The sequence below is a fragment of the Lepisosteus platostomus genome, chromosome 11 (genome assembly GCF_059453375.1).
Source record: "Lepisosteus platostomus isolate fLepPlt1 chromosome 11, fLepPlt1.hap1, whole genome shotgun sequence".
In the NCBI taxonomy this organism is placed as follows: Eukaryota; Metazoa; Chordata; class Actinopteri; order Semionotiformes; family Lepisosteidae; genus Lepisosteus; species Lepisosteus platostomus.
In genome coordinates, this window is record NC_142621.1 from 48653700 (window position 1) to 48775595 (window position 121896).

The following is a 121896-nucleotide window of genomic DNA, read 5'->3' on the forward strand; positions in this document are numbered from 1 at the left end:
CTGCTCCTCACTACAGTTTACTCTGTTTTTGTCCTGGTGTAACAGTGTCCCACTGCCTGCTGCCCAGCTGTGCCCTGTGGCCTTTGTCTTGCCTTCCAGGAGCTGCAGGCTACCTGTGAGTGACTGAGCTGTGTAGTTAGGAGCTTTGTGTTCTTCCAAAAGGCCCGGCACACCAGAGGACCAGGAACTGATTTCTGGGATGGACAGCAAGAAAGTAAATGAAAGTGTGAAGATGATAGCAAACTTAATTGGGATTCAAACTCTACACAAATTCGACTGCAGTAATTGGTTAAAGTAAGGCTAATTAAGAGGTAAAGAGGAGATCGTCCAGACCGGGAGATGCTTTGAGATGCTGCAATTTTGTGGGTCCTGAGTCCTGTCAAATGAAGAAACCAGTAGCCAAAGAATGGTTGAGAAAGCCATGCTTTTCTCTAACAGTTGATCTCCCGCCGTGCTCGCCTGTGTCCTGTCCCTTCTGCCAGTGAGCGCAGCGCAGCCAGCAACAGGAAAACACCATTACAGGTACAAGCTGCCATGCCAGCCTCGCTGTGGGCCTGCATGGGTCCACTGAAGTGGTTTTTCCACCTGCTTAGCTCTTGACAGAAATCACTTGTCTCTGGCACTTTCTTTCTTCTTAAAGGGCAGAGATTAGGCCCAAAGGGAAGGAGATGAGCGTTTTGTGAAGAAGGGGTCCTCATTAGTTCTGCTGGAGGCTGCACTATCTTCCCAAAGAGATAGAGTGCAGTCTTACAAAACTTAAGAGCTGACCTGCTTTAGCAGGTGAAAACACTTTCCTCTGTTTTCCTTTGTCCCTGGATAAATGGATCACGCTTCCAAAATTGACAGAGCACACACAGACCAAAAGCATTGAATCTGACTCTTTCCTTCATCATGGTACAGTCTATGAGGGCTGATGCATGCTGTCCTCTTGTGCCCTGCAGCAAGCTCTGCCAAGTTCCACCTCTGCCTACATGTGTGTGTCTGGTGTGTGTCTGTGGGGTCTGTCGCTGAACCTGCTTAAACTGCTCAGGTTCTACTCAGTGACTACAGTGTTTTCTGCTGGGCCATTATTTCATGAATGAAATAACACTGACACACACAGGAAGTTTAAATAATTTGGCTTAATTTCTTATGGACGTGTCTTTATCACTGATACGGGATCACATGGGGAAAAAACACCAGTTGTCTAAATGAAGTGATCCCATCTGACCAAGATGCTGATATGACTCTGGTGAAGCTGACCGTTTCCCTCAGTGGATAATGAATCCACTCGTCTCCTTTCCCGCTGTTGTGTCGAGAGACTCGGTCTGCTGTCGCTATCTGGGTCATAGGAACACTTGGTGACCAACCAGATGGAACACACTGACATGCTAAATTCTTTTACGCACCAGTTACACAATTATATGTTGAAAATAAAAGCTTTCAGTCTGAAGTTTCTGCATTCCTTCAGCAGTGAGGTGATCCCAGCAGCGAAGCAGAGTGACAGCAGGAAGCTGCAAGGAGGTGCGGGACACAGACCAGGGCAGAACACAGGAATTAAAACCACGAGGACGTGTGGAAATGCTGCCCATTTACCCAATTAAAAGGGAAGACCTGGAGGTCTGGTGCTGTTCGGCAGCAGAGCCCAGACACGCCTGCCCCATCGTTTCATGCCTGGCATCCAGGCAGCTCCTTATAGGCCACAGTCGCCGAATTGAACTCCTGAGGCTTGAAAAAGCAAAAGGGCAGACATGTATGAAAAAAGAGCTCCTAACAGATCATTAAAAAAGCCACCACCACCGCAGATTCACTGACATTCACTGCGACAGAGAGAACATGAACGCAATGTTCCTTCACAGCTGCACCGGTGAACATGGTCCTCAATTTATAATTCTAATTTGGACAAAGGAACAGCCTGGAGATTAAATGGTAGGAACGAAACACAGCTCGCGGCTCTAAGGAGCTAAAACTATTTCCTCAGCTGTTTTATTTAAGGTCACGGCCTTCAGTCCCTCATTATTGTGTACACAGTGAAAAACTGCTCTTCGTGCTTCAGTTTAGCTACATTACAGCCGTTGGAGGAAACTGATGTGTAGCTGGACTGCAAACAATATAAATAAATTCAATAAGGGGGGGAGTGAGCTTCCGCTCGGTACTTGCAGAGTCGTTCAGCGGCACTGCGAGCCTAGTGAGGGAGCCCCTGTGTTCTGGGTGCTGCTCATGGCCGCAGCCTCACCACAGCCGTGTCTTTAATGCTGGAGATCTCACCTGCACAGACCTGCTGCTTGTCCCTGCCCGACTGTCCAGCTACACACCTTTGAACACATCTGCTGCTGAAGGGCCTGACTCCCCAAGCTCCAGCCCAGCCCCTCTGAGCCCAGCCCAGCCCAGCCCAGCCCAGCGGAGCCCAGTGGAGCCCAGCACAGCCCAGTGGAGCCCCGCGGAGCCCAGCCCAGCCCAGTGGAGCCCCGCGGAGCCCAGCACAGCCCAGCCCAGCCCAGCCCAGCCCAGTGGAGCCCAGCACAGCCCAGCCCAGCCCAGCCCAGTGGAGCCCAGCACAGCCCAGCAAAGCCCCGCAGAGCCCAGCCCAGCCCAGCCCAGTGGAGCCCAGTGGAGCCCAGCCCAGCCCAGCGGAGCCCTGGCTCCCCTCTCTGCCCAGAAGCGCCTCTCTTCTTAGAGGGCTGTGTTCACACACGGTGCAGTCCAGCCGGCGCTGCAGTTGAGCTAGTTTTTTTAAGGATTATGTTGGCAGAAAATATCAGGTGCCTCGAGACTGAAAGCAATACTTCATGACTACAGGCGTTTCCATCAACTGAATCTTAATTCCAGCTTTTATTTTGTGTTGTGTTTAGTTGTGATCTCAGTGGAAGATGCCACGGTTACTCATCCTCTTATCAGTTGCAGCAGGTGATTTCCTTTACGGCTGTAAAAAACATCACTATGATAGACTACCCTTAATCCAGTTTTCTTATATAAACTGTCTCGTGTGTTTTCCCTAGAAAATTGCAGCAGAATTTGCTGATGACTATCTGATGAATCAAGCTTTTTTGTAATCAGCCTGTTGGCCAGTCCACACACGCAACATTTCCTCCTTAAACAAAGCTCAATTAAAAATAAAGCAGGACACTAATCAAAACACCCCATTGTGCAGGGCTTAGCCAGGACCGATTTGGGAATCTGACCCTGAAAACCAAGGTTGTGAAGAGACGCTGAGGCTTCAGTCGGGCGGCTCACTGCAATACTGCCTCTCAGCTGATTGATGTCAGATCCCAAAGGCCAAGCTGGCATCTTCCTTCTCTGATTTCCTATTGCTATTACAGTATTAAGGACTGCAGTACAGTGACTGCGGAGAGTTTGTTTTGCGAGCAAGTGGTATGACTCCCGTCTGTTGAGTCTTCAATCTACAGACTCCAGAGCAGTTTCTGTCAGCTCAGCACCCTGAGGGAGCATCTCTCACTCTCGTTCACCAGACACCTCCACAGGCTGAAATCTAACAGCCCACATCGCCTGTCTGTGCACAGCAGCCTGAGCGCGCCAAGCGAGCGCTATCTCCCGAGATCTCAGGAGGCGTTCAGAATGGGGCGACCGCCCTGCTGCAGGGCCAGGAGCACTTTCCACCTCTCTCTGCATGCAAGCACGCCCCCTAGTGACAGAGAAGAAGGACTGCCTCTGCCCGTTTAACTCTGTCGCTTGACTCAGGAGGTCACCATGTAGTTGTGACTCTTGCATGAAAGTAGTTCAGACTACATTGACTAGAGAAGATTAGAGAAAGAAAACCACTGGGAGCCATGTAGCTCAATTTTTTAACTTGACTCCAAGTCAATAAGTTAAAAAGAAAACAATCCAGCCAGCCTTGGAAGCAGACCTCTGACCTTTGACCTGATAAGAGCTGTAGTATCAGCTGACAAGGCAGTTGCAGTCTCAAGGCTGAAACATCAAGTACCAAAGTCTCAAAGATCATCGGAGAGGTCAGCAGTTTTCTCCTTACTCAGTTTATAGGGGAGATTTGATTAAAAGGAAGTATAAAAGAAAGCAATTTTCTGTAGATTCCTGTACATATCCTGAACACAAAAGACTCACGATTCATCTGATCTCCACTTGGCGCCAGAGAGTGATCATGGAGATTTTCCATCAGTGCTCATTTCAGATTAGGGACAGTAATCTCTGTCTATCTCTGTCTGTCAGGGTGTCAGGACTTGGGTTAATGGGATTTGGAAACAATGTGGGCAGCTTGATTAGACTCTACACGTCGTGTTTAATAGCCACATGGGGTTTTGGCTCTGGAGAAAATGTATTCCTGCCCACGATTCTTTGTTTATCATCCCTCACAGGGGTGATAAATCACTGTCGCTCCTCTGCTGTGAGCAAGCATAACAGCACCACTGGCCCGATCGCTGGATGCCTTTTCCACTGACTGGCATTCACACAGTTTTCTTCACCAACCTGTGGGAGAGGCCTGTAGCTCTACAGCTACTGAAGCTGGACATCAGAAACTCAGACACCTCAAACTGGGCAGCTCAAGCCACCGGAGGACGATAAACACAAGGGAGAAAGTCCATCTGTCCGACTGGTCTCAGGGCCTGCTGGGACACCTCAGCTGCACACACTGGCCAGGAGTTAATCATTTTACAAGCTGGTCTTTCACAACAGGCAGGTCAGTCGGAAGCAATTCTACCTTCCTATGTAGTGCAAAAATGTGTAGTGCTGCTTCCATAATGTTCATCTGCAGGAGACACTGGCCTTAGGTACTGTAACGACTTATAAAATTACCAGTTATCACTAACAGAACACAGACACCACCAGGGCAAGGTGTAGCTGCCCACAGGATCGCAGCGTTGATGCTCCTCCAGAGGACAGATGGAATTCACACAGCACTCATCTCATGGCAGCACACAGCGAGTGAGTCAGTAGCACAGCCAGTGGGCTTGAACTGGGAACCCCTGGGGCAAAGTCCTTTACTTGGGACCTGGACACATGTGCCTCTGTTTCTGAAGTCTCCACGTGAGCTCTGTTTAACTTAATGAGCTTTACTGAAGTGCACTGCTCCCAGTAACACAGTGCTACACCTCTCTCTCAAGTTTCTTCAAATTAGAGGATTCAGAACTGATGGATTGACAGCAGAAGAAAACCAAATAAAAAAGCTGCTGTTAAACTGAGGAAAATACAGCAAAGTTTCTCTTTAAAGACAACACAGGAAATATGATACTGCGATAAGAGCTGCAACCTTTTGTTCAAAAACTAGTAGTGTGCATTTGGAGCACTTTCCAAATTGCTTTAGAACAAGAACAACATCTATTGTGTAAAAAAAAAATCTCCAAAACCAAAAATTAAGTCATCATAATTTAATTTCTGGAAACCCATAATGGGGAGTGAGTGAATTCCCTGTGTATCAGATGGAACGATGAGAGTTCTGGCAGAACATTGTCAATTACATTAAATCAGATTAAGACTTGGAATGGCTCATGGGAGAAACACAATGGGAGAGAGATGCCCAGCTGCCCAGTACAGAGCAGGACAGTGCAGCATCTTGCTTGCCGGAGTCCAGAGAAGAGAAGACTCCTGTATCGAGTGCCAGGAGATCAGTCAGCACACTTTGAAAAGCACAGTTAGTTAACCCTGGGGAAGCTGTTAAAATAACTCACTGTGGTTAAACTACCATCCTTAAGTACATAAACATAATTTAATCTAACTCACGCCACAGCTGTTAACAATAAGTTCACTAAATAAGGAATTTTACATTCATGTTTTCTATTGAAATCCTCACATCAGCCTGCCCTGCTTACACGTCCCAGCTCAAAGACATACCATATCATTGCAAAGGCACAAAACAGGGATGCCTCTCTGAGCATGAGGCTGCTCTCCACCCTCTATGCAGAAGCCATCCAATCAGAGCACGGCCCTGCCGGTGTCATGTGACATGAGTGCACGCCCCCCTGAGGGAGGGGCAAGCCTGAGGGGATGACTGGGACACCAAGGATCTGAGATCCCACACTTACCACCACCAGAAGGCACAGGTCCGTCTCAGCCTTAAGACCACATCGAGGGGCGTAAGGAGATTTCAAACCATGTGAAAATGCATCCAGCCATCTCCAGTGAGTTACCTGTCACAGGTTAAACGTCAGAGAGAAATGTTTTTCAAAGAGATAATAAAGGGGAAGATAAATCCCACTTATTTCATAATCATTGGCCAGAAGGCAACAGGCTTAGGTGAATTCATGTTCTGGTGTTTCATCATTTTTAATTAAAACTGAAGAGCAGTTATGTGCTCCTAATATGCTCCCATCTTCCCAAAGGCAGTTCCCTTGCTCAGACACCCTTCAGAGCGGCTCTCCTGTCAGCCTTGGCGCTGTGCTCCCTTCCCCCAGCTGGCCTTATAAGGCAACGCTGCGATCGGAGGTCCGGGGAGGAGGGCATTCCGATGGGGTTTAATTGCTCCGAGGTATTTCAGTGGTTCAGCTCTGAGAAATTTGCCAGACCTCCTGCTTTGTCGGGGTGGGAGACTGGGGGTGGTCTCAGGTGATCTCACTCCTTCACCACTTTAGAAGATTCATTAAAATGCTCACGATGGCGACAGTCGTAACCCAAGAACTGCCCCTTCAGAATTCTAACCTCCATCACTTCAGTGATATTAATAGTAATACCTACAGCTTTACTGCCCTGTTACCCACTTTCTCTGGTCCGAATTGAAGTTAAAACGCACATTCAAGTCTGCATCACACTCGAGGGGAAGTGCTGTAATTGATACCCCATAAACCCCATCCACCATTAGGAGTGAGAATCTTGCCAGTCCACAATTTATGGCTATTCTGCGGACAGCAAGTTTCAACTCATGATAACTATCTGGATGCTGATGACAGATCTAAGTATTTGCACACAAACCCCAGCACTGCACCTAACCTTAACTGCAACCTCACTGCCTCCCACAAGAGCACCAGCCCAGTGATGGAGCTAGGGATTATGGGAGAGCCCTGGACAGTCTGTAAATAGATGCATGGGTGGCTGTTTGGCATGCAGCCTAGCATGTACCTGGCACTGCTTCGAGTCCAAAAACTTAAGATCATCAGCCTGGTAACTTCCAAACTGCTCTGCGGGTGGCCAGCCTCTCTGTGGGGCTTCTCCTTCCACAGCTGAAGACAAGTCCAGAAACAGCGAGACACAGGCAGAGCTGCAAGACTTCACACTCCTGGGAGGGGGAGGTCTTGGCTCTAACTGCTCCCCTGGGATGCCTTTAATATTAAGCCATTGCCATCTGAAAAAAAAGAAATAAATACAGGACAGTGATAAAAACTTCAGAGCACTTAAGAGTCCATAAACGACATCGCTGCCTTGCTTATTTAAGATTTTATTGCTCTTGCACGTGTCTTTTGTCATTGAGGGAAAGCAGTGATTATGACACTCCACAGCAGAAATGTCAATGGATTTATGTCCCTTTTTCCTTTAAGTGCTCCAATAAAACTTTAACTACAACTCTAAATCTCTCCAGCAGCATGAGCCTCTCAGGGCAGTTCAAGTAAATCCTGCGTGAGTTAGTGCAAGGACTGGCTGGACTGTGGCACAGACTCGCACAGGTGAAGTACCCACCTCCTGGTGCAACAGGTGTCGGAATAGACTAAATAGAAGAGATCATCTGCTGCTGAAAATCATGGTTCTAGCCACAGTTTGTATGAGGAATACACACATATCTTTTATTCATCATGAAAAACTGTAGGCTGCGATTACACAGAACCAGCTTGTGACATCCTTGTGACCTTAAACAAGGTGACCCCAGGGGTGTGGGAACCCCAGAACTCACAGTGGCGATAATGGACAGTGCAGGTGAATTGATCCCTCTGTTTCAACAGCAGAACCAGTCTCCAATCTTGATACCACAACCCAACCACTAGCTACCAGAGTGAGGCCCTCTTGATTCCAGACATACCACTAATTATAGATTTATCCCATGTGACTCTGCATACTACACCACCAGTAATGAAATTAATTAGCTACTGTAGGTGACCCTATTTACAAATGCTAGAGGACCCTTGACAGCCTCAGCCTAACAGGCTGTTACACAGCATTTAAATTGTGTTCAAACTTGTGTACCATCCAGCTGCCCCTGGGTACAATAACACCCACACATCCCCGTCCCCCTTGCCCCCAGGTACGATAACACCCACACATCCCCATCCCCCTGCCGTTGGGTATGTTAAGACCAGTCAGCATGTCTGCCAGAGAGCAACCCGAGCATCCCAAAAAGTTTTCACAAACTTACCTTGAGCTCCCTGCAGTCTTCCAGAGTATAGACACGCCTGCTGCATCATCCCCTCGGCCTCCCTACGGTTTGGAGAGGCGAGCCACAGCACTGCTGCCGAGCAGAGCCCTGAAGGATCCAGGAGGAACCAGACAGCAGGAGGAGATAAGTCACCAAGCCCTGTGGTTATTTACAAGGGTTTCTGAATAATCTAAACCGAAGAGCTGCCTGCCTACCAACCTCCTGCCATCTCAGAAACGAAGAAAGCATGGCAGAACACAGCCCTTCAGTGAGAAAAGGCACTTTGCTCTATAGCAGTTGGCTTCAGCTCAGCCCTGAGTGCCGAGAGTGTGGCCAGGCCTGAGTGGAGGATTTCACACATTGATCAAGCCTGAAACTGAGGCAGCGGTAAGCGCGTTCTCCACAAACATGACTGGGTTCTCGGATCGCTGTTTCGGAGACTCTGCGGTGAACGGGGTGCTCGCTGTGTGGCTGGGAGGTGACAAGGAGGTGGAGTTGAGAGGGGGCTCAACTCGGGTGAAGTCTCTATGGACTAGCTGCTCATAGAAGTCGAAAGAGGAGACAACTCACACAGACATTCGAAGTGTTTTATTTCATTTCCAAAAATCAAGGTTTGTTTCTTTTCTATAATACAAAAGAAAAAACAAAAACAATGACAGCACATGAAAATGACAGCATTATTCTCATCTGCTTGTGTCCCACAATCACAGCTGTTTCTGGACTCACTTCCAGAACAACTCTGTGCCCATAATTTTTCAGAAAAAGATCCCACAGTTAGATATACTGGCTCACAATCAATATTTAAGAAATCACTCCTGGTCAATCTGAGCCTGTGGTCCTCCTGCAGTTTGGAGGAGCTTAAAATAAGCTCTTGGCTATTTTGCTTGGATGTTTTCTAAATTGACGTATAATTCACATCGATAAGACTTTTGCAGTTGCTCAGAGTTGAGACCACTTCCTGGTATCTCTAAACCCAAGCTCACTGGTCTATATGTCCACTGTGTGCATTTGTCTGTGTGCAAAAATATCTAAAATATCTTATAATTCTATTCTGTGAGTTTCAGTCATTCATAACCAGGGTTTCTGTCCCTGGAATGTCCACAGTTGGTCAGAGTCACCCCTGCCCACACTGCACACAGAACAGACTCTGTGCTTGAAGAACTCTCCTCGTTTTTCCAGTTACACAAGTGTTCTAAAAGCACAAAATTTACCAATCCAGTGGTCTAGTGCCAAACCCAGTATTATGGAAACTAGGATATTGCAACAGCACCAGAATTAAAGCATGAAATGAGCCCCTGTAGAAACAAGTCTGAGAAGAGGCACTGTTCTCCTCTCGAGACGCTGGGTCAGGTTCCTGCTGAATAAGTCTGGACTGTACTGCAATAAGTGCTCAAGTGTCACACAGTGCTCCGTCATAGTGTCACACTCCTCTTTCTAGAAGTAGTGCAGCCTAAATAAGCATCAAGGAACACTGGAGCTCATGTCTACAAACCACCTGCATTAGCTCGTACTTCTGAGTGAATGGCCTTCCACTTTTACCCAGCGCAAGTCACACACAGATACTTTCACCTACCGTTGAGATGCAGCTGAACACTGCACCCTGCTGGACATGTCAATTAATGATGAGAATGATTTTCAAACCTGAAAAAAAATTATATACTCTGTCTCCTAAAGATTCAGATGCATGGAGGAGCAAAACTCTAAACTTGCATTGAGAACAAATCTGTTTTTAAGACTGAGCTTTCTAGGTATGTTTACAAAACAGTTCCAATACAATACACTAAACAATATAACTATAACCCAGTGTTTCCTCTAAACCTTTCAGTTTTAAAGAACAACAGAAATGCTGCGTCCAACTACCTAATGATCTACCTTGGCCTCAGTCCCAGTGAAAGCCCAAGCAGGAGCCAAATTAAAGCTCATCGTCACCACTAGAGAAGAGCCGGTTTTACAAAGGACTGTGACTGTGGCTACAGGGATAAGAACAGGGCAGTGTGCTCCAGACTTGCGCCTCCCTGCAGGTGCAGAGCCGAATACCGGCACCTTGACTCCTACAGGAGTTAATTCACCGCCTGCCTGCCATCATGCCTGTGGCTCCAGTCACACACAGCACAGGAAATATAGAGCCTTGTTTCAGACACAACAGCCCCATATTCATGTCTGCAGCTGCATCCATTTTTAAATGATAGAGAAACATCTACCAAGGCCTACAGCACTTGCAGAAAGTTGGGGATTTTGTCTATGAAACAAAGTCTTCCAGCTCACTCCTGGGTCATTTATGAAACACGTGGAGGAACTATCTCGCATGTCAGAGTTTGTGCTCCCCTGTCTAGTAACACAGCCATCTCTCGAGGGCAATAATCACACTGCCTGGTGGTGGCGCTCATATCCCGGCGGCAGTGAGGAGGAGATAGTGGCAGTGGAGGGGGAGGGGGGGTCCAGCAGTCTAGAGTCAGAGGTGAGAGGTCACTCAGGCGATGACAATGATGCCGAAGTTCTTACGCAGTTGCTCCAGGAAGACGAAGGTCAGCACAGTGTGAGGGACCAATCGGATCGCAGCTGGAACGAAGCCCTGCGACGGGATTGGAGGAGAACAGTCACTGCTCGGTCATGCCGCCCAGCATGCCGAGACGCTCTAACTGGCACCCGTTTCAGGCTGGGGTGTACAAGGCAACACCAGATACTGCCCCATTTTACACTCATGTTACTGTACGCAAAGATACAAAGGCAGTTGTCTAAAGAGTAATGGCGGCCTTGCACTGACAGAAAATCACGGTTTCTTGTCGCTCACTAGGTCTCCCTCTGATGCCAATGACCCTGATCGGGACCGTTACCTTGTAGAAAGCCAGGGGCCCCAGCCTCGCCGTCTCCATCACACAGTGCATCACTCCCTGCAACACAGAGCACAGTGACCCTCAGCACATCTCTTTCCGCTGCCCTGCCGGGGATACAGCCCATTCACATGCAAGACCTACAACCCTGACCACACGGTCACCCCAATCTCAGACAGCAGGTGGCGCTTGAGCCTGAAAACCTGCTGCCCCACCCCCCCCTAATTTGAGCAGTACTGCAGACAACACAGGTCATACATAAAAAAAAATGTCTTTGGGATTCATTTTCACATTTCCTTGCTCTCCTCACCCTGTATTCCCCCTTGGAGTTCATCAGTCTGGTCTTCATCACGTCCAGAGGCTGGCAGAGGAACGTGGCACAGCCACCCTGCACAGGAGAGACAGGAACGTGGTTGAGAGATCAAAGACCAGCATCGCAAGAAGAGGACTGGCTGGGGGGCAGAACTCTGAAATGGAGTTGCTGGCAGAGGTCGGGCTCACCGCAATAAAGCTGGCCAGGAAGTGAGTGAAGATGTTGTCTGAGAGGAGGCCGGTGCCCAGGACCAGCTGCTTGGCCTGGTCATAGCAGGACAACTAGAAAACACAGAAGACAGCACACAGACACATGAGACAGGGGATCAGTTCAACTGGCCGTCTGAAGAGAAGAAAATAATGCCCGTTTCTGGAAGCACTTTACAAAAAGCTTCCAGAAGCACTTCATTTAAAAAAGGCAAAAAAATTTAGTCATTTCATTTTAATACGGACACTAGAAGTCTACTTCTACTTATTTTCATGTAGGTTTATTGGGGTCTGAAGCACATAACTGAAGCTGAAGTCAAGTAATTCCTTCTTGTATCCTGTGGTTCGTGTCTCACTGTTCATTCTGGAGCAATCCGCTGGTTTGACCATCAGAAACGTCAAGGAGCCTGGATACTTTGATCAGGTCCTCTCGTAGTCTTTTCTATTCAAGACGTTCCTTCTCGACCAGGAACACACATGTACACATGTAAAAATCTCCTCATCACTTAGCTTCTATCAGCCAAACGGGCTCGATGGGTCCAGTGTGACTTTGCTTGGTCTCTCGGAGCAGCAGACACCTACCTGCCCCACTGTGACCAGAGCTCCCCTGCTGGAGGCCATGGTAGCTCCAGAGAACAGCTTCCTCAGCCCCTCTGTACAGACAAGAGCAGAGATGGGCTGAGACGCCAGGCAGCCCCTCAGTGTGCATCCAGACATGCTGTTCCCCAGGCCGCCAGCTACCCCTCTTCAGGCCCCTGTCTCCACACGCTGCAGTCCAGCTCCCACCCAGACTAGGCCACTGCTCACACCCCACACAGCCAACCAGCTTCACCCCCACCCCAGTCTTCACACCTCCCTTACCTTCCCGCCAGACTCGGAACATCCCGTCCAGGGCGTGGGCATAGCTGGGAGACAGAGAGACAGGACCTTTTAGACCACAGGGGCACCAGCGCTCAGCCGCAGCGAGGAACAGGCAGAGGAGCGCCGGTCCACAGCCCTGTCCCCATTGCGCCGCAAGCCAGCGTATCACACTGGAAAGCCTCAGGCTCATTAGTAAAAGAAACATTTCTCCATTTTCAGTGCGGTAGGAAGGGACATGCCTGATACAGCCAAGGCTGAACACCACTGGACCTCCTTCCGCTTCCACTGGCCTCCCCTCCTCCCACCACTGCTTGCTGGTGACGAATCCTTTCGTCCTTTAACTGGTGTTCAGAGGCAAAAACCAGCCTCCTACATTGCTAGGCAACACGACACCAAGCTCCACCATTGGCTGCTTCAGGGTCACATGAGAGTGACATCATCAAGACAGAAGAAGTTTTACTTGACGTGTTTCTATGCAACTCATTTTAAGATGAGATCACCACCTCTGCTGCCTCTTGGTTACTCTTTAACTTCAGAGGACACAGCATGATGCTTGACAGAAATAAGTCTAGTTTTTTCCCCATTTGCAACCTGCCTTATGTTAAGGTCTCATTTAATTTATATATACTCAACTGCAAAATCCCCCAGCTCTTGTTTCTGTCTCTGGACAGGTCTTGGATGTGGAGACCTGCTCCCAGGTCATGCAGAGATGCTGGCAAGTGTCTGCTGTCACTCCCTGAACAACAAACGGACTGACTGAGGAGGGACTGAAAAGCAGCTCTTTGTCTTTAGCAGTTTGGGTGTCTTTAGTTGTTAAACTGGTCTTGACCTGGCTCAGAGGCTGGTGTTTGGGGGATAAGAACACTTACTTTCTCCTCAGGTGTGCAGGAAGTTTAACATCATTCTGCATTCTGGAAAAAGAAGAAACAACAGTTAAACTTCACAAAATGTGGTCAGAACCAGCACAAAAATCTCTGTTTAAATTAATCACAGATGTTGACATTTTAGAAAAGTTATGTCACATAATTTCAGAAAGTTTGCATGGGTGCAGTTCTATGTGTGATTTCTTCAGCATGCTGTACTACAGCGGGCACTGCTGGGGACAGCCTCAGGGACCACACGGGTGGCCTAGCGTGGGGTAACACTGACATCTTGTGGAGCAGAGCTGAACTACATCTGTAGTGCTATTTGCTGACAGTGTATTATTGACCATGTTCTTCCACTGCTAAATCCTCTCTGTCCCCAGAATACACGGCAGCAGTAGGCAGACCTGACATCTGCAATGTCCACTGTAAACAATTGGGACCCAGTCTGTGCATGATATTTCTACAAGCACCCCAGAGCTCCCAGAGCTCACACAGGGGTTAGTGGCCCCACACTGCTCCTCTGTTCATGAAGCAGACAGGTCTGCTGGACTGGTAATGATGGAAAAACACCAGGAGCCCTTCAGGGTGTGCGTCTCCTCCTCTCAGCCCAGCCCTGTGCAGTTCTGTCTGGCGAGGCCGAGGCAGCCCAGACGAGCTCCAGGTGACGGCTGGACAGGGGCTCTTTTGCACGTCTGTGAATCATTTATATCTGTTCTTCAAGAAATGCAATGTGTGAATTGAAGCTCCTGCATGAATTATGGCACTGAATGGTGAAACAAATGTATGGGATTATCCAGGTGATGGTGGAGGTGGGGAAGGGTCAGCAGAGTTTCTTGATGGATCTGAGCCAGACTGGACCTGCTGCAGCTCAGTTCACAAGCAGACTTCTCCTCGCGAGTCACTCCGATCAGCCCTGGAGCCCCTCTGCTGCTCTTCCCAGCTCGAGTGGTTCACAGCCACGTGTCAAGTGCCAGACTGAAAGCAGCACTAGAGCAACAATGAATCACCCTGCTTAATCGGTGACAGCTGCACCCTCCCTCTGACCACATGCCCAGCTGAAGCAAACAGAGCAATTAAACCTGTCTGCAAGATGCTGTGCAGAGCCCTGCTGGCAGACGGACAGCCCGCAAGGCCAGAGCCCACACACAGCACTGCTGGCCTCTGGTCCACCGCCTGCTCCAGGAACAGGCGAGAGGACGTACTCACAACTAACACAACTCAAGACACTTGGACAGTTGATCCCTCAGCTAAAATTCACTGTTCATATAACATGTTTCCTGTCAGAACAGTGACCATCACTGCGTATTGTGTGTGACGCAGGGACCTGTGGTCTGGCACAGCCCCCGAGTCCCAGGCTCCCTCTACGTCGTCCCAGGTGCCCTACCTGACGTTGACCATGTCTGCAGGCGTGCCGATGAAGCCTCCAGTGAATCCTGCAGGGGAAGAGATGAGTGAGACCCCCTGCAGTCTGGCCGAGCGCCTGCATGATGCACAGTTACACTAGGGGGCGCTGTACCTCCAAAGGCTCCCAGCAGCACTTTCTGGTAGAAGGGAAGAGGGCCCTGGCTCCCACTGCACACCCAGTCTCGCACAGTCTCGTAGATGGCAAACCGTGTCAGGGAGTAGGTCATCTGGAGGGAGTGAGAGAGCAGGAAGCACCAAATCAGCAGCCATTCCCACTGCATCCCTGCTGCAACAGCCAGGCACGATTTCAGCACACAGGCCGATGGCAGCAGTTCCGTTATGCTGTGCCCACTTCCCACCACAAGAGGGAGACATTCCACAGTACAATGAACAGACAGCCAACAGCTGGAAGAGGCCACTGCAGCTGTGCTGCGCCACACACCCAGGTGTGTCTCAGTCTCCACCAAGCTGCCGCCCCTGAGCGGAGAGCCACAGGCTCTGCAAGTAAGCAGAGAGACAGGTGCGTGTGGGAGAGGACAAATCTGCGATGCAGATGATAAGATAAGATAACAAGTAATAGGTTTATTCCATGCTGAAAAAAAGAAGAAAGAAAACAACGTTTCGGCCGTGAGCCATTCCTCACACCTGAAGAAGGCTCCACGGCCGAAACGTTGTGTTTTCTTTCTTCTTTTTTCAGCATGGAATAAACCTATTACTTGTTCCTAAGATAAGATCACTTTATTGGCCATATACAAGTTCTTGCATTAGGAAATTGTCTTTTCGCAGCCCCCAGCTTGCTCTCCATGAGACACAGAAAGGGACAGAAGCCTGGGGTCAGAGCGCAGGGTCAGCCATTGTACAGCACCCCTGGAGCAGTTGGGGTGAAGGGCCTTGCTCAGGGGCCCAACGGAAAAGGATTCCTCTGCCAGCTGCAGGATTTGAACTGGCAGCAATCCAGCCACAGGCACAGATCCTTAGCCACAGAGCCACTCCTCCGACCCGATGATGATCACGCCAACAGGAAGCAAATTCCATTAAGCACTTTTCGCCATGTAAGTGTATTGCATTTTTTGAAACAGCATAAACAAGCTCTAAGTGTAAAATATTCATAAACCAAACCTTCAAATGCCTTCTAGAAAATCTAAAGCTTGCATGCTGTGATAAATGTAGCACAGCAGCCAAGGGTTTGTAGCTGTGGCCCTTCTCTGGCAGGGCTGTGGCTCACTGGCGACACCTCCTGGCCACGAGCAGCACTGCCTGCTCACACAGATCAGTGCTTCCCTGCCTCTTGACCGACACAGACAAGCATGCGGCATTCCTGTGAAAATGTTCTTCATCTTAGTTCATCTGCTCTATTGCATTAGAGTTCAATCAATAGTTTACACTCCAAAATAGGAAGTGGCATCAATTCACGTCTAAACTGTCTCTCCGGGGTTTAGTGCTCTCGCCTGCTGCGTGTTGGATGACATCTGGAATACAGACCCTATCCCTGATGCACACTGCCTGAGCTCCAGGCCCAGAACCAGAGGCTTGCTCAGTGGAAACAAGTGCACCCGAGCAGAGGGGATTGTTCAGCTGTCCCACAGCACTTCTGAGCCCTATATAAACAGCAGCCTTCTAAATGAACACCTGCATGATGGGTAAATAGCAGTCTAGCAGATCCTATTGGGTTTGTCTGCTCCTCTTTGTGCTTGATGTTGTGAGATATATATATATATCATCTCTGCATCAGAGCTACTCACTTCAGAATAGCTGGGATCTGAACATCACGAGACCCCAAACACACACTCTCTCACTGCACTCCGCTGCCAGGCCAGCTGACACGATCACAAACCTGCCATCTTTCCAAACTAAGAGAGAAACAAAGAGAGGGGGGGGCTACACACTCCGGGAGAGACACAGAAACAACGTGAGCAGAATCCCAGGGGTGGAGGGGGAAGGTACAGGTGTGGGAGGAGAGAAACTCAGGACAAACAATTACTGACTGCTGGGAAACAGGAGAGCAGCTCAGAGCGAGCGGATTAATACTCTGAGCTGCTTTCCCACAGGAGCAAAATCTGTCCGACTGGCCGCACTGCTGCTCCAACGGTGGTGATGCTTTGTTGGAAATGCTTGCGTCTCCGCCTCTCTGCGCCCCCAGTTCTCCTGTGGGGGTTCACGTCGTGAACGAGCCCTACAGCTGCAGCCCTGAGGGGAAGAGCCCCGAGACACACACCTGCCTGCAGAGCGAGGCGGTGAGGCCGTTGTACAGAGCCAGGACGCCATCCTGGCGGATCACATGCAGCGCCATGCCCGTCATCCGCATCTTCACTTCCTGCTGCGTCTGCAGGTGCACCTGTGGGCACAGCAAGCGGGCGGGGCGTTACTGCGGAAAATATGCACAGGCCTGTAGAGCTCAGAAGGAGAAGCAGGTCATAGCTCAAGCACAAACGGAATAACCCCAGCTCTGTGCCACGCAGCAGGACAGCGGCACACCTGGCGTTTCTTCTCACGGCTCTTTTTAAAAGCCATCGCCACCAGTTTGCTGCTTTCCTGCTGTCAAAGCCTGTATACTGAGCGACAAGCCTTCTCACTTCGAGCTGCAGCTATTCACAAAGTCCTTGACAGAAAAACCCCAAATCTTTGTAACAGGTGCATTTTATGGAACAGGTATGCACGCAGGGCAGTAGAGTGTGTCATCAGCACTGAAGCCTGTAAAATCTGGGCTCATGCCTTGCACCAGGTTTATGGCGCCTGTCTTGTCGGATTGTGTCCCATTTCTCTGGCAGAGCCTGGACAAGCATGTGCCTGTTTACTGGTTTCTGATGCTACATGTCATTCCAGCTCATCCCACACACGGTAATGGGCTCAAGTCTGTCCAGCAGGCAGTCCGTAGCATGGCTGGTGCAGTCTGGCTCCCTCCAGTCACTGAAAGCACAGTTCTACAGCAACTCGACTCTCCTGCCCAGACCAGCACACCTGGGCCTCCTCAGCGCTCATTCGAGGTGTCTGAGGCTGGAGGTCTCTGGGCCACAGCCTGGCACTGGGAGGCGATGTCCTGCCAGGCTGAAGACTGCTGGCTGTGAACTCCGGTCCTCACCAGGCTAGACAATCACCTCCTCACCTGAACCTAATCAGCTCTGGCTGGCAAGGGGATTGAGAGCTTTCCGGATATATTCCACACCTAAAAGCCCAACTAATTCTAGCCAGAGGAACACAGATCATTGCACCTTTTGCATTTTTTTAAATTGTGGTACTTTCAGGCACTTCAAATGTGCTAAATGTAAACAACAAATGCCATGAATATTTTAATGTTGAAACCTGAAGGTGATAAATTATAGCTGAGCTGACTTAGTTACCCCAGTATCAGTGGTTGGGTTGCTGTACAGGCTGGCAGTAACAAAGACTCTGTCCCTTTAAGCCCTGCGTCTCAGCCAGCCTGCATGTGATTCAGCAAACTGTCTGCTTGCCTCAGCTCCTACCCAAGTAGGACAAAGTTCACTTTTACGAGTGCAGTGGCCCCATTCACTTCCATTCTCTTCTGCGCCCCCTGTCTCCAAGCCAGAGTTCAGCACTTGTTCCAGTGGCCACTTGGTCACTGAGAGGCCAGACTGCCCTGCAGTCCAGTTAACCCCGCTCCTGCCCTGGCCTGCCCTCAGACCCCATGCACACGTGGTGGACAGTCTTACAGGTCTGCTGGCCAGTACCCCAGCAGATTGAAGCAGGAAGAGCAGACCCGAGCCCTGCACCCAGGACTGCAGGAGGGAAGCACTACTCCTCTGGCCAGCGGCTCAGGCCCACAGGAACACAGCCTCTCCCACACAAGCCACTGGTCTGACCACCGGGACAGTCTGCTGCAGTGCCCACAGACACCTTCCTGTTGCCAAGCACAAGGCTGGCGCCACCTGGCACGGCCCGGTGGTCCGAGGGATCGGAGATCAGGATTCCCTGGGAAAGGGGCAGAGAGACAGCCGGAGGCATTCAGCTCTGGGAGTCTCCCAGCTGGACTGGGGCTCCTTACAGACTAAATATCGCCATGGAGACAGGAGCCGGCCGCCTGGCCTTGCGCAGGGTTCGAGCTGAAGATCTGTGCCCTGATTGCACTGCTGGGGCAATCTATAATACCCCAAGGGCAGGAGGACACTCATTTAACACATCGGTTCTCTGTGCAAGGGCAAGAGCAGAAGCACACAGCAGTGGCTATTAAACACTCTGGAGACAGGTCTATCCCAATCACTTCAGCGGAGAGCACCTTGCGACATCACTGCACTTGTTGCAGAGTCTGTGTGCATTCGGCTATGACCTTCCCCGCACAGCCAGATGACTGCAGGCCTCGTTAGCGCCACTGGGTAACTTGGGCACACCAGTCTGGTCCGTCCCTGATGCACGTTCATAGCCCCCAGAAGAATCACGGATTTTATCGTTAAGGGGGAAGGAATATCGGCTCATGTCACACCGAGAGACGGCAGTTAACTACATTACTGCTGTGAGAGCGCCTGTGTTGCGTCCGCAGCCGGGAAACGGATCCTGCAACGTTGCACCCGCGAGACACGTCACTACAGGAGCAGCCCTGGCTTCGAACCCGGGCAGAGGCCGCGCGAGCGACAGCAGGCCGCACAGGAGGGCACGAGGACGCGGAGCCGGCCGGACAGGGGTGCTGGCGGGGACGCTATGCGGGCACGCCGGGGCAGCGGCCCTGCGGACCCCGGGCCGGACCCGCGGACGGGCGAGCTCTCGCTCAGACAGGCGGCGCCGCTGCGTTACCTTCAGAAGGTCCAGAGGGTGGGTGCAGCACGCAGCCCCACAGGAGGCCAGGCCCCCGAAATACCACCTGGACACCCTCTTTTCAGCCATGGCGAGTCCTCCTCCGGCGTTCTCTCTTTCTCCGTTGAGCTGGGCTTGAAAGGGCGGACCTGCGCTCGCTCGGCAGCGCTGCGCACACTGTAATTAATAACCTCCTGTAGTTAATCTTCAAACCTCCTCTGACTGGCTTGATGTCCCCCAGCCCGCACAGAAAACAGCATGTTTGAACTCGGAATCAGTTCGGCAAGCGCAGGGAGAAAACACGCACGCAAACAGCCCAGCTCAGCCAATCTGGCAGCAGGCTCAGGAACTGCCTCCCCGGTGCAGATCCACCCCAATCAAAGGCTGTCCGGATTACAATGTATTCCCTCTGTGCCTGAGAACCCAGCACGTCTCTCTCCTTTCTGTCTCCCGCATTGTATCGCTTCAGCCGTGCAGCGAGCCGGAGGTACACTCAGCGCAGCCCCCTCGGCCCGCCCCTCGCTCTTAAAGAGACACGCAGCTGAAATCACCAGAGAGCCATCGGCTCTCTCCCTCGCTACTGAGGGACAAAAGCCCTGCGCAGCGACCCCTCCCCTCCCCCTTTAAAAAGCTTTAGCCCCATGCTTTCCAAATCCTCCCTGGCACGTCTCTCCAGGGCAGCGGGTTCACGCTCATTGTTCAGGGAAACACTGTAACCGCGCCTCGACTCAGACGTTTATTCAGGATCCGTGTGAAGCTGCATTCCTATCTTGCCTGTTGTGCGGAGGCACGTTAGCGTTTTGTCAGGAAAGGAAATGTATAATAGTGCTGTGCAGTCAGAGCCGGGGGAGCTGCAGACTCTCCTCTCCTGGGCTTCAGGGGTGACCTGAAATCATTCTGTCCCTTGCTTTTCTCCTCCGCTGGGCAGAGGAGAGCGCTGGGAAAGCCACAGGCATGACAGGGTGAGACTGGGGCTTGAGGGTAAGGTCGGACTGGAATGGACCGCTGCCCTTGGCCCACATTGGGGTCCTGTCCACTGCTGCACCGGTCCCACCAGCTGTGCAGCACAGACACATGGAAGATCTGATCCGGGGAAGCTGCGGGACCAGGACACCAGGCAGCACTGGAGCACAAGAGAGAAACTCTGTCCCCCCAGACCACAGCACTGGAGCAAGAGAGAGACTCTGTCCCCCCAGACCACAGCACTGGAGCACGAGAGAGACTCTGTCCCCCCAGACCACAGCACTGGAGCACAAGAGAGACTCTGTCCCTGCAGACTGCAGCACTGGAGCACGAGAAACTCTGTCCCCCCAGACCACAGCACTGGAGCACGAGAGAGACTCTGTCCCTGCAGACTGCAGCACTGGAGCACGAGAGAGACTCTGTCCCCCCAGACCACAGCACTGGAGCACGAGAGAGACTCTGTCCCTGCAGACTGCAGCACTGGAGCACGAGAGAGACTCTGTCCCCCCAGACCACAGCACTGGAGCACAAGAGAGACTCTGTCCCCCCAGACCACAGCACTGGAGCACGAGAGAAACTCTGTCCCCCCAGACCACAGCACTGGAGCACGAGAGAGACTGTCCCCCCAGACCACAGCACTGGAGCACGGGAGAGACTCTGTCCCTGCAGACTGCAGCACTGGAGCACGAGAGAAACTCTGTCCCCCCAGACCACAGCACTGGAGCACAAGAGAGACTCTGTCCCCCCAGACCACAGCACTGGAGCACGAGAGAAACTCTGTCACCCCAGACCACAGCACTGGAGCACGAGAGAGACTCTGTCCCCCCAGACCACAGCACTGGAGCACGAGAGTCTCTTCACCCCACCAGACCCCCAGCCTGCAACACTGCTGGGGATCGCTTAGCCAGACCAGTAGGAACGGCAGGAGCTGAAGCCAGCATACTGGTCCTCAGGACACAAAGCACATTCCCGTCTCCTTCTGCGGAAAACTGCCAAGTCATCTGAACCAGGAAGTGGGGAGCTGAAGAGGATGGCCCAGGAGAGAAGTGCCAAGTCACTGCCCTTAGGAAGAAAGCCTCCTAAACCTGTCCTCCTTTTCAGTGCTGCGATTGCTCAACCACAGCCCGTCCGTAAACGACCCGAGATCCAGCCGCTTCCCCCTCGGCGACTCCTGATCCCCCCCGCCTATGAGGACACGTTCAGGCAAACACAAAAACGCTTATTACACACCAACTTCAAGTCTTGAAGTTCACTTGATGGGTTTTCTATTTGGACATAAATATTGGTACAACAGGCAACAGGTGCTGCCGTCTGAGGTTCAGCCTGCCGAAAATAACTGTCTGCTGCACTACGCCCCCTGTGGATAGATGGCACGGTACACTCACAGAAACACGCTTCTTTCACAATCACACCCAACAGCAACGATAGGGAGAACCCATCCTTCGGCACTGGCCATCAAACAAGGGGGGGGGATCTCAAGAACACCTGCTGCAACCCCCCCACATTCCAGCGCTGCTTCTCTCCCTGCAGATATTTCCACACTGGAAACAGCAGAACAGCAGGGACCAGGCATCCAGGGAAGAGACGAACAAGCTGGTGGAGATGAGTTCCCACCCCTAGGCGGGCAGGGCAGGGGTACAGACCCGCGGCACGCAGAGGGTGACACAGGGGGCCCTGCACAGGACACTCTGGGACCCAGTTTCCTCGTTGACAAGCCATCCACGTGCTTTAATTAAGGCCTAATGGTACAGTTTGCCCACAGGGAAAAACTGGATATTCAGGAGATATCAAAATTGTTTATTGCGACTCAGATGCAGTTTCTACCACAAATAATAAAAAGCTTCAATTTTTATTGTTTTAATATCATGATGAAAACCCGACCAGGCGATTCCAGCACAGATGAAAGATGTATCCTGTAACGACTCGGATCCCGACGTCCCGCCGGCAGCGGCTCTGCTCTCCCTCCGGGGCAGCGGAGCAGCAGCTGAGCTCTGCTGCCGGGGAGTCGGGCAGATGGTCCGACGGGCAGCGTCCGCGGATTCAGTCCCGAGACACAGGCGGGCCCGCGCGCTGCCCACAGCCCGGGCAGAGACAAGTGGAGTTCAAGGCAAGACTCTTGTAAAATAAAAAAAAAAGAACCAAGAACAAACAACGACAAGGGTGCAGCTCTACTCCAAGACAACGGTGCCTCCCGCCGCCTCCAGCGCCGCCTTCATCTTCTCGGCCTCGTCCTTGGACACGTTGGTCTTGATCTCCTGAGGCAGAGACTCCACCAGCTTCTTCGCCTGTGGGCACCGAGAGGGAGGCATGAGGGAGAGGAAGCACAAGCGACCTCAGGACAGGAAGGAAGAGGCAGAGGGGAGTGACACGCCCCCCCCCCCCTTGGACGCTGGGGTCATACCTGGACCAGGTTGAGTCCCTGGATGCAGTTCTTCACCTCCTTAATGAGCTTCACCTTCTCTGCAGCCTTCAGCTCTGTTAGCTTCACCGTGAAGTGGGTTTTCTCCTTCTTCACTGGGGCAGCCTCCTCTTCCACTGCCTGGAGCAGACACAGGTCACACAGACATCGTTCAGAGCTGGAGCCTGAGCTGCACTAATGCAATGAGAACTCAGTCCAGCAGCATGGAGCAGTGCTGCAGAGCTCAGCACTAGTAACTGGAAGGCTGTGGGTTCAGATCCCAGATGGGGCTCTGCTGTAGTACCCTGAAGCAAGGCCCTTCGGTATAAAAGGGCACAGAGACCAACATTTAAATTACCAGAACGAAAACATGCAAGGACAGTGAAACTCACTCTTAGACCAGAACATCCAGTTCGAATCCTCAGTGGCTTTAGACCTGGAATCTGTACTAATTTACACCAATTAAGCCATTAGTAGCTCAGAAATGGAGGTAAAGAGGGGATGGACGGACAAGGTCTCCAAAACTTGTGTTTGTGTGTGTGTGTGTGGGGGGGGTTACCTGAGGCACAGGAGCTGCTGCTGCCATGGCGCCCACTGGCATCATGCCCACATCCTGGATGTTCAGGGTTTTCTACAGGAGGAGAAACACCAGTCAGTCAACACAGTGGCTACAACCAGACGATCACTCTCCCGACTATAAAAAAACTAAAGGCTTGGAAATGTTTAAGACTGTTTTCCACACATGATGTGGTGAGCTGTGGGAGCAGAGCTGCTCCACCCAGAACACTAAGAAAGCAAGCAGAAACAGAGTCAGACTGCTTAGGCCCTCTGTGAAAGCTGTGTGTTGCGATCACTGGGGAGAGGCTGTTATAAAACTGTACAAGATCACCTGGAAAGCTGAGAGAATCGGAGGCTGGCATCACTGCGCTGGGGGAGAGCAGGGCTGAGTGTGGCCACTGCTGCGTCCTGCCGGCCAGCTGCCCTGCCCCGTGCAGAACCCCCTCTCCCCACCCACCTTGAGCAGCTCGTTGAGGTCGGACACCTCCAGCAGCGTCAGCCCAGCGATGTCGTTGACCAGCTGCTGGATTTTGGGGGAGTACTGCTTTGGGGCGTCATCGAGCAGAGGGGCCGCCAGGGCGTCGGAGCCGCTGGGAGAGCTGGTCTTCAGTCTCCGCAGAGCGCAGAAGGTCGGCAGCGCCTGTTGACTGGCACATGGCAACAGCAGAGGACTCAGCGCACAGGGCCATGGACACACCCCCCCTGGCCTGTACCAGTCAAGGCCACCTAATAACCCCCCTCTCTGAACTGGCTCCATCACTCTGCTCTCCTCCCCACTGAGACCTGGTGTGTGGGGAGCGGACTGGCGCATCATCCAGGTGGGGCTGCACACTGGTGCTGGTGGAGGGGATCCCCATTACCTGTAAGGAGCTTTGAGTGGAGGGTCCAGAAAAGCGCTATATAAGCGTAAGGAATAATTATTAAATTATTAAGTACAGCTCCAGTCGGCCCGCCCAGTCCAACACCTGCTCAGGCAGGGGGCTGACATACATCCTCAAGGGCCACAATGCAAAATCTACACATCAGCAGCGTCTGCGGAAGTGAGGAGAGACATTACATTGGTCCAGTTCAGGGTGGACCAGCTGAGTTCAAATCTAATCCACAGATCCTGAAGCAGCTGATTCCAGAGAGCCGTATAAAATCCCGCAGGACTGAGGACCAAATAACACAACAGCCGGTGTTGTAGCACAGAGCAGTTACACCAGACCCTCTGACAGGAACTGACCACAGGGCACCTCGTAAACAACTACAATCACATGCCCGCTGATACCCGAGATACCTGTCTGCGACAAACATTTTAAGGGGGATTTCGAAATGCTGAGCACGTTTTTTTAATATGAAGTAGATTTATTTAGCTCCCACATGAGAGTTTATTACAGCAAGGGCTCTAATCCCTGCAGGAAGAGACCCCTCACAGCACGGAGGATCTGTGACCGGTGTCACGAAACCTCCGCAGCTCAATGCTAGTTTTCCCCCGCGGTATTCGCGAGTGTTTAAAGGTGCATCTTAGTATGCCGACTCCATGACACTAGTGCAAAACGTGTCGACCTTCTCCTTCCTTAATATTTCAGCACCTTTTACAGCAGCCGGTCCCAGGAGCCTGTCGGATTCACAGCCGGGTGACAGGACTGACCTTGGCTCCGCTCGATACGGATTTCGGCCGTGAATCCAAATTCTGCCTCCATCACTTCTGACCATAACGTCTCGTCGGACACCTGATCACCCGGTTACGGAAAGGAGACTTCTTACAACCAGATATTCCCACAGCGAAACTAAACTACCCCCCACCGCCCAGCTTTGATGACCGCTGCTCTAGGGACAAACCCCACTGAGGGATACGGCACGGCCCGAGCGGAACCCGGCACAGACCCGTCTGCATCTTATTCCCCGACGTGCAATCTGTCCTTGAAGGCACTTCACGGGCTGCAGCACTCCGGTTACAAAAAGATGCCGTAACCGGCCGAACCCCGGACCGGTACCGGTCGGCGCCCACCTGTACGTCTGCGAGGCCAGCCGCAGCGCAGTTCTGAGGCAGTGCCTGCTTCGGTACATCTCGGCTCTCACTCGGGTAAAGAAATGTGCGTCTCAGATCCTTCTGTTTAAGATTGCAGCCGCGTCCAGCTCTACCGCTACTTCCAGCCCCGTCTCAAAAGCACATGGCGTCCTCCACTCTCCCTGACCTACCCACAATGCACCGCCCGTCTTCAAACTTTATTAACAAACACCACCGTGCACACAGACGGGGTGGACGGAAGGGGATTGGAATATTGCTACGTGCAAGTTAATCCCTGTGTTACCTTTCCACACACTCGATTACTCGATTAACGCAGTTCACGAGCTCCAGACAAGGCTGCTGTATTCTTCAGTAATGTGAAAATGTGTATGACAGTATAAGGGCTCAAAGTCACCAGCCCCTTCGTTGATCTTCACCAAGTGCTGTGCCCTCTGCATTGGTGCTTAAATAATGCAACACGGTGCAACAGTTGTGAGTCAGGGGTGCACAACCCCTGCAGGTCTCATAGTTCTCCTTACATTTCCAGCTCCTAAAGAACTGGGAGGTGCCTCATCTGCCCAGTTAAGCTGATGAGCGGATCAGTTGAGTAGTTAAGAGCTCAGGTGGAACAAAGGCACTGCAGACACTAAGGCCCTGCGAGACTGGAGCTGAGCCCCCTGCCTTCTGAAGTCAAGTTCTGCAGTATCACCCTGCTCAGTCCAATATTAATGCTTTGCTGGTGGTCACTAATACCGCAGTGAGAAACCCGACGCGTTGACGCTGAGCCCAGGGTTCCTCGCACGTGCAGCCACGTCACGTTGAGCCCTGAGCTCGTGCCAGCTGTGTGCCAGGCCCGTGACAGGGCGGGGGGCAGGGCAGCAGGAATCCTCTTAGTGCAGTACTTCCCCAGAAGCCACACTCGGCTCCCCGGAGAAGCTCGCTGCCTCCCTGCTGCCGTGGACCATGCTGCTGTCTCCCGCGGCCGAGCGGAACAAGGACAGGCTGCTGGCCGGCCTGCGCACGCTGCTGGGGGAACGCTGCCACCACCCGCTGTTCGCCCTGGAGCTGGGCTCGGGCACCGGCCAGCACGTCGTGCACTTCGCCCAGGACCTGCCCCTCGTCACCTGGCAGCCATCGGACATCAGTGCGGAGTCCCGGCAGAGGTAACGTGCTGTTTCCACAGCACCAGTCCTCACTTCCGATCGGTGTCGATTTGAGCTTTGGGAATAAGATAACAGCAGCACTGATAGTAGTATCGCTAGCCGTGCGTGCTCTTTGTTTTGAACTGTTTATGCAGTATTTCTAGAGCATTTCCGCACGAGATAGCAGAGCAGAATAGAACATGCATTAGGCCTTGCAGTGTGTATGGACTCCTGCAGTGTCAGTTTGGTATTATTCCTGCAGCATCAGATCCTACATCTCAGCCACCCAGGTGAAGAACGTGCTGCAGCCTGTGCACCTGGATGCTGGGGAGCCCTGGGAGAGGTGGGCTGGGCTGCCCAGGGGGGCCTGTGATATCATCCTGAGCATCAACATGCTGCACTTCTGTGCCTTCAGCACTATTGAGGTACAACACCCCCCTCCACACAGAGCTGTGGTCGTTGCTGCACTGAGCTACCTGTCTAGTGAGTCTAAGTTTTAAACCCACTGTGAATAGACTGTTCATAAGGAAGCTAGAGTAACAGCTCAGCAACACTGAGAGGTAATGCAGAGCTGAGTAGAAGCCTGCAGACATGTAGGTGAACTCCACCCCAGAGCTGCAGCAGAGGGGAGGCGTCTCGGGTTCTGACTGTGTGTCTCTGTGTCTCTGTGTCTCTGTGCACAGGGAGTGTTTAAAGGGTCGGGACACTTGCTGAAAGCCAGGGGACTGCTGATGACCTTCGGGGTATGTGTGCGCCAGGGGTGGGAGCTGACTGCTAACTGTTAGACACTTTCATGTAAGGAGCTGCGCCAGCATGCGTAGGCTGCAAAGGAACAAGTAAAGGATTATTTTATACTGAAAAGAGAGGAAAAGAAACACAACGATTCGGCCTGACACCTGAAGTAGACTCCACAGCCAAATAAACCTTTACTTGTCCATTATTAGACATTTTGTACAATTGGGTCTCCACGAAGGATGTCTGTCTTCTTTTAGCTAAGTAGATTATTTTAGAGAAAACATTTTATGAGGTTTAAGACTCCAACAAGTTTTTAATTTATGGGTTTAATTAGCCTGTTTCTTCTGTAGCCTTCTTCTTTTCTTCTGTATTATAAAACGCCTTTTATTTATTTCGAATTCAGTACACCAGCTTATCCCTAATCTGCTTAGCCATCTAATTTAAAATGAGCCCTGAAGACACCTAGATGAGTCTCAGCACAGGGTGTGAAGGTGATGCACGCAGGAGTGTTGCTGTTGCACATGCGGCTCTGTGACTGCGCAGGTCTGCTGCAATGACATCGTTAACCCACCCCACTGTTCCCCTCGCAGCCCTACGCCATCAACGGCATCATCATCCCCGACAGCAACGTCCAGCTGGACCGCAGCCTGCAAGAGCGGTATGACATCACACTCACGCCCACTCGCCCTGTCTGTGAGTCTAGGGGCTTTAGAGGAGATGCAGCAGATACCTTATGACTCTGCTGTACCATTTCTAACACAGAGGCTCTTGTGATCTATACAAAGAACAGTGGAAGTTTCACACTTCATTAATTCGATGGTTTTGCAACTTCTTTTCCATGCAATTGCATCTGTTGTCAGGTATTTCTGGGGATGTGACCCACAGTTTAGGATACATAGATATACAATGTCCTACAAAAGTACTGGGACAGTGAACTTCCCATGAAAAACACATGACTGATAAGTATAACTCCTCTGTATTTTATTTTCAAATAATAAAGTCAATTCATTTCTACTCTCTTGGGTCAATTAAACAAATTGATAGTGCCGAGCCTCTGTTTGGAGGAGCAAAAGTGTTGGGACAGTTGTCTCCTGTTGGTCAGATCCTGTGAACATCCGATCATCCTGTCCCATTTTGACTTCAGTGTTTGCAGTCTGAAGATGGAAAGTGAAAATGAAAACCAAAATTTTGTGTTAAAGAAAAAACTGAACCTGAAAGAAAATATCTATCATAGCCACAGCACACCAGAAAGGAGCCAAAGGTATGATTACCAACAGGCAAGACTGGGTCAGCCAAGAAAAACCTCTTATTAATATTAAATCATTTATATTAATTTCCTAATCACAAATACAAATTGGCTGATTGTAAAGCAAAAGCATGTTTTGCCTGTGCTCCTCCGATATGGGTGAGGGAATCCCCCTGGTGCTTCAGGAGGCTTCTCAGGGCACAAGGCTGAAGGCTGCTGTGTCCTTCCCTGGATAGTAATGGGCTGCAGGGTCTACCTGTGCACTGAGGACCCCAGCCCTGTGTGGATTTGCAAAGCCCCTATGACCAGAAGCAGCTCCTCACCCATGATTCTCTGCAGGAATCCTGACTGGGGGCTGCCCGATATCGACGTCCTGCGCCAGCTGGCCTTCGAGAATGGACTGCGCCTGGAGAGGATGGTGAGTAAAATACGGGCACTTTCATTCATCCCCGACTGTCACCCAGGGCCCTGGCTGGTGGTGTTCAGTGTTCTCTCCCAGAGAAAAGGCTATACAACCCCTCAGACCTCCCTGCCCATACCTCCATTCCTAGAGGAAAGACAAAGCAGCACCCACAGACACATGTAGAAACGGGACCAAAATCTTAAGTTGAACTTCTCCCTCTCACTAATAGGGCTCTATAAAAAACAATCGAAACCAGCCAGCCATTCCCTTGGTAAGATGGGGATCAGGAATTCGTCCTTTAAGGACAAGGGACTTCTTGGTGGCTCTTTGCTGAGGTCCGCTTAAAGACCTAATTAAGACCTTAAAGAACTAATTAATGATGCCTGGCTTTAAAGAGCTGAACTGTGCTGTGCACGTGTAGGACAGGATTGGATGAGGTCCCATTGCCATCATTATTTTTTTCTCACTAAATGAGCTGAGGTTTCAGATTACATAGTGTTTAGTTTGTAACAAGAGGAACGGACGAGCTACAGGAGCAAGAGAACAGGCAGGGAGGGCAGGGCTGCTGGGATTATGGTGATCTCTTTTGTGAAGCTTCAGTCTCCTCTCCTGGAGGGCAGGCAGGGAGGGGCTGGGGCCATATGGCAGTTGAAGGCTACAGGAAGAATTATTGGCTGTTTCTGCGGTTTTTGGGTGTGCAAATTGTGCCGTGTAGGAGCTTGTCCTGCTCACCAGTCACTGTAATGACTAAGGTAATGTGATTTACATGTGAATAAGGACAGGTTGTGCAGCAGAAATGCTGCAACGTGATCTGCATGCAGAGTTAACAAGTAAAAATGTGTCTATTTTTGTATATCATGTTCTGCAGAAGACATTTCACCACATAAATGTTCCAACGTGATCTGCAAACAAGTAGTGTTTGTTGGCAAAACCATCCTGAAGTTGAGAGTGATATTTCTATTGGATTAAGAGAGATGTATTCACAAGCTTGCTTGTTTACATATGTAATAGGGTCGTGTCATGTCCCTGGAAGTTTTGTTGCCTCATTTTGAATCACAGAATATAGTGCTGCGCATGCCTGGAAATTTAATCTATTTTGTGATGTAAATTGAAAGTTTACACATTACTGTGTACTGTACATTTTACATTTATTGTGGTTTGAAATGCACTCTTCAATGCCAATTCTTTCTAACCCCAAAATATAAGAATAGTTTTTGCTGTTCCCCTTTAAAAATAAAGTCAACAAAATGTGAATTCTGATGGAGCTTTTTTCATTCCAGATGGAGATGCCAGAAAGCAACAAATGTCTGGTTTTCAGAAAAATTTGATTTGAAAACTGACACCCAGAGTCCCCCTGGTGGGGTGTTGGATCAGCTATAGCTCTTGACTCTTTTTTACAGAAATTCTCATTAAATAGGACTCCTAATTACAAAGATTTTGAGTGCGTCCCTGTTTTTCGTCTCATGAAAATAAGGTGTAGAGAATATTATGTTGTACCCTGAAAATTAAACCTCAAATTAATAAAATATGTATTTCCAGGTCAGCCTCCAGTGTGTATTTCCAGCTGTCAGAATCTGACAGCACAAATCTCAAACCGCTTCAACAACAAAGATAAAACAAGCAAAAAAAACAGAACAGGACAGTTTATTAAATATAATTTTAAAATTACTTTGTAAGGTCAGAAAAATCAGCAAGATGGAAAAGAATCACAAATGCCATGGAAGGGTTACAGAAGATCACCGGACATTCCGCCTAATACATACATGCTGAGTACAGATCCTGTTACAGACGAGGAACAGCTCATTCCATCGTGTTTCTGAAAATGTCCGACTGCACATGTGAGGCATTAGGGTCAGCTGTGCACCAGCCTCATGGCCCCTGCTTGGAGTCTCTGCTCTTATTCGCTTGGTCACGATGACCCTCAGTCTCCACATCCACCCTGGAGCTCACCAACGTCAAGGACAGGCTGGAACGAAGTTGCATCAGTGGTGACTCTGTGGTCACGTGTCCTGCTTGAGCTGCAGTTACTGCAGCAGAGGCAGACTGAGTGACTCACCAGGCTTGAGGAGGCCACACACCTCAGATCCTAGCGTTACATACTTTCCTGATGCAATTTCTTTAGCACCCAGCTCTCCCTTCCTCCTTCTCTCTCTCGGTGTTAACTTTTTATACAAAACCGATCTCTACTCACATTAGAAAAATCTTTCATGAACAGCTGCACTCTCTCTCCTGCAGTTTGCAAAGCCAATACAAGACATGCAATTCTCCACAGAACAATATTAGATCGAGTAAGGTTACCGTCTTGCTTTTATTAACTGTTGCTTATTGTATTTTTACACCTTGTAACAATTGCTAGTTAAATAATTTTGTAATTTATTTCATAAGGAAACTAAGTATTAATGACAGAAAATACACAAAACCTCGAAAGCACGTCAGCTACTGTCCAACAGAGATTAGGGGAGGTCGACAGGCAGAGGGCCCATGGTGGGTCAGTGAAGGAGCCTTGTGCAGCTGTCCAGAGCTTCATTTTAATGCTTTATTTTGGGGCTGGGAACGAGCGACCAGTGGAGACTGCAGTGTTCTTGTTTTATAGAAGCCTGGGGTAAATTAACTGGTGTTATGAGATGTAGTCAAAACCTGCACTTAAATACAAATGATCTGAAGATCCATGTAAATCCAGCAGGGATGTACATCTCCAGCAACACGGGTTTCTTTTAATCTTTTGAGAAGGCTGAAAATATTATAATAATAAGACGGGGGCGTGGGCACCCACTCCCTAATTTACTCAAAAAAGTGTACAAGTTAAAAGGTGCAAATCTGGCAAAAATAAATGTAGGCAAAGAAAAAATTAAAATGTCTTTTTATACTTTAATAGAAGTGTTGGAAAATTTGCTAATATTTACTAACAGTGTGGGGAAAACAAAAAAGACTTGCACCATGGTCTCTACAAGTGGATGAAGACATCTTTAAGCTCCCTACCTGCACTAAACTAGAAAACTAGATGGAAATTAATCACCCCAAACTCCTTCAGTTCCTGGAGATGTTGTAGGCGAGAAGAGAAGCCAGTTAATATGAAGGCAGTGTTTTTCAGGAAAACACTGTGGGCTACATGCTACTAATAATTAAGACAAACTCAAATTAAAGAGGCATGCAATCGTGTTTGTGAATCAGTTTAGCGCAAGCTCTCTTCCCCTTTCTGGTGGGCACGAAGTGGGATCAAGGGGAACGAGGAGTCGGCTCATGTGCTACACTTCCTCCCCTCCTCCTGCTTCCGAACTGGCATGCTTTCCTAAAGTAAAACAAATGCTTCCGGGAGCACTGGCGCAAGACAAGAAGCTGATACACTCAGACTGGCAGAGACCGTAGACAGTTAGCATAGTGTTGTTTGGCCGCCGACCCCCAACAGCACCGCGGGCTGGTCAGTCGAAGGAGATGAGCTGTGCCTCTGCGCTGCCCTGTGCCAGCTGGGGCGGCGGCTGCTGGGGCTGCTGCTGCACCTGCTGCTGCGGGCCACCAGGGGGAGCCATCTGCAAAGAAACACACAACAGCAGGTCAGGACCACTGGGCAATATCCGTAAGGCACTCTCATGTGCAGTGTGTCCTGCATTCCCTTTCCAAGAAATAAAACCTCTCAGTGTCCTTAACATGGAGAAGAAGTGGAAAAGAAGAGGTGTGTTTACCTGTTGGTACATGGGCTGCTGCCCAGGCATGTAGGGCTGCTGTGGAGGCAGGGCAGAAAGACTGGGGTCCTGGCCAGGAAGAGCTGACATCATGTTCTTGGAGAGAGGAGCAAAGGGAGGCATTACCAAGTATACTCAGAGTGGGGCAGGGGTCTTTAATAGACTTCGGTTTCAGCAGGTTAGTTCAGCTGGGTTTGACTGTAGACTACGTGTGGAGACGTCCAACCAACCTCAGTGCAACAGACTCACAGAGTCAGGGAGAGGAGGAATATATCTAGCACAGGGCAGTGTCCTCACCTGCATGTTGTAGGGTTGGTAGCCCATGGGTACAGGCTGAGAGCCCATGTACCCAATGCCAGTGCTTTGAGGACCCTGGGATATTGGAGGAATGCTCTGAGACTGGGAAACCACATTCTGCACAAAAGTAGAAAAACACAGACATTACGCTTGGCATTGACACACATACAGCAATCAACAAACTCCCCCTTAAGTGTCCAAACCCCTCTGAAAACCAGATGGAGGCTAGCTATTTAAGCTTACTGACAGGAGGTTCCTGGTTCAAAACCTTGGCCCTTGGCTTGTTATGCAACATTCCGATTTAACTTCCTTAAATACCCCCCAGACGTTTTGCAAATGTATACGTAAATGAAGTGTCTCTGTAGAAGGGCACATTCAAAGACAACTCAAAACTACCATCTACAAATATACAGTACATCAGATTTTCTTTTCCACTTAAAGCATTAATTGGGGCGGAGCGGTGGCTCTTTGGCTAAGGATCTGTGCCTGTGGCTGGAAGGTTGCCGGTTCAAATCCCACAGCCGGCAGAGGAATCCTACTCCGTTGGAGAACCCTGAACTCTAACCCCAGGCTTCTCTCTCCCTGTCTGTGTGTCTCATGGAGAGCAAGGTGGGGTCTGCGAAATTCCTAATGCCTTTATAGGGCTAATAAAGTGATCTTATCTTAATCATGACATTCGTGACATTCTCACTCCATCACACACACAGCAATCTGCACCTTCAAACTCTCTGGTCACTCACCTGGTAGCCCTGTGTGGGGGTGGGCTGGTAGGTGGAGTAGGCAGGGCTAGTGGTGGGCACCGCTTGGCCAGGGGCTGCAGTCTGCCCAGAGGTGCCCGCTGCTTGGGCTTGGTACAGGTAGGCATTCACCATGCTGGGGTCTGGAGCCAGGACAGCACAGGTGAGTATTCACTTACAGTGTGTCTAGGGGTCAGTAGCATGCCGATACTTGATACGACATCTGTCTTAGAGGACGTGACTCTGATGTGAATTTTTCTTCAATTGCCAGAGGAAAAACAACACCGTTGTCCACACCCAGGGGTGACATGGCCATGGAAAAACTGTAGTCCTTTTAAAACGTTTGCTATTACCTGGAAAGGTACCGTACTCGGCTAAGGGGATATAAAAGCCCTGGATAAAATTGGATAGCTCCATGATTTGTTGGCGTACCTTTAAACAGTGAGAGAGTTTCTGCAGATGCCCCCAATATAGCTGAGGCCCGTGTGAAAGCACCCCTGTTATACAACCATAAACCCGTCTGTTCTCCTACTGGACCCAGAGAGCAGCCGAGTCGAACTGCCACTTAATTTCACGCTCTGAAACAGCGGAGCACGTCTATGGTGAAGAAGCCACCAGCTGCCCCCTCCCGGATATAAAAACCGCTCAGAGCCCCTCACCTGTGGCAGAAACTGGCATGGCAGGATACGGCGCTGTGCCACTCTGGCCAGGCTGGTTCATGTAGACAGTGTGCATGGGGGAACCCTCCACTGAGCCCGAGGGGCTGAAGGTGCCAGGGTAACTGGGGGGCCCGGATGGCTGATACACCACCCCCCCTGCCACTGGGGGCAGAGACTGCAGCTTCGGAGAGAGAGAGAACAGCGATGACATGGAACAGACAGATGGGGGAGATCACTAACACCTCAATCAAGTAATAACAACGATCTCTCAACACCAAGACAAATGACGTTGTCTTAGTATTTTCTCATCTCCTTAACTTATTTAAGCTGCTACCTTGTCTTTATTTTTGTCTGCATGTGTGGTTATTGGTAATTCAGTTTTCAAAATAAAATGTTACAATGTTCCATAACACATCTGTTACTTTTAATAAGCATTTGTGTGCATTTAATAATACACTAGGCTAAACCATTTCAAAAGGAATTCAAACTCACCCACAAAAAGGATGAACGAGATACAGAGAATTAAACATGGGGCAGAGCAAAGCGCCGAGCAGGCGGGCCAGAAGAACCGCCAGGTGCCCTGCTGGAGCTCACCTGGGCGTAGGGCAGGGAGAAGGCTGGCATCTGCGCACGCATCTGGATGGTTTGTTTCTGATGCTCCAGGCGCATCTGTCTCTCCTTCTCCTGCTCCTGCAGGCGCTGGATGGCCAACTGCCTCTGCATCTCCAGGTACTCCTGCAACACACCCGTCATCCCCTTAAAAAGGTTGGAATACGGACACGGAGCTCCGCATCTGATCCGAGCTGGAATGAGAGCCGGGAGAAGCCCATGTCCCCGCACCATGAGGTGCTGCTGGCCGCTGGGACTATTACCTGCTTTTTCTGCCTCATGATCTCCAGCTTCTGTGCCAGCTGGATCTGCCGCTGGCGCTCAGCCTCCTCGGCAGCGCGGCGCAACTTCTCGCGGTGCTCGTCACGTAGCGCGTTCAGGGCCGCCCGGGCATCTCGGACCTGGGCCAGCTTGTCCTGCAGCCCCTCGTAGTACACTGTCGAAACAAAGGGACAGAGGGAAGCTGCAGAGCGGAGTACTGCACAGACAGGGACTCGCTAGAGGGGTCACAGGGCTGCTGCTGGCACAGACCAAGGTCGCCGCCACACCACACAAGCTGGACACACGACACACACCGATCAGTATAGGAAGACGACACTAGTGTAGTCATGCAGAGGCCCAGGAAAAATCTACTTTAACAACAGACACAAGACAAGTTCAGGGGCTTAGCATGAGGTTGTGGAGCCCAGGCGTTTGGGGTACCCACAGCGCTTCTCGTCCAGCTGGTTGAGCAGCTCCAGCAGCTGGGGGTGCATGTTGTTTATGGACTGGAAGAGCGACAGCACAGAGCTGTCGTTGGTGATGCTGCGGCCGCGCATATGGTTGCTCTTCATGCGGTTCAGGAAGGTGGTGACGGCATTCTGCAGGGCCTTGAGGAACTGCTCGTGATTCTCCTCCGACTCCCCGTTCTGGTACTGCTGCTGAAGGAGAGAGCGTACTGGGTCACCGAGGGGCACACAAACACTCTCTACAGTCTCACACCAATTTACACCCACAACCTTGACACAAATGCTAATTCACACCAACATTCAACTCCAAACACCAATGCAGTCTTACCACAATCAGTCTATTCTCCAGGTCTCAAGAAGACCGGAGAAACGGATTTAAATGGCTCAACTGTTTATTTAAAAGGAGACCTAGAAAACCAGGCCTGGGGACCCCAGTCCTAAGACTCAAACACTGCTCTCCCATCACCAGCTCGATCTGTTCTGAAGTGACTGTATGACAACCAATCAGGATGGAATTACCTCTACAACACCGATTGGCTGAGGGGGTGGGTGCACCTCAACAGGCTGGCTGATTGGCAGGGGCTCAGTCAATGGCACGGGAGCAGAGGGGGTGGGGCTTTTTCGGACCTCTTCCTGTTTCTTCTCCCAGTAGTTCCTGTTCAGGTAGCGAGCCAGCTGAGGAGACATCACACACGGCACTGAATCCACCTGTTTCATTTCTCTTCTGCGTACTATTCAAGGTGATATATTCAGGAAAAATCTATTCCATTATATTCATTGTAAAATAAAGAGCAATAAAGAATTTAAGGCACAAAATCTTTATATACATTTTAAAATAATTTCAAATATTTTTTTATGTAAAGAGGAACCTAAAACAACTCTGGTTTCAATATGCATGAGCACAGATACTAAGAGCAGCAGAAGCTAGAGATCAACACTTGGAGAGCAGCATCACATATTCCACAGAAAAGAAATCCAGGTTTCTTCAGCTGAGACCGGCTCAGCAGACAGGGCAAGACTACTGGACAAGCAAACAAGCAACCACACTGCATAGGGCACAGCTACTTAACAAGAAGGTCTTACCTCTGGGTCGATCTCCTCAGCTGTGGGTGCAGAGGAGTTCTGCAACACATGAAAGAGGTATCACCATACTGGACAACAAGATGTTCTGCAGTATCTCAAAACCCAAGACCATGACTGCACAAATTCCAGATTACAATCTAAAGACAAGCCCAGATTATTATTATACATCTGCCAGCAAGAAATACTGGTTCTTCTGAGCATCATGGGGCACAGGATTAACTGAAAAGATAAACTCAGTTGATAAAACAACACCTAAAGATTCAGTTCTCAAAACGTCACATCAGAGAACAACCTCTGCTTCACATCAGACACCAACGGCTGTGTGTCAGGAAAACTGTTGGTGCACCCTAAGGGAGGGTTTGTCTTACCACTGGGGAGGAATACAGCGTGCTGACAGGGGGCGCAGAAGAAGTCACTGGGGTCGGCTCTGCTTTGGGGTACACTGAATATGTGGTCTTCTGCCTCTGCAACAGAACCACAGAGCTGAATCAAGACAGTAGCCGAGCAGAGCACAACCGGAGTCCCAACACTTACGGAGCTGGGAAGGGAGATCTGCAAGATGCGACAGAGCTGTGTGAATGACTACGCAGCGATGGAGTGTGTAGTGGTGAAGCATGCACCCCATTGTTCTCATCACCTTGTACAAACATTTCTGAAGGGTCTAGAACTGCGAGGTCAACCGCCTGAAACAGTTGGGGATTTATTGGATACTAACTGACGACGGACACTTGGTTTCCTTGTGTTCTTATGTGTGGGTTGCTTAGAGTGCGTGTCGAAGAGAATGGCAGTGCAGTGACAGACTGCAGATTACCCACCATCCTCTCCTTCTCCTCAGCCTCCGACTGGGACAGGGCGATGGCCAGCTGCAGCTCTTCCTCCTCCTGAAGAGCAGCCTCATCTCGCTTTGGGGGCAGCTGGGGAGACAGGGCAGTGACAGGGGGCATCTGGACAAGTGTAGGGGAAGGTGCACAATGGTCTCCAGAAAGGCTACTGTCAAATTTAACGGTTAGTCATTTACTAGAAAACAAATTATCTACAAACATCTAATTGCAATGGGATCCCATGAGGAAAATGCATGCTAATTTACTGTTGCATTTAAACACATGAAGCAAAAGCAGTTTCAGGTTGGACAGCATGGGGATCATGTACCGACTGACGGAGATCAGTTTTGCACTGGCAAGTAAATGCTTTTATCGTTAACAAAGTGTCACATATGGAATGGGAATTAACTGCTACGGTAGTAGAATCATGTGGAGTCTAAATGTACAAATCTGTTAAAAATGCAGGGTACGTTAGTCTTAAAGTTATATCAAAACTAACAAGTGAAAGGGAAACTGATGAGCCTGGAAAGAACCTGGATTCTGATGTTTTTCCCTGTCTAGTAACTGCCGATGAGTCAAAAGGAGACATTCCTGGTTTCCTGCCCTGAGTGTGCTGAATGCCACCTTCCTTCACCGGAAACCCTAGTTCTAGCACCAGGAGGCCGTGCAACTGATTCCAGTAACACTAAGCACCTCAAGGCAACCTTTCTACAAAGACAAACCTGTCACAGCCGGGAACTCTGCTGCATAGACAGGCAATGCACCTTCAACTAAGGCTGTGAACCGAGTATTTTGAACATGTACAAGTGGTGTCTGGAGTGAGAGCCGCCCGGGGGCTCTTCCTAACGATGGGGATAACTCTAGGCGGAGCTGTGTGCTTGTGCAGGAAGTGCAGAGCAGCGCAGTGTGTCGGGTCCAGCGAGTGCAGCGCGCCCAGGAGACCCCCCAGGCCAGGTGAGTGCATGGACACGAAGGTGTGGAAGGCAGGGAATTACTTACTGATCCTTCGACCACTACCTGAGACTGCTGAGACAGCGGGCTGGTCAGGTACTCGGGGGGCAGCTCAGTGGTACCCGACGCTTTGCCTTCCACTTTTCTACACAAAGGGCGAGGAAGAGAAATGGCACCAATTAGAGATCGAGAGGAGGAACAACAGGGGTAGGGAGGGGGCTGTCTAAGAAAGGGGAACCACTGGTGACAGCTGGAAGAGCTTTTCTAACAGCCTATGAATAGGATCTCATTTCTAGACCGGTACAACACCTTCAGGCCCTGATCTTAAGCGTTTTTAGCACCTGTAACACGTCAGGCTCTTCTACACTAATAATATTTAGCACAGAACTTCATCCCTCCTCAGCCTGAAGCAGGTGGTTTTCTTCCTTGGTGCACACCTGAATGAAACATTCATTTCATACATCCGCCATCTTCCTTTCTGCATCTACAAGACCCCCACCCGAGACACTCTAAAACAGCACAAAGCAAATGTTAGCTAGGAAGAGTTACGAGGAGGATGTGAAATACCAGCTCTTTCACAGGGGAAAGTGAAGGTCTTTCACACTGGCTGTGATTTTCCAGAGGTTTCATTCCCCCATCATATGTTAATGTTTGCTTGTACTAATGAACAAGTACCAAACCGGAGAGGCCCAGCTCTGGAGCCAGGGTTCGAGCGACTCACTTGTTAAGGAGCTCGAAGCAGGGCTCGCACACGCGCACTTCCTTCTCAATCCCGAACTTGGGGATGGTGGAGTACTTGGAGGAACACTTCCCACAGAAGATCTGGCCACAGGCTCGGCAGTGATGCTGTGCAGAGAGGATGAGGCACAGTCACACAAATGAATAGAGCTCCCCTCTATTGTGGACATTTTTACAACTCGCCGTCTCAGGAAGGCTGGGAGCATCGTTCAGGACACCCGTCATCCTGGTTCATCACTGCTCTCCCCCCTGCCCTCAGGTCAGCATTATAGGAGCATGAAGGCACGAACCTCCAGATTCAGAGAGAGTTTCTTCCCACAAGCTGTCAGATGACTGAACTGTACACCTACCACTGACTCATGTTTTTTTTTCTTCACACACTGCTTGTCTGACTTTTCTTTTTAAAGATGTATGTTACTTCTTGTTGTTGCTGCTGTTTTTATGCTTTTGACATTTGCTTTAATGTCTTTTTTATTGGAGCATACATGCAAATAAGCATTTTATTGCACTTGTGCATATAACAAATAAACTGAACTGAACTTCCACTAGGAATCAGTCAATCCAAACTCTGAATAACTCCAGATCTACTGTGTTTTAATTGACATCAGTTGCAATAATCTCTAAACAGCTCACAATTATATAATTATATAAAGAAATTTAGCCACCATAACTCGGGTTTAATCTTAATGAGTATGTTATTCTCCTAGACATGCTGCAGACCTGAGGCTCTCCAGGAACAGCTTGGTAGACACCTGTCCAGCATGCACTGATCTTCACACCAGTCTGGTCAGGATGCCCTACAGCCCCCCAAGCTCCTGTTAATGCCACATGTGCAGCATCCCAGCAGGCTCACCTTTCTGGTCACGACCCCAAACTGAACCCTGCAGCGATGACACTCCTCCGCATCCACCCAGTCAGGAGCCTGGACAGAGAGACATCACCCAGTCACACACGTCTTTTCACACTAATCTGTGAGCAGATCCTTAAGCCTGTCACTAGCACGGATTTGCCCATTTATACTGTATTTATAGTGGTGTCATACATAATGGCCTCCACATTTCTTTGGTGAACCCAATACCCAAGAACACTGTTTCAGTCACACAAAATAATTTCAATTAAATGTATTACAGAGTACTACAAGGTTATTTAATAATTGTCTTTATAAATAATAAGAATACTTCCATATTTCTACACCACCAGTTCACAAGCATTCCTTGCTCATGGCTTGCAGCACTGGGACACACACAGGCACCAACTGTTGATGTGCATTTTAGTGCAATCGTGAGGCCAGCAGAGGGATTCATAGTACAGACACATAGAACGGCCCCCATTTTTATTCCTTTATTCCTGCTGCCTTGTGAAGTTAGTTTTCATAGGCAGATAAACAGCATCATAATTCCTCTGAACATGCATTTGAAATACAGCATATTGACAATGTGGAACGCTGTGTTTGGAAGCTGACGCACAGGGAGATGTGTGTGGGCACAGCTTACCCTCTCAGCTGCAAACATCGCATCGCTTTCCTTAAACTCAGGAAACACATGGCCTGAGGAGAAAGCAGTTCAGAGCATTAGTGGAATTCAAGGCCAGAGACAGCTGCAGGTCTAAGCTCTAGCAGAAGAACTTACAGAGAGAGACAGCCTTGAGGCCTTACCTTCCACCTTCATGATCTGGTAGGTATCCTGTACAACCTTGTACTTGGGCTCATTGCGGAAGGCGTGGGCCCAGGCCTGAATCAGATACAGGATCTTGTTCCTCACGTTGGGTTCAGTCTGTTTCTGAGAAAACACAGCCTTCCCTTAACACGGCCCAGCAAAACAAACAGGCCAGACCACACACTACACATGGCTCTACAACCACCGTCACACTGCACAATGTGCAAAACCGCCTGGGCCACTCATTCCAAAATAATTAACTAATTCTTGAATACAACAACCAGCTCAAACCTCTCACTGAAAAGACCCAGCACAGTGGTGAGAATTATCTTTATCTTTCAAAGTATGGCTTTCCAACACAGCCCATCTGCCCGAGACCCTTCTTTTTATCAGTCAAAGTAGACTGTACTACCAAATAGAAGAACGCAGCACACTTTCGAGCAGGGAGTGTTGTCAGCAAAGGAACAAGTAAAGGTTAATTTCATGCTGAAAAGCAGAAGAATCAGCAATTTTTGGCTGTGGAGCCTCCATCAGGTGTTCACACCTGAACCACTGCCTGTCTTACATGTCAGACAGTAACTTTTGCAGCCACAACACAGGAAGAGAAACAGGTTGTGAATTTCTGACAAATAATGAAATGAAATGTGGGTTAATTCATGTTTTTTCAAAGAGAAAATAAAAAGATGGGTATAACCTTGACATTTCAAATATAAAGTGGCAATTCTACACCAGGCAATGCATTTTATGCATTAATGTTACTGCTGTGCCTCTGTACACACGGTGTGCCCTCTGAATAAATTGCTTCAACAATCTCACTCAACCTCACTACAACACCCACACAAAGAATTTACTTACTAAACTAGTCTAGAGTACACCATAACCACCCCACTCCTCACTGTGAAAGACTGTCAAAAATTTCTGGTCTTTTTTTAAACTAAACAAGGTTGAACCTTCAAGATCAACACTTATTTAAAAAACTATAGGGGGCTTTACCTTTTGCAAGAAGAGAAGTTTGGAAGAATCTGAAGTGCTGTTTGTCCAGAGTGTTCTGATATCTGAAAGTGAGTCAGGAACTTCCCTACAGGCCCTGATATACTGTCTGAGTGCCATGTGAGCACATGACATCACCAGGAAGTCACAGCAGTCTGTGTTGTGGCCTCAGAGACACATGACTGCTGCGGCTGACTCCTCCCCCAGAACAGCTGTGCTCTGCTAGAAGCCACTTTCCTCCATGCACTGCTTGTAAACAAACGGCTGGTCCAGCAGGAGGTCAGCACCAATAATACTGGCTCTGCCAGAACTCAAGACAGCAAGCAGCTCTTCTCCAAATTGACTTGAATTCAGCAAAGTTTGCTAAGTTCAACAGGTCTATTTCACCTATAAAAACATCCCATTCTGTGGACCTTGAGCCTTTGAGAGACATGAGATTGAATGCAGTAAAGAGGACACAGAAACAGAGAGAACTGGGATGAAAAGCAGCTGGGGAGGAGCAATGAGAGATGAAATACACCGAGCCTCACCTTGAGCAGTTCCTTCAGCTCCTCCATCGTCTGCTTACTCGCCACCTCATCATGGATCGTCTGGCCACAGTTTTTCACCACAGACTCCAGCACCTGGACGGGCAACAACCATTAATATTGCTGAACACACTGTTGCACACCTGGACCCTGCTCAAAAGGACAGAACATCTGAACGCTGTCACTGCCTCGTGCCCTGTGTGCTCCTGTGTAACACTGTCAAGCAGCCATGAGGTACAAATGCCAGTGATCAGCCCATCTGAGCCCCACGAGTCCAGACTGCTGACCCCAGTGTGCCAATGAAACTATACACTGGAAATGATTCTGAATGTGATTCTTTGATCATGGCCCACTGACAAATTAATCTGAAGTGTAATAATAATCATAATGCCCTGCATAAACATATAGTATAATTTTTCATCTCGGGGAATACCAAAGTACTTTACAAATTGGAGTTGAACTTCATCCACCACTGATGGAGACATCAGGTAACCAACAGTAAAGAGCTGTACTTTTCTTTTGAGCCTCGTTTTTTAACAATACTGTAGCCTCACATCTGCTCCCTAAAATCCTAAACCATTATAATAATGCTTGAAAACATACGGCAATCTGAAACTTTATTCCAAATAATGAGCACAATATTTAACAAGTTATCCCAGAAAAGGTAATGCCAGGTCAGTTCTAGGTCAGAAACTTTTTTAATCTGTCTCTAAAAGACATTTACTGAAGCTGCACAAGCTGGTGAAAGTACATTCCTTTACAGGTTGTATGAATTACAGATGTAAGGATCAGTAAGGTCAGGAGACTTGCAAGTTACAACCAGTTTTGCAAGTGCTGAGAGGGCACAAGCAGAGCAGTGTGAGTGTGGCACAGGACTCACCTCCAGGGCGTACAGAGCTACGTGAGGGTTCTTATCATTCAGCTTCTTCTTGACGGCTGCAATAGCATACTTCGCCCTAAACAGCGGAGACAAAACCCACTTGAAAAGCAGTCCCGTCGGGTCGAGTGCAATATCCTCCTTGCTCTTTAATGTCTATTTTTTCCATAACTGAGAATACTTTTCTTCTGAATGAATAACTAATTTGTGAAAACTGGCTTTATAAAGTTCTATCCCCTCCTGCCTTCTCCTGCTAGGACCTCCCTGAAAACGTAACCATTATGAGGGCTCCACCTCAGCTGAATCAGTCATCTTGAATTTAAACCTGAGATTGTAATGTTCTAACAGAACAAAGGAACAGTCTGTACAGAAGTTAAACAATGGTAGCAGGACTGAGCTAGATTGCCAAATGTCCTCTTTTTAAACCTTTATTTGTCTGTCCTTTGTGTCTTCTTGCCACAACGTAGCCTTTCCTCGATCATGTGGTTTTCTCAGATGTCAAAACTACTGTATATCCTGACTGTTTCCTCTGTTTTAGAAATGTATCTCCACCTAAATATGATCAATTGATCACTGAACATGAAGGCCCAAGTTCTGGGACTGCTTTATGAGTTCTGCGGTTACAGGCTGTGCTGCTGGGCCTTGGATGACATCATACTCACTGGGTGTCACCCTGACGAATGAGGTCACAGATCTGCAGGATAGACTCCCAGTCTGTTTCCAGCAGCAGTTGGCTGGTGGCTTTATCTGTGAAGAATAAACAGGAGGAATAGTCAACAGCAGCCACTGCCATCCCAGGACAAGCTTGAGGGTGACCTGCTCTTAACTGGGGTCAGCTAGCAGACACTGTGGGGCTGCCTCAGAGGGAAACAAACTCCACACAAGATGCGGCCGAACTGCTCACTGCTGTTAAAATAACACTGTTCCCCCCGCTCAGGAGCCAAGAGTGACACCACAACAAGTGAGGTTAGGAGAAAAACGCCACAGCGACACGCTCTCAGTCGCCTGGGGCCGTGGGACACACCGGCACAAAAACAACATGTTCAGAGCAGAGGAGCCCGCTGGGCCATTCAACAGCCTGTTCGCGTCGGACCCATGGCCGGTACTGAGCGGTACGCGGTTCCCTTCTGTCCACCCACAGACACGGGCCTGCAGCAGGCAGAACGGGCCTGAGGGAGCTTCTACATCCCGGCAGATTAACATCACAACATTCAAACGTGTGCGAGAGGGCAGAGTCCCCTGTTAATCACGAATGTGCTCTGATGAGCACGGCCGGCCCAGCGCCATCTGCCACGGCCTGGGCAGCACAGGTGGAAATAGGTTACACAGGACGAGCTACCCGATACAGCACAAGGCAGGTCCTGCTCAGGCCGGAATATCAGGAAGCAGACGACATTGTATAGTATACGACAGGTGGGGAGCTGCGTCAGCATACGTAGGCTGCAAAGGAACAAGTCATAGGTTTATTCCACGCTGAAAAAAGAAGAAAGAAAACACAACGTTTCGGCCGTGGAGCCTTCTTCAGGTGTCAGTATAGTATACGACAGCTCAGTTCTTCATCTTTTATCAGCCAGCTGGGCCACAGTGGGTCTGCCGTCAATAGCGAATCCGTGTTCGTTCTGACTACCAATCCGCATCTTTAAAACCCCATTTCTTAGACACACGCTTTGAAGTTAATAGAACAGACCCTGAGAAAATACATATCACCACCACTACTTCAAATATATTAAAAATAGGCATTATACATCATGCATCTTAAATCCTACACCGTGATTTGTTTTTAATTGCTTCGCAAGACCTTGTCATTTAGTTAAACGCCAGAAGACACGGTTAAGAGCTGCCGGGTTCTCATCAGAAAGGCGATTTTACTGAAACCGCATCGTGACCCCTGGAGTCCGGCGGCGCGACTCCCGGTCTCTCACGAACGGAACCGGCCGAAGCGCCGGTTTACAGACCCGGCCAGCTGGCAAGGACGAGTCTCAGCCCCCATACGTAGAAGCGAAACGAATGGAAAACACACGGGCAGTGTCCACCGGGACGAGTCTGCGGGCTGGCCAGGGCAGACAGGGGACACGGGGGAACGGAACCGGCCTGAGTCCGCCAGGCCTCCAGCTCAGGCCGGCTGGAAACAATGGGGAGAGACCCGATTCGCGCTGAACACGCACTGCGAATGGAAATACATGGAAACAAAGACTAGCAATACAGCTGAACAAAGCGAAGACAATTTACCGAGGAGCCTTTCGAAGGTGCCTGCTCCCTTGCCCATGGCTAGCTTCTGGCTGCTGGCTGCTTTCGGAAACGCAGTTCTTTAGATTCAGCTCCCTCTAGTCTCCTGGTTCTCTGGCCCTCCCTCCGCTTCCTGCTTCCCTCCCATAGAGACCACACCCGGAACTAGCGCGGCTGCCCGCTTCAGCGCCCTCTTCTGGCCACCTCCTGTCACTGGGCCACTCGAGTTTCCTAGCTTGGCCTTTCATAATCATTAATAACTCCTTACACTTATATAGCGCTTTTCTGGACACTCCACTCAAAGCGCTTTACAGGTAATGGGGACTCCCCTCCACCACCACCAGTGTGCAGCCCCACCTGGATGATGCGACGGCAGCCATAGTGCGCCAGAACGCTCCCCACACATCAGCTATCAGTGGGGTTAGAAACAAGGAATACGAGATATACAGCTCACAACAATCTCTGCAGCTCACAACTGGCAAGCTACTTAAGTTAAGCAGGTGTGGGGCTGGTAAGTACCTTGTTGGGAGGCCACCTGGGAAAAAAAACTAAGGTATCTGCTGGAAGAGGTGTTAGTGGGGCCAGCAGGGGGCACTCACCCTGCAGTCAATGTGGGTCCTAATACCCCAGTATAGTGATGGGGACACTATTCTGTAAAAAGGTGTCGTTCTTCGGATGAGACGTAAAATGTTTCTCGAAAAGGGTAGGGGTTTAACCCCGGCGTCCTGGTCAAATTTCCCCCTGGCCTTTACCAATCATGGCCTCCTAATAATCCCCCTCTATGAATTGGCTTCATTACTCTGCTCTCCTCCCCACTGAGAGCTGGTGTGTGGGGAGTGTTCTGGCGCACTATGGCTGCCGTCGCATCATCCAGGTGGGGCTGCACATTGGTGGTGGTGGAGGGGATCCCCATTACCTGTAAAGTGCTTTGAGTGGAGTGTCCAGAAAAGTCCTACATAAGTGTAAGCAATTATTATTATTATTATTATTATTATTATTATTATTATTATTATTATTATTACAGCTAAACATATTACGTATAAAAATGATGATGTAATGTATAGATGATGAGATATTGAAGGAACAGCTTTGCCACCGCACTCTGCAAAATAATAACTCGTCTGACAATGTGAGATTGATTAAAAAACTTATAAAAATGGTAACTGTGAAATGTTATATAGTAGCGTTATGTGCATGAGCAAAGTACACATTTTCCGACTATGTATGAACTGGTACAGAAATTCCTTTGCCAAACACGGAAAGTTAACAATGGTCCTCCGATTCCCTCTCCAACATAGCCCACAATCCCTTGCTACTTTCAAGCTGAAGCGACAACCATGGAAACCTCCGGTTTGACCAATTACCATTTAGAATGGATTAATTGACAGCTCCGTAGACCTATCAGAGCGAGGTTGGTCTCCATGGGGTCTGGTGGGGTTGTGAGCGGCGATGATGGTCTTTAAATAAACAGGCGGCGATTCTCATCACGGTGCGGCTGCTGTCACCAGTGGCGTGGAAATGTGTCTGCTGCTGGGGGCTACGGGGGTTGGTAAGACGCTGCTGTTGAAACGACTGCAGAATATCCTTCCTCTGGGCTCGTTATCAACCAGACAGTGACTTCGAGCAAACCCAGTTTACCCAGCTGAGGCTATATCACTGCGCGTTGTCGCTTTGACTGTTCCTATAAATCCTCTATACAGCCTGACCTGAATACAGTTATCCACGTTATATGATGACTGTTGCTGTCTTATTGGTTCCTGGAATAGGAAATGTGCTAGGAATAATTTCAAAAGTAAGCTTGATTTTAAATTCAACATGCATTCTTCGTTAGTAATCTTTAGGCTTGAATTTAATAATAAAAGTTTTCATTTTGATGTTGATTTAAGTACGTTTATAGCTAAACAGAAAGGAAGCACTTATTGGTAAAAGTTCTTTCTGTAAGAATTGTGAGGCCGCTAGTCCTGTGATTAGACTTTATAAATGGTCTTTTTATGTATGTTGGTGAGTATGCTGTGTCTGTGACACATCCAAAAAGATGGACAGGTCCTGATATCCTCTGGGTACAAGTAGTTCTCCCGTGTTCTGGTCATTTTGTCTTAACAAAGTTCACAGCTGAGTCTGAGGGACCACCACTCTGATGTTGGTGAACCACCAGCCACTCTGCCCACGGTATTATTATTATTATTATTATTATTATTATTAATTTTATTAGAGGTGCAGCAGAATGAAGGGTTTTGAGTCTAGATTTAAATGCACTCAGAGAAGGTGACTTTCATGTCCTTCAGGACAGAATTCCAGAGCTCTGGGACCCATAGAGTGTAAACGAATCTGGGGAAGAGACAGAAACCCAGAGTCAGAGGAACAAAGGTAGTGAGGTGCCAAGCCATGAGGAGCATGGGGATTTTGTAGTTGATTCAAAACCTGATAGGAAAGCAGTGCAGGGACTCCAGGACAGGAGTAATGTGATAACTTTCATGTGACCTGATCAGGATTCTGAACATATTAGAGTTTGTTCAGTGTGAATTTAGCTACTCTAACAAGTAGGGCATTGTAGTAATTGAGTCTGGAAAAGACAAATATGTTCACCAGCTTTTCTGATATAGTCAAAGTCAACATAGCAACATAGTATGGCGATGTTTCTCAGATGAAAGAATGATGTTTTGTATAGTATTATGATAGTCAAAAGTCAAGCCAGGATTAAATACCATCCTTAGATTCTTCAGTTTTGATTGAAATTCAAGCACATTGCTGTCCACAGACAGCGTTCCTGCTTTGGCTTTATGAAGGTGATGGGAGGTGCCGAGTAGCATGACTTCAGTCTTCTCGCAGTTTAACTGAAGGAAGTTCTTGGAACATCCAGGTTTTTATATCATAGATGCAAATATGATATATATATATATGATATACACTGTATATTGGAGAGTTCAGAGACAGCTACGTCAGTTTCAGGTTTAGTATGGACATAGATATGAGTATCATCAGCATAGAAATGACAAGTCAGACTGATGTTAATATCTGACCTTGTGGAAACCTGAATAGCCTGGGGCCCAGCATTGCGCCTTGGGGAACACCAGACTTTACGAGCCCAACTTCAGAACTAAAACCCCCAAGAGAAACAGTGTCGACGATCGGTAAGATAAGAGTTAAACCATTTCAGAACATGTCGGCACCTCCAAACACAGTTTCAACATGTGAGAGTAAAGTGTCATTAACAGTGACTCAGGTCTAGGAGAATTAGCATAGAAAATGGGAATCATTTCTGCCATAAGAAAATCTTTATTTGCTTTAACAAGGCCAGTTTCTGTACTGTGTAATTACATGAATTCAGTAAGGCCCACACTGCTAACACGAAGAGCTCAATTAATTGTGGCAGCCAAACTGCTCCACTCCTGACATAAAGTTATTGTTTAAACAGCTTTATATTTGCCTCAATACACAGAATGAGCAGCCCACAGGCCCAGAACAGTAGTGTTTCTTTTGGTAGTATGCAGGCTGTATGCAGACCAGTCCTCGGCACTGTCCTGCTGTCTCTGCAGGTCGGCACCAACCTCACAGACCTGATGCTTCACAAGAGGAAGCTGACAGTGAGGGAGCTGGGGGGATGCATGGGGCCAATCTGGTCCAGCTACTACCGAGACTGCTCCTCTGTCATTGTGAGTGATGGTTTCACTTGGGGGCGGTATGGTGGTTTGCACTGCTACCTCGCAGTGCTGGGGCCCTGGGTTCTGTTCTGGAGCTCAGTGCTCTTGCATGGCTTTCCACTGGGTGCTAAAGACATCCTGGGAGGTTCATGGGCTTTCTAGCAGAATTGTCCCTGGTGTGTGCGCATCTGTGTTTGTGTCTGTATGAGCCCTGCTGACTGGCGTCCTGTCGAATGTGTATCCTGCCTTGGCCCCTTGCTCGCTGGGAAAGGCTGTTCCCAGCGACCCCGAATTGGAGGAAGCAGTTGGAAAAGGAATGGAATTGGGGAGGGGGCAGGATTCACATTCGCTGTATTTCTGCTCCTAATATCATTAGTTAACCACTAGAGTTCTGATTTCCTTGAATTCAGTATTTGATGCCCAGCGTGCGTCTCCAGGGGACAGCTCCTTATATTCATGTATGAATGGAAGCAGATGGTTCATGGTCTTGGGCGTGCAGCAACAACCTCCTCAGTGATGCCCTCCTGTCTCCTCTCAGTTCATGATTGACGCTGCCAACACGTGCCAGGTGTCTGCCTCCTGTGTGCAGCTGCTGTCTGTCCTCTCTGCAGAGCCCTTGCAAAACGCCGCTGTGCTCATCCTCTTCAACAAACTGTGAGTGCCCGTGTCCATATTGACCTAGCTGTCCTAGTTCACGTTTGTTTTTGTTTGCTTAGTTTGCTTTTTTCCTGCTGCCTTTGTTGTTTTTTTGTGTGCGTGTGTCACATGGTTCCAGGGATCTCCCCTGCCCCATGAGCCTGGTGGAGATGAAGTCCTTGTTCAGGTTGGACAACATCATCACCTGTGCCAGCCAGCCCATCACAGTGCAGGAGGTCAGTGCGCGCAGCGGGCGTGGCCTGCAGGACGTGCTGCAGTGGCTGGAGTCACATCGCCCATCGTGCTGAGGGACTGGCAGTACCTACACCGGCGAGCCAACACCAGCTCTCCCCTTCGCACCAGGACCCCTGAGAATTAGAAGCCCGGGCCACACTCACAATCACATTCATTCCCACTCAGCCAGGATATCCAACTCTTAACGACACAAGCTTTTGCCTCCTTTCACTGGACTACCTGCATGTATGGTGGGCAGCTGCGTCAACATGCATAGGCCTCAAAGGAACAAGTAATAGGTTCATTCCTCACACCCGAAGAAGGCTCCACAGCCGAAACGTGTTTTCTTTCACTTTTCAGCTTGGAATAAACCTTTTACTTGTTCCTTTGCTACCTGTGCGTATGTGTGTGTTTGTGCTGTTCCGAGCTCTCCTGCATTTCTTTCATTGGCAAGAGTAGTGTCCATCGGATTGTGAAGATGCAACAAAAAAATTTTAAATGCTGAAGAAGTGGGACTGGGAGTCCTGGAATCCTTGTGTGAAAATATGCCGATTGAGATGTGAACTCTGAAAGAGCAGACCCCCAAGCATGAACATGCAGCACTGACCAGCCAAGCTCTTATGGAGTTATATAGATATACTTTACTAATAACTGTTTCCTATGAGGCACGGAGACCTTCAGGCAGATTTCCTGACCTTGGACTGTTCAGAAGTTAACATTGTAAACTCATGAAGTAATTTAGTCAGTTTTTCCTAGGGGAATACTCTGAACCGCTTGTGTTTTGCCATGTTTTTTATGGTTTTATTGTGCTTTTCTAGCCTTTACAAACCTTTTTATAAAGTAGAGACCGGTATTTGTTACCAGCTGGTGTTTTTATTATATTTAAAAATAGTATTGTAATAATATCTCAGCACTAAACCCCTGTCAATGCCAGTGTGAACTCAAGAGATGCAACGTAAAGAGAGGCCAGGTAAGGAGTGTGCCAAAAAAGCCACTGAATTAATTCAAATTGTATTTATTTGTTCAATCATAAACTTTTATACATATACTTTTAGATTTAGGAACGTGTTTTCAGGGAACACATTCTTAATTTCACATGACCAATGTTTCTGTTACAGTGTTGCACTGAATCCCTCACTGTACTGGGCAGTTTGGGACCTGAAAAGAACAAATTGTTATGTTCCTATTACTGTGCTTTCTCTTCATATACAGTAGGTGTGTACAGACCGTCGTCGGCCTAGCAGTTCCAGCTTGTTACAATCTTAACATGATTCTGTTGGCTTGTTAATTTTGCAGTTTTAGTGTCAAGGCAATGCAGCACAAGTGTGGAAACCTACAGCATTCAGATACATGTCATTAGCAGCATTTCTGGGCTGCTGCCTCCTCCCAGACTTCACTGGGAACAGGACAGAGCGGACAGGTGGAGGCTGAAGCGGGACTGGGACTCGGTCCCAGTGTGATTTAGCGAGGCTGAGGCGTGCCAGGACAGCAGGGTGAGATCATGAACACAGACGGCGAGCCTGCAGTCCCAGTCCTGAGAGCAGAAGAGGCTCTCAGGAGCTGCTCTCGTCACAATTCATGGGCAGCAGGAGGGGGATTATCTGCAGCAGGGGAGACGATGTTGCAATAGAAAAAACAGGCACTCACACCCGTGAGTACACATTAGCAATCATGTTCATCACATTTCAGCACTCTTTTCAGGTTTGTTCCTGTTCTGCCGGTGAAATGCGAATGCCCCTGACACACGTGCACCTGGTGCCAGGTTAAGGCAAGTGTTCGGCTGTGGTAGTGCGCTGCCCATGCTGGAAAGTGGGCACAGTGAGGGGTGGCACAGCATCGGATCTGGGTTACAAAATCAAAGCTGCGTTTGAGAAAGAAAGGAAAACGAAAACGGAAAAAGAAAATCAACTCTCAAAAACCATCCTGTCCCGGCCGGAGGACTCGTCCCAGTCAGGCTGGGCGTGGTGGAGCTCCTGTGTGTCCGTGTTCACATGAAGGGGTTCGGGCTGAGCTGGTCAGGCTGTAGGCTGGGGGGCGCGGCGGAGCTCTTGCGTGTTCCTGTTCACATGAAGGGGTTCTGGCTGAGCTGGTCGGGCTGTAGGCTGAGGGGCGTGGCGGAGCTGAGGGGCAGCAGGGGCTGGGGCAGGGTGCTGGGCAGATCCAGGAGTGCCGCGGGGCTGGTGAAGGCAGGGGCGCCCGAGGTGGGCGGCTGCGTGAGGGAGGAGGGCAGGGTGGCCCCTGCTCGGCTGCTCAGGGGCAGAGGGAGGGAGGCGCTGTAGGGCAGAGGGCCTGGCTGGGGCGACCCCGAGCTGGGGCGCATCTGGTTGAGGGTGAGGCGTGGCTGCTCACTTTGGAAAGGGTTGGTGGGAGATGGAGCGCTGAGTACTGAAAAGAGAGGGAGGTAAAGAAGAGGAGTCAAGACGGAGAGAGTGTGAAGGAGACGAAAAAGAACAAGGGAAGAATGGAGAGAAAGGGGGGCAGGGAGAGGAGGGAGAGAAAATAACTCCGTTAGTTACTTAGCACTGTAACCACAGGGCTGTTCTCTGCTCTTATCTACCAATATAGACAGCAGCTGTACCTCCCTGCAGCTCACAGCTGGCAGCCCACAGCTGAGGTGTTAGTGGGGCCTGTAGGGAGCGCCCAGCAGTCTGTGTGGGTCCTAATGCTGGAGTGTAGTGATGCGGACACTGTACTGTTAAAAGGCGCCGTCCTTCGGATGAGATGTAAAACCAAGGTCCTGACTCTCTGTGGTCATTAAGTATTCCAGGGCATTTCTCTAAAAGAATAGAAATGTAACCCCGGCGCCCTGGCCAAATTTCCCCCCAGCAGTTCTCCCCTCACCGAGAGCCCCCCCTCCTCGCTCCGCCTGCGCCTCCCACCCTTACCCCTGTGACCTCCGCCCTCTCACCTGACAGGAAGGGGTTCCTGTTCTTAGCGGGGGGGTTGGGGGGGATCAGCGAGTCCAGGTTGACGAGGGAAGCAGCTGTCGGCCCCAGGAAGGCCTCGGGGGTGCGGCAGGCGCGGGGGCTGGGGTTCCCCAGGGTTTCCCCGAGACTCGTCAGGTCAAAGGACTCGGGGCTGCACCCCCGCCCGTTCATCTGGGTGCTGGGCAGGGGCTCCCCAAACAGGTCCATTTCTGAGCGGTGCAGGAGAGGGCGAGAGGAGAGAGGGGGAGAGTGAGCATCGCAGCCACTGTCAAAACCACTGGGCTGCTCGTCTTAAAAAGTGTCCAAACTATTTTTACTTTGGTCCTCCTCCTTACCTTTACTGATGGTGAGAAAAGGCAAAGCATTTTTACCTTTCATGAACAAATAATACTGTTGTCAGGAAGAATGAGCTCCTGCTAATGAAATCACTTGGGATCTTCAGCGTTAAGTGGAACAAAATCTCCATGGATACGGAGCACCAAAGCACATTTGGTTTTTCGTGGGTGAATTTATCATTGCACACATCTTGCATGTTTATCATTTTGCCAGAAGCTTTGCAGTGACAGAGTCACATTGTTCATGTGTCTGCATCCAGAAGTCAAATCAAACTGAGTCCCTCGAGTTTGACTTTCTGTAGGGCTGCATTACTGAACTGCCAATATACAAATCCCATTTCAGAATCTCCTGCTGCATTAGTCCAGTGGCAGCAACCATCCTGCACAGACAGCTTTTCACATCAGGCATCAGTTACTTATGATTAGAATTTCATTCCGATGTATGAAAAAATGAAAAGTCAGATAGGTAGAGTACACAGATGAGACATACCGGTTATTTAGCTCCTTGCATCTGCTATCCTATAGGAATTTCTGATATGCACATATTAAAAAAATGCTTTCGCACCTGCTTTAACAATTTTAATGATCAGAAATATCAGGGGTGCCTGAGCTCACACTTCACCCAGGGAGCTGGTGCCTGTGAGAGAGCAACAGTGTCAGAGACTGAGGGGCAGAGCAGAGAGTCTTTCTCTGCAGGGTTGTATCGCCAGTTTGCAGTAATACTGTAAATGTTCAGACTGGGCCTGGTTCTGTGGTTCCCTGTCTGCTCTCGGGACGGGGGCCCACCTGCTGTGCTGCCGGACTGGGCAGAGGAGAGTGTTTCCAGTCCACTGCGTTCCACAGGACCCTCCCCCAGCCTGCAGAAGGGGTCTGAGCCGGAGGCACCTGGGCGGAGAGCAGATCAGAGTTGCAGAAGCGCGGGCAGAAGGGAGCTTTGGAGCACAGTCTGCACCAACATGTCTTTTAACACGTGTGTTGCTGCAGCATTTACAGTCCAAAAAAACAGCACACTGGCATGAAGAAACAAAATACAAACAAGCATCAATGCAAGGGTTTGTACTGCAATCACCCTCCTAAATTAGATAGCTGTCCAATGATAAAACTGCATTCCTGTCCTGGCAAACTCATGCTGATGGTGCAGTCCAAGAGCCATGAAAGCTGAGCATTGAGAAGCCAGTCCCATTCAAGGCTCTGTGAAGGAGTGTATGAACCACCCCAGAGCAGCACTGCCGAGATCAGCCGGAGCTCACTGCAAGGCCTCCTGGGCTCAACGATGGGCTGACAGTCGCTCTAGAGAGGGAAGCTGTTGTCTTGTACCTGTGTGGTGAGCAGGGGAGTCCCAGGCTTGGGCAGGTGAAGAGCTAGGGCCCCTTAATGTTGGCTCCCAGGGGTCTGATTGGGTCAGCTTGGACCCCCAGGGCTGGGAGGGGGCACTGGACGCAGGGGTTGGTGACCATGGGCTGACTGTCACTGGGCTACTGGAATGAGCACCAGCTGCAAAAAAGACAGGAGGAAAAGCGGGATATTACTCTTCTAGAGTCTCCTGAAATTCCTGTCGTGTCCACTAGAGGGAAGCCCATCACCGCTTCAGTAGTGTGCTTTGTTCTCTGTAAGATTTTAAGTAAATGTATAACTGTAAGGAGGACATTTGGCCATCTATCTTGTTAGGCTGCTAGTAAGAGTCACTGTTCGAGCAACCTGGCTGCATAATCTGTTCCCACTGATTATCCCACTGTAATTAGTAAACACTTTCCTCCTTCCTCCTGTTCCAGCTCTGCAGAAGTCCGGGTACCCCGATTGTGTGTGAGCTCTGGTCTCAGTGTGGCCCCCGATTGTGTGTGAGCTCTGGTCTTAGATCGGCCCCCGATTGTCTGTGAGCTCTGGTCTAAGATCGGCCCCCGATTGTGTGTGAGCTCCGGTCTCAGTGCAGCCCCCGATTGTGTGTGAGCTCCGGTCTCAGTGCGGCCCCTGATTGTGTGTGAGCTCTGGCCTCAGTGCGGCCCCCGATTGTGTGTGAGCTCTGGCCTCAGTGCGGCCCCCGATTGTGTGTGAGCTCTGGTCTAAGATCGGCCCCCGATTGTGTGTGAGCTCTGGTCTAAGATCGGCCCCCGATTGTGTGTGAGCTCTGGTCTAAGATCGGCCCCCGATTGTGTGTGAGCTCTGGTCTAAGATCGGCCCCCGATTGTGTGTGAGCTCTGGTCTCAGTGTGGCCCCCGATTGTGTGTGAGCTCTGGTCTCAGTGTGGCCCCTGATTGTGTGTGAGCTCTGGTCTCAGTGCGGCCCCCGATTGTGTGTGAGCTCCGGTCTAAGATCGGCCCCCGATTGTGTGTGAGCTCTGGTCTAAGATCGGCCCCTGATTGTGTGTGAGCTCTAGTCTCAGTGCGGCCCCGGATTGTGTGTGAGCTCCGGTCTAAGATCGGCCCCTGATTGTGTGTGAGCTCCGGTCTAAGATCGGCCCCCGATTGTGTGTGAGCTCTGGTCTCAGAGCGGCCCCCGATTGTGTGTGAGCTCTGGTCTCAGAGCGGCCCCCGATTGTGTGTGAGCTCTGGTCTCAGTGTGGCCCCTGCCTGGAGTGAGATATTCCTCTTACCCACAGAGTCCCAGGGGTCAGAAGTCCCAGGCGGGTTCCTCCGAGAGATGTGATCGTCATCAGCTGAGAGGTCCCAGGGGTCTCCACTAGTGGACGCAAGTGTCGTGGGTGCAGGGCCAAAGATGTCAACCAGGTCCATTAGAGCCGACTGAGCGAGAGAAAGAGACAGAATCAGGAGAGAGCGATGGAGGAAGAGAGGAACGAGGGGGAGGGAGCTAGCAGGTCACAATTCTGATGACACACACACACAGACCCAGGACTAAATGACACCATAAGAACGAGGTGGCAAAGGTGAGAAAAAGCTGAAGATGGACTCAGACCTGTTAAGGCCGTGGGACAGACTGCAATCGAGACTCACTTAAACTAATTAAATTGAATTCTAGATGTGCTGCCTTATGAGAAAAATGTCAACATTCTGTCTTCCCCAGAAATACCAAAAAGGACTGATGGTCCCAGGGGACATGTGGGCTCAAGATGCAGAGAAGAGTCATATTTATTAAGCATTAAGATCAGAGCTGCTATTTCCAGATAAGACAACCACTCGGTGGCGCTGCAAGATTTTCCCAAGCTTTAGTGACTGGCCACCAAGTGGGACAGGGCCATGTCCTAGCGGTAGGGATGCATGCGCTGGCACCAGGCACACATCATACATCAAGGGCAGGGAGTGCGTCAGACCCCCAGATGGAAACACAATCTCAGGCACACAGCTGACCTACACAGTGCAAGCTAACACCTCAGACGCTCAGCTGAAAGGCCAGTGCCACGCCCACTCCATTACCTCCTGGTGACCAGAGGAACTCTCTCGCCGGCTCTCCTCCAGAGCTCTCTGCAGCAGCCTCTCGTCACCCTGCCGGCTGCGCTGCTCCTGGGGACGGACACACAAACACTGATGAGCACCGCTACACGAGAAGAAGCAGACTTCCTCTGTGCGGACTTGGGCGTGATCTGTCACATTAGCGTGTGACAGCAGAGCTGGGAGCTGGGAGCACAGATGTAGGCACCTCTGAACCCAGGGAAGACAAGCTGGCCTGCTGCAGAAAACTCAGCAAAGGGGGAGGAAAAGATTCATTAACTGTGGACATAAAAAAGACTAAAGAATAAAAACCCCACAGTGAGGCACTGTGCTTTCCCTTCAGCAGGTCTGGCAGAGGAGAGAAGGGAGAGGTTTGGTGAAGAGAGCAGGGAGGAAAGTAGTCTGCAGGGCACTCAGCGTGCAGAGCAGGTGAGAGAGAGCCAAGAGCTGAGGACAGGTGGCTGTGTTAAGGCACAGGAGAGAAAAGAAGTTATGCAGGGCACCTCTCAGGCTGGAGAGGCAGCAGGCTGAGGCAGTGAAGAGCCCCAAGAGCCCCAGCCCCGGTCAGGCCCGGGTCTGAGGGTGGTACCTTCTCGTGCTCCTCCTTGCTGAGACTGAGAGCGATCTGCAGCTGCGTGTCCTCATCCATTTCCAGGGAGGTGGGCGGGGCCGGCTTGGGCTACAAAGCATCAGAAGGGGGAGGGATTAGCAAATGCCCAGCCAATGAGCAGACCAGCCGTCCAAAAGCTCCTCCCATTTACAGCACCAGTGAAAGGGGTTCACTTCAGCTCAGAGGTTAGACAGCAGCCTCTCAGGCCATGATGTCCAGACTACAAAGGCCGACATTAATTTTCATTTCTGTATGTATGTGTAATAAAAATCAATGTAAAACTTCAAATTATAGTTAGTGTGGAACCAATTATCATTATTTAAACAAACTTGAGGCAAGAGCGAAGCAGGTCTGAAAGCTGGGGACTGCTGTCCCTCCTGGCAGTCAGCCACAGGCACAGCTGAGGGGCAACTACACCTCCCTGTGCACCTCCTTGCGGATGCTTGTAGCAGCCTGAAGCTGTGTACTTGTCTATCTACTCTGGGAGGCGGAGCTAGAAAGCACCAGGAGGAGGAGACTTTAGGTTGCAGCCAATCGCAGTAAGGCTACCCAACAGACTCCGCCTTTATGGGTGTGCTCATTTACTGACTCCACCTCATATGTATTTATATTCAATTAAACAATCATCCACTAAAAATTCCAAACATAAGTAAATACATGAGTGTAATTAAGTAAAATGTTTTATACTGGGATTAATCTAGGCACAGCTAATAAGAAAACCTGATAAAGGATAACTGCAGTTCAAATTTCTCAGACAGGTTATTAAATCTCATTCACAAAATAAATTCATTGATGGTACAGAAATAATTTGCGAGAGTCCCCATGAATTGCGCCTTGAGGCGGCCCTTCCTGCTCACTAGTCACTGTAATGGCTAATGTAATGTGATGCACTAGTGAATAAGTACAGGTTGTGCAGCAGACATTACACTACAGTGTTTCAAAGCTATGCCGAGTTAACAAGTATGTACATTTATTGGCAAAACTGCTGTCAAGAGCAATGTTTCCATTGTAATAAAAGAGATGTATTAACAAGCCTGCTTGTTTCTAATGTCATTCGACCGCACACATCACAGAATCTGTTGCCTCACTCTGAATCACTTTATATGGCGCTGCGCAGACCTGGAAATGACTTTTTTTCTGAGATGTAAATTGGAGGTTTTACATGTTACTTTGTTTATTAAACTTTTATTGTGGTTTGAAATGTACTCTTCAATGCTGATTCTTTCTAACCCCAGGATATAAAAATAGCGTTGCAGTTCTCCTCTAATCCTGGAAAAAAGAAAAGCAGGATGAATCCATCTTCAAGTCTCGGACCAGACGACACCTGGAATCACTGAGAGCTCTCAGGAGCCAGGGCACCAGGGCCGCAGGGGACACCAGTACAACAGGAATGGACATTCACTGACCCCACCCCTGGACAGTAGGGCAGGGGCAGCTTGCGCACACCTCTGTCTGCAGACCCCCACACAGCTGCACTGGAAACACCAGAGGCCTGGTGCTTCCACTGAGTGGACACTGGAGTCCCAGCATGCCCCATGGGCCTCAGCCTGCACCCAGAGCAAGAGCCTCTGCTGGAAACCAGCTCTACCTGGAACTGACTGGATCTGCTCAGACAGACTACAGTCTTCTTTTCCCAAATACAATACATGCATGAGCCCCCAGATTTCTAAACACTGGAAGTGACTCCTTTGGGCTGATTCTGCCCCTGTGCTGCTAGCAATGGAGGGCAGGTCATGCAGCTGATAGTGTCCTCTCACACAGGCCCGCAGTGAGGTCACAGCAAGGCTGTCGATACTGTGGCAGGCAGAGGGAGAATCAATAAGCTCAGTTTGGTATATGCTGATCCATTGTTTTAGGCTCCCTCTTTATTTGATTTTCCGGGAAAGCACTTTCAGAATCTATGAAGTCAAAAAGAGAAAACTCAATACATCAACATTAGAATTCACTGCAGAGGCCAAACCTACAAGGATTCATCTTGCAGTGACAGAAGACCGCACACACTGTGTGAACCCTCAGCAGAGCAGGAATGCCTACAGCACAGGATCCAGCGCTGGGACAGAGGAATTCTAGGGAAATCCACACAGGAGGCAAGAGAAGAGGGGAGGGGGGCTGACAGAGAGGCGTCTCCCCCAGAGACATTCCTGTGTTAATTCAGCAGTGGGAATCTACAGCTTCAGCTTCTCTTTCAAAGGGAGTTATTGAGTTATTGATGGAATGAGTGACACACAGAGCTGGCGCGTTAGTGCGTGTTTTGACAGTTGGGTTAGGTCCTAATGAACGCGTCAGCGGGAAGTCTTTGGCATGACTCGCCTGGATGTGACAACGGCTACCCAGACCCCCCTCACCATCGCGAGAACTGGGCACAAGATTTATATACGTACTGTAGCAAGAGGTGTGAGAGATTAGGATCTAACCGCTGGGAGTTTATTAAAAAGGCTCCCTACTATGCAGCACAGTGACAGACTGTAATAATGATAATAATTGCTTACACTTATATAGCGCTTTTCTGGACACTCCACTCAAAGCGCTTTACAGGTAATGGGGATCCCCTCCACCACCACCAATGTGCAGCCTCACCTGGATGATGTGACGGCAGCCATAGTGCGCCAGAACGCTCACCACACATCAGCTCTCAGTGGGGAGGAGAACAGAGTAATGTAGCCAATTCATAGAGGGGGATTATTAGGAGGCCATGATGGTAAGGGCCAATGGGAAATTTGGCCAGGACGCCGGGGTTAAACCCCTACTCTTTTCGAGAAACACCCTGGGATTTTTAATGACCACAGACCTCGGTTTTACGTCTTATCCGAAGGACGGCGCCTGTTTACAGTATAGTGTTCCCGTCACTATACTGGGGCATTAGGACCCACATGGACCACTGGGTGAGCGCTCCCTGCTGGCCCCACTAACACCTCTTCCAGCAGCAACCTTAGTTTTTCCCAGGAGGTCTTCCATCCAGGTACTGACCAGGCTCACACCTGCTGAGCTCCAGTGGGCTGCCAGTTGTGAGTTGCAGGGTGATATAGCTGCTGACTGTAATTGTTGTCAGTGTAGTGGAAGAATCCCCCAGTCTGCAGAGAGCCAGCGAGGGGTCCAGGTGCCCCAGTGACAAATGTCCCTCCTGTACCTGCAGTGCGTTGCCAGGCACCTGTTGCTAGGTTACCTTCTCGCTCTCCTCACGGCTCATGGCCAGGGCCAGCTGAAGCTGAAGCTCTTCCTCTCCACTGGTCTGGGGGCGGGCCTGCTCCAGGTCAGAGGTCAGGCGCGGTGAGGACGAGGAAGCTGGGACAGAGATGGGAGCAAATCAGCCAGGCCTTTGCATTAAATTCATAAACTTCGCCTCTCAAAATCATAAGAACATAAGAAAGGTTACAAACGAGAGGAGGCCCATTTGGTAGTTAGTATTTAATTAATCCCAGAGTATCGGCTCTCCAAGATTCCCAAATTAGAATTTTTGATTCAGGAGTTTTTGTGAATATCTTCATTTTTTAAGGCAATATCTGTAAGTAATTAAGACAAAAGTGGGACAGGGTGAGTCCAGTGCTGCAGCTCAGTGCTGCTCAGTCCCGATCTGTCCTCTGCCCTGGAAATCTCCACCTGTGCAGTCAGGCAGACTTGGCAGCACATTACGGAGAAAGAGACTTGATGACAATCGAATTCCTCCCATTCCTCCACGCCGACGAGAGCCAAGCCAGGAATTAGATGCAGCATCAAATAAGCTGGAGACTGAGCTTCACCCAGGCGCTCCGTCCCCCCTGCCTGACAGGCGGCTCTGCTGGGGCTGCGGAGGCCAGGTCAGCTCAGCTACTTCACCTCTCGTACTGGATTCTTCCCTGGGAGGGCTCCAGATGGTGAGCTCGGGATGCAGGGCGCCGTGCCAGGGTTTCTCAGGCAGTAAATTTGGGCACCAACACTAACAGAGCTGCCCATTCAGTTCCACTGCACTGCCTCTCAAAGCCATCTCTGGCTGGGAATGCCGTCTGGTACCGCACTGTCCTGCCAGCCCCCCCGTGCCCCGCCCGCAGGGCTACAGGAGGCTCGCGGCTCGTCAGGCCAAGACGCACACCTGAGAGGGTCGTCCGCCTGCTCCTGCTGTTCCACCTTTCCAGACTGCCTCCTGGGAGACTGGAGGCAGACAGGGCAGCAATAAACATGGCAGCGAGCGAGAAGAGAGCAGTACGAGTGGACAGCACGCTGCCCGGGGTCGGGTCTCTGTCGGATGCACCCTCTTGCAGCAGCTCTGCACGGACGGCAGCGTGTTGCCAGCTCAGGACTGGTGTGTGCCTTCCAGCCAGTAGTCAGGTGGCATGAAGTAGTTTAGCAGCCTGTTGGAGAGGCACTCCAGTGTGGCACTGCCAGGCGGGCTTGCCAACGCACAGACAGGCTGTTCCATGGGCAGGAAAAGAGGAAATCAGCACAGAAAGGAGCCAACACCCCCAATCACTCAGCTCACTGCTAAAACCAGGAAAAGCAGTTAAAAAGGAAATCTATTCTCCATGAAATACACCCCTCCCAGTTCGACTGCCCTGCTCCAAAACAAAAGACCAATACAGGAATCCGACAGTGAGATTCCTGGGCAGCAGGAGCCCTCGGTGGGAACAGTCTGTCCTGTTATAACAAACATTAATGGGGGAAGAAATTGCTCTCTCAAGGTACCACAAAGCTCAGGCAAGAGGATGGACGGTATCTTGTTTGTCTGTAAGTGCAGAGGCTATTTGCGGTTGTCACTTGATCGCTGTTATGTCTTTGGCTTTAGACAAAGCAAGACTGGAGCTGCAGTGCAGTCTTTTTCTGAGCCGCTCAGTCAGCTTCTGAGCAGAAAAAAGCTCAGGCAGGAGACAGTCTCCCCTGAGAGCACAGTTATTTACCCGCCTGGCGTCTCTCCTTAAGAGCAGGATGCGCGGGTGTGGGGGCACACACTCCAGCCTCACTGTGCCAACGCTGAGGCACATCCTGCCCTCCTGCACTGCAGCTGCTCAGCGATTCTCTCGCGAGCAGCAGTGGGTTTTACCACAAACCCGAGCACACAGCGGAGCCTACAGGAAGTGCATTTAAAACAGAGAACAGTTCTTTACACAAAGGGTGGTGGGAGTGTGGAACAAGCAATGCAACCGTGTTGAAGAAGCTAAGGTCCTGGCTCCTTTCAAGACGCGCCACAGTGAGACCCTGGGATCAATCAGCGACTGTTTATCAACAGGGCAGACGGCACGAATGGCTCCTCTCGTTTGTAAACCTTCTTATGCTCAGACAGTGGTCTGGTTTACCTGTTAATTTACATGTTTAAGTTTTAGTGGCTCTTAAATTGGATTCCTCCCCCCCGAAAAGCTGCAGCACTTCTCAGATTCCCTGTTCAATATCAAAGCCCTGCCCAAAGCCGGGGGCCCGGGGGCACAGCGGCCGATACTCACAGTTGAGGGAGGAGGGGGAGCCCCTGCAGTGGTCGGACTCCTCCGCGTACAGAGCGGGCGGGGCGGGCGGGGCAGGCAGGGCGGGCTGGGCGGGCGGGGCGGGCGGGCGGCTGGAGTAGCTGCCCATGCTGGTGGCCACGCCGGCCATGCGCTCCTTGGTCTTGAGGGCGTGGGCGCGCTCCTGCTTCAGGCGGTCCTCGTCGCGCGTCAGCGCCACCAGCTGCTTGGCCTTCTCGCGCACGTTCACGCCCTGGTCCTTGCCGTCGCGGTCCACGTACTGGAAGTCCTTGAGCGTCTGGATGGCGAAGACGTTCTCCTTGCACTGCTGCGCCACGCGCTCCGAGCCCGTCTTGATCAGGTAGTCCAGCAGCGTCAGCGCCTTGTACACGTGGCGCCAGTTCTTGCCGCTGTCGTTCAGCCGCTTCCAGATCATGCCCATGACCTCCGTGAAGGCCACCACGTTGAAGGTCAGGTCGGAGATCTCGGACATCAGGGAGCTGGAGGGCCCCCAGGGGTCATTGGAGGTCGCCTCCCTCACCTTGATCTCTGCCTCGGAGTAGTTGTGCACGATGTTCTTCACCTGCCGGCGCAGGGACGAGGTCGTCATGGCGGACGGCTGCTGTGGCTGCCTCCTCTGCGCGGCAGACTGGCTGGGAGCAGGCGCCACCCCACCCGGCCCTCCTGGCACAGCAGGGCGGGGCCGCACGCGCTTGGATCAGGGGCCACACCAGAGAAGACGGGGGGATCATGCAGGGCCACGTGCCTGAACACAGCAGAAAGGGTCAGTCACCCCAGAGCCCCAGCAGCTCCACATGAACCTTTACCACGGTACACGAGCTGCGTCTACCAGGGTTTCACCATGGTGAAGTCCCACAGTTGTGCTTCGCCACAGCTTTCCTTTACTTTATCTCCAATTTCCCTGTGCCTCCCACAGCACATGGCTGGAATTCAGATGCAAACAGATCTCCACCATGTGACATTCCTGGCACAATTTAACCTGTGATCCACAGGTGCAAAACACAACAAAAACAGCAAAAACTTCAAAACTGAAGCCATCAGCATCTGAGAAAAAAAACACTTGCACAGGCAGATCTCAAAACTGTAAAAACAGCTTAAGGTATTCTCTGATTGTAATTTTCCAGCTTGCTCTTGCTCGGGAGGGTTGGGCTACAGCTCTTATAAGAGCCGAACTCCGAAAAACCCTGCAGGCAACCTGAAGGAACAAAAGAAACACCCTCCTACACCTGCTCATTGTCTGCCGGGGTCACAGAAAAGAGCAAGGCTCCGTCTTAACTCTTTCACCACCACGTGACGTGACAAGGTCAGCCGTTCTGTACAGGGGAGCTGGTGACTGAGCTGGAATTCCTGCACTCAGAAGCTGCAGCTGAACAAGCACAACACGAAGATCCGGCGCTGCAGCTGCGACTCCAGCACCCAGCCACGCCGCGTCACGGGGGTGTGCAGGGCCAGCCCTCCGGGCTTCACCACAGCTCCTCATCAAACCTCAAACCGTGTATTCCATTCAGACACGGGCAGCTCATCTCTCAGGGAGAAGCGAGATATTTCAAAAGATCTCTAATTGACATCACTAAAGAAAAGAACAGCCTGAGAGGTAAATTATCCTTCAGTTTTAGGAGCTGAGGCCACAGGGAGTCGATGGGGTTTCGTTTCAAACTCTTCTGTCGGAGGAACAGTCAGTGAAAGCGATGAACACTTTCACACTCTGGTTCTTTTACAGACAGAATGGAGAGGGAACAGCCTCACAGCCTCCCTTCCAATGTAGGAAACATCAGTTAATACTAAACAACGATAAAACTCAAGACAATGCCAATCCCTTCCTTCTTTATGTAGTGGCAGAACGCCAGCCCCTGAAAGCCCTCGAAAACAGGGTGCCAGCTGTGCCAACATCCACTCAGCGAAATTCCCTTGAATTCCCCAATGGGGGAATTCAGCAGCCATCCCGAGCCAGTGCGCCCTGGTCCAGGCTGGGAGCAGGAAGCAGCTCTGGCCTCCGAGAGTGAGTCAGCGCAGGTGGGGTCTGGAGCTACTGTGCTAACAGCTACAGGGCTGTGCCAAGGAGGTGCGCAGAGGGTGGGGGGGGGTGGGGAACCACAGGTGGAAGAGCAGCAGCTCCCACAGCACAGCAGCCCTTTCACAGCTCTGAGACCAGCAGGAAGTATCCTAATCACTCCCATAGTCGATTCAGGACCCAAGACAACTGTCTCAACTGCACAGCAGCCTTTACAGTAAATGAGGGGGCACCGTCTGGGAAACTCTGCCTACAAAGTCTCCCTCCTGGCTGCAGCTCTGGAGGGCTGGGCTCAGTGAGAGCTCCTGCAGGCCCAACACGACTGCCTGGAAAGGCCAGATGCTGCAGTAAGGCTTTCCAGACCAGCACTCGAGAGCACATCAGAGCTCCTGGGCTGCCAGCAGAGCGGAATGCACATGTACCCGACTCAATCAGAAGTGCATTTCACCTTTCTGAAAATATGTGGCTGCACAAGGGGCCTGGCTGTTTAAACTGCAGGAGTCCGCCTGGGGGTCCGACAGGGATCTGACACGGCAGAGGCTCCACCTTCTTGACAGGCAGCCAAGCTCTTCTTTTCCCAGCCCTGCTGGGAAACTGGCACTGTGCTGGACTTTACTGAGCTTCCAGGAGGAGGAAAGACACCTGGTTTGGTTTTCTGCTACTGCTATGAAGAGGACTCAGTATATTACAGCTCCGCAAAGTGCACAACCTGGGAACCCAAGATCTAAAAGCTAAGGCTGTCAGCTGACGATGTCTAAGACCCCCTGGCCACGGCAGCAGACTTCACTTCACACTGAACAGCAGCAGTGGGTCGATCCGCATTAACAGGAGGAAAAGGGTTTTCCCAGAACAGGGCTTCTGGCCGTAAGCATATGCAAAACAATATTTCTGTGGAACTGGACCAACCCGACAGGCGTGAACTGTGAGCTCTTGCCCCACAGGGTTGTGTCCGAATAACTGTGTCACAGCGGAGCGGGAACTGCAGACAGGCTGCGCGTGCACAGCGGCCGCCTGCTCGATGGGATGAGGACACCAGGTCGGGAACAAAGACAGGCCCTGCTGAGCTCAGCGCTGCAGTCTCCTGCACCGTGTGCCTGGGAAAACAAGCTGAACCCCTGACGTCCGCAAATTCCCTGGGCCTCCCACTGCACCCAGCCACCCAAGACCGGGACGTCCAGGCTGGCCCAGCTCTGCTCTGGCTGGAGCCGTCTGGCCTCCGTTAATGTACCGCTACTGCTTAACTCGGCCAGCGGCCCTCACTCCTCTGTCTCACTGCGGGGCTGCGGGGCCGGAACTCAGTGGAGGACGAAGTGAGACCCACTTATACATGAAACACTTTGGAAAGCTTTGGGATGAAAAGCATCACGCAAACATCATTATTTTTGAGCACTAATAAAAGACATGTCTCCTGTAGAACGATGTATGCACCGTCCCCGGCTCTCCTCACTTGAGTGGGTTCATGGAGGGAGCCGAGTGGCTGGAGACCCCCCCCGATTCCACACGGTCCCCTGTCCCTCTGGCAAAGAGCTGTGGGCCAGTGGGGGAGCGGTGATGACATCACACTCCAAAGCCAGTTCAGAGCACATGTGCTCTCCGAGGACTGAGGACCCAGCCCTGGGGCAGAACCCAGCCTTCAGCGCCGGCTGCCATCACAACCCCCCCCACCATGCTTCTAGCCTCCCCCTCTCACACCAAGCCTGGGCTGCCTGCAAGGACAGACCGACCAGTTTCTCATCACATAATAAGTAACAGAGCTTAGTCATTCACTCTTAGTCAGTCAGTGACAGAGCCCAATCGATCAGTCAGCAAAGCCTGAGATTCACATTGGTCTGCTGGGGAATTTATTTTCATCTGTGTGCAGAACGGCAGAGTATTTCCTGGTGGCTGACTGCAGTGGGGAATTTCAGGTTCCTGTGCTCATGTGTCTGTGTCCCACCTGCCACTGATGGGCACTTGTTTGATGGACAGATCCCTCCCCCTGGAGGAACAGGGCTGGTCTCCCCAGTTCGTTTCTCCTAGCCTCCTCTCCTCCCCACGGTCTCCCTTCTCCCTGCTCACAGGACGTGGGGCGAGACAGACAGACTGATGGCCAGCGAGAACAGTCATTTCACTTCTGCAAACACACATGACCGAGTAGGAAACAAAGCTTGAACAGCCCTGCACCTCAGGTCTGTAGTAAAGTGATACAGGAATGTATAAATTACACGTAATAGTCCACCATTGTTCCACACCCGCCTCCGTGTCCTTCTTTGCTTTGTGCGAAGATACAACGAGGTCCCTGTCAGATCTCGGGTGAGTAGGGACTCTTGAAGTCCATATCCAGCAGGAGCCCTTGTACCAGTCTGACTGTCGAGGTGACCACAGAAACAGACCCACCGCACACCCACGCCGCCCGGAACACCACTGCTGAACCCCAGTCTGTGCGTGTGTTCCGCACAACGTGTCGGGTTTAACTGACCTTCTCTTTACAGGAATAAATTGTTTCACTTGGCTGTTTCAGCCTATCGCCAGTCCCCCGGAAGCGGGGCTGCTGTGTATTTTAATGGCACCCAGAGAAGCGCTACTGCTCCTGACCTTGGTGCGGACAAGCGGAGGGATACAGGACGCGCACCCCGACCCGCACAGTTCAGCTCGCAGTCCGGGAAAACCGCAGCGCTGGAAACTAACCTGCGCTCCCCTAAACAAAAAAAAATGAATAACAGTATGAAGTGCTGAGCAATCGATAACTTGGAACGCGTTACTCTAGTCTCCATGACTAACAGGTAATGCGACGCCAGGAAATCTGTGCTAAATCACTGACTGACTGTTGCCCGTGGTAACCGTGGCCTCGCCCGGTGCGGACAGACAGGTGCCCGGACGCGTCACATCTCAGCAGAGAACATCTCCGTATGCAGTCCTAGAGCATTAGCGCTTGAATAAAACATTATCAGACCTGCACGGGAGTGGCTCTTGGTCACAGCTAAGATATTTATTAGCCATAAACTGCCGTCCCTTCCTTATACGAGAAGCTGCTGCAGTATCCCACTCGGAAAGCGCTGTGCACCCCGCTGTCTGTAGGTCCGACTGCGCTCCAGGCGGTTGTTCTGAAGCGTCCCGTCTCTCGTTATGTAATCTGTGCATTCAGCCTCACCTGGATAAAACTCAAAACTTTTAACATCCACACAACAACCCATACTAATCAAGATGGAGGCCGTGTGCGGGCTGGGGGCGACACCAGTAAAAGCCTTTTTAAAGCCGAATCGCGGTCGTGAACAAGATCTGGGGCTGGTGTACACGTGGCCGGAGGAAACCTGTGCGCTTCGCCCCTGCGGCCGGGGGGGCTAGCGGAGCTCTCCGGGCTCCCAGCGCCAGGTGGGGTGCGAGCAGACTCCGGGGAGGATCATACCATCGCACCTCCGACACCGTTTCCACCTCCCCGCCGCAGTTCATGTATGCGTTCACAAAACTATGATTAAAGAACAGAAGTCTGGCGTGTATCGCATAGTACCTTGCGTCAAAAGGAAAACAAATGCTACAAGAAGCCCCGTATCGTGACTCAGCTCCACTGCTGCTTGTAGAAACATCACCTCTCTTAACCGATCTACCCCACTCTATGCCGGCCACCAGAACCCCCCCGTGGCACCGCGGGCCGCTTACCTTTCTCATAGTCCAGCCTTCATCCAGCAGTAACTTCGCAGCCACTACGCCGGCAACAGCCCCATTGAAGCTCACGGGTTCTCGTAGATTCGATACAAAACAGCACCAAATCTGCAGAAACTGCCCTACAGTCCAGCGGCGGAAAAAAGACGGACCTTCTTTCCCGAGGCCCCGTTTCCTCGATTGATGTTTGCGAGCGGTAACGCGTTATGCGCTTATTTCTAACAAGCTCGCCGTCCGATAAAAGTTGCTTGTCTTGCGATGTCAGTGCGAACGCCAGACGCGCATCCCCGCAGCGGAGGACGGCTCCACACGGCCGCGAGGGAGGGACGGGTGCGCGCAGACTGCGAACTTCGCCGAATCAGCCTTTAACCCGCTCGTCCCCGGCGCGCAGCGAGCTGCACTCTGTGGTCTGCGAGTCCTGCTTACCAGCAAGAAAATACTGTATCACTGCACGATTCCTTGAGGGTTTTGGCCAGGGCAGTGGTTTTGGTATCTGTCTGAAGCGGCAGGCAGGCTCCCGGCGCAGGAGTCTTTGGGAAGTGGGACATGACCCATTTTCAATCCTCTCACTTCCCGCTCCCCTGGGAAATTAGCGTGGCTTTGGCTACGAACACTCTCCCTCTTCCCTTTAGCGAACCGTAACCCCTCCACAAATAAACACAGACACTAAAATAGGGCTTCAGTAAAAGCGAAAGGGATGAAACGAGATGTGATTCAGTGCTTGAGGAACAAAAACAGAATTAAACTACACATCTTGTGTAACTCTTGGTTAATAGATACTTGTAGATACTATTGCAACACAATTGTTTTAATGGCACAAAACACAACTGTCTTTTATTGTTTAAACTGTTTTGCACCAGCTGAATGAAATATCCCTGGGATGCTCAGCAAGACTTAAAGATCATTAATGATTAACTTAACCCTGGTTAACAGGCAGAGCACAGACACACAGCTGAATGAGAGGAAATACAGATATGCCATAAGGGTATATGCAGTGCATTGCAGCAAACGCAATGCACAATTCAAACAGTGAAGGTAACAGGCATTAAGGAGGCAGCTCTGCTGAATCATATGTTCTTATATTGTCAATTGTATTTTAATAGGCTTTTGCAGTTTGGATTCAAATGTTTTAATTATCTGGGAAAGCTATGTTTCAAGGTTTTCTAGAAAATGGAAACATAGATCATTTACATAGACAGAAGCAACACAAAGATGAGTCATTCCTCATCTATCACAGATTGATACCACATCAGAAGAGCACGGGATGTGGTGGCGTTGTTCTGCTCTGTGATTCCATACTGTATATTTTCAGTTCTTTCTGTTCCTGCTGGGGGCTGGTTCAGAGGACAGGGAAGCTCTGACCACCTCTCCTCCCGCAAGGGTCCGGCTGGGAAACGGCCACAACACTGTCTCCCAGCTGAGAGGGGTGACTCAAGGTCGACTCCTCCTGGACGTCCCATGGTCAGAGGGGCCGGACATGTGCTGCAGCAGCACAGATATGGGGGAAAGGGGAGTGTCGACATGTTTAAACAATGATTAAAAAAAAAACAGATGGGCAAAATCCCAATAATAAAAATTGCCGTCTCATCAAAATCCACGCATGTTTGGTTTCTGCTGCATCAGTGTTATTTCGATAAGCTGGAGCTCTGCTGGTCACATGATGACAAGTCAAAAAAGTTAAAATGTTATGCTTCTCTGTGTGTGACATAACTAAAGTGACAAAAGATGAGGTCCCTGTTCCTCTTCCCTTCAGACGTTTTACAACCTTTTCTGGAAAGACATTACACTGCGAGTTGCCGCAAAATGGCATGAAGGAGAGACCCAGTTTCCCACCAATCATAGCCAGAGTGTCTGATGTCCCTTCCTTTGCTCCCGCCAATACAATATTGATCAAAACAGGTTATTGAACTGTACTTACAGTAAAGTAAGGGGTGCTGAAACACATCTCCAAAGAACTGAAAGTGTACTGTACCAGGGTAACACTATAGGTTTGTTTAAAATCAAATAATCAAATACACACAGAACAAAGGTTTCCCACATACACGCAGAAGCAGGTCTGAAATGTGAACAAACCGGATGCCAGCAAACAGAAAGTGTAAGTAAAGTGTAAAGGATTTCAGTTATCATACACTGTGCTGTGTGGCTTTTTTTTTTACAAAGAGCAATGCAGTAAAGTGTGAGACAACCAAAACCTTCCTCAGACGGACAAGACTGATCTTTTTCTACCTTGAGTCAGGACCAAAGAGTTTAGGTCTCTCATCTTGTCAGTATTTCCATGTGGATGCTGAGGTTCAATACTGTCAGCTCATAGAGAAAGCATGTTGTAGAGATAGTTCAAGTAGATGGCCGCATCAGCATGTGCAGGCTGCAAAGGAACAAGTACAGGTTCATTCCCTGCTGAAAAGAGAAGAAAGGAAACACAACATTTCGGCTGTGGAGCCTTCTTCAGGTGACTTCTGATGTCTTCTGTGGTTATATCCGAAGAAGACTCCACAGCCGAAACGTTGTGTTTTCTTTCATATCTTTTCAGCATGGAATGAACCTTTACTTGTTCCTATGTTCTAGAGATTATTGCTTACCTAAAAAATTGACAGCATTTTGTGACAGAATGCAGTTTGCATGACTACCCTGTGTTCCCTTTGATCAATGCTTCTGGAGAATAACAGGGACAGGCATGTCATTTATAAAGCTGTTGGAGAATGGGGTATGAGCACTAGTACACTGTATCAGAAACCTCATTCACTGATTTAACATTTTAAACTATACTCATTGCCAACAATCTAAGTTTACTGAACAGCCTAGTAAGTGGAAGGCAATTAAATAAATCTTAAATCGCAATGCAGAATGCTAAAACTTAAGTCTGTAAAATGTACATGGTTTCAGGGCACTATGAGATAGATGAAAACAAACGTAGACATTATGTTCAAATGCTGTAACAGGAAGGCATACCTTTTGCTGTCTTGTGATTGCAGTGTAGGTATGAGGGCTGGAGACCAGCAAGGCACGTTATTCCTGACAGGCAGGTTGTGCTTGTGTGCAGCTCTCCATGTGTGACAGAATGACAGCTGGTTAGGTGTGTGTAGTGAAAACAGGCCGGGCCCAGGCTACCATGGGGGCTGCATTACCAACAGAGAAGGAAGAAGAGGCTCTAGCACGTGCAGACCGAAACATACAGTAGAATTGTCTCGTTTTCCTGTTGCAAAAACACTTTCATGCCCTTGTGTGATTATCAGCCTTCTATGACATCCACATCAGTTCCTGCTTGATTGCTCAAGGACAAACAGGCAGATACAGCCAGAAACGGATTGTGTCTGCTCCATTATTTTATTATTATATTGTACCCATATAATCTAATACTGTAGATCTAATAATCTAATAAGTAATTCACATTATATGGCTGGAATCGGTTTTCTATTATCCTTATAGATTTGTGAACAAAACATGAGTGTTTCCCACCCATTCACATAATCTGGGCCCTGGACAGTAGTGAGTGGTGAGCCCAGCCCTGCAACATCTCCTTTGGTGGTGACAGAAACCTGAGCACCATCCCTGCCCTGCTGCTCTGCTGAACTCACAGTCCAACAGCCAGGAGCCATGCAGGCAAGTAAGAAAGAACCCCAGACAAAGAAGGCTGTCAGTGAATGAGCACAAATAACATCAAGAAGGCACAACGCACACACAAATGCGGTTACATAAAGATGAGGAACAATGGGACAAAATGGAAAAGCTCAATCAGAACAGTAAGGCATCTGTCTGGATGATGGCTGGCAGGTGCTCACAGACAGGTGCCTCACAGCTCTGCAGCCACAGCTCACTGCCTGGTCCACACTGTGATACATGAACAGCAGCCTCGGAGAAGAGCCAGCTTCCAGCTCCCCACCCCAGCTGAGAAACACAGCTTCCCGAAAGGCAGTGACCACTTCACTGCAGCTCATAAACTTTTCATGATGCTTTTAGTATGAGGAAAGGGCAAAGCTCCTTGACTGCCAAACAAAGAAGTCTGCACACACAAGCACGAACTAGAAAAGGACTAAGAGAACTGTGAGATTGTTTATAGTCAGGCTGATATACAACATGGTGTTATAAATTAGTTAATCATTTTTATAAACCATTTAAACATCTATTTTATGAAAGAATTAGGAAAATATACAATATCCACATATGAGATTCATAGTACAGATGTCCTTAGGAAGACAATGTGTGTCAGGTGGTGGGAATCACAGTGTGGTTAGAGGTGAATAAAAGTCAGGAGTGGCCTCTCACAGAGCTGACGTCAGGCCAGCAGACCGCCATGCTCAGGGCACAGCATAATGACAGGACAACTTCGCAACCCTGATTTCCAGTAGCTGTTAGATTAGTTTCTAGCTTGTATAAATCTTTTTTTTTTACTCAGATCCAGCTGTGGAAAGAAAATCCAGAATCCTTGCTCAGTATTTTGGAAGACAACAGTAACCTGAGTGCACAGGTTTGAGAGTCGGCTCCTCACACTGGCCCTATACTCGCCCGCTGACTTCGTGTCTCAAACTCGTCAGCCCCGTAAAGAGAACAGGTCACTGGGGGAACATCGCTGATGTGAGAATAGAGCAACTAACAGAAGCCCGATGAAACAAGTTGAGAATTTTTAATTAGAAACATACAGTTTAGCTGCAAACAAGATGTGATTAGGTACTGGGCTTCCCACAATAGCCGATGGCGATAATAGTTTCCCAGAAAGTCGGGATCACACATTAACTCCTGGATCAGAGCTGTTCTTTGGTTTTCTTCACGTCCTCACACAGATCAAAGAGGGACTCCACCATGGCAGCCAGCAGCCCGTAGACCTGGGAGGGAGAGGAGGGGGCTGTGAAGGAGCACACTTTACACCCAGGCTGTGTAATATGATCCTCTTTTAAAAAGGGACGAATAGAGGTTAATCCCGCATTGAAAAGAAGAAAGGCAGAATGTAAATACACATTTCAGCCATAGCACCTTCTTCTTTCTTTCCTTAGTTCATAATGAAGGGGTACACTTGCCTTCGCAGTCTTTACATTGTGACAGTGTGTAGTGGGAGGCGTCCAGGGCAAGGGGAGGGAAGCACCAGTGTGAGGTTAGCAGGGACCACAAATAACACAAAAAGAACAAACAAATACCCAATAAGACAAAAAGACAGTGTGCTGCTGTGCCTTGCGGCCTCCAGGCTGGGCTGACGCTGTTTAACGGGGTCCAGTCTGGTGAGCAGGGGGCGTAAGGCAAGAACAAAACGAGAACTTTATACGTGAAAAAGGTGTGTGTGTTTGCCTGCCCCAGTGAAAGTGCATGATGGGACAGGCAAAAAAGAAAAAGAACACCTTACATGGGTGCAATCCCCTCTGGGACTGTCCCTGTCAAACTCCCCCCTTCCGGGGGGTGTCCAGTGTGCCTTTATAGGACCCGCCCAGCTGGGACTAGAAAGGTGAGGCGTCGCCCTTCTACCAGGGCTGTGCTCCACACTGGGCACTCCCCCCGTACTGCCACAACATGCTTTGGGTTTCACCGGCCAGCCAGGTACAATGGGATTTTATCTACAATAAAATATTTTGGTACAATGTACATAAAGCCAAACAAAGGTCTGGTTTGTGTCAAAGGCTCATAAACACATTCCTTTTGTCCTAATCAACCTTTCACAGATTCAAGTAAAAGAACTACAAACATATCAACCCAAAGATATTTCCTTTCTTCTCTTTTCAGCATGGAATAAACCTTTACTTGTTCCTTTGCAGCCTACGCATGCTGGCACAGCTCCCTACTTGAAGGAAGCTCCCTACTCCTGACAGCTACTCTCTATGGGGCGGAGCGGTTGCACTGTGGCTCAGGACCTGCGCCTGTGGCTGGAAGGTTGCCGGCTCAAATCCCACAGCCAGAAGAGGAATCCTACTACGTTGGGCCCCTGAGCAAGGCCCTTAACCAATGGCACAATGGCTGACCCTGCTCTCTGACCCCAAACTTCTTTCCCTGTCTGTGTGTCTGTGTCTCATGGAGAGCGAGCTGGGGTATGCGAAAAGACGAATTCCTAATGCAAGAAATTGTATATGGCTAATAAAGTGATCTTATCTCTTGAAGTACAAAAATATTGTGTTAATGTTTTTACATACTAATGTGTAGTCTAGCTTGCAAAGGAACAAGTAATAGGTTTATTCCATGCTGAAAAGAGAAGAAAGAAAACACAACATTTCGGATGTGGAGCCTTCTTCAGGTTTAATTCTTTAACCTTGAAAACTATTCTAGTTTATAGGTCTTGTGGCCCTAGAAAAGGTTATTTCAGCACTATAAAGTTCCCAAGTAAAGAATAGGCCTGTTCAGAGCTCAGTATCAATGGAAGATACTGAATGGTACTCTGTTGCAGACAGCCTCTGGAAGTAGGACGGAGGGCACAGAACAGGTGCCCAATTTTTGTCTTATTTTACAGGTGCGGATTATGAATGTACTCTGGCACAATTTTGCAAGACTTGACAGCAGATGATAAAGGCCAGATCAAGTAGGAAGTACATGCCCTGACTGCTAGCAAACCAGCCCCCCACAGCTTAAAACATGGACTCTATGCAGGGCCTTAAATTTTCTTTTGAAGGAGAATCACATCACTCTCTGAATAAAGAATAAAGTTCAAGACCGCTGTGTAATCCAAAAATACAACAGTTTTCTGAAGGATGTTGGGCGCTGAGTACAGTGACCATTCACTCTCCACTTTCGCCATTATCTGTGAGCCTGCACAGTGAGGTCCTTTAGACTCTGAGGAAGAGGCTGGGTTAAGGCTGGCTGCAGTGACACAGGAGAGAGATGCTCAAGAGATTCTGGGGAAAGCAGGTCAGCCAGCAGAGTTTCTGGGACAGGATGCAGCTTCAGGAGTTATTTTTAAAAGGGGAATCTGTGTTGCTGACATGCTTCTCTCTTCTCTCTCAGTTTAAGTGAACCTTTTAACTCATCACAAAATGCAAACACAACTTCAGTACAGGGTAGGCTCTAAATGTGCATTTCAGATACTTTGTAAAAAGAGTTAGTAATTATTATTTACAGAAATGAAACAACACTTTTGACTAATTGTGTGTTTTGAAATAGGGGTAAGGGCTGCCCCACCCCCACATGGAGTGCAGCTGACTGACTACTGGATGGGTGTGAAAATACAGGTGCATTGCTGTGACTGCACTGTAATTGAGTCCGTCATGATGATTCAAGTGACCCTTGTAATTCTCTACATAAAAGTCTCTGAACACCACAACAGACCTCGCGTCATGCCTTCGAACACTGCCTGGGCTTGGGACACCGTCACAGATTTCAACCTGTGCAGGAAAGTGATAAAGGCTGTAGGCACCAATAATGGAAAGAAGCTACCCTTTTAAAATCTATAGATGCCCACCCCACACACTGTCTTGCTTACAGTAGTCTTTCAGATCTCTGTAATAAATTATGAGCCCTGACTCATACGCGGCCTTCAGTGCTGGTGCTGCATTGCGATCAGCGAACCCTCATTGTGATGCAATGTGATTCACACAGTGTAGAGCTGCCGAGCGAAGGCATTGGGAGCCCACCTCTCTCAAATCCCTCAGCAATTCACTGCGTTTCTAACAACGAGCTGTGTGACTACAGGCAAGCAGCGGGTTGCAGTGTGGATGGACCGTTCCTGAAGAGTCTTAAACAAGCTCACAGCGGTGCTCCTTATGCGGGCCTTCTTACTAAGTTCCTTTCCTGCTTATAAAGATCACGCAGATCAAACAGGAGACTTACCTAGACGGGTTCCAAGGTTCCTCCCTGTGGCGTTAACTACATCATCAAGGCCACCAGAGGCAACTCATGAACCATTAAAATAATCAGCTAATACTCAGAATTCACAGTTTTCACTATAAAGAAATGATATTAAGGTGTATTTGATTTATGTTATCCTAAGGCATAGGAGCAGCTTTTCAAAGCAGTCATATTAGTGTAGAAGGCATGTTATTGAGAACTGTTTTCCAGGACGAAGGGCTTGAAGGTGTGGAGCCTGACCTGTCCATGGAGCTGCCGGAGGTATTTCTCCTGCAGCGCAGGGTCCACCTGCTCCTGCTGACACTCCGGGTGCACACTGTCCAGGCTTTCTGCCGAGGAAACCTGCTCCTTTCCGAATCCCAGCGCAGGTTTCCCAGCCTTCCTGTCATCCCGACCCTTCCCTTTCTTACTGGGAGGGCGGTCCTGAAGAAACAGACACAGGCCACAGTCAAACGCTCTCACCACCTGCCAGAGCACATTCTAGAGCTATGAGTCAGTTATTAATAATTTTAAGCCTTCAATTTTGCATTTATATGGTACGAAAACATTTCCTAAGTATGCATTCATTGTGTGTTACTATTTTGATTTGATAGTTTATTTATGTGGAATAAACAGGCCTTTCACAATGAGCCTTGTTGATCTCCCTAACAAAGACAGTCATGTCATCACAAAGGGAATGGCAGGGCCAGGCAGTGACATCACTGCACAGGGGCACAAGGAAGAGGGGCTGGGGGGGGTTGCTCCTGTTGTAAAGTAGGATTAATCGCAAGCTTGCAGACTCTTCTTGGAAATCGATCACTATATTAGTTCTGTGTGAAAGTAAATGTATTTGTTCAGTGCAATATCATTCTCAAAATGCAGTGATTTTCATCTATCAAAAAGCAGCAACTCTTTCTCAGCAAGAGCATTATGCCAAAAAGGCAGATATGACAGAAAAATAACAGATGACCATCTTCTGAGGAGATGCTGCTGCGCTGCGGGCTACTGCCCCCTGGTGTTTCCTTGACGTCAGTGCAACCAGGCCTCACCTCTACTGGCTTGTCCTTCCCTGCCTGCTTCCCTGGTCCTTTCTTCTCCTCCTTCTCTTTCCCGCTGCCTCCTTTCTTTTCCTCCTTGGACACCATTCCTTTCCTGTCCGCTTTGTCATCCTTCTTCCCTTTCCCCCCTCGGCTGGATTCCACTGAGAGTGCGGAATGAGAAAAAACAAAATCCATTTACATTCAAAACAGTAGTTTCTGAAAAAATATAAATATGGAATATAAACTAAAAGACAAATTGTTGCTTAATAAATTATCTGGAGACAGCAAGGCACAGTGCCATCAGGACTCACTCACAGCCCTGACACAACAGCTCGGTTTTCTCCCACACAGTGCTGGGGAGAGCGAGAGCTCCTTCAGGACACTCAGAGCTTGTACGCTTATCAGCTGATCAGCTGGAATCTTTCACCTGAACCATTAAGAGCTCTGCAGCACCCCTGAAAACCCTGGACGTTTGCAACGATGTTTCTTTGCCCAGAGTTTCAAGATCATACCCCTGCATAACCTTCTGCAACAGGCCCTTTCAGACCCACAAGGTTCATCTTGCTGATAGAATGTATCTGTGTCTCTCCATTTTGTATTTGATATTTTCACAATTACATAAACCTCTACAACAACATTTTTTGTTTTAAAGTATCAGGTCTCTGCACCAGGTAATGCGTCCCATCTCTCCTCTGCAGACCAGCACAGCGGTAGTGCTCTGCACAACAGGCTCTTGAGGGCAGGTGGGCAACTCACAGGCTTCGTCCTGCAGCAGGTCACCCCAGGTGTCTCTCTCGGGCATGCCCAGCACCTGCCTGAGCAGTGTGGCCTGGCAGACCAGCTCGTCCGCTGCCTCCCGCCACAGCTGCAGCCTGGAACAGAGCAGCAACACAGAGCTACTACCACATGCAGGCTGGGCACCTGGCCCTCTGTCTCTCCCCAGTGACAGATGTAGCCTTGAACTATGACTTTAACACACCTGACTGATGAAAAGCTTTGCTGGGTGAAATGGGCAATATCAAAAGCTGCACAGTTCTTCTATCTCACACTCCCTAGAGCCTCTCTCCCACAGTCACGCCATTGGTCTCACCCCCCTCCTTGTCACTGACCCTATCAGGTGAAGCAGGTCGGGCTGTGAGTGTGGCTGGGGCTGACTGAGCTCCAGGACCAGGCTGTTGAGCTGGGAGAGTGCTGCTTCTTGCTGTTCTTCCTCCTCTCCCTTTGGCATTGACAGTAGAGTCTGCAGAAGGATATCCACAGAAACACAACCTGATGATTTCAACACAGTGGATGATACTCTAGTTCATCTCTTTTAGCTACGACTTTGTTTTTCTCTAGGTTAAGCATTAAAATACTGGATAATAACACTAACAATAATTTAAAATCTCTGAAACACCCAAAAAGTAAATATAGTATTAATTCTCTCATACTTTAAGATATTTTGTACCTGAAAGCTAAGGCTGTCTAGGTTTGGAATAAAACCTATTACCGGTTTAACTAATGTGGTTTATGGGATCTGAAATTCATTAAAAACTCATGATGTTGACAACAGACAGCGCAAGAGTCTTTATATTTCACAGATTTGCCGCCCTTTTTAACAAGCAAACAGCTCTGGGAGGCTGAACCAGTGCGAGCTCTTTACATTTCCAAACATTCTACTAATTGGGCCCCAAGTGAGAATGTGGAATTAAACGACACCAATTATGCCATTTCATAGCTAATCATCACCCAGTGTGTTTAATTACGAATGACAGAGGACTCCTGTGGCAGCTGTTACTACAGTCTCCTCGAAGACTTCTCACTCTAACGCACGTTTGTTTTTTCTATCTTTCTTTTTCAGAGTGGAATAAACCTGGCTCCTGTGCAGGTACAGAAGGCAGGCTTGCTGTAGTGTGCTGCTATATGTATTCTTTGAAACTGCACCAGAGGGCATTTATAGTACAGTATACTAGTGGGTGACTATACTGTGTCAGGAATCTGGAACAGTCAGTGAGACTTACAGTGTTTGTAAGATGGCTGTTGTAGTGTTTAGCTTGTATTGTGTGAGGGAGTGAGAAGGGGGAGACCCCAGACTGACCTGTCGAAAATGGGGGATGGAGAGGTCCCAGTCCTGGCATGCCTTGGGGTTCTCCATGCCACCAGCGTGCAGGCTCCCTGCACCCACACTCTGCTCCCACAGATGCCTCAGGTTCTGCACAGCCCCATGCACATACTGCAGCTTCAGGAAATGAATAATAAAAACAACTAAATAATTCCATGACATGATGTACAATAGGACACTAAGCAGCTCCTTTAGATCATATTTGTGCTAGTCATTGCATTCAAACACAGTCTCCCAATCTGCAACAGGGTGAGCTGTGTGTGTAAGAGTTATAGAAGACTCCTAATGTGCTAATAACAAACTACCTTCCAGATATAAAATGTTCATGTCACTCAATAAGACTGGAAAGTTTTAAAATTACTTCGGAACAGCAAATAAACTTCAGCACTTGTAAGACTGTACAAACATTTCTACAGAAGTAGAAATCGCAGTAAAACTGCAGTTCTCTTTGGCCACTGAAAACCCAAAAACAGTAGTTCCCCAGTGCAACACCTCCCAAAGTATTCCTTTACAGGAATCATACACACCTCATTACAGGAGTCATGTCCTGATGTTGATAATGGATATTGCAATGATCCACACTGCTGGAATTGATAGTAACACATACTGTACCTGCCCAAAACGCACTAGAGTGCTGATTGGGGAGCCCTGTCCTCCAGTACAGTCGTGACCCGCTCTGTTTATTCTCCACGTACAGGGATTAGGCTTGTGCTGTACCTGTGGGTTCTGCTGGCAGAATCTCTCCTCCTCTGTGATGTAGGTCTCCACTGGAGAGCAGGGACGATCGGGGGTCCGCACCCCCTGCAGAAGCTCGTTCAGGATCTGCCTAGCCACTGTCACTGCCTCTCGGGCCTCCAGCTCTCTCTGGGACACACAGAGGGGTTTAGGTAACACAGGCTCCAGGCCTTTAGTGATGTGGCATTGCACACACACACACAGACAGACAGCTGTCAGAGCCCTTTGCTACAGAACCCCAGGTGCCTCTCGTACTCCCTTACCTGCAGAGACTCTCTGACCTCAGCTGTCTTGTCCTCATGCAGGGCGATGCCCCTCAGTGTGACCTGCAGAGCCGCACCCCCAAGGAGTACAGGGTGTGTCTTCAGGGCCCATGTCTCGCTGAAGATTCCTGGGCGCACGGACTTGAAAGTGAAGAGGATCCGCTGAGTGTCCCCTGGCAGGATTACCCCTGAGTCACATAAAGAACATCACCAGTTGACCCTGATTGAGGAAAGGGCATATTGCCTAGACCAGGATCACAAGTCCCAGTCCTGGAAAGTCACAGAGTCTTCTGATTTCAATTTTAACATCACTTTATTAACCCTATACAATTTCTTGCATTAGGAATTTGACTTTTTGCATACCCCGCATACGCAGGGTCAGCCATTGAACAGCGCCCCTGGAGCAGTTGGGGTTAAGGGCCTTGCTCAGGGGCCCAACGGAGTAAGATTCCTCTGCGGGATTTGAACCGGCAACCTTCCAGCCACAGGCGCAGATCCTTAGCCACAGAGCCACCACTCCGCCCCAATTTCAAGGCACTTAATAATTCAACCAACTATTGAATTTATGAGTTAAAGTTTAAAATGAACGCATAGTCTCTGACAGGAGACATTTATAATACCTGAAGGACTGAGACTTCAAGGAACAGGGTTGAGTCAAAGACTTTGGACTTTGGACTAGTGAGTAGTAACACATTTTATATCCTCTATTCTTCCAATTTTAGTTGGAAGTTCAGTTCCACGTTCTGACAATGTACCCAAAATTCAAGTGTGTGTTTTAAGGCTTTATTCATAAAACATAGAGCACCATGCTGTTAAGAACACAAAACAATAGAGAAGGAAAACATCACATTGTCATATGACAAAATTATTTCAGGTGGGTAGTGTGTCACCATGCGGAGGCTGCAAAGGAACGGGTAAAGGTTTATTCCAGCTGAAATGAGAAGAAAGGAAACACGTTTCGTCTGTAGAGCCTTCCACAGCCGAATCGTTATATTACAAAATTATGTTTAGAGTTCTTAAGTTAAGTTAAGTGTTTAAGTGCATCTTCTACATTTCTTCACCTTAGGAATTTATTTTTACTTCATCAAAAAAATCTGTTAAGTGATGAATGGTAGAAAATGCCATGTGACTACACCTGTACAGCAAGCAATCAGATACACATTGTGTACAGCAGCATCTGTCAGGTGTGCTGTGCGTACTAAAGCAGTATATTGTGTGATATGTGTCATTGTCGGCGAGTGGCATTTCCTGGGTGATACAGCCAACCTTCACTGGTGTTGAAGTAAAAGTGCTGACTGCTTCTGTCAGGCTGGGCTGGGCTGAAGCTGCGAGGCGGCGGGAGATGCTGCCAGCTGTAGTAGACAGCAGTGCTGCCATCGTTGCTCAGCTCCAGGTGGGACACAGCCTGGTCCCCAGCCACAGCTTCAAACGTCAGCCGAGCTGCCACGCCCACCTCACCCTGCAGACACAGTGGACAAAGACAGCACCCCTGTCAGGAACAGGCTGAGGGGCCCCCTCTCCATGCAAGACTTAACTTGGCTCTGACAAAGGTTTAACAACTATGACGATGGTTTTCTCTTCCAATGGAACTGGGACATTCTTTTATTACTAAGAAATTCGTCAAATTGTACCCACATGAGAAGCATCACAGCAGTGGAACCATTCTGCTCACAGGCCAGTCTCCCTTCCAGGTCGTAATGAACACAGGGCATCTTCAAAACTTCCCAGTCATCAAGAGTTGTAGGTCTTTAACTATAAATTACTCCAGGGCTTCATGGAATCCCCTCAATATCCACTCTATGATCTTTAATCCAGACCTTCATTCTGCTATTGCAATTGTTGGCCTCAAGGAGCAGACTGAGAGATGAGTTTTTGCAAATGTTAAGGTTGATTAACTTTTTGAAGAAAATGTACCTAGATCCATTGTGGAACTCAGAACTGAATATGGCCTGATTTTCAAAATATCTTCAAACAGACCATTTTCAAAATATTCTTATAAAAAATAAGCAATTCAGTTTCAGATATCCACAATTAAAAGGTTGCTAATAACCGCAAGATCCATATATAGAAAGTCTCTGAATCCTGTTGTGTCCCACTGTATTCTGTCCAGTTGCGATACCTTCTCACTTGATTTTTTAGGGACTATTTGGCAGGAAGATTTGGGTCACAAAATTGATGGTGAACTTTAGTGTAGGATAGGTTAGGATATTCCCTTGTCTGTCCAGCCAGAGATGTAATTCCAACCTGGACTCTTTCATCCATGTTTAGGGAATGCAACAAAATCTTGGAAAGATTTGGAAATCTGCACACTGAGTTGCCTGAAGGTCTTGGTACACCTTTCATTCTCTCACCAACATTATTCGTTTTTGGAGCTATTGCAGTGTTGGCATTGGTCCCAGAAAGTGTTAGTCATAGTTAGTTATTTGGCTAAGAAATGTTTCTCCCACTATATGGTGGAATTCTGAAGCAACGCCAACTGTGAAGATGTGGGATAACAAAGTGTTAGAATTTATGGATCTTTAAAAAGTTACATAAGAACTTCAAAAGAAATGTTGAAATGTTATAAAACTACTTAGGATATTGAGACAAGCCTTAGACAATGGTAATGCTCTTGAACATCGAAAAACCAAGTTTTACTAAGATCAATGCCACAAGTATCTATTTAAAACCACAATTAATTAATTGGGCTTCAACCTAAGCCATCCAATTCAGGGTCTCAAGGGTACCAGAATCTTTCCTGGCAAGCAACTGGGGCAGGGCAGGATATGCCCTGGACAGGACACCAGCCCATCACAGGGCAGACACACAGACATGCACACACTCACACCGAGGATCAGTTTTCCCTGAAGCCAATAAACCTACCAGTATGTTTTTGGACTATGAGAGGAAGCCTGAACACCCAGAGGAAACCCATGTGAACAAGGGGTGAACTCCAGGCAGACAGCACCCCAGGTCTGGAATTGATCCCAGGGCCCATTCACTGCGAGGCAGCACTGTGCCTCTTTGCTGCCAGGTACAGTATGCATGGTATGTGCTGTATTCATCTATATAGTTGTAAAAATGATTTCAGTAATAAAAACAAGCTTTGCAATACAGTACCTTGTCAATAACAACTTACAGTATCAAATAGGATCAATGAATGGCTACACAGTTGCACGTTAACATCATGCTTATTTTAAACAATACTGCCTGTCCTTGGTGGTCACTCAGGAGTAGTTCCTGAAAAAGCTGGCTGAACGTACCTCGTGTGAGGAGGAGCTGTTGATCCAGCGAGCAGGCTGGCCGCAGAATCGAAGAGAGGGTATCAGGAGGGCCTCCATCATCACATCAGGGTAGTCAGCCAAGGGGTCTCTAGTACAACAACAATAGGAATCTGCATCTCCACTCTGAATTTCTCTCTTACTTTCTAATTCAACACCTACAGTGTTACTAGTCAGATGCAATGCAAGAGATAGAGACTGTTCTTGTAGGTGTAGGTTACAGACATTAAATAAGCGACCCTTTGAGAGGGATCCTGCTCACTGGTTTTCCTGTTCGTCAGCCCAGGTCTCGCGGTCCTCCTCCTGGGAGCAGCTCTCTGCGCTGATGGAGGTGAACGGATGCCCTTTCCCAGTGACCTCCAGCCCATCTATCTCCTGTGTACAGAGAGGAAAACAGTGAAGAGAGGTATGGGAATGGGGAAAGGGAGAGAGAAACCAGAGCGGAAGATTGACAAGAACAACCAAGCACTCTAAGGTAAGTGTTATTGTAGCAGGAGTTCAAAACATAGTTGCTGCAATAGTAGTATAGGCAATGGTAGTAGTAGTGGTAGTAGTAGGAACAAGTTGAGTTTTATTCCATGCTAAAAAGAGAAGAAAGGAAGCACAATATTTTGGCTGTGGAGCCTTCTTCGGGTGTGAGGTAGTAGTATTAGCAGTTGTAGCAGCAGTAGCAGTAATAGTCGTGGTAGTATTAGTAGTAGTGGTAGTAGTAACTGTAGTAATATTAGCAGTAGTGGTATTAGCAGTTGTGGCAGTAGTAGCAGCAGTAGTATTAGCAGTAGCGGTAGTAGTGGTAATAAACACTTTTGTCCCTTAACTGCCACAGCTTACAACAACAAAGTAAACAAAATAAAAAAATAATAGAAACTTAAAAAAACAATGAGTTGAAAATCTGTACTTATTCATGTGAATCATTTATGTTCCTTATCATGTAAAATATGCAGAATGAACAAAGAAAGAATTACAGAATTAACTATGTATTAAAAGCACAATGAAAATGAACCTGTTAGGAAATGTAACCAATCAGGGGGGTGTTCAATAAGTGGTAAAATATAGATGAAGGAAATTCTAAACAGCACCACTTGCTGTCTAATCTGTGGCGAAAACCTAAAGATGTTTATTATAACCACTTGTTTCTTATCTATTCAACAGCAACTTCAAGTAGCAGGTCCATCTCTGTGTAGAGCTGGGCTAAGAGGAAAGTGCAGACTTCTTGCATGAGCAAGATGAGAATGGGCATCCCACACCCACTCTCCTTTTATTGGTTTATCATTTACTAATTACTTATCCATGGAGCCAACAATATTTATCTTACAAAGAGTTATGGCACAAGTAAACATGCATCGAAAAGAAAATCATTATGAGCGGCACTTCCAATCGATCCATATTCTTTACCAATTAATCCATCTAACTACATTACATAGAACAGTACATTGAGATTCACATGCTTCGCTAGAACATCTGTGTCAATGCATGACAGACGTTAATAAAAACAATTAAAACAGATGGTATAAAAAAGAGCACAGAAAGCTGTTTTGTATTACATGATTGTTTGCTAAGGAGCTAAAGTAGCTGTTAGTTTACCATGCTAATTGATTTAAATTATCCCCAAGCTGTTGAGAGCAGGCCTCTGACACACTGTAGTCAGCTCACACATGGCACAGCCTGCTTGGGAGCAGTAGGAACATCTCACACCATCTAATGGAGGCATTGGTAAGCTCTGTGCAGCGAGACGTGTCTAGGCATGGTTTGAGTTTTATTAAACTGAAAGTCTTTTTTTGGTTTCTTATTTAGGATTTTGCACAGTCCTGCTGACAGAGTCTTAATAACAAGAACACTGTGTATGCTGTTTAGCCTCAATGTATAGTTCTGTACAGAACATTCCCAGCACTTAAGAACATAAGGAAACAGGAAAAAGAGGCCATTCAGCTAAAAAAATCAGTCCATCAGTAGCTAACTGGTTTAATGATCTCATCAAGCCGTTTCTTAAAAGAAACTAGAATACTGGTTTCATCAACATGACTAGTTGACTTTCTCCACAATCTCTGGGTTTTAGTGTACGTTCATTCTAAAAATTCCACTGGCTTGACTTTGTCAATGCCTTTGAAGATTTTAAATACTTGTACCTTCATAATGTCTGTTCATGACTAAAAAAGAACTAATGACTGCTCCTTCAGCTGGTCAGTGTAGGACAGGCTGGATACGTATCTTATCTTGATGATTCCAGAGCAGCAATTTATTTTCTACAATCTCGTGAACAAAATTGTACAGTTTTCTAAAAGGTACCTTACTAATGCATTATACAATTTTAATCTAACATCTTATTTTTTTTAATTTAATTCTACAGTGCATTCTGCAGCTTTTGCTAAACACATTGATATTCATGACGAATGAAGTAGAGTCCCTGCAGTCACAGGAACAGTTGCATACCGGCTGGTTAAAATCCAGCTCCTGCAGGACATCGCGCAACTCCTGGCGCCGCTCCTGCAGGTACCGACTCTGATCCCAGGCCCGTTGATGCTGGACTGAATCAGCTGGGACAACATTGCCTGAGCAGAACCACACAAAGTCATGAAATATCCCATGAAAGACAGAAACTAGCAACAATATTTCAATACCTGAGTAATTCATATGAAACAACAAATGATTCCAAAATATGTTATGACGTGAATACAGACAAAATTGGTAACATCTGGCTAATGTCAACATTTCCAGCTTCAAAGCAAGGAGGGTATTTGCTGAGATGTAGTTGTCCCAGATTCTGTGATCAAAGCAATCCTAATGTTTACCATGGTTTACCTTAATTAATTGAGTTCTGGATAATGATTAAGTGTCAATCAAGAGTTCAAGAAGACAGTATAGAATTCACAGGCAGATATAGAGAGTGAACAGAGAGGGTACAGGAAGAGGAAGATATAGAAGCCAATTGTTCCAGATCACCCGGAAAGACCAGATTGGAGCTAAGTGTTTGAACCTTGTTAAGAGAGCTTGCTATTTTGTGGCTTTTCGGGAAATGTAAATTCCTATGTAAAGAATCCCTCTTTTAAATACGGCCTGTGCTGGTTTGTGAGTGCATTTTTAAAATAGGTAGATTGGTTCTAATAATAAATATTTGTTTAATCCAGTGTGCCTGAATTATTACTCTTTTCACCAAAGCTCAGCCAGAGAACAAAGAGCTAATGTGCCTCTAATTATACCAACCGTATGGGTACATTCTTGGCAGAAACCTTTACAAGTTGGGGTTATGTTTGTGTTTTCTTATTGATTTGCCTACTTGGTAATTTCTTGACGTTTTCAATTTTTGGAAATCCCCCATTTGTAACATTATTAAACTAAAGATATTGATTTATGTATCAAAAACATGAAAGTGGTTTAGTTTTGCCTATTTGTAAAACTGCAATGCTTAATACAACATGACTCAGTTCTAAAAGTTTGCAGGCTGAAGTGCTGTATGCTGTGTGCATACTGTATGTTAGTATCTCGCGGTTCTGTGAGGACAGTGTAAGCGCTGCTGCCTGTCAGCTGGTGTGAATACTTTCTCTCTCCTGGTGCTGTGTGCGCGTACCTGTCTCCAAGCGCAGCTGGCAGGACAGCCCGACATGAGTAACAGGCTGAGGATTCCCTCTCTCTGTCTGCGTCAGAGTCATTGTGATGCCACTCATCTCATCCCCAATGCGCTGCGGCAAGCTCCAGAACTCACTGCCCACGCGGTTCCCCTGCAGTCAACACAGCACACTCTCACATTGAACCACAGCTCTCACCCAGCACCCCAGACTGCAAACACAGCCTTTAAATACTTTTGACTAGAGTTGTGTCCGACCTGGCCGGGATGCAGTGAAGGGAGGGCACGGCTGATCAGCTCCCGCTGTTCCTGTGTCTGTCTGAATCCGTCTGCCTGGTTCATCACCAGGCACTGCACAGGCCTCTTCAGCAGACCTACAACACAGCAAAGAGGCCAATCATTCCTGGAGGCTTCATGTTGCTAAACTTTCCAGCAGCATTTCTATTGCTCTCTATTTTCCCAGCAACATCCTCCACATGTTTCAGTGTGTCGTGTGAAAGAGCGCATTTGAGCGAATATAGCCAATGTGCTTTCAGTTGTGTCTCCGAATGTGACCCTCCTCAACTACTGCTCAGTAACGATTGATTAGTAACAATAAACCTTCAGGCACAGAGGGACTAACTGCAGTGATCTAAAAATCTATTTTGTGAGGCTGGGTAAAGACAGAGACATCCATAAATCACAGGTTGTTGCAGTAGTTGGAGAAGGTGATAATTTTTTGCTAATGCAAAAAACTGTAGCTTTATGATCAGATACCTTCTCTTCTCTTCACAGTTTGTATGATTTCTTTCTTTCTTTTAAGCTTCTACTTACTGTATTGTTGTGTGTTTTGTGTGGTTGCTTTGTTTAGTTTTCACAATTTAATTAAATAATTGTTTAAAAAATGCATATATATTTCTTGTTCATACAGCACCACATGTACAGTAGCAAACTCTATAATGCCATATGTATGTAAAAGAGCTGCATATGTATTGCTGTATTGTTGTGTGTATTGTATATTGTTGGAGTGTAATATTTAAACAGATTTACATCTACACATCTTGAGCGAGCTGGCTGGTGTGTCTTTCACGCTGCTCCATAGAGCAGTAGTGTTAAACACACGGAGGCAGTTATTCCTCGCTTTGCTTGAGTCATGTATGTAGGGTCTGGTGGGCTCTGCAAGACGGCCAGATGGTGCTGTGGCTGCTACACCCACGGGAGATGAAGCCCTGCTGGCGGTGGCGCTCGGCCATGTGGTGCTCCCAGTGGCGAAGAGCCCGGGTCTGGGGGGCGGGCGGACTGGACCGGCCTGCTGGTGGGGCTCCGGCCTGCTGCCCTCCGGTCAGTGCTGCCTCTGCTGGGGGGCACGGCCCCAGGGAGTCCGGCACCCTCTTCAGCAGCTAAAACACACACGTGTGCGAACATCATACCCATCCGCCTCAGAGGTGACATCTTAGGGGAAACCGCATCTTTCTGATATACTATCACATTTAAAGGTGAAAAGACACTATGCACACTTCAATACTCTCATTCCATGACGTGAACAGATTGCTCACTGGCAATCTGTAGTGAATACATTTAGAGACTTTGAACATTAGACTGTTGTCAGGGGACTCAATCTACAGTGAGTCTTCCTTGGGGAGTACTTACGAAGCCCCCCTTGTCCTACCTTAACCCTATGGTTGTGTGCACACTGATGCTAGGGTATTATGAGCTCATGTTTAGACCGGACGGACTCACTGACCTCAGTGTCTCCTCTGGCCTCCACCTCTCTCTTAAAATCCTCCAGGCTTCCCAGGATGCTGTGTGGCAGCACCATTCCCTGGGCATCAAAGCGAGGCCCGCCAGGACCTACAGAAACACAGGTTAGCAGTCAGTCTGGAGTCAGACACTACAACACCCAGGAGTCTCACCCGTGCTAGCTGTCCAGCTCATGTCTCTTACTTTGAAGGCTTACAACCATTAAAATAATTCACATTCCTGAGCTGAGAGGTTAAGAACTACATATAAAATATTGACACCTGAAGAAGACCCCACAGCTGAAACGTTGTGTCTTTTCTATACCTTTCAGCATGGAATGAACCTGTTCCTCTGCAGCCTATGCCTGCTGACACAGCTACCTGCTCAAACGTCTTCATACAGTATATTAAAGTCTTTAGATTTAAAATATATAAAAGTCTACCAGTACATAAGGAGTGTCTGGAGCCCTGCCTGTCATACCCATGTAGTCCAGCAGCTCCACTGTGGCATCCAAGGGGACAGGTCTTGCCACAGCCACCTTAGCTCTCCTCCTCTGCTCCATGAGAGGCCGGCCCTTTCGCACCAGCACCCGGGTCACACCTGGGGCCTTCTGGCTGTTCCTGGGTGGCTGGGGCACCCGCAGCTAGGGGTACAACACCCAGTGACAGGTGAGAAGAGAGACAGGGACATGTATCCATCATTGCTGTACTGGTGCTCAAAAAGCACTATGAGTCTAAATATTGCCGTTTTTTTTTCCCAAGCCTGAGAAGAACAGCGGGTTAATTTTTTTTTTTTACATGCATTCCAACCCTGGAAGATCTGCCTCCTCTGAGCTGTCCTGAATGAGCCTCAGATTCTGCCTTCCTGCTGTCTGGGCTGGGCCCACCCATCCCCTCTCTGAATGTGGCCCCTGACCTCCACACCCACCTTCTCCAGTTCCTCCACTTTAATGGCCAGTGCTTGTATGTCCTCCCCCTTCAGAGTGGGACTCTGGGGCTGCTCCTCTGAGATAGGGGTGAACTCCTCTGAGGCTTTCAGGCGCTTCTTTTCTAAAATACCAGAAAAAAACACAACAAAGAGATAAATCTTTTTTCTAAAAAAAACAGAGAAAATGAATGAGACAAATACGGTGATTTGCATGTGCAATGTTTTCTGTCTTATTCAAAGGAAAGTGGAAGGTGTAGTCAGGACTGTGGTATAAAAGACTTATGAAGAACATGATGAAATACTCCATCTTGCTTATTTAAAATTATAAGGTGAAAAAACTGAAAATATAACAAATCAGATAACAAATGAGATGATACTATATGGTCTTTAATTCAATTCTTAGTAGCCAAATGAGGATTTCGTGCAATGCGTCTTGAAATAAATTGGTCTCAACACTAGCTGGGAAGCTTTGTCCAGACTCCCACAATCCTCTGTGTTAAAAAGAGCCTCTTACTCTTAAATGCAATTCATATTTCACAGGTGATTAGTATGTATGTCGTAAGTCTATTGGGTTGACCTTGCTAATGCCTTTAAGAATTTTGAATACTCACAGTCTTTTTGTTTGAGAGTAAAAGATTATGTTCTTTCAGCTTGTCAAAGCAGAACATTCCCCTTGAGCCCGTCATTGTATCTAGTCACTCTTCTCTGGCTGATTAATTCAGCTCTAACTATTGTTTCCATAACCTTAAAGGAAGCAGGATTTATTGGTTTCTAACAGCTTGCCCAGTTTTGCCTTTCTATGAAAGGATGCTATATCACCAATGTTCCATAACGCGAATTACAAACACCTGTCCATTTTGTCCAGGAAGTGATTATCTATGTTTGGGGCCACAGAGGTACCACCTGTGGTTTACGGGCCTCCTAATGGATCTTAACAAGACAAACTCAAAGAAAACCCTCCTTGCTGGTTAGCCTGAGACATAAAGTGTGCACCAGCCAGACGCACACCCTGAATAACAGAGAACATTAAACAGGCAACATTATCCTTTCAGGCTACAGAATTAGACTGTCTGAGTGAGGTGAATATAGATGGAGGACTCCATATTGGGTGCTGACTCTACATACAGAAGTCAGAATATAAGAGTAATTGCACAGGTCTAATGCCATCTGATGACATAAATACAGTATCTGAGTGTCACTACTGGATCTGGATCTGGAATATTTGTACATTTCCATTTGTATGAGGTTAGGAGAGGAATCTACAGCCAATTCCTCTATAAAAAATATCAATAGTGGGAAGGGTCATCTACTCTTGTAATGGATTAGTCCTGTAAAGTTTAGGGGTGAAACATTACATTAGGATTAAAACGTTCAGTCTTGTCATGAGCCAAAATATCATGAGGTTAAGAATCTAAAATAACAAACTGCTGCTGTATCAGAGCAGTCAGAGTAGCTGGTATCACTTATTTGAGATACATTCCTGGCAAAAACTGGATTGAATTAGACTGAACGGGCAGATTAGATTTCAGAAGACAGGGAAACTGAAAGGCCACCAGATTAGGGACCAAGTCAGGGTTGGGTAGTCTTAGAGTATGAGGGCTGGTCTTGCCTCAGAACTGGTTCCATACTTCCTTGCAGGGAGAGTTTGTGTATAGATCCTGTGCACCACAGTACCAGGTTAGGGAGATCTACCACACCAAGATAAAAGAAGATGCTGCAGATTTCATGCCTGGGTATTTCTAACAGTGGGAATTAATCACTCAGCTTGTTTTGTGAAACTCTGAACACTGTTATGCAATGCTGGGATTTGTTTCAGTTCCTGAGGCAGACCATTGTTTCCATGGCTACATAACTTTTCTTTCATGTACCTTTTTCTGCACCTTTCAGCTACAAAGTACATTAAGTCCCTTTTTGATAAATTGGCTTTACAGGATTTCTGACAGTGACCAACACAGTGCCTATTGTGTGTCCATTCACAGTAGCCTTGGGTTTGAAACCAGGCAGAGGGATGGGGGCTTACTGTTCCTGATCTTTATTTCACATGCAGCCTGTTCTGCACAGCACAATACACTGACTTCACGATTGCCACACAGAGGTGTGTGAGAGAGCCTGGTGCAAGGGAAAAGAACACAGCGACCAAACCACACAGTCTCCCAGTGTGATGGGGTTCACTTGCCACAGCAGTGCTCCTCTCCAAGACATCACAACCTGTGCAGTGTCCTGTCTGCAGATCAGCAGAGAGGTGCAGCATCGCTCTGCAAGCTTTCTGGCTCGTTGGTGTAGCCAATTGATGGATAATTGTCCTCTAAAGAAAACACAACCTTACAACGACACTGCAAAAGGACTTTACATGCTGACCTTGTGGCTGACAAGCACAATTATCTAATCACACACAATGTTATCTTGTCATTCAGCCTTCAAATCACAGAGGCCTGTGTGCTGCAGTCCTTGCTGTTTCAAGGCTAATTTCCAGCTTTTATTCAGAGAACAAACCAGCCTGGAAGCCTGCAGATCGTTTCCTTAAATGGTCTCTGCATGTTAGGAGTGTGATTTATAAAGTAAAACAGAAAATCAGAAGCTTGTTTTTTTTTTGGAGCAAACAAAATCTTTGGGAAATGTCTTTCAGACTGAATTCTATCAAAAACCAGCAGTCCTATTACAGGGCATGCCAGCAACTGCCACTCCTGAAACTGAGTTTAAAGATATGGAAAACAACGAGTGTCTCCTGCCCACTCTTGAAGGGACACGTCACACATTATCACTCATAAGTCTAACCGTGTTTTTCCCTCCTGATGTGATGGATTGTCTCATCACAGGAGTAACAATCCACTCCATATACATTTATCAGCTCCCACGTTTTATCCAAATAAGTGACGGCCCAAGGCAGCTACAATTGTTCCATGTAGGAGGTGTCACATTTATAGATTCATGTAATCGGTGGCTGTAAGAATGTAAAATATGTGTGTGTGTGCGTGGGCTAAAAGTAAAGGAATCACGATTCACAACAGCGCACTTGTAACGCCTGTCGGCTCAGATCACAGGCATCCCTCTCAACTTGTTTTTAAAAAACTTTTACAATCCATACATTCCTCTGAACTCGGGTCCGAGCATCTTCCCGCCTGTGCGCGGACTGCAGAGACATCGGCTGCGCGTTTTCGCACTCGGGATGAGGGAAATATTTGTCACTTGCGAGGGATCCCAACGCTCTCTAGCAGTCTTTCCTCTTACGCCTGTAGCAGTGGGTACGTTTCGGGAATGAGGCTGTGAATATTGCTTTTTCATACCACAGAACTGCACACAGTAATTTTTAAACATGTCTAGCCGATTGTGCGCAATCGGGGCGCATTGCATCGCCTTTGATCCCGCTCCAAGGGTGCTAAAGAAGGTCGAGGCACCGATGGGTCTCTGGAGCAGAGCTGCTCCTTCACAGACTCTCTCAAGGTCCGACCAAGACCCCAGCCCTACCGCTCAAACCACAGAGGGAGAGCTGTGGAAAACGCCCGTGTGGCGACCAGGGGGTCAGAATAGATTATCTCGACGCAGTAAAAGGAAGGACAAGTCGCTGTTGTCAACAAAAGTGAGATAGGTGAGCAGGAGGGTTATACAAGGGGCACACAGCCTTGGGTCATGTGATTCCTCCGGGTCAGAGGTCAGCCGCCGGAGGTCAGGCGGTCCGCTCCTACCTGGGGGTGTCCGGGGCCTCGCCTCCTTCCGCGCTGGCCGGCCCGTGGACTTACTGTTGCTGGACATGCTGTGTCTGCCTCCCAACACCGACGGTTCACAAACGGACTGTGTAAATAACTCGAAGGGCTTTGCAGACACAGCCCGACTCCTGTCGCCCTCTCTGCGCTCAGATGCTCTGTCTTCCCTGTGTCCAAGTGCAGGACAAATAAAACGACAGTGCACAGTTTATCGCGTTGTAATTGTCAGCTAGGCGAAGGTCCTTCCTCCAGTTTATTTCAGTTTCTTCGCTCTTTTATCTTGTGACATAAAAACTTCTTTCTTCTTTCCTTTTCCCGGCGTCTCTCCTGGACTCCATGGCAACCGCAGGCGCCCTGACGCGACGGAGGGCGTTAAAGGCGAGGACACTTTCTCTCTGCCGACAGATAACCCTCCGCTGCGCTCGGGTGGAGACCGGCCCGGCGCACTCGGGTTTGACCTGGGTGATATCCTGAGTGACAGACGCGAGCGGGCGCTGTTTGTGTTCTCTGGGAAACACCGTGTGCTGCTGAAATATGACTCACGTCGTGTTACTCCAGCACCTGAGATAATACACTTCGTTCGCACTCCAACACACTGCAAACTTTAAATAAAACATTTAAGACTACGCACAGCTATCGGCCCACGCATATCCAGGAATAAATTATATTGACTAAAAATAACCATTTTTTTGCGTGGTCGTAATTAGCGCTAATCGCGTGGAACCGGGATTACCGCTGTGATGAATAAGCATGTAAACCGTGAGGAACACGGTTACATATGAGGCAGGGTCGCGGTTCAGGGGGATGTTGTGTCCAGCACATCACACGGACACTAAACCAGACCTTCTCCAGCTCAGGATTGCAGTTTTCTTCTGCAGGGGGTTTCTGTTTGCGGATGGTGTCATATGTATGTGCTGAAACACACTGCTGATGAAAACGCCCCAATGCCCAGCAATGAAATCTATCCCTAAGGATATCGGATAGTCACCTTCCCTGAAATCCTTCAAGTCAAGTTTCAAAACATTCTTTACAAATGCTGTTATTGAACCGGTTCTGTGTCTGCCTCTTTGCTTTCCTGCGCTATTCCAAACCATCACAGTCATTGTGTCGTTGTACCCGGCCGCCAGACCGTCCGGACAGACGGACACTGCTCGACTCACAGGTCATAAACACTCCGTTTGCTAAAACTCCCTGCGGCTCTATAAGCCCCGCGGCTGTGGAATTCTATCCCTAAGGACGGCGGGTGGACCGCGCGGTTCCGGATGGGTCCCGGGTGTCACCCGCGCTGGTGCTGCGCTTCACCACTGATTCAGCAAGTCCCCTCCTGCGTGGAAAGCGATCTGCATTCCTAAAAACCGCAAAACAAATTCAAGGAAGTATTATTAATAAAGTGTGTTTAATTTGTTTTCTAAGAACATGAATTTGCAATAAATTGTTTCGTACCTTACTGCAAAATCCATTGCCCTTAACCCCCTTTACATATAGTTCTCCTGATGCCATCTCTGTGTGGTTGTGTTGTTTTTCTTTAACAATGCGCAAATGTAGTCTCCTTGCATTAACCCGGACTTGAGAGTCCTGGCTAGGGTTGTGCGAGTCTAGAACAAACTAATAGTCGTGTTGTCTAAGCCAATACCTTGGATTTGTCCTAGTAAGGACTGGCTAAATTGCCTCAATTAGCTATTAAAAGCCAAACGCGCTACACTGTCCAAATGGTCTCCTCTTGTTGGCAGATTTCTTGATGTCCCTGGCCACGTGATCAGCAGTCGAGACGGACACACTTTGTCCTGCTTGTCAACAGATCGCGCTCTCGTGAGCCGGGAGCTCTGGCTTCGATCCCTGTCTGTCATCAGCCGGCCGGGAACTGTGCAGAATTGCGTGACGCTGCTGCGCAGGCGGCGGTATATATAGAGGTACAGAGCTCACTCGGTGCCTGACAGAACACGGAGACACCGGGAAACTGACTCAAGCCTCCTGCACTACAGCGCTGCAACCAGCGCCAGCCTGGCGTTTTGCACAGCACAGTCCAGACCGACGGTGGTGCCTTTGTAAAAGGAGGGAATGGATTTTTTAACGGCGGAACGGGCTCGCTTCCCCATGGCAGGCAGAGCCGAGGCGCTGTGCTCCTGTGTGGACCGGACGGGGAATGACCCTCCCGGTGTCCGGCTCCCGCTCCTGGCCGGCGGACAGGCGGCCGTGCTCCTGGGCAACACGGGCACGTGCGGCGGGGCCGCAGAGAGGCGTCTGGATTACAAAAACAGCACGCAGCACCCGGCCGCGCCTGGGTTCAAGGTCCCCGGCAACTTGGGTACCATATCCAAAACAGGCATGGGGATTATCAAGACGGTCACATCGCAGTGGCGGCACCAGGAGAGGAAGGCTCGAGTTGTGCGGTCGGCTAGCACGGGCAACCGGTATCCCTCCTCCGACCCCTTCCCCTGCAAGAGGTCTCCCTACGGGCAGCTGGCGGCGGCGGCGCTGCGGGCTCAGCTCTTCCCCAAGCTGCCGGAGCCGGACCCCCGCCTGGAGCTGCTGCGCTCGGTCAAGCCGCACAACTGCCGCCGCATCGTGGTGCTGGGCGCCCCGAGGGTGGGCAAGACCTCGATCGTCCGGAGATTCCTCCGGGAGGGCTTCGAGGAGCGCTACGTGCCCACGGCGGAGGACTTCCACAGGAAGCTGTACCAGATCCGGGGGGAGACCTACCAGCTGGACATCCTGGACGCGTCTGGAGAGAGGGGCTTCCCCGCCAAGAGGAGGCTGTCCATCCTGACAGGTGTGTGGGATGAGTCTCCCGGCCGCGGCTGCAGGCTGGCTAGTGAAGGCGATGCCGTCTGTTACTCTGAGCAAATCAAGCTTTAACTCTGGAGAACCGGGGGTCGAGACATCCTCATCGGCCTCTTAGCCTCCCCCAAGCCCAGCACATAGATCAAAAACAGACAATAGATTAGAACAAACGGTTAGAAGCGGCGAGTTTAAGGTAATAATGCATACTTCTAAAGAGTGTCACCCATTTACTAATCTGATCCCTCTTCATTTGCAGGCGACATTTTTCTTCTGGTGTTCAGCGTGGACGACCGGGGGTCCTTGGAGGAAGTGCGGTCTCTAGCGGTCGAGATCGTGGAGGCGAAGACCAAGCTGCTGAAATCCAAGGAGAGCGTGTGCGTCCCTACAGTGATCTGCGGGAACAAGATAGACCTGGAGCCGCACCGGCGCGCCGACACCCGCGCCGAGGTGTGCAGGGCGCTGCGGGGCCGCGCCTTCTTCGAGACCTCGGCGAAGGACGGCACGAACCTGGAGGAGATGTTCCGGGCCCTGGCGGAGAGGGGCGGGCTTCCCACCGAAACCGGCCCCTCTCAGCACCGCAAGATCTCCATCCGCTCCTACCAGGCGCTGCGCTCGGCTCGGCGAGGGGGCAAGGAGAACAGGGCCGGAGAGGCGCCGTACGGGGCGGTCTACCCGCTGGCGCGGCGCCCCAGCTTCAGCACCGACCTCCGGCAGGTGTTGGGACCCAGTCCGATCAGGAAAAGAAGCAAGACTCTCGAGAAATGTAATATTCAGTGAAACAAAACCTGTAACCTCGATATAAGTTATTTCTTTCACTCTAGAATAAATTGATTATGCTCTTAATATTGGATTTTTTATTTTTAATGATAGAACTATTTTTCATGTAAATACGAGTCGCCTGCGCTCCTGTCTGCGGCTGTGGGCTGCGGGGAACTGGCTGTACCTGCAACACACAGACAGGAAGGCCACGGCGAGTCCCCTTAAGCCTGTAAAAACTCACGAATGTAATAAATGAATGTGAATATGTAAATATACAACTTTTTAATATTTTAATAAAAAAAATATTGAAATTTGATTGCTCCTCCTTCACTCCACTGAAACTGTAAATTAGGGTCTTTGTCGGGAATCGTCATCCTAGACTCTCTTTTCCAAGCCCTTCATAATTGGAGAGATCATCACCGGGCTAATTAGGCAATTAAGTATCAGGTCAGTCATTTAGCTGTTGTTAAGGGTGTGACAGTGCCCAGGCTGATCCCTGGCTATAAAGAGAAAGAGCACAACTACATAACCTACAACAGCACACATCAACAACCCCTGTACTGCGCAGGTGCTGTCAAAACCTCACACTTAACTGAAAAAAAACATGTCTGTAGTATTAAGGGCTTTAGCCCTACAAAAGGATGTTTCTGCTTTGGATGGGAAAGGTTAGTTTGATCAAATAACTACACAGTGCCTTTTCATCACCCCACCTCCCAAACTGGAAACAAGCTGTAGATCCCGGTGAAGGCTGCTCAGGAGCAGATGGGAAGAAAGGACATTCGCTCACTCCCGATGAAGGGTCTGGATAGACCCTAAGGGGCATGCGCATCAAGAAGGGGGGAAAGGAGAGGGTGTTTGCAATGAGGCTGGGGCAAATGGGGGAGGGGTGTGCTTGGAACAGACTTCAAAAGACAACTGTCTTCACTCGACGTGAAAGCAGGAATTATTGCAGAGCAGATGAAAAGGCAAACGCCTCCTGAAAAACAGTGATTACAGCGGAAAGGAGCCCACGGCAGCTAAATTTACTTTTCTATAGAAACGGTTCTTGTATTCCGACTCCATTCATGGAAACAGGAAGAAAGTAGGGCTACTGAGCCAAGAGTGGGAGCTGGAAGAGGATTCACACAGCAGTGCCGGAGGTGACTTTTCTCCAGGACTGTGCTGTGCAGAGAAGTGAGGCCGACCAGTCTTATTCGACTTCGTCACTCCAGTCCATCCACTGGTGCCCCATTACTTCATCCATCTAGTTCAACACCCGAATTTCTCACCTACTGTCATCGCCACCGTCTCTCTCATCTTCTCTCTCCCTCCTGCCAGACTGTCTGCACGACTGCGCCGTCCCTGCCTGCATGCCAGTGTCTCCTCGGCACGTCTGACCTCTCAGCTCTTGTGGTTTGCTTCCTTCCCAATTCCCGTTAGGTAACTCACAGCCCTTGTTCACAACAAAGTGGAGCACATGCCAACAGGCTCTTTGCATTACTGCGCTCGACCCACACTGCCGGGACATGCTGGCTGTTTGGGGGCACGATGGTGTGGAGGGCCGGGCTGATGCTCCTTCTGTGTGGAGTCTGCATGTTCCGCATGTGTTCACGTGGGTTTTGTCCAGGTGCTCCAGCTTCCTCCCACCAAACATCGTTGCTGGGTTAGTGACTCTAAACTACAGTACCTCTATGTGCTTGTGTGTGTGTGCCCTGAGGTAGACCGGCATCCAGTCCAGGTTACTGGTTTTAATGGTCCTGCCGACAACTCAATCTGAATCTCTCTCCCATAATATAGAACTGTGTAAACACTCTATTGCCATTAATAACAGGGGCTTACTGTGCACATTGGTAAGACAAACCTGAGCACACAAACAACAGTATTGGGCATCTCAGCCTTGGGACACCACAAAAGGCTTCTGGAAGACATAGAAGAGGCTAATATTCATAATAGCAGCATAGAAATGTCAGGGAATAATGTTCTCTCTCACACTCTGAATACGCTCAGCTTTCAACAATTACCCACGAACAAGGACCACAACAAAAACAGCACTTAATTACAGACCTGAGTCACTGATTAGCTCACTTCTTGTTTTGATTGACTCACATGCAGGACTGTCGGGAGGCTGCAAGCCCTCTCCTGTCTCCTGTCTCACGTATCTCGAGTTTTTACCCGGACGCAGGAGGATGGCTCACACACCACCCGAAGAGCCACACACAGCTCAGAGTGAAGTGGGACAGAGAGCCCTCAGTGCATGATGTTCCAAAGAAGACAAGCACGTGCCACGTGCGAAGAAGGAAAAAAAGCTTAATTTGAACCATTAGCTGTGAAATGTGTATTGTGCTACAGCTGCTGCTGCAGGGGACACAAGAGCGTGAGGCAGCACAGACACAAGGGCTGATCCAGCACCCTGCAATTCCACTGAACTTCCCACCACACCGACAGTCCCTGCTACACTAAGAGGATGAAAGGTTTAGGGTTTTGCATTGCTTCATCTGAGATCCTGTCCCACGTCGGATGCAGGCTGCGACACTCCTGCGGTATTCAGGGTGGAAAGCTGGGACAGAGGGCAATGGTCTGTCCGTGTTCTCTCAGAGCCGAGAGCCAGGTGTGCACGTGAATGTGCTGCTCTGTTTGTCAAGATGACCACACTGTGGCTTTGCCTCTGGCTCTAGCTGCTGAAACGTGCACATTACCAAAATAACAGCTTGGGCTGTTTGCTTATTTGTGTGACTAAGTGCAAATAACAGTGCGTTGATTATTGTCACTCTGAAGGCTATGACACACTGCTCACTAAAGAACTGGCTATACTCTTGCTGTTTACCCAGTTTACTACACCACATTAAAATGGACCAGAATGGGAAAAAAATTGTGAAGAACAACAAAAAATCATTGTAGTGTGATTGAAGCCTGTCAGGCACGAGCAGTCCAGGCAGCTGGCGGCTCTGAGGATGACGCAGCAGAGCTGAGTGAGCAGGAGTCAGGTGACCCCGCGGGGAGACGGGGGGCCCCCTGCACAGCGCACACTGCAGCGTGACGGACAGACCTGTGCCAGGCCACTCTCCCCTCACGTGTCTGCACAGCACTGCGGAGAGCGGCGCCGAGGGCAGAGCAAGGAGACCCAGGCAAGCTTAGCTGTTGATGCTTTTGTGCACAGGAGCTCCTCTGCAGGGTCTCCTTTGCTCTGCACAATCCACTGATTTGTGCATGAAAACATCAGGATCAAGGATTACAAAACCCTGAATGATTTCCTTGTGTACTGTTACCACTTATCAGGGCAAATTAAATCCCCTGAAATCTCTCTGTGGGAATGTTACATAAACAAGGAGTTAAAAGAATGTAAAAATGCTGCAGGAGAGCCGAAGAGCAAGAGTTGAACCAGCTCGAAAAGAGAATTTATGAAAAGTGCCTCTACTGGAAATGAAGGCTCTCCGATATGCTCTACTGTAATCTCAGAACAGCACAAACCACAATTTTTACTAAGCTGTCAGGGGAGTGAACTATCACTGTTTGTAATTTAATGGTAATCTAATGAGGGATAAAGTGCATCATTTACACTGATACCCTTCACATTCTATTAACTGTGAAGCTCACAACCTCTAGGTTTACATATTCCAACAGATCCTGTCACTGTTTTAAATCAAACACACAGCAGCTGTTTGGTCCAGAAATGTCTGCCAGGAAAGACTTAATGCTCTGAGAAAACAGAAATCAGCTCTTGGATGTTTTTCCAATTAAGTGTAGTCAAATTTCAATGAACATCTCCATTATGTAACTTGGCCATCTCCTGCCCAAACTTCCGATTGGACTTTACCCTTCATGGCCTCCTAATAATCCCCATCTCTGAACTGGCTCCATCACTCTGCTCTCCTCCCCACTGAGAGCTGGTGTGTGGAGAGAGTACTGGCGCATCATCCAGGTGGGGCTGCACACTGGTGCTGGTGGGGGGGATCCCCATTACCTGTACAGCGCTGTGAGTAGAGTGTCCATAAAAGCACTATATACAGTAAGTGAAAGTTAATATATTATTATTTTTTAGGAATTTTCAGCTTGAAAGCAAATAACTTTAAAAACACAATTCAAGCAGCACGTTCTTCTCTCTTTGTTTTGTGTCTTTACACAGAAAGACCAAAAGCCAGCTCCCGGCTTTGTTTTTATGACATTTAAATGCCACCTGAGCGCAGATGTGCACCTCTGGAGAGAGAGGCCGTGCCCAGAGCGCACACCTGCCGGCTGGCCTCGTGGCTCTGAAAGGCTGTGATGCTGACTGACAAGCTGCGCAGGCTTATCTGCGGGGCTGCATTTTCCGTCCCAGCGATCAGAAACAAGGACACGCCAGCTCCTGGCACGCAGCCTGTCTTCTCCCAGCCAGGTGCCTTCAGGAACAGGGGCTTTGCACGCAACATCACTGAGCACGCAGCCTGTTCCAGCTGCTTCACACTTCCCACAGGCTGGACAGCAGAGTCCGGATCCCTTTTGTCTGTTTGGGGCTGGAACACTCACAGGTGAAAATTCACCAGGGTTTAAAGCCTGAGAGACGAGGCTCATGGGTGCTGTTCTGTTTCTATGGAAGAAAGGACACAAATTCCACAAGATTCTAATGCACAGCTATACTGGTCATGTTCTGCAGAGCAATGTAATTACACAAAAAATAATTACTGTATTTACCAACCATTTACAGTCTCCAATGGATCACTGTCCAACTGTCAAATTAATCTGCCATAACGACTGTCATTAAGGATTGAAATCAGCCTGAAACATTCAGCAAGTAGAAATAATTAATAAGATCAAGCTGACAAACAGGACTAAACCTGCCTTCTTTAAAAGGCGACAGCGTATGAAGTCACAGGCTTCCAGTCCTCCTCACGTCCAACGCCTGCAGCACAGATGGATCCAGGAGGATCCTGTATCCCAGAGACTCAGGAACCACCAGGAAAAGACCAGTACTGCCCTGTTAAGCCCAGCTTCTCTTAATTCCCCCCACAGATGACTCGCTCCACTGCCGCATCCTGCAAGTTCCGAGGCCCCTGTGTCCAGGTGCCCAGTCTGATGCCGTCTGCTGACCCCCTCAGTGCCGCCCAGCCTCCTGTTGTGAGAAGTGTGCGTGGAGCTGGACCAGCAGAGTCGGCAGCAGGCTGTCCAGGAGTGCCAGACCGTCCCATGAGCAGCGCATCCCTCTAGAGAGGGGAAGAGAGACACCCAGCTCAGTGCGATAACCACACAGCGGTTTTATGACATACAAGATATATCAGCTCTTATGAAATGATAAAGCATGAAACATATATTATTATTATTATTATTATTATTATAATGTCCTGCCTATTCCAGTAAAGTTTCCAAGCTTGAACTTCAGTAACTAGTGCTGAGTGATACTCAAGTGTCAGCAGCTCCTGAATGCTGAAACCACAAGGCTCTGCAGCAGCACTCCCTGCACCCTCAAGGCTCAGCTCAGCTCACAGGTCACCCAGCTGTCTCTTACAGACAACAAAGGTTACAAACAAGACGAGGCCATCCTGCTCGTCTAGGGCATTTGACTGCTGTGATTCTACACCTGTCTGCCTGTGCACTCCACTCCCCTCATCAGGACTGCCTCTAGCAAAGTGCACGAACAACTTTGAAAATAAAAACATACATATAACATAAGAATGGTGTCAAGCAAAGAAACTTAAATAGCAATAGACTGAAAAATAAGCATTCACCATTTTTCTTGTTTTTCAGGAAGTCTTCGAGTTCTTTATTCCCTTTTGTGCTTTCACACAAACAAGGCAATTACAGAAGACAGGGATTCGTGACTGCAGCTCTCGGCCATTATCAGTCTCCTCTTTCATCTGCCTGCTTCTCACCCCCCTCGATACAGATCCTCTCACAGCCACACAAACAGCAGCAGCAGACCGTCTGGTATCAAACACGTCAGCTTCAGCTGCTTGTGTTCCCCTGAAGGACTAATTGAGCCTGAGCCGTGAAGAAGACACGACAGCAGCAAAACACTGAGCTTGACCTTCTTCCAGGACACAACTCAATCAAGTCAACAACTTCTTCTGGTGAGTATTTATGACACCTTAGTCAGGAACGTTTTTTTGAGAGATCATTATTATATGAACCTCTGAATTTCTTTAACGCTGTAGCTCCACTGGCCTTCCAAAAACCCTCTGGAATTTTTCTGAAGAACCTGGAGGAGCCCAGAACTCTATCGCACTTTGTACCTGTCATCCAGGACAAGGAGCCCTCCTTCCAGCAGTTCCTGTACCTCCTGGGACTGTCCCACTACCTCTTGTAGGCTCTGTAGCGGACTGAACTGCCTCCAGTTCTGTAACACAACACAGCTGCAGTGAGTTTTCACCAACGCTGACAGACAGCACCACTGGGCACCAGACCTCAGCCTCTCTCAGGAGCACCCTCAGACCCGGCCCGTCTCCTCCAAAGGATATTAACTGTCAGGGTCATTAACAGGATCAGGAATTTTCTCTTCACGCCTGCTGGAGGAACCACTGAAAGCAGTTTTTTACAATGTTAACAAGCATCCAGCATGTACCTTGCTCTCTTATTTACTAATTATTTACTTTACTTATGGGGCTGCTGCCTGCATTGTGTGCAAGGCCAGTGTGTTTCACACAAATGAGAAAGACCATGAAAGTCCGTTCATTAGTGTGCAGGACAGGACAGGAGCTGGTGTACCTCGTGAGGAATCCCCTCGGTCATGCGCAGTCCCATCACCAGCACCTCTTCCAGGCTTCAAGAGAGAAACCCTGATTAGACATTTCAGAGCAGCAGGTCCATGCTAGAGAATGGAACAAGCCATGTACATGTACATTTTAATTTGCATGTCCCGCTAAATAGAGGAAGATGAATATGGCAGCTCAGGCTGAACCAGGAGAATACAGTCATGAAAGTTTGTGAACCCTTCAAGGTGGTCATTATTTTAGATATTATATGAACCTGAACTCTTACTGAATATATAGAATGAATATACTAAATAAAGTCTTCCCACACACAAAAAGGGATTTGAAGTCACAGAATATTAGACTGTGATATTTAACAAATCACCAGATTTTCTTGTGTGCAAAAGTTAATGAGTAAATAACTTGTGGCATCTCCTTTAGCAGCAATAACGTCACACAGTCGCCTCCTATAACCAATCATCAGTCTCTGACATCTTGCTGGAGGGATTTCTTCCCACTCCTCTTTACAAAACCCTGCCAGCTCTGTGAGGTTTGAAGGATGTCTTGTATGAAAAGCCCTCTTCAGGTCCTACCACAGCATTCAATAGGATTCAGGTCAGGGCTTTGGCTTGGCTATTCCACGACATGGAACCTCTTCTTCCTAAGCCATTCTTTAGTGGACTTACTTGAATGTTTAGGACCGCTGTCTTGTTGAAACATCCACTTTGTGCCCAGCTTGAGTTTTTGAACTGAAGGCATGACATTCTTCTCAAGAATTGCTTGATATTTCTCAGAATTCATGATTCCCTCAATGATGTCAAGTTGCCCAGAGCCAGAGTTAGAAAAACAGCCCCATACAAGGACACCCCCACCACCATGCTTGACAGTAGGAATAAGGTTTTGTTGATGGTAGGCTATGTTGGCTCTTTGCCAAACATGGCCCCTCTTGTTGTGCCCAAGTAGTTCAATTCTGGACTCATCTGTCCAGAGAACAGATGGCAGTTCTCTGGCAGTTTTGTCCTTTCTTGACAGGAGAGGCTTCTTCCTGGCAACCCTTCCACAGATGCCATTTCTATTCAGGGTTCTTCTCGTTGTTGATCTATGCACCACCACTCCAGAGGCAGCTACGGAGGCGTTTAGTTTACAAATTCAATGAACTTGAATTAAAACTGGACATGTGTGCCGGTCACACAAGTGCAGAATTAGTCCTGTTATGAGTCTTTACACACTTGGCCCTGGAGGCGACCCCCCGCCCTGCGGCCGCACTCCGCCGCTCACTCACAGTCCCAGGGGGCTCATCTCCACTCTCCGCCGGGTCCCGTGGCCCCAGTGCCGCACCTCCCTCATCCACACGTCGGGCTCCAGCGTCTGGGTGCGGGCCTCTCTCTGGGAGCCCCCTGCCCCGCGGGGGACGAATCGGCCATGGGCCCCTGCAGGAGATCATCTTTCCAGAATTAGTTGCCTCGCTCCAGCAGGAGAGCTGGCACACAGCTTAAGATCAGGACCTGGGTGCAGAAGCACAGTCGGGGAAGCTAAAATCGTAAAGCAAAGCACCAGCTGGCTGAGTGCACTCCCAGGAGTGACCCGGCTCAGGGCGGACTGGGCTGGAGTTGGAGAGCAGGAGCGGCTTTCATTAGGGTCGTCCAGTAAGCAGAGCCTCCTGCTCTCAGTGCTCACCTGGTCCCACTCCAATGTACTGGCTGGCCCTCCAGTAGCCCTGGTTGTGCACACTGACGGCTCCCTGCAGGGGGTTAACACACACACAGCACACAGTAGAATCAGCTAACAGGTTCACACAAGCCCCCTTTGGTGGACGTCTGCGACACTGGCAAGCATTTGAGTCGCTATGAGCTCGGTTCGCCCTCACCTGCTCAATTCGGAATGCAACAGTCAGATTTTCAGACTCACATTTCGGGTGAAATTTGACACCTCATACTGGAGGAAGCCTGCTTTTCCCAGAATCCTCCTGGCAGCCTCATACATGTGGGCAGTGACATCATCACTGGGCATGGTCAGTTCGCTCTGCTGCACCCGTTTGAAGAGGGCTGTCCCTCTCTCCAGGGTCAGCTGATACAGAGACACGTGATCATCGCTGACCAAGAGCAGGTCCTCTAGCTCCTTTTCCCAGGATTGCAACTTCTGGCCTGGGCGCCCGAAAATGACATCGACTGAAACGCGACCTGGACACAGCCGCTGAGCCTCTGCCAGGGCCTGCAGGGCATGCTGGGAACTGTGGTCTCTTCCAAGGAGCTCCAGGTCTGCATCATGCAACGACTGCAAAGACAACAACACAGGTCCACTGCTGCAAATCTGAGGTCCAGTGGGGTGTGTCAGCGGCAGTGTGCGGTTTGTTTGCCTGGACAGTGAAGGAGTGTGGGAGGGTGAGGTGTCTGTCTGACCTGCACCCCTATGGAGAAGCGGTTCACTCCAGCGCTGCAGAACTCACTCAGTCTGGCCACGTCCTCAGGGGTGGGGTTCACCTCCAGAGTGACCTCTGCGTTACCAGGGAGAGAAGTGCACTTAGCAACAGTTTCCAAGACAGCAGCAATGGTGTCAGGCCTGGCAAGGCTTGGAGTCCCTCCACCAAAAAACACAGAAGAAATGCTAAAAAAGAAAGAGGGAGAGGAGAAACGGGACAGAATAAAAATCAAAGCTGCCACTCAGTACTCTCTACTCGACCCCCCACCCACTTCTGAGAAACTTTCTGAGCTCTAATCTGCATGCCGTCTTAGTCCTCATTCTCAGCAGAAATTAATACAATACTTTGTCCTTATTTTGTTTTAATTTGCTACTTCATTTTTGCTTTGCTGTGCAAGTGAAGTTAACACAAAACTATACGTGTGGTCCTGTGCTTCTTCAGCAGAACAGTTATGTGGCAGCAGCAGGTGAAACTGCTACCCAGTGGGAGTCAGACCTTCACCCGCAGGGAGGTGTGGAGCTCTGGGACAGGAGAGACACAGAGACACGAGGGGGCAGGAGAGACATGCGGGGACAGGAGAGACACAGAGACACGGGGGGGGCAGGGCCAGGAGAGACACAGAGACACGGGGCCAGGAGAGACATGGGGGGGCAGGAGGGACATGGGGGGACAGGAGGGACACAGAGACACCAGGGGGGCAGGAGAGACATTGGGGGACAGGAGAGACACAGAGGGGAGGGGGACAGGAGAGACACAGAGACATGACTCACCAGGAAACCTGGCTAAGATGCAGCAGGGTCTCCGTCTCCCGCTGCAGGCAGTCTCTCATGGCCTGCTGGTCCACCCGCTGGGACACATACTTATTGAAGTTGCAGTAGGAGCAGCGTCTCCGGCAGTAAGGCCACTGTGTGGAAGAGCAGGGAGAAGGAGAGAGAGGGGGGTTATTGAGAAAGAGGGACAGAACTACTGAAACTGATCTAGCGAGAGGCGGTGGAGTTGAGGATAATCTCCTAGATTCCACCACTAAAACTGGGGATTGTGAGTTGTTATGGAAAGACTTTACCACTGAGTACTGCTTGAGAGAAGCCCCTGTCTGGGCCACTGATCCACACAATGCTGTTTCAGTGTCCGGACTGACTCTGCTAGCGAATCTGGCATGTGGGCTCTGTCCTGTCGGGAGCTAGTACTCACATGCACGTACAGGCCGGCCTCCTCGCTGCGCGGCGGCGCACAGTCGGGTCTCCGGTCACTGACCTCCCGCTCCGAGCGCCGTGACCCGGCTGTGCCGAGGAGCAGCCGGTCCACAGCTCGAACCAAGCCGGACCGCCGCGCCAGCCCGCCGAGCATCTGCGTCCTGCTGCGCTCTGACCACACTGCCCAGGACAGCAAGCGCTTTCTCAAACTATACCGGCTCACACAGAGAAATTCAGTCTCTCCTCCCAACGACTCGTTTACAGTCAAGTTTAGTAACTAACCAGAGAGAAAGACGCATGCAGTCACTGCGGTGCTTTACTAACCGAGCGCGATCTGCATCACAACGTCTCCATAATACAGATTCTTTAGTTTCAAATGGTTTTATTGTGTCATGAAGCAGTGCTCGATCAGTGTAGTAAAATGTGTCGCCTGTACGTCCCAGAACGAATTACTGGGATAAAAACCTAAAATCGGAAAGCAAATTCGTCTCTGATCTGAACTCACTGCACACAGGAAGTAAACCAACGCTGTTCCTACGAATGTGCGGACCGTCACCACGAGTGGGCGCCAAAGAGAATACTGTTATTATTGTAACGCAACGGGGGCTCAGGCGGGCGCCCTTGCCGCATCTGTTCGGCCCCATCCCGACTGGAAGCTCGAACCCGGGACTTCCGCGTCTCTCTGCAGCGACCTAGCCCCGTGAGCTAAAGAGAGATCTCTCCACAGCCCAGTAGCTGTGGTCCTGCTATCACAGGGAAGGGCGGTGACGTCACCCGCTCTGGTACGCCGGCTCTTACACACAGCGCCTGTCGGCCGTAAGCGTTACACTCTCCCCCGCTTAAATCGCCGTCCCCGGCGAAGGGCTATCCCGCCCCGCTTCTGACACCAATGTAACGCAACGGGGGCTCAGGCGGGCGCCCTTGCCGCATCTGGTCGGCCCAAAGTATAGGTGGCTCGAACCCGGGACTTCCGCGTCTCTCTGCAGCGACAGATGCGGCAAGGGCGCCCGCCTGAGCCCCCGTTGCGTTACATTATTAATGTCTGAGATAAATAATCTGAATGTCAGGTTGCGCCCAACCTGCCAATGTATCTCCGACCTCTGTTAATCTTGTTACCCAATATTAATCGACAGCCAATCCCACCTTCTTAATCATAATATTCAATTCTCTTTCAATTTTATGAGACAACAACGCAAATTCTGCTTAATTTTTTAACAGTATATAACTCAGATTTGATATATAATATATTAGAAGCACTTTAATTAGCATGTAAAATATAAAACGATTAAATGTGTTGTCCAAAAAAAGTGATTCTTCGCCTGAAGGATTCAAAGACCTAGTCAATCCGCTGTGTACAGAAAGGGCCGCCAGGGGGCGGCCAACACCAGGCTATGCTTACCTGTCTGTACGGCAGGCGCGCATTATGCTGCACAGAGCGAGTTCCCTACCGGCCTGAGGGGTAAAGTGTTAATTTCCTGTCTCGCCACTCTTCCTTGCTCTGGCTCCGGCATTCAAATTCAAAAGCCTATTGGCTAATGGTTATAGTGTTGCTAAAGCAATAATTGCAAAACATTCACAAACAATTCTAACTACAACAAAATATTATTTTTTTAAGATGCTGACTCCGTCCCTCAGGCTGTGAGTGGATATCACATACAGGGCTGCAGATCTGTTGAGTTTTCTCTCCCAGTACGATTAAAGGCTGTGCTGAATTCTGTCTGGTGTGGGAATTCTGGGATTAGATTTCTGTGGGGGAGGAGTGTTTGTGTAATCCCAGAGTGTTTCTCTCGGAGCAGCAGGAAGCACATCTCTGTCTCTGCTTCTCTCTGCCGGCAGTAGGAGCAGAGCCTGTTCTCTCTGGTTGGCCAGGTCTGGTTGTGTCCAGTTCCTATGCCCAGGCTGTGGTCACTGGACCTGTAAATCGTCAGAGTCTCCCTCTGCTCGCTATCTCTGTCCTTGGTCAGATAGTTGGCCAACGAGCTGTGCTGTCTCTCTGATTTCACTCCGCTGAACTCGCAGATAACAAGGCATAGAGCTGCTCAGCAAGACCACACTAGAAGCATGTGACTCTAGCTCTGTTCTGTCAAAAGCAGTCTGCTCAAGGAAGGTGAGCTCAACACAATTAGAGACAATACAAAAGAATTTTATAAAAACATATTTTGTACTTTTACCATTTCCATGAAACTTCACACCCTGTGAAAGATGCGAACTTCTTTTCACATTTGCCGTTTGAGCAGAACTGTCACTACGTCAGGAGATCATGCAGGTCTGTGGATTTCAGGACTGGAAAAAGAACTGGGCTGTTCACTGGAGCAGCTGGGTCTGTTTAACTAGGAGTTTTGGTTTAAAATGAGATCAGACATGTGTTAAAAACTGGCATTATATAACGGGACTTGTTCAGCTTGGAAATGATGGTGTTTATCCAGGATCTCTGCTGCAAGGTCAATATTTGAAGTACAAACAGAAGCCTGAAATAAAACTCTGCTTCAAAAGAAACCAAGAAATGGAATGACAGCTTAACTCAGAATGAAAATGATATTTTTTCCCCCTCCCTTTTGCTGCGATGGGGAATGAAAATGTTTGATGTTTTGTACAGATCCACCTGTGTCCAGCCAGACTGGGAGCCATCAGGCTCCCTGGGGTGTGCTCTCAGCCTTGATGAGTTGGGCACAGGACAGTCCAGGTGTGGCCTGACTGTTGCCACTGGCTGTTGCCTCTTCTCACCCCTACAGCACATTCACCGTCACTGGATGAGAACTTCAGAGCCACAGACAGGCGACAAGAGAGGTCCTGCCATTCTAAGCAGCTTGTCCACCACGCAGAGATGCGTTACTCCCCATGCATACTGTGCCCCCTTATTCCCAGTCCTGTACACACTCCAGGTTGTGGTTCCACGGGTTCTGCGGTTCAGGTGGAGTCAGGAACTTGTCGTGAGTGTTAGTCGTGGGCCCCTGTGTGGTTTCTGAAGAGCAGCACGCAAGCAGCGCAGCTGATGGAGGTGCAGCCATCGCCCGGCGAGTCTCGTGACTTCAGCCCTTTAGGACAAGTAACAAGCAGAGGCTCCGCAGGGCTTCAGGACCACAGCCAAAGAAAAGGACTCCCAGGCGAGTCAGACAGAGAATTACAGGAGAAAACTCCTCAATTACACCAGGACAACAGTGGCTTTTACTGTAAGATGTCAACAAGATAAAATAGCTCTTTACTCTCCCCCACCCCAAGATAACACTGAATGAGGGATTTATTTTGCTTAGGGTAATTACCCTGTATTTTACCAATTAACATGTTTGTATACAGGCAAACCAAACAATTCTCTCCTAGACCTCCCCAGCTGAGAGAGGGCTCCATTGGAAAGGCCTGTGCACATGAGAGCTGAGAGTTACCAGTCTGGCAGGGACAGTGAACACCAGAACCTTGCTTTCAGATTCTGTGTCAAATCTTTGTTTTCACCCCTGCTGAGGAATTCAAGTCTTTTCAGTGACAGATGTGCACATCTGCAGGCTGTGGATTAATGAAATATCAGCAGATGAGGCTTGTGCACAGGATATGAATTCTGAAGCCTGCAGAAGAACGTGGTGTGGATTCAAGCTCTTCAACTACGCAGTTCCTTGTGGGATCAGTGTGTTCAGATACACAGAGAGGGGTTCTCGGCCCATGTGTCACTGTTAATCCCTCCCTCTGCACCTGTGTCCGGTGAGTGGTCAGGTCTACATTGCTTCCAATTATTCTGCCCTTGTGTGACTCCCAGCGGAACAAAAGTCTCATCTAAAAGGACAGTAGCCTTTGTTGTCATTGAGCAAAGCTTCCAATGTGCATAAAGGCACCAGCCAAGTGAATTAGACAGTAAGAGTGCACCTTTGTGCCAGCATCCTCATTGTTCTGGACTGTAGCGAGCGAAGGGCCGGTTACATCACAATGCCCAGAGCAGGGATGGTGAAGCACAACAGTGTCTGATCTCAGCAGGAGCAAGTTTTGTTTGATTTTCTTTAACCATGAGTTGTGCTTTGTAAACTGCTGATGGTATAGTACTGATAACGCTGCCAAAGAAGGTGCTGAGGTTGTCAGTTTTCGGGAAGGTGTCGAGGGCAGTGCAGAAGAGGGGGTTTAAGAAAGTGTCGCACTGCAGGAAATCCCAGGGCTGCTTAAGGTTGGGGATCCCTAAGCGTATCTTGCCAGGGGAAACCTGCACAGTAATTGTTCAGTTTTTACTATGTCTTTACCATACATCTTCCTGCTGTTCCTTGTCTGACTTTCATTGTGCTTTCAGCATGGCGCACCTATAGAAACCACGATAAGAGATCTCTCATCTGTGGTTTCCATTATCATGTGGTGCAGCGCTGGGGCTCAGGCCCAGGTGGGGGTGTGGAGGGTGGGTTAGAGTAGGGTAACTGCTGATACAAGAGCAGAGGCTGAGTGGAGTCCATGTAACTAAAACAGCATTATGGCCCTGATAACAGTGACCTCCAACTCTGACTTGCTCAAAAGACACGGTTTGTTATTTAACACAAAGGAAAGCAAAATTGGCTCCCAGAAGAATGGATTTAGTGACAAAATGGAGGCCTTTTATCTGTGGAACCTCCCTTAGATCAATGGACTCTCCAAAGACAAATATTGGGATAGGAGGCTGTCACCCTGGCCTCGGGGTTAATGGCTGCTCTTGTTTGTTTATTTGTCTTTAATAATGTTTGCACAGGAGGATTAAAAGTGCAGGAGAGGAGAGGGTTTCCTCTGCATTGGCACGTGAGTCCCATTGTTTCTCCTGTCTTGGCGTCTGGACAATGGGAGAGTGGCCAGCACTCTGCTCCTCTGTTTCAGGCCTCCCCACTCTTTCCTGAGACCCCCTGTGTGGCAGCTCTGGGCCCCAAGGCCCTCAAATACCATTCCATTCCAACCTAGAACTTCATGTAAGACAGATTAAACCGCAGCTCTGCACATGAACTGTGCTCTTCTTTTCACCTGAAAAGAACTGAACTCCCCTGCACTGCATCTGGCACAAACACATCAGGATCTTTCAAACATTTTCTGAAACTTTTCATTTCAACTAATTATGCTTAAAAAAGAAATTTAAAATAGATTCTATCTGAATAAGAATTGCTTCTCAGTAACTTGAACTAATGGTAAAAACACTCTGAAGTAAATGGGTGTTATTCTGATGTAAATCAGTTGTTGGGATAATAGCTTTGCAGGATTTACGTTCTAAGATATACTGTAAATGTCACATAAACCTTATATGTGATAAGTTTGCTCAAGCATGACTGATCTCTTCTGTTAGCTGGTCTCTGTGCTAATGCTTGTTTTGCTATCATCATTGGCGGACGATCTTAATAGAGAAATATGTTCTATTTCTGTTTTCAGCAGTATTTATAGACTTCCTGCCAGACTGTTCATTGTGGAGAGTTTTACCCTTTGATTGTAACTGCAGGACGCAAGTGGACTGTAGGTCTGGCTATGTTCAGGTTAAGGAGCTCACACCTATATGGAATTTTGACCAGGATGGTGGAGAAATATTGACATTAGCACAAAGTTTCAGAGGCAGAAATAAAAATGAAAGAGAGACTTGATTAAATTTAGACATCTCTGTGTATGAAATAAGTTCCTTCTGTAATGAGCTGTTATCACGAATTTCAGATTCAGATTCATTTCTGAAGATGAGGATAATATGTATTTACCAGAGGTTGTGTAGTGTCCCTTGGTTACTTATTTATACAGGGGACCTTGTTAGACGATGCTCCCCTCCTTACACACTGGGCAGAGACCACGCCCACCAGGCTGGCTGCTGACAGCTGAGAGTGAGGAGGAATGTTTGTCTGCAGATAAGACTCTGACCCAGGTCTGCCTCTTTTTCTGCAGTGTCAGTCACAGCACACAGAAATCCTGCAGATGGCTACAGCTGATAATAACAGAGTTCATGTACGTTTTCAGATGTTGAGTAAACAGATTCAATACTTGTGAAAATCATTTCAACAAGAAGCTTTATTACAGGAACACAAACTACAGCTAACCAGGACAAGGTGCAGTGATCTCTGACTGCAAATCTGCTTCATTTGGGTAGAGGCTCAATTCATGCACACCATCTAGACACACACCATCTAGATCGGAGACCAAGCCAGCAAAAAGAGGTGCTGTTGGCTTTGTGTCATTCTGTATTTTTTTACCTTATTGTACTAGGGCAAGTATTAAGCCTAGTCTCTATTGCAGTGGCTCTGTGGCTCAGGATCTGCACCTGTGGCTGGAAGGTTGCCGGTTCATATCCTGCGGCTGACAGAGGAATCCTACTCTATTGGGCCCCTGAGCAAGGCCCTTAACCCCAGCTGCTCCAGGGGTGCTGTATAAATGGCTGACCTGCGCTCTGACCCCAAGCTTCTCTCCCTGTCTGTGTGTCTCATGGAGAGCAAGCTGGAGTATGCCAAAAGACACTTGTATTCCTAATACAAGAAATTGTATGTTGCCAATAACGTGATCTCTTTCTCTCTCTTGTTCCATCCGCCTACAACTCACACTGTGTTGGGATTTGCTTTGTCATCAAAACAAATCCTCTCTGCAGAGCCCAGATTGAGCCCTGAAGCAGCCCGGCCCCAGCTGTGAGTCTCCCATGCACAGCAGAAGTGACAGAGAATGCCCTTCAACAGGCCCCCTGGCTGGCAGCCCTTCTCATGGGGAAGCATCAGAGAGAGCATGGGCGGAGCTCAGGCCCAGCTTTGGTGTGGGTAACCCGTCCATTCCATATGCAGATATAGCATCTTATCATTACAGGCAGCGGCTCAGTTTTTTTAAAGAGTTAGATTACAACATGGACCAGTAAGAAAACATCATCCACCTTTAGACTGAACAGTTAACAAAGCTTCCTGTCAGTTAATTGCACCTCCTTCCTGCTCTTCTGAAGCTCAAGATACACTGTATCATACACATTACCTATTGCATCTTAATTCCTTTCCCGATAATTATAGTGTTGTCTCTAAGTTAGACTTGTTAAAGAACTGTTTTTTTTCAACTGGTCAAAGAGTTTTAGCAGACTGCTAAGGCCTCTCTATAAGAACTAAAACACTATTCTTCTGTCTTCCATTAAACTCCATGAAAATCATTGACAGGCACACACCCTCCCTGGCCATGGCCAAAGAAGGACCCTCTGCCCATACAGGAGAGGTCACGCACTGGGGGTTCACATGGAAAGCTGCTTGGCTTTGTGCTGCTCCAGTGCTCAGACAGAGTCTTCTGTCCTACCATGCTCAGCCAAGGGGAAACCAGGTGGCCCCTCCAATCACATGACCTTGCACCACCTCCTGGGCTCGGGCCCACCTCCCCTGCGCCAGGTTCTCTCTTCTCTAATCTCTGGCCCTCATTAAAACAGATCAAGGCAATTACTGGCCTACTGCATCGGGGGGGGAGGGTGGGTCTGTGTGTGACCTGCTCACCTCCATGCCAGCTCAGATCAGCAGTAATGGATGAGCTTGCAGGCGCGGCAGCGCTCGCACAGGATGGAGCAGGCGTCCCTCACTGACCTGTGTGCGTCCGGCCTCCGGCCTGACAACAGCAGTGGGGGGAGGTTGCAGGACAAGTGCACTCACCCCCAGGGGTTCGGCTCTTCACGGGTCAGAGTTCACATACGGGTGGAAAGTGTGCTGCAGTTCTAGCTAACTATAAATAAACGCCACGGTCACTCTGGACAGCTGCAGGGGAGGAGTGGCAGGGATCCTGTAGTGAACTGGTGTAGCTCCACAGCTCTAACAGCAGTGAAAGCAGCTGGCAGAACGTATGAACTACAGTATTGATAAACTTTAAGTGATACTCGCCAGAGTTCGCTGTGCATAAAATTTACTCAAAAAATATCCTGTAGCACACTAGGAGAAACATGAGCATCTGAGATACAGCTGGGGCAAAGCAGAGCTGTGAAAATCCTGATACAATGTGACAAGAAGTAAAGAAAGACCCAAACTGCGGGTCTGTGTGAGTTCTGACAGGAGTGTTGTCTGCACTCACAGTGAATGAACAAGCTACTGGGATAAAGAAACAAGCCCCACAGACACCAGAACTCATTGGTCTGTGAAACTGCTTCAGCACTGAAAATACAGGAAATCCTGTAAATTCTGAAGATTATAGCACATATTTGATAAAGCCAGGCAATTTGGAGGGCTTAAAGACATAGTATTCAGTGAGATTCTCCTTCTGGAAGATTTTCTCTTTGCTATATTTCACCATCTTCCAGTAAAAATTAGTAACAGTCCAGCAGTGTGTGAAGTCCTGAGGATTGCTGATAATGTTTCTCTGTGGTCAGTAGACAGTACAAACATGAAGACTGCAGTAGGATCGGTGTGATCAAAGGATCAAAGATTGCCGCTGTGTAATTATTCACAGGGCACACGAGAGCCGCTGATGGGAGCTCCTGTGTGTCCTGGTGCCACTCCTGTCTCAGACCATGCTGCACTGGTGCACTGGACACCGGACACCTAGAGGGCTGCAGAGCCCATAACAGGACAGCTGAAAGATGGATGCCACTCCCCCCTTTCTGCTCCTCTTCTCTTGCAAAACCCTTCCCTCCCTCCCTCCCTCTCCCTGTATTTGTGTTTCTCTAACGATTTGTTTCCTTTGACACATCCACTCCTCTCTGCCAGCTTCTCCAACCCCTTCTCTGGGACTCTGTTCCCCGAAAGCAAGTCGTTCACTGTTTCCAAAGCAATCCATCACTCCTCATTCTTTCACTGAAAATGTTTTTTCAATTTCAGAGCCGGGTTAATGGTAGATGAATTATACTGAAGTGAAGAGGGAACTATTTTACTGAGCCCTTGTTTCCCTGCATTCAATTCATTGGGGTAGCACCCCCCACCCCAAGAGCTGCTTGTTGTTGGCGATGGTATGGCAGGACTGGTGTAGCTGTCAGGGGGGGAGAAGGAGATCTGGGTCTGTGGGTGTTTGGAGCAAAATAAGCAGCTGAGCTGCAGAGGCTGAGACACAGGGATCCTCGTGTTTAAACAGCAGCTGGACAGTGTCTGTCAATCAATAAACTACTAGCAACCTGACTAATGAGATGGCTTTAGGCCAGCTTCACGGTCTGATCCCCTCTTATGTCCTTGTCGACCTGGTGTTCCAGGGTGTTTTGGCTTTGACAAAAACAAGGCAGTGAAGCAAAGTCCACAGACTCTTGATGAGGCAGATAAACAACCAGAAACGTCTTATGGCCAGGGAGCTGGGTCTTCATCTCCTCTCCAGACTAATCCTCGTCCCCCCCCTCTCTGACAGCTGCATAAAGATACACGTTGTTTTATGTTTTAATCTACACTCACAACAACCAACATAAATAGCACTTTTGCTGTAACAACAGGACACCACACTGTAGCTAAGTGTATGAGTCAAGAATGAGTCATTTCTTGACCCCCCCACCTCCTTTCCACAGCGCTGCTCTTCGAATCTTTATGAGCTGTATCAAGGCCAGTATTGAATCCAGATGTCTGGAACAGAGGCCTACAAACTGTAAGAAATATGTGCAAGAGGAATGGGGCGAAGAGCTCACAGGGATGGATTGTTTTACAAAAGCAAACAGAGCTGACAAGGAGAGGCCAGGCTGCTGGTGCTGCTGGGACATTTCTGGGGTCCCGATAGCAAAAGATTTTATAAAGCGTGAGGGCTGCCTTTGGTATCTTTACAATAACAGCACATTCATATACACGAGGTCAAGGCATGCACACGTGACAAGACGAATGCTTCTCCTGAAGGGTTGTAAGCAGGCAAACACTTTTCCTGTGCCAGAGTTTCTAAAATCAGAAAACAGATTGTATGTCCACTCAGGCTGTTCATGGTAATGGAACTTAGCAGTCATTGTACACCAGTCCACTTTAAGAGCCTGCAGACATCACCAGGAGCAAATGTCTTGAGTTACAAAAATCCTTCCACGGTTGTAAATAGTTTAAATTGCATTCAAGATGCCATGGTGCAGAGAAAGGGGTTTATAAGGGAAAGTGGAGGAATCTCACTGTCAGCACATTTGATAACATGCATATGGACCCCCACAGCACCCCAGCAGGTCCTGCATTCCTCTCATAGCTGGCCAGCGAGCTGACAGGGGCTACGCCACCCTGTTGTCTTTGCTGTGCAGTCTGTGGCCAGCGCCTGCAGCAGCCTTCCAGGAGCTCCGCACATTCCTGACACGGGTCAGTGTGCACAAGACCCCCCCCCTTCCTCCTGGTCCAGGCTGCCCAAGGACTGGGCCAGGGCTCTGCTCCTACAGCCACTCTGCCTCTGTTCCGCTGGGGATGACACCCCTCCACTGCTCAAGGACTGGGCCGGCCATGAACGATGTCTTTACGAGGTGTCTCTGTGCCAACACTCCCTCTGAAGGCTGATGGTGACACACAATGGTAAAGGCAGTGCAAAGCAAAGCAGTGTTCACCAGGACACAGCTGCCCCCTCATCTTCTGTGCCCAGCTCTGGCTGTAACCTCAGAGCACGAGAGGGCAGAGAATTTTCCCTGAACACACCGGATCGCATTACAGCCTGCCAGATGCTCGGGCTACTACATCCACCTTTCGTAATCCAGATAAGCCCCCCTCCGTCAGCACAGCCTGGCCCGTGCTTGCAGCCCATGATGGGAAAAACTAACCAGCAAAGCTGGAGGCGGCAGTGGTGCCAAGATCCGCTCTCGCAGGCCTCCCCCCGCCTCTCCCCGCCCTCTCCTGGGTCCTCCCACACAGGTTCAATCTGCGACTTCAGAAATGTTAAAACAGCTCAAGCAGCTCAAGCAGCATTTTGTAGAAATACCAGTGGAAGTATGTGTGGATTAATGCTGCTGAGTGTTCTTGATTAATGACATGCTGGTTTCTCCATCTACCAGATGCGTCAACATTTTCGACATACCTCTCAACTCAAGAGCTTTTGAAAACCAAACCCAGGCTCCTGCACAGCTTCAGGCTCTAGGACACATTCCTGCACTGTGCTGCTGTACTGCAGATGCTGGAGCCAGGACAGGCTTCAAGCTTGTGGGGAATTATTTCCGTTCGACTCCTGAATAACTCTGAATGACACTTTACCTTCTCTGCTTAGTTTTATATTGTGTGGTTCTGTGTATTCTGTGAACTGTACTCAGGTCAAACTCTAGGTGATGTGGAGCAATGTTGCCCAATGAGAATGAATGAATTTGATTACGTGATAAAGGTCCATACAGGCCAATATTAAGAATGTTCCATTAAATGACATCCAGGGCCCAGGTCGTGTCCTTCAGAGGGCTGTGATAATCTCCCCAGCGCTCGAACACACAGTGCCCTGTTCATTGTTATGTCTGCCCTCCCTCTGCAGGAGACAGATAACCGACCGAGTGGCTCGAACCCACACACAGACCTCCTGCGCTCACACAGGCAAACGGCCTTGTGGAATCCAGAATGTTTCTTGGGAACACGTTAAAATATTGTTTCTTTCCTCTCCTTTGTGCCTCCCTGAAAAAATCATTTTGACATTCCATTTTTAATCTGAATTTTTTTGAAGGAACTGTCACAGAAATAGAAAAGGTTTTTTTCTATGTCCATTTGTTCCATTACTACTGTATACAACATTCACAAGTCATCCACTTGCTGAATATATGAATAAATATATTTCTGTGCAAGCCTGCAAAGAAAAACAGTACTTCTTCTCAGCCTGCTGGCTTATATTTCAGTTCCCTGGTTATTCCTTAACAACCATTATTGAGTTTTGCTCAGCACCACCCCTCATTAGTGTTTGCTTTCTTGATAGGAAAATCCCCAATGTCCTGCTCTTTCAGAGGTGGTGACACCTCAGAGACCCGATCATGTTGCAGGGGGCTGTGCTGATGAAATCCGAGCCTGAAGTAGCCATATCTGTAATCAATGTTCTGCTAGAGATATCGGGAGACTCTCTGGGCCAGTTAGACTGAACTACATGCTGACCACAGAACCTTGCAACTCACTGAGCTCAGAGCTGTTCACAAGACCGGCTAAACAGACTACAGCACTTTGCAGCTGACCGGGAGACTGCAGTCTTATCAGACTGTCCTGACCTCCACCTCCCCTATATCTGCTCTGCACAGCCCCAGTCCGTGACAAAGGGGCCATTAATCTGGGTGACATGCTCTTGCTCTGATGAGGAAAGGTTTGTTTCAACACTCCTAGATCAATGTCTGTCAGCGAAAGACATTGTAAGATAGAACTTAGAACTTTTTTTAAAGGAGGGAAGGGGGAGGGGTAAAAAATAATACTTTTCAGTTGAAAAGCCTGTTACAAAATTTTCATATCCGAGACACCTCTGCCCCTGAGCTGTCTCAACCTCTGCTTTCCTCACCCTGAGCTATTGGGGCTCATGTATCCCTGCACACATACTCGAGGGCATTGCTGGATTACTCGTAAAGCATCTGGGTCAGGCCCTGTATGCTGTTGGAGATCAGATTATGACTTGCATTGTTTGTGTCTGCTCAGTTTTGAGGTTAGTGTTCTGATCTATCTTTATGTTGTTTTCTTGATGTTTACACAGAAGGGCTCTGCAGCTCTCATCAAAAGCAGCTCAGACACACCAGACTGCGCTTGTGCATACCACAGCAATTCTGTGTGGTATCTTAAAAGTTTTCTCCACCCTAATACTGTGCTTTAACTATGTCTTTCCATAGTGCCCCACTGGCTGTATCTTTGCTAAAGTTTGTCATTCTACTGCAGTAAGTTCACTGTGCTTTCAGCACTTCACTGTGTTTCTGAAGGGTAGCTGTAGTGGTTTTGCAGCTGCAGTGATGAGCTGGGAAAGCTGGAGACCAGAGTGCTGCAATGTCCGAGTGAGGGAGTGGGCAGCCTGTGCTGGAGCTCGAGTGGCACTGAGGTCACTCTGCCCCGTGTCACCCCGAGTCCCTCCCTGGCCCTGCAGCAGCTGCAAAGGGGCTCTTCGGCATTTTTAGCTACGGTATGACATGTCCTGGACCTTAAACAGCTGAGGTTCCACGTGCAGTGACAGACACGCAAACAACTGAAGAAAAAAATCAAATAGTGTTGTGTATCAGTAAAAAAATATACTTCTTTTAAATAGATTCATTTTCTCCCTTTTTTTGGAACAAGAACTCTTCATCTCAAGCAATGCCAAAGGCGCAGCCCTACCTTGCCTTGGAATTTCAATTGATATATGTATTAAATTAATAGTAATGTATTCAATTTAGTTGCTGCAAAGCTGTGTGCCGCTGAGGTCTGTGGCTTGGGGTGGCTGGGATTCGACTCCCACTCATCCCTGCCTGGTAACCCCTGAAAACAAACCCTGCACCCCGCCTGCAGGGATCTTTCTCAATAAGTAAGAGACAGAGCAGGCCTGACTGGAAGACACAGTTGGTTCGAGGGCTCAAATTTCTGTGCAGTGGCCTGTTTGCACGCATGTGCTGTATGGGTGTATGTGTTTGGTGATTTGATTTCCAGCTCAGCTTCAACCCAAGAAAAAAACTCTCCAGATGCTCTTCAAAGAAACAGTGCTCCTCAGAAGATTGCTTAGATGAGGTATTTTTATTATTACTAGCACAAAACGTTCGTGCTGTGGTATTAATTTGATCTAGGAATGCTTTAATGCTTCCTTCTTAACAGAGGCAAGAAAGCTCTGGAAAACACAAAGGGTCCTAATTTCCTATTGTGGGCAGGCTGCCCACCTAACTAATTTGCTGTGGAGTGGGACACTTGCCCACAGTTTTCCCACAGTAGAATAATAAGGACTTTTCTACGTATTCCTAAAATGAATTTGGATATGTAGACTCATTCAAAACTTTTCATTGGAATCTGCAGGTAATGAGACATACAGTAGACTGTCTTATATAATATTTACATATTTAAAAGGTAAATTTAGGTAAAAACACAGCAGCCAGTGCTGAGCAAAAGTACTGTTCCCTGACTCTCCAGCTCCCACAAATCTCCGAAATTCCGTTCAACTCCCTGACCCACAGATCTCTGAAACTCTTTCCAGGCTCAGACTCAGGGCCCCTGTTGATCCAGGCTGACTCTCTCTCACCCTTACTGGGTGAGGTGCCAGGTGCAGTGACAAACACTAACAACTAAAGAGAAAATATACCTCCCTCACTGGGAGGAATGGCATCTTCTCTCTCTTAGCCCAGCATCACATCAGTCATCATCTTGCCTGTCCTCAAACACAGAAGGCACAGAGCAAACGTCTCAGATCTCAGGTGTGTTTCCTTGTGCGCCTTGTTCATATCCCAGAGCTCTTGCATTGCTTCCTACCTGTCCTTCAGTCTGTGGCTTCCCCGCTGACGCCCACCTCTTCTGCTCGCACAAAGCCTGCCCGTGTGTGGTGGGCACGGGCAGGCCATGGCTAGTTCCCCATCCATCACAGCAGTTTCCTGGCCCGGCACTGCTGTTGAGGGCGAGCCAGGCCCCTGGTCTCTCTGTTTACTGCTCCTGTGTGGGTCCCTCTCCCCACCGCCAGCTCAGGTCCCACAGCACAGCGTTCCACCGGCTGAGCAGGTTGCCATGGCGGCCCCTGGGAGCAGCAATGCCATTGCTCTCATTATAATAAGCAAACAGGAGCCTGACAGTGACATTTTTGGTAAATGAAATACTGAAGAACAGAAATGCTTCCTCTGCTTCTAAAAGCTGAAATGATTAAAGCTCCATTACCAAGTGTGCAAGCAGCCTGAGCAAACACACAGAAGAAGCACTGACATTACACTCCTCTGGGAACAGGCCGACTGCAATAGAACTGCAAGACCATCGCAACTCAGCACATCAGATGAATTAAAACACAATACAGTACCTCAGTACTACCTTCACTCTTAAAAGGATTA

General features: G+C 48.9%; 9 protein-coding genes and 2 long non-coding RNA genes across 25 annotated transcripts; 4 read left to right on the top strand and 7 right to left on the bottom strand.

Moving 5' to 3' along the window:
• Positions 1–8803: 8803 nt before the first annotated feature.
• Positions 8804–19971, bottom strand: slc25a10a (solute carrier family 25 member 10a). The gene is made up of 11 exons (XM_088600249.1): positions 19455–19971; positions 16927–17046; positions 14824–14938; positions 14692–14740; positions 13311–13352; positions 12442–12485; positions 12163–12233; positions 11563–11655; positions 11372–11449; positions 11065–11121; positions 8804–10802 (listed from the first exon to the last, which is right to left on the bottom strand). The coding sequence occupies exons 1-11, from the start codon at positions 19542–19544 to the stop codon at positions 10701–10703; spliced, it is 861 nt and encodes a 286-aa protein (XP_088456375.1). The 5' UTR covers positions 19545–19971; the 3' UTR covers positions 8804–10700.
• Positions 19972–22247: 2276 nt separating this feature from the next.
• On the bottom strand, positions 22248–25562 carry mrpl12 (mitochondrial ribosomal protein L12). 2 transcript variants are annotated; one of them, XM_088600253.1, is made up of 5 exons: positions 25367–25562; positions 23831–24020; positions 23375–23446; positions 22819–22956; positions 22248–22702 (listed from the first exon to the last, which is right to left on the bottom strand). In XM_088600253.1, the coding sequence occupies exons 1-5, from the start codon at positions 25423–25425 to the stop codon at positions 22586–22588; spliced, it is 576 nt and encodes a 191-aa protein (XP_088456379.1). In that variant the 5' UTR covers positions 25426–25562; the 3' UTR covers positions 22248–22585. The 2 variants fall into 2 exon arrangements, with proteins under 2 accessions (XP_088456379.1, XP_088456378.1); XM_088600252.1 differs by lacking the exon at positions 25367–25562 and adding an exon at positions 25007–25245.
• Positions 25563–25569: 7 nt separating this feature from the next.
• Positions 25570–30430, top strand: LOC148652949 (methyltransferase-like 26 B). Of its 2 annotated transcripts, XM_088600250.1 has the most exons (6): positions 25570–26529; positions 26771–26933; positions 27192–27251; positions 27834–27901; positions 28829–28907; positions 30173–30430. In XM_088600250.1, the coding sequence occupies exons 1-6, from the start codon at positions 26330–26332 to the stop codon at positions 30218–30220; spliced, it is 618 nt and encodes a 205-aa protein (XP_088456376.1). In that variant the 5' UTR covers positions 25570–26329; the 3' UTR covers positions 30221–30430. The 2 variants fall into 2 exon arrangements, with proteins under 2 accessions (XP_088456376.1, XP_088456377.1); XM_088600251.1 differs by lacking the exon at positions 27192–27251.
• LOC148652950 (uncharacterized) lies at positions 28208–28932 on the bottom strand. The gene is made up of 2 exons (XR_015925490.1): positions 28813–28932; positions 28208–28397 (listed from the first exon to the last, which is right to left on the bottom strand). It is a non-coding gene; the product is annotated as an uncharacterized LOC148652950 (long non-coding RNA).
• Positions 30431–30520: 90 nt separating the features above from the next.
• On the bottom strand, positions 30521–45619 carry hgs (hepatocyte growth factor-regulated tyrosine kinase substrate). 6 transcript variants are annotated; one of them, XM_088600246.1, is made up of 21 exons: positions 45474–45619; positions 43907–43991; positions 43248–43323; positions 42371–42463; positions 40850–40967; positions 40689–40741; positions 40049–40117; positions 39179–39303; positions 38506–38602; positions 37501–37599; positions 37054–37149; positions 36686–36724; positions 36122–36277; positions 35581–35794; positions 35138–35310; positions 34860–35000; positions 34266–34446; positions 33610–33749; positions 32870–32986; positions 32573–32668; positions 30521–32419 (listed from the first exon to the last, which is right to left on the bottom strand). In XM_088600246.1, the coding sequence occupies exons 1-21, from the start codon at positions 45508–45510 to the stop codon at positions 32312–32314; spliced, it is 2313 nt and encodes a 770-aa protein (XP_088456372.1). In that variant the 5' UTR covers positions 45511–45619; the 3' UTR covers positions 30521–32311. The 6 variants fall into 6 exon arrangements, with proteins under 6 accessions (XP_088456372.1, XP_088456374.1, XP_088456373.1 ...); XM_088600248.1 differs by having other exon boundaries at positions 35581–35791; positions 38524–38602; positions 40850–40973; XM_088600247.1 differs by having other exon boundaries at positions 38524–38602; positions 40850–40973.
• Positions 45620–46854: 1235 nt separating this feature from the next.
• arl16 (ARF like GTPase 16) lies at positions 46855–50841 on the top strand. Its single transcript, XM_088600257.1, has 5 exons — positions 46855–47049; positions 47581–47639; positions 49007–49123; positions 49650–49765; positions 49887–50841. Exons 1-5 carry the CDS (start codon positions 46989–46991, stop codon positions 50053–50055), a joined length of 522 nt encoding a protein of 173 aa, XP_088456383.1. The 5' UTR covers positions 46855–46988; the 3' UTR covers positions 50056–50841.
• Positions 50842–50980: 139 nt separating this feature from the next.
• On the bottom strand, positions 50981–71341 carry LOC148652953 (epsin-3-like). 3 transcript variants are annotated; one of them, XM_088600255.1, is made up of 10 exons: positions 71262–71341; positions 62645–63407; positions 60400–60518; positions 57216–57305; positions 56612–56698; positions 55834–55981; positions 54561–54737; positions 54030–54128; positions 52890–53117; positions 50981–52366 (listed from the first exon to the last, which is right to left on the bottom strand). In XM_088600255.1, the coding sequence occupies exons 2-10, from the start codon at positions 63249–63251 to the stop codon at positions 52044–52046; spliced, it is 1878 nt and encodes a 625-aa protein (XP_088456381.1). In that variant the 5' UTR covers positions 63252–63407; positions 71262–71341; the 3' UTR covers positions 50981–52043. The 3 variants fall into 3 exon arrangements, with proteins under 3 accessions (XP_088456381.1, XP_088456380.1, XP_088456382.1); XM_088600254.1 differs by lacking the exon at positions 71262–71341 and adding an exon at positions 68310–68902; XM_088600256.1 differs by lacking the exons at positions 57216–57305; positions 71262–71341 and adding an exon at positions 68310–68902.
• Positions 71342–72918: 1577 nt separating this feature from the next.
• mycbpap (mycbp associated protein) lies at positions 72919–94969 on the bottom strand. The gene is made up of 20 exons (XM_088600258.1): positions 94798–94969; positions 93337–94702; positions 89654–89775; positions 89207–89369; positions 88731–88837; positions 88203–88386; positions 87266–87381; positions 87011–87161; positions 85876–85994; positions 83708–83820; positions 83428–83536; positions 81452–81644; positions 80186–80373; positions 79905–80051; positions 79164–79304; positions 78196–78326; positions 77843–77958; positions 77096–77247; positions 76308–76490; positions 72919–73132 (listed from the first exon to the last, which is right to left on the bottom strand). Exons 2-20 carry the CDS (start codon positions 93401–93403, stop codon positions 73052–73054), a joined length of 2583 nt encoding a protein of 860 aa, XP_088456384.1. The 5' UTR covers positions 93404–94702; positions 94798–94969; the 3' UTR covers positions 72919–73051.
• LOC148652955 (uncharacterized) lies at positions 73750–74398 on the top strand. Its single transcript, XR_015925492.1, has 2 exons — positions 73750–73835; positions 74051–74398. It is a non-coding gene; the product is annotated as an uncharacterized LOC148652955 (long non-coding RNA).
• Positions 94970–95275: 306 nt separating the features above from the next.
• rasd2a (RASD family member 2a) lies at positions 95276–97210 on the top strand. The gene is made up of 2 exons (XM_088600259.1): positions 95276–96124; positions 96392–97210. Exons 1-2 carry the CDS (start codon positions 95413–95415, stop codon positions 96910–96912), a joined length of 1233 nt encoding a protein of 410 aa, XP_088456385.1. The 5' UTR covers positions 95276–95412; the 3' UTR covers positions 96913–97210.
• A 3674-nt stretch (positions 97211–100884) lies between these two features.
• Positions 100885–121561, bottom strand: rsad1 (radical S-adenosyl methionine domain containing 1). Of its 6 annotated transcripts, XR_015925493.1 has the most exons (10): positions 107143–107913; positions 106722–106855; positions 105932–106136; positions 105441–105806; positions 105210–105273; positions 104815–104962; positions 103549–103603; positions 103077–103180; positions 101689–102050; positions 100885–101437 (listed from the first exon to the last, which is right to left on the bottom strand). XR_015925493.1 is itself a non-coding variant. In XM_088600263.1 (9 exons), the coding sequence occupies exons 2-9, from the start codon at positions 106778–106780 to the stop codon at positions 101942–101944; spliced, it is 1110 nt and encodes a 369-aa protein (XP_088456389.1). In that variant the 5' UTR covers positions 106781–106855; positions 121334–121561; the 3' UTR covers positions 101469–101941. The 6 variants fall into 6 exon arrangements, 5 of the variants coding, with proteins under 5 accessions (XP_088456389.1, XP_088456391.1, XP_088456390.1 ...); XM_088600263.1 differs by lacking the exons at positions 100885–101437; positions 107143–107913 and adding an exon at positions 121334–121561 and having other exon boundaries at positions 101469–102050; XM_088600265.1 differs by lacking the exons at positions 100885–101437; positions 107143–107913 and adding an exon at positions 108544–108826 and having other exon boundaries at positions 101469–102050.
• Positions 121562–121896: the final 335 nt, after the last annotated feature.

Coding starts and splice junctions, on each gene's coding strand:
- rasd2a (XM_088600259.1), top strand. CDS start 95,413: ATGGATTTTTTAACGGCGGAACGGGCTCGCTTCCCCATGGCAGGCAGA. Junction 96,125..96,391: donor GAGGCTGTCCATCCTGACAG/GTGTGTGGGATG, acceptor CTTCATTTGCAG/GCGACATTTTTCTTCTGGTG.
- LOC148652949 (XM_088600250.1), top strand. CDS start 26,330: ATGCTGCTGTCTCCCGCGGCCGAGCGGAACAAGGACAGGCTGCTGGCC. Junction 26,530..26,770: donor AGTGCGGAGTCCCGGCAGAG/GTAACGTGCTGT, acceptor TTATTCCTGCAG/CATCAGATCCTACATCTCAG. Junction 26,934..27,191: donor GTGCCTTCAGCACTATTGAG/GTACAACACCCC, acceptor CTCTGTGCACAG/GGAGTGTTTAAAGGGTCGGG.
- mycbpap (XM_088600258.1), bottom strand. CDS start 93,403: ATGTCCAGCAACAGTAAGTCCACGGGCCGGCCAGCGCGGAAGGAGGCG. Junction 77,959..78,195: donor GACCTGCTTCACCTGATAGG/GTCAGTGACAAG, acceptor GCTCTGTTCCAG/GCTGCAGCTGTGGCGGGAGG. Junction 73,133..76,307: donor TCCGGCAGCTCCATGGACAG/GTCAGGCTCCAC, acceptor TCTCCCTCCCAG/GTCTACGGGCTGCTGGCTGC.
- arl16 (XM_088600257.1), top strand. CDS start 46,989: ATGTGTCTGCTGCTGGGGGCTACGGGGGTTGGTAAGACGCTGCTGTTG. Junction 47,050..47,580: donor GCTGTTGAAACGACTGCAGA/ATATCCTTCCTC, acceptor AACAAAGTTCAC/AGCTGAGTCTGAGGGACCAC. Junction 49,124..49,649: donor GAGACTGCTCCTCTGTCATT/GTGAGTGATGGT, acceptor GTCTCCTCTCAG/TTCATGATTGACGCTGCCAA.
- rsad1 (XM_088600260.1), bottom strand. CDS start 107,298: ATGCTCGGCGGGCTGGCGCGGCGGTCCGGCTTGGTTCGAGCTGTGGAC. Junction 106,137..106,721: donor CATCTTAGCCAGGTTTCCTG/GTGAGTCATGTC, acceptor TTTCTTTTTTAG/CATTTCTTCTGTGTTTTTTG. Junction 103,604..104,814: donor GAGATGAGCCCCCTGGGACT/GTGAGTGAGCGG, acceptor TCTCTCTTGAAG/CCTGGAAGAGGTGCTGGTGA.
- slc25a10a (XM_088600249.1), bottom strand. CDS start 19,544: ATGGCTGAAAAGAGGGTGTCCAGGTGGTATTTCGGGGGCCTGGCCTCC. Junction 17,047..19,454: donor ACCCTCTGGACCTTCTGAAG/GTAACGCAGCGG, acceptor CTGTGCCCACAG/GTGCACCTGCAGACGCAGCA. Junction 11,122..11,371: donor ACTCCAAGGGGGAATACAGG/GTGAGGAGAGCA, acceptor TCTGTGTTGCAG/GGAGTGATGCACTGTGTGAT.
- LOC148652953 (XM_088600255.1), bottom strand. CDS start 63,251: ATGACGACCTCGTCCCTGCGCCGGCAGGTGAAGAACATCGTGCACAAC. Junction 55,982..56,611: donor GTTCCTCTGGTCACCAGGAG/GTAATGGAGTGG, acceptor TCTCTCGCTCAG/TCGGCTCTAATGGACCTGGT. Junction 52,367..52,889: donor CAGGAACCCCTTCCTGTCAG/GTGAGAGGGCGG, acceptor CTCTCTTTTCAG/TACTCAGCGCTCCATCTCCC.
- hgs (XM_088600243.1), bottom strand. CDS start 45,510: ATGGGCAAGGGAGCAGGCACCTTCGAAAGGCTCCTCG. Junction 40,118..40,688: donor CGATGTTTGCAGCTGAGAGG/GTAAGCTGTGCC, acceptor CTCTCTGTCCAG/GCTCCTGACTGGGTGGATGC. Junction 32,420..32,572: donor AGCAGCCCATGTACCAACAG/GTAAACACACCT, acceptor GTTTCTTTGCAG/ATGGCTCCCCCTGGTGGCCC.
- mrpl12 (XM_088600252.1), bottom strand. CDS start 25,071: ATGGTCAGAAGTGATGGAGGCAGAATTTGGATTCACGGCCGAAATCCG. Junction 22,957..23,374: donor CAGCAGCTCCTGTGCCTCAG/GTAACCCCCCCC, acceptor TGTCTGCTCCAG/GCAGTGGAAGAGGAGGCTGC. Junction 22,703..22,818: donor AGGGACTCAACCTGGTCCAG/GTATGACCCCAG, acceptor CGGTGCCCACAG/GCGAAGAAGCTGGTGGAGTC.